Below are 116,861 nucleotides of genomic sequence, written 5' to 3'. Positions count from 1 at the left end.
TGCATACAAAAGTATTTGATGAAACTGCAAGTAAGTCAAAGATCTTACTTGATAACAAAAAGTAAAGCAGAGGAAATATGGTGAAGAAAAAGGTGATTACATGTGAATGGATAGTCTGGTGAAATGTAAATTATCCAATGAAGCTAAATTATCCAATTTTATTATATGTGTGTGTGTGTGTGTGTGTGTGTGTGTGTGTGTGTGTGTGTGTGTGTGTGTGTGTGTGTGTGTGTGTGTGTGTGTAAATGGAAACAAATGAAACATTGAAGAGAATGGAAGGGTCACCAGGTATAAAGTGCTTCCTGAAAGTATAAACAGAGGCTTGTAAATGAAAATATTGAGAAAAATAAAATTTTATAACAAAACATTTTATACAAGAGATAATAATATAAAACTTATTTTCAGTCACACGTGTTTCGTTAAGAAAGTTGGGTTATGTCCTATAGTGTGAATATGCGTATGTAAGTGATATGCGTATGTGAGGGTTTGGCAGCGTAGCCTTTAGTATGCGAGTTATTTTTCCTTTGTTAATGCGTGTATAGCTGTGAGTAGCAATTCGTTTCTGTTCGCCTGACTGTTGCTGGTGTGCAAGAAAGCTCGTATAGAAACCATTGAGTACTTTCCGCCTTCTCACATCCTAAAGTCCGTAGGGTGTAGGTGCTTACCAGACTTTCAATACTGCGATCGGCTTGAAAATTCTGGAACAAATTGGTTTTGTTGAGCAGGTTTTATAGGACTTTCTAATTCGCGCTGGATTACTATTTTCACATAGACGTTTTACTTTTTTGTGGTTTGAAACGAATTTCATTGGTTGAAATTATTTAGAGTTAACACGTTCATATGAAAACTTACTTGCTTTTGGAAGTGACAAAGAGAGCGTATCAAAACATACAGGATAAAGAAAGAGGGTAACTAATTCGATCCATTTGCCTTTTAGCATTCGTCAGAATCGCTTCTCAGTCTTACTACAAGGTTATGGTAAAAAAATAAAAAATAAATAAATAAAAAAATTTTAAAAAATTGTTGTAATATGCCTTCATTTATTCATTTGTTGCCACCAGGGATAAAATCACTGATTGTGAAGACAAAAAAAAAATGGTTTTCATTCAAGAAATCAGGGGAAATAACTATGAATAGTTTAAAGTTATCTCCCTTGATCCAATTAAAATTAGAAAGGTATAGAAATTAAAAAGGTGCTTGTTCACATTCGTGATCTTTTAAACCATCGTATTTCGGATGACGAAATTAGTATGAATTCCAAAATTTACGAAATATGATCCAGCGGAAAAGTAATTACAAGAAAAAAGTAGAGTTTATCGAATCATCGGATTTTATCGTACATTTTCATTCAGTATGCCAAGCAAGGAAGATAACCCTTGACTTAAATTAACTTAAGGGTCAAACGAGTTTTAAACACGATATCTGGAAACATAAATGGCTGACTTTTACCATCTACTGAATCATTTTTTGTATTTTTTATTTTTATTTTTTTTTTGTAATTCTTGCTAATTTCGCCATCACGTGTAAGTACTTAATAACGTTTTCGCCTGAAATGTGATGGTTTGAAAGATCACAGTTTTAAGCCGGCATTTACCAAAGAATAAAAGTGATAATCTCGAAGATCAGAACTGGATTTGTCAGACTTTTATCCAATGTAATAGGGGGAAAAGAAGGTAAAAGTGTTTAAGCAACTCGAACTATAACAAAACGAATCGAGTTTTATCGTATGTTTTCATTAAGTATGACAAACAAGGGAGATAACCCTTGACTTAAATTCACTTAAGGGTCAACCAGCTTTAAACATGAACTCTACGTGAAAAGAAAAGCGATAAAAACCTTACCTTCTGCGGCAGTTCCTCCGTGAGTATAGGTTGAGTTTGAAGAAATTGTCCCGTTGCTTACAAGCTTTCTAAGTTCGACACGACACACCTGAAGAAGGTCGCAGGTTATATTGGCCGAAACGTTGTAATAATAACATTCACGATGAAAATATTAGTCCGAATAAATATTACACTCATGATCTGGACAACATAAGGTTAATAGTAATATGCCTGAACGGAACCCTTCGACATTTTTCATCAGAACAGATACCAAGTGACCATTAGGGCTATGACAACAGAATATTCTTTTCATTGTTTTGCTTCTCGAGTATATATCCGACACAGTTAGACGCAGTTAATCAACTGAGAACCACATACATCACTCTATATAAAAGCATATAAGATATCAACGGATATATACTCGAGAGTCAAAACAATGAAAAGAATATGCTGTTGTCCTAGCCGTAGTTATCATCCTGAACGCATGAACGGCCAAAGTTGGGGACGTTATCAGGAGGAGCAGTACAGAGCTATCTCCGCTTTCCACATCGAGTTCTGGTAAACAAAAATTATTACAGTTCTTATGCATACCCGGGAAACGCCGAGTGACCCTGCTAGTCTTAACTAAAGTACAAACCGCGGAATAATAATTTTCAACGCGACTAGTCTGCGTTACACGCATTTAGAATCGTATTTATATTCATTTAGCGATAGATAACGCCGAATTTCGTGAGATCACATCCAAAGATGGCGCCGCCATAAATTATACCGCGACAACAGTTACTGTTTCTTTCTTTTTAATTAAGTGTTGAGGGTAGCGGGTTGACATGCACTATGCTTTTCTCCCGTCCTCTGAAACGGTCCAGGTTGCAGATTAATAGTTTCTTTCGTTTCTTTTATCAATGTCATCGTGTCGAGACAACTGATTCCGGGTTGCAAAACTGCTGACTGACGATGCTTACAAGCAAGTAGACATTACACCCCGTTCGCCCCCACCGTGTGCTCCGTCAAGGACGTTAAAGATTGGCCGCGACCCGGTTCATAAAGTTCCTGTAATCTCGGGCTGGCATAGGGAAGGAATGCTGACATACACAAGACTTCTGTTGAAATGGTATATGTCCTCATGGTTGGTAAATTATGATAACCTTGGGGATCCACCTCGACAGATGGTGTTGACTGATATTGGGCAAGTCCATGTACTGCAAGTTGCACACATCATAAAAAAAAAAATTGGCGTTTTCATATTTTTTTTTTAATTTACAAAATTTTAGGAAATTATCTAATTTTCAGTATTTATTCATAATCTTACATGCAAGTGTTATTTTACGAGGAATCTTTAAATAACTATTTGGATTAAAAGATCATTTTAACACAAGATTATTTGCGAGGTTTAAAACAGATATTTACAAAATTTTAGGAAATTATCTAATATTCGTATCGTAACGTTACGTGGCATAACACTTTACTTTAGTAATTCATAAAAATAAGACTGGAAATAAATTAAAAAATTCCAGGTCGGCGTTTTTATTTTTTGGGGGGGGGTGTTTTTTTTTAAGCATAAATGGAATTTAGTACCATTGCTTTCCAAACAATGCCGGCTTCTTGTTTTTTTTTTTTCTAACTGTTCATTTTGTCTGCCATGAAACCTCGCTATTGCGACCCCAGCTTAAATGTCTCTCAGCTCCAATGCAGAGCCACACGTCCATCTCGCCCGGTTTTATTTATGCTCCACTACACGCTACCCGTGGCCAGCCATTTCTCTTCTTCGATTTTATAGGTCCATCATTTTTGACACGCACTTTCTCCTTCCGACCACGTGGTGTCCTTCTTTTTTTTTTTTTTTTCCTTTTTCTTGTTGTGCAAGCTCGCGCACATTTCCTAATTTGCATATGTGCTTTTTTTTCGGCTGCTGCTGCTACTGCCAATATTGTCGCAAGCTAGCTATCTTACAGCTCTTGCTGATATTGTTCTAATCTTGAGTATTATTTTCACAGCGTTTCGGCCGATGCAGCCTCTGACCTTCTACAGGTGTATCATCTCGAACTCGAAAATCTGCCTGTCGAACTCGAGAATCCGCACATTAATTTAAAACGAAATTCATTTTTTAATTTACGAGGATAGCATTCTCGGGTTCCGTCAGCCATGACTAGATAGAAGTCCAAAGTAATTAGCAGTTGTATTTTCAGTGTTACCCGCATTGGGGATTGAACGCTCAATCTCTACAAGAGTGTAACTAACAAGTGAATTTTACAAAGTATGTTATCCGTAAGGTCACAAGTACTTGAAACATAATGTTTCATTTTCAGTATTTATTTATTAACTTACATGCGGCATAATGCTATTACTATTTTATGGGGAAACTGATAATTTTATAATCGGCATTGCCTTATCCAGTACAAGTGAAGCCCCAATTTTGGAGTTTTAAAAAGTTAGGCGTTATCCCTTAGTTATCATTATGCTTAGATCCGTTCTGATACTATGGACGCATCCTCTTCCCGAGGGGTGTTAGGAATTGATTCATAAAATAAAAAGTTACAAAAATAAAAATAAAAATTTTTTAATGGTTAGAAATGATTTATTAAAAAGTACAATAGCAAGTAGTCAGCTGGGAGTGGTCGATATGATGAACACGAGTGTAGTCAGTTTTTATTATTAATTAAATCAGTTTACAACAGCTTTCAGCTTGCGACAATTGACGATAGTTTACAGCTAAAGGCAGATCGGGATAGTTTTAGAAAATGAGGAGATTAATTCATTGACCGATTGAAAAAGATGCTCCAACAGACAGCTATCAAGAGACATGGGCTCTTTTATCACATGTAATGTCCATCTCACCCGGTCCGTTTTTCTTTCTCTCGACCTCATGCTGGTTACAGTCAGCCCTTTATAGTCTTCGACTTTACACGTCCATTCTACTCGCCACGCACTTTCCTTCTCCCGGCCATGTGGTATCCTTTTTCTTTTTCTTGCTACACAAACCCACGCACACTTACTAATTTGCATGGTGCTCAAATGGCTGCTGCTGCCAGTGCTAATACCTTCGCTAGCCATCCATCCTTTGGCTGCTGATAATATCTTCCCTTCAAAATTAATTTCTTTACACCTGTTTTATGTAATAAAAGAAAACAAGAAAGCTCAAAAGTTCACACAATAAAACATGAATAATTAAATCCAAATAAAATGTCTTACTGTACAGTCTGTTCAACATTTCAATTTTTTTTTTGTCAGAAATTCCTTTCCTTATTTATTCTTTCTTTTTCTCTTTTTCAGCGTATTAAAACATTTCCTTTAAATATTTAGAAAAATACGTAGGAATTCCTTTATTTTTACACATGAAAAAAAACTCAGTTAATTGCTTAAATAGCGAGAATGTGTACGTTTTTCTACTTTATATATTTCAGAAATTTCACTGAAACAGTGTTGAAGTGTTTCAACTTGGTTGTGCAAGAATACAGTTTCAAATGTTAAAAATATTTTACGAAGCCAGTAAAATCATTGTACGATAAAAATCAGAGTTTTTATAGTCTTTGATGTTTATTGGTCCTGAATCTGCAAATTCACCAAACTGAAACACGATATTATTATTTTAGTAATAAAGTAGGTTTATTGCTTCTCGACTCTCTTCATAACACATGTTCTACTATTAATTGTGTTGCAAGATACATTTATGCATATTTATTTTCGTGTGAGTTTTTTTTTTTCACGCAGCTTTTTTCTTATTCTCGATTCCCTCTTGCCATTCTGTCAGTCATAACTTTAATACATTTCGTTTGATAGATTTTCACGCCAACTGCCCAAATAGTTTTCTTTTGATTAAAACTTCCCTTTTGAAATCTTTGACTAAACTAGTTATCATAACTTGTTTCCTAGTCCCATGACTTCTTTATCTCTTTATTGTTCAGTTATTTTTAACGAGATTATTTGAGAGAACGGTAGTTTTCTTTGGGAGGGGGTACATAGGCATCGCCACTTATCAAGGTCCAGAGACCACTCGAGGATAAGGGTTAAAGAGTGTACAGTAGAAATTGGACAATATAGTAATCGTTAGTAATGGAAATTCGGTAAATTTATTAACTTATATGGAATGGCTCATCAAAAACTTGTTTACATTAGACTTGAAGACAGCCATATTGTAGTCAGCTGGAAAGCAGGAAAACGGAAGACAATTCCATAGGCGTGCAATTCTAAAGAAGAAGATTTGTTCATGGAATCTACGTTTAGGTTTAGGCACAGATAAAGAGTGGGGGGAAATGTTGATAGCATTTTCTGCTAGACGGGTGTTTCTTGTGAAAGTTTGGCGAGAGGGGGGGGGCATAGATTGGAGCTCAGTCGAGCACTTTCCATGAAATTAACGATACATCAGAGACAAACTCGCAACATCTCTTCTGTGAAAAAGAGGTTGCAGGGAAGAGAAAAGGACATCTCCTACGAGGCTACAAAGTCTATTTTGAACTCTATCAAGGCAGGATAAGTCCTTTTTAGCAGCTGCTGTCCAGATGTGGCAACAGTACTCCATCCTTGGACGTACCTGGCTCTTATATAGATAGAGAACTGCATCAGCAGTGAGATATCTACTAGATCGATAGAAGGACCCACCATTTTCCAGCGGTTTTGGCAACGGATTTAATCTATGTGTTCCATTTAAGATCAAGAGTAAAGGTCAAGCCCAGAAGCTTGGCAAAACATGAGGCCTCCCCAAGACGAGTACCATCCATCTCAACTGAGGCTAGATGGGGATCAGAGTGTCGTGGATGTAAAGACAAAAGCTTGGTTTTAGATGCATTAAAAGTAACCAGCCACCTCTTTCTCCATTGTACCACGTGCTCAAGATCAGAGGAGAGAGAATCTGAGAGAACTTGGTCGTTTACGATCTTAGATGTGCTCCCATAGATAGTAGTGTCATCAGCATAAATGTCTATGAATGATGTAAGGATGTGATTTGGAAGATCATTAATGTAGATCAAGAAGAGAGTTGGGCCCAGTATTGACCCCTGAGGGACTCCAGCATTAATACTGTGAGCTTTTGATTTCTGCCCATCAACCACTACCCTTATAAACCTATCAGAGAGAAATGATTTAATAAATGAGAAAAAATTTCCAGCTATACCGTAGTTGGAGATCTTATGAAGTAAACCTTTATACCATACTCTATCAAAGGCCTTTGATATGTCAAGAGCAATTGCCCTAGAAAGGAAGCCTCCATCAAGAGATTCGATAATACTATGAGATATAACTGTAAGCACATCTGCTGTAGATCTAGTAGAACGGAAACCATATTGTGTGTTATTAAGAAGATTATTTTTGCTGAGATGGTTGATTATTTCTCTATTTGACACAGATTTCAGAAACTTGCTCATGACGTACAGGAGACTTATTGGCCTATACTGAGAGGGAGATGCGCAGTCACCTGAATTCTTAAATACAGGGCATACAGATGAGATTTTCCAGGGTGTTGGGAAGCAATTCTCCTTAAGACAACGTTTAAACAGTTTTGTAAGGATGAGAGCTAGTTCTGGTTGAAGTCTTTTGAGAACTATAATTGGAATACCGTTAGAGCCAGTTGCTTTACTGGAATCAAGGTTTTTTGGCAACATCACGTTTGTTTAGTCCACGACCTCTTTATGTCCCTTAACGGCTTAGCCCATGTTTGGTGAAACTATTCAAGACAATTTTGGCCTATTTTTGTGTCTTAAGTGAACAGTCACTTTTGACGAGATTCTTCAACACAATTACAGTTGACACTATTTCTATCGATCCAGTTGATATCTCACTGCTGATGCAGTTCTCTATCTATATAAGAGCCAGGTACGTCCAAGAATGGAATACTGTTGCCACATCTGGGCAGGAGCTGCTAGAAAGGACTTGTCCTGCCTTGATAGAGGTCAAAATAGACTTCGTAGCCTCGTAGGAGATGTCCTTTTCTCTTCCTTGCAACCTCTATCTCACAGAAGAGATGTTGCGAGTCTGTCTCTGATGTATCGTTATTTTCATGGAAAGTGTTCGACTGAGCTTCAATCTATGGTCCCCCCCTCGCCAAACTTTCACAAGAAACACTCGTCTAGCTGTAAACACTATCAATAATTCCCCCCACTCTTTATCTGTGCCTAAACCTAAACGTAGATTCCATGAACAAAGCTTTTTTATTAGAACTGCACGCCTGTGGAATTGTCTTCCGTTTTCCTGCTTTCCAGCTGACTACAATATGGTTGTCTTCAAGTCTAACGTAAATAAGTTCTTGATGAGCCGTTCTATATAAGTTATCAAGTTTAACAAATTTTCATTACTAATGATTATTATATTGTCCAATTTCTACTGTACACTCTTTAACCCTTATCCTTGAGTGGCCTCTTGGCCTTGATAATGTGTTGATAACTATGAAAATAAAAAGAAAAAGTCCAATGTGAACAAGTTCTAATTGAATCGTCCCCCTAAGTAATCCAAGTTACAAAATCCCCACTGTTTACTATGCTAAAATCACAATGACAAATGTATACCTATTAACCCTTATCCTCGAGTGGCCTCTGGGCCTTGATAAGTGGTGACACCCATGTAAAAAAAAAAAAAAACACCTGACACAGTGGGCCAGAGACATTATCCGTGCCCCCAACTTAATTGGATATCAAAATTATACAACAAGTATTGCATTTTCCCCTTTTCGTGTAACAATATAGTTTAATCTTATCATTAAGTATGGGCAGTTATATTCAATACGAGCACTGTTTATTCACTCACTACTCTCTAATTTCCGCTATCCTCCAAGATCCTTTGTTCTTAAACCGACCCATCAAAAGTCCAGTCACTAACTTCTGATGGCTAAGTTACATTCCATGTCTGGGAAATTAGATTCATTGTCCGAATTTTGTCAACAACTTTCAGACTGTCAACAGAAAAAAGTTGCCAATATTTATATTCGCCATCTCTATAACTGAGTACTTTGAGCACCCCAAATGCTTAGTGGGCAGATATCTTTTGACCATGCAAGTTGCTGCGTTTTATCGTCATAAAGAGTTGCAGTTTCAAAGAATAACTTCTTTTATGTCAAGTGTCTGACCGCTGAACAGTATAGCTTGCTTTTTATTTCAAAGTTAAAATGACTTAAAATTTTCTGAGTTCAGTATTAATCTGAATTCAAGTGACAAACAAATACATCACACAAAAAAAAACCTCGCAAATAAAACAAAATTAATCATCATGTCTTTCTTTTTAGTTTTTTTTTTAAGTAAAAATAAATACGCCTTTATATTAAATAATCCTTTTTCACAATAACAGAATAGTAAATTATAAACGACCCATAAACTTAGAACAAAATTGCTACTCACTCACATTCTCATATATATATATATATATATATATATATATATATATATATATATATATACTATCAAAAGTACTCGTCGTTGACTGGGTTCAAAAACAGCCTACAGAAAATGGACTCTGATTTATAAAAGTATGATAGGTTATGAAAAGAAAGGGTTGTAAAGAGATAGCTCCGAATTTGGGGGTATCAAAACCAAAGCAAAATATGATGAAAGTAAAAATAAAATAGATAAATCCCATAATTTATTATACCATACCTGTTCACACTGAAACACTTATCACAATATTCTGTGGATCTATATTAAAAAACCTTGTTAAACTTTGTGACATATTTCCATTCTATGGAGGTCAGGCGCGAACGAACACCCCATAATTTTATCATACCATATTTCTTCAAACTGAAACATAATTATTAAAGTATACTTACGCAGACAGATATGAAAAGTCTTTATTAAAGTTTGTGCCTGTTTCCATTCTATGGAGGCCAGGCGCAAACGCAGACCCCACAATTTTATCATACCATCCCTATTTGTTAAAACATGCTTATCAAAGTATTATGTAAATCTATATCAAAAACACTTGTAAACGTTTTTTTTAATTTTTAAAATTTTTATTCCCATACTTTATGGACCAGGCCCATACGCAGACCCTACAATTTTAATGAATCATCATTATGCCAGATGAAACATACCCATTCTTGTGTCTCGATACATCTTCTATCATTATATGTGATCAGTTTTAGGAGTTTATTCGTGACCAGACACACACACAGACGTTCAGCTTTATATTATATTATATTATATATATATATATATATATATATATATATATATATATATATATATATATATATATAATGGGTTTGTATTACTGTACACATAGATTCGAAAAAGTTGTCAAAACAACAAATATATAGCAAATAAATGTTATCAAAGGCAAGATAAGTTACTTTTCTATCTAACTGGATATATTTTTTGTGTTTTTATTCAGTGTAACATGTTTATTCAGCTCGAAAAACATGCAGTGTTTACCGATGTATTGGAAAATTCAAAATGGCGGCCGACTCTCTCTCGGAGAGGGTAAGTTTGGGAAAAGATATTATAAATAATAAACTAGACAAAATACTGTTAGAAATTCGCTCAATATATGTTACTGTGACATAAGTTGACATGTATTCGGTGTTTTTTTTTAATAGTATTTTGTCTAGTTTATTTTTTATAACATCTTTTCCCAAACTTACCGTGTTAAAGAGACATATAATTTATTCACCCCAAGCAAAGTATATAGCAACTAAAGCTACTGTGATTGGAGTCAGACTGTGATGAGGACAGACTTGGCGCGAGCTGGACAGGAAGATTTTTGTTCACATTACATTTAAATTTCTACATGTTTGTATTGTCGAGAAAACAGAGAGTGGGGTGTATTTTAAAAGCAAGCAGTTCAAGGAAAGAAGCTATTAGAGTATGAAATCTTCTCAAACCTATACCGTGAAGGGTGGAATTTTGCTGCAATCGAGTAGGTTGTACATATTTACGTTGTGGTGATGCATTCACAGTTAGTTTATCACTTGTAAAACGCGCACAGGTATGCAACTCTGCGGCGATGTGACAACTTCTGGAATTTAGCAGACAGTGCGGAACTTATGCTGCACTTGTATATTGAATTCAACGTTACGTGTTCCACGACAAAACGTTTATCTATCAATAACTGTTTGTGTATGTAAAAACAACTCGCTTTTTCACGACTGTCCTTTTGTCTTTCTCTCAACAGTCGTGTCTATTATACTACGACCTTCGTAACATATATGTCATTAAGGTCCCTGAGCTGAAAAATGACATCATCGCTGAGGTCCTAGCAAGCAAGATCTATAGTCAGACTGAAATTATTCTGTATCTCTATTCACCCATGTATGGAGTATCGTTATCACATTTGGGTTGGTGCATCCAAAAGAGAGTTGCCAAACTGATAAGCTCTGAACTATCATCTAAGCTTCAACCTCTGTCCCATCTACGGAATGTTGCATCCCTCTGCCTGTTTTACAAGTATTTTAATGCTGGATGCTCCGACAAACTACAAGCCCTTGTACCCCCTCGACGTAAATACCTCCAATAAACCTGACAAGCAGCAAAATCCCACCCCTTCACAGTAGAGATCCTTAGATGTAAGAAAGCCTTATACTCTAGTAGTTTCTTCCCCAGAACTGCTAGACTTTGGAATTCACTTCCTGATTCCTGCTTCCCTGACTGTACTGACATGCAGAAGTTCAAGTGCAATGTTAACAGACATCTTGCTGCTCAACTCCCTACATAGTATCCCTGCAAATTATGTCCCTGATAGTAGCCCCCTACATCAAAGTGACACTGTGCCTTGTTTGGGGTGAAATGTAATAAAAAAAAGTTCTCCGTGCCCCCACCTCGTCTTTCTTTTCCCAAGTACCTATCATCATCAACATCCGCCATTCATATGCATCATCAAAACATGTTTACATCTTGATCATATTTGAAAAATCCAATATGAAGTCTTGAAATTTTTGAGAACATTTCAAGGGAGGTAAGCCTGAAATTATAAAAACTGGGAGATAACAAAACCCAACGCACCCACTTTGTTTTTGTTTTGTTTTTTTCTTTTTTTAAATAAATAAATATATGTGCGTCCCTTACAATCGTCTGAAATTTCATATGACTAGGTTTTAATCAGCATAGCGCACTGACATGTATATCAGTAGAGTTGCTATAACTAAATTATTTATTATTTATTTATTTTTTATTTATTTATTTATTTATTTATTTTTTTTTTTTTACTAAAGCATGATTTTCTGTGAAAATAAGTTTTGTATTAACATCGAAATTCATGTGAAACTTTGACAAGCTTCTAGGTCTGACCTTTACTCCTGATCTGAAATGGAACATATACATCAAATCCGTTGCCAAGGTCACTGGAAAAAGGGTGGAATCATTCTACTGCTCCAGTAGATATCTCATTGCTGATGCAATTCTCTACCTCTATAAGAGCTAAGTACATCCAAGGATGGAGTACTGTTGCCACATCTTGGCAGGAGCTATTAAAAGCAGCTTATCCTGACAAAGTTCAAAGTAGACTTTGTAGCTTAGTGGGGGATGCCCTTTTCTCTTCCCTGCAACCTCTGTCTCACAGAAGAGATGTTGTGAGCCTGTCTCTGCTTCATTATTATTTTCATTGCAAGTGCATGTCTGAGCTCCAATCTATGGTCCCTCCTCTCCAAACTTTCATGAAAAACACTTGTCTATCTGAAACCACTATCAATATTTTCCCCCACTCTTTATCTGTGCCTAAACCTAAACGTAGATTCCATTTACAAGCATTTTTCTTAGAACTGCGCGCCTATGGAACTCTGTTCCGTTTCCCTGCTTTCCAGCTGACTACAATATGATTGTCTTCAAGTCCAATGTGAACAAATTCTCGATAAGCTGACTCCTTAAGTAATCCAATTTACCAAATTTCCACTACTAACAATTACTACGCTATTGTCCCATTGACTACTGTACACTCAGTAACCCTTATCCTCGTGTGGCCTCCAGGCCTTGATAGGTGGCGACTCCTTCATAAAAAAGAAAAAAAAAAGAAATATTTTCTGTCATTTTTGTATGTAAACATTTATTCAAAATTTGCTTGCTCGCAACCTGTCAGGCACAGCACTAAAAAGGGACAACACTCTTTTGGATCAAAGCAAAGAGGAAATGCCGACCGACCAGTTACTTAAATTTCCTGTTAACAGCAATCTTTGCGCATGATAGCAAGAATTTGAAAAACACGTGCAGAATTTGTTTAAATTTAATTTATTTACAAGAATAAATGAAAAATGGTTACTTTGGTATGTCGCCAGTTTTTCTTTTTGCATCATAACGGACACAAGGTTCTCAAAAAAATAAAAATCTTGTATAGCGTCTGGAGAATCAACTTAACCATTATCGACATTTGCACGACCATTATATTACAGGGCCCTACACGAATGTACTAGCTATTTATTTATTTATTTATATTCATTTTTAATTAGATTTTCCATGGATTTTGTGTTGGAACGTGTTATTGGGAAGGCAAATAGGATCTTTTGAAATTAATCACAGCAACAATACCAAAGTTTTGCAGATCTTTAGTAACATGCAAGGGGAAATTATTTTCAATTTGTTTTTTCCCCACAAATATACCTAAGAAATCTTATACTAAGTATACTAGTTGTTTTTGTTTTTTTTTTTATTTCATCTCATCTGGAAATAAGATAAATGGACAGTAGAAAAGCATTTAAGGATACATGTTCGGCAACCTCATAACTCTCACTGGTTCCTCAGTACTCATTTTCTACAGACGATATTTCTGATAAAGGGGGATGAAAATGTTGTGTACTTCATTAGCAGTTTTGTGGAGGAAACCTCCTGAGTGATTCTCTTTCTTTCTAGCTCTACCATCTCTATTCCTACTCCTGTTGCCACATCACTAATAAGATTGCTTAAGGTAAAAATCTTAACTGAGCTGGCATTATCAACAGATGTAAAGTACTGGGGTTGCTGTCTTGGCATTATCCGCCTGATAGGCAGGTAAGTAACTTCCAAGGAGACTTTCCTATCAACAGATGTAAAGTACTGGGGCAGCTGTATTAGCCTTTGTGAAGAAAATTGACAGTATCTTGTCTGCTTTGTAAACTATCACAGAGGTCACAGAGGTCAGAGAGGTCACAACACTGCATCATTTTGTGCCATGAGAATGATGCGGTTCATAAAGATCTTCTGGATTTTGTTTTCCTCTTCTTAAAACAAACTTCGTTCATATGACTGATGACCATTTCTTGACAGAAGCCTGGCATCTCTTCAGATTGATGTTGAGCATCTATATGCATGTAGGTGGCTTTTCAACCCAGCTCACGATTGTTTAATCATTTACAGACGTGGCAGGAAAATTTGCTGTTAATTGATAGTGCTTGTGGGGGGGACCTCTCTTTTTTTATTTATCAATTTGTTTAAGCTGTGGATGGAGCATTCTACTGGACGCCAAACATTCACCTCTGCCAAAATTCATATCCATTCAGATTTCAACATTCTCAACGTTGAATGGCCGGTCCACTCAAACAAGACAGATGATGAAGGGAGAAGATTCTGCATGATTTCATCCTTGCCTTTCATCTAACACAGATTGTTGATGAACCCATTTGCATAGCTGATGTTGATGGACAATTTGTAGGTCTTCTAGATTTTTTTCTGACAATTGCACACACCATTGCGTTTATATTTGCCCTCAATCACTTCCACAACAACGAAGTTACTATATTTAAGAGCATATCTGAGAAAATTGTCTGCATCCTAGCTGCTCGCCATTCAGCTAACATTCACATCTGTGGAGACTTCAATGTTCACAATGTGGAATGGTTAACTCACTCAAACAAACAGATGATAAGGGAAGGTTCTGTCATGATTTCTCCATTGCTTATGATCTCACTCAGATTGTCCACAAACCTATTTGTATGTCCGACATTAACGGTCAGTATGCAAGTCTCCTAGACCTTTTACTTACAACTTGCCCTGAGCTATGTTTATCTTTTGTTCTTTCTCCACTGGGATCTTCCGACCACTCGGTTTTATCAGTTAAGACAAAAACAAAATGTAATAAGTCTTCAGACGTACCTCTCCATCGTACAGTGTATCGATACTCTATGACTGACTGAGATAGCTTCCATAAATTTATATCAGATCTACCTTTGCATTCCATGTTTAAAAGAATGCGTCCTCTATAGTATAAGACCTAATGGAATGGTTAATTGTAGGTATAGACCGCTCCATACCCTTAAAATATTCCAGCAAAAGCCTAACAACCAGCGGTGGTTCTCTCCAGTGCTGCTGCCATTCCACTGTGATTCTCCGATCACTCGGTCATCTCAATTAAGATCAAAACAAAGTGTAATAAGACCTCAGATGTCCCTCTCCCTCATAATCGATGGCCAACTGCAACAGTTTCCAAATGTTCATATCAGAAATATCCCTCTGCTCCATGTTTAAAAAGAACATGTTCTCTATAGGATCCGACTTAACAGATTGGCTAACATGTTCTTCATAGGATCCGACTTAACAGATTGGCTAACATGTTCTCTATAGAATCCGACTTAACAGATTGGCTAACATGTTTTCTATAGGATCCGACTTAACAGATTGGCTAACATGTTCTTTATAGGATCCGACTTAACAGATTGGCTAACATGTTCTCTATAGGATCCGACAACAGATTGACTAACATGTTCTCTATAGGATCCGACTTAACAGATTGACTAACATGTTCTCTGTAGGATCCGACTTAACAGATAGGCTAACTCTTTGTATAGATATTTATATACCATCAAATAATTTCAGTAGATACCAACTAGCCAATCATGGTACACCCTTAAGTGTTCCACTGCAATTGCATACAGAAATCATTATTTCAATTGCTTTAAACAAAATAGATGATTAAAACTAAAGAAAGAGCCTTTAGAATTGTCAGCCGCCACTGAAAAAAGGTATAGAAAATGCAAGAGAGTCTTTTACTCTAACTGTCAAGCCTAAAGTAAATGAGTAGAGGTTCACAAAAGTTTGGCGCATAACAGACAGGGTTCTAAACAGATGTGCATCTTCCATTCCAACCATTATCAATGGAGACCTGAAGTGATTATACATCTGACTAAACCAAATTCTTCGCTAACTTTGCATCAAACTTCACCCTGTGTGATAAGATCTGCTAACCCCCTGAATTTTCTTCCCAGGACTGAAAATACTCTGAGTGATATCCATATATCTATCCAGGATGTTTCCAGGCTTATCAAAAACCCTTGATTCCAGCAAAGCAATTGACCCTGATAACATTCCAATTATAGTTCTCAAAAACTGCAACTGGAAGTAGCTCCTATATTTACAACGTTGTTTAAACCTTGCCTTAAAGAGAGATGCTTCCCAACATCTTAGAAAACCTCAACAGTCTGTTTTAGTATTTAAAAATATGGGGGATCGGTCTCCTGTGCATCATGAGTAAGTTGCTTGAGTTTGTGATAAATAGATAAGTTGTTGACCACGTCAGCAAAAACAACCTATTCAGCGACAAGTAATATAGTTTCTGCTGTGAAAGATCGACAGCTGATGTGCTGATGGTTATATCACACAGGATCAGTGAATCTATTGATGATGGCCTTGTTTCTCGAGCAATAGCTTTTGACATATCTAAGGCATTTGATAGGGTTTGGCATAAAGGTCTGCTTCACAAGATTTCCAGCTACAGAATAACTGGAAATGTCCTCTCAACCATCAAATCTTTTCTCTCTGATAAGTTTATTGAAGTAATCGTTGATGGGTAGAAATCCAAATTTCATGGTATTAATGCTGACCTGCCTAAGTAATCTATCCAGAGCCCAACTCTTTTCCTGATCTTCATCAGAAATCTCCCAAATCATGTTCTGTGATGATTCGTCGACGTCCATGCACATGATGCTACCATCTATGGCAACACTTCAAAAGCTGTGGGGCTGTTTCACAGTTTGTGTAGAAACGTTTCAAGTTTTTGTGTGTAAAGTTTGGCATTTTTATCATTTCAGGTTAAGAAATGCCGTTAACTTCAAAAGAAAAGGCGTTTTGCATATTAGAGTCACCAAAGAGAATGCAGCGTGCCTTCTTCACATCAAAATCTTTTTGGTTTTCTCTCCTCCGACCTGGAGCATGTGGCACAATGGGGTAAAAGATGGCTAGTTACCATGACTGCATCCAAAACCAAACTTCTATTTTTTTACCAATAATGCTCAAATTGCTACTTGATCCCAGTTGAAATGAACAGCTCTCGTCGAGGAAACATCCTGTTTTGACAAACTTCTGAGATGGAAGACCTACATCAGATCTGTTGCCAAAATCATTGGCAAAATTGTTGGATCATTCTACCACTCCAGAAAGTATCTCACTCTCCTACTTATAAAAGAGTCAAATATGTCCTAAGAAGTACTCTTGCCACTATTGGAGGAGAAACTCCTAAGAGTACTCTTTTCTGCCTTGATAGTGTATACAAAACCGTCTTCGAAATAGCTTTTTGCCTCCCTACTTCCTCTTTCTCTCAGAAGAGACGTTGCAAGTCTATCTCTGATCTAACGTTACTTTTATGGTATGCGCTCGACTGAACTTCAATCTATGACTCCCTTATAAAACATTCACAACAAATGCTTGTTTAGCTACAACAACATCAACAATTTCCCTAACACTCTATCTATGCCTAAAACTAAACGAAAATTCCATGAGCAGAATTTCTTTCCTGTTCTTTCGTGGAAAAAAAATAATGTGGGGCTGTTTCCCAGCTGAATATAACATAATCGTTTTCAAGTTTAATGTAAATAAATTCTTGTTGAGTTGTCTTAATAAATAATTAAGCTTTACCAAAGTTCCACCATTACTGATCATACTGTCCCGTTATCTAACACTTATCCTGAAGTGGCCTCCAGTAGGGCACCCCCACCCCTCACTTCTCCATTTTGCTACCTCTATCTAGATCTCAACTATTATATAAAAGGAACTTTGTCTGTGTGTGCGTGAGTTCGTTCCCTGTGGACTCTAAAATGGCTGGGCCGATTTTTATGAAATTTGGCACAAATATACTTTATGTATCTGGCAGTGTTCTTAGATGGGTTCTGCATCAAAATGTCTACAAAAAGTATCGATAATTGATAATCAAAAAACTCCAATGAAAAAATGAACAGGTGATTTTGACCAAAGTTAACATTTTATACAACCTAACATCACAAGTACATTTGAGAAGTTAACACACAAGCAGAAAGGCCCAGCATATAAAATCAACAGTAGGTTCTTTGATATGACAGGTATAAGTTCGAAATGAATGTTTCTGTTTAGAGCATAATTGAAGATAAGATACTTAACTTTTGCATTTTAAACTTTAATTCAAGCTATATATATATAAAAATAATTTTATAAAATCAACAGTAGGTTCTCTACAGTGCAATTTAAACTACAATGCATTGTGGACTAAGTCAGTACAAGGAGGCCCGTGAAGCTTCTTCCTGGTGCATCGTGATGGGTCCTCAACTAGAGCAGGCAATCAATCGATTTGATTGAAAAATGGTCAATTTCACCAATTTAGATGACAATAAAAATATGGGAATGTGAAACATTCGTTGATCATCATTAGGGCTATGACATGAGAATATTCTTATCATTGTTTTGACTCTCGAGTATATATCCGACACAGTTAATCAATCGAGAACCACATCACTCTATCTAAAAACATATGAGATATTAACTGATATATACACGAGAGTCAAAATAATGAAAAGAATATTCTCTTATCATAACCCTAATCATCATTCAATCCTAGGCAACGTCGGGTCTCTCTGCTGGTTATAAATAAATACAGGGTGTTCCAAATGTTTGACCCCATTTTGTAGGCTAATAATTTTGACAATTTTCATTGGAATGACCTCAAATTTTCACAGCTAGTGTAGAAACGTTTCAAGTTTTTGTGTGTAAAGTTTGGCATTTCTATCATTTCAGGTTAAGAAATGCCGTTAACTTCAAAAGAAAAGGCATTTTGCATATTAGAGTATGCTTGGACTCAGTCACCAAAGACAGTGCAGCGTGTCTTCTTCACAAATTTTGCAAAGAAGGCACCAACTACAAAACAAATTAGGACTTGGCACCAAAAGTTCCAAGAAAAGGGCTGCTTATGCATATGTCAATGCTACAGCGAGTTTGGCACAAGCTCGAATACTGACTCGACATGTGCAGAGTCACGGGCGGCGCTTATATTGAACATTTCTGAAAATCTGTCACAGAACCAACAAATATTTGTACTTTTCTTTGTAAATTTAACCAATAAAATTTATAACCTTCAACATAAAGTGTATTTAGTTTTATTAAGATACATCAAGTAGTTTCCGAGATATGGGCATTTAGAATGGGGTCAACCATTTTGAAACACCCTGTATATGAGATTTCAGCTTCAACATGATCCATCCATGTCGATCAGCAGATGAGTTTTCAGCAAACTTAAGCTCTTGCAATGAATACCAAAACATGGGAGCCATTGAAACATGGGCTACACTAGCAGATCATGAAAGGAAGATAAATGTATTTAAAATTGAATTATTCTTGGAGTAACTCTGCAAGATAAACAAAGAAATGCGGATATCAAAAAGAAACTTAAGATTAACAGATCCATTAAAAACTTGGTGTTGGAAAAAAAGAAATTAATGTTCTTTTACTCAATTTTGTAAAGAATGCATATAAAAATTTAATTGAAGACGGTGGTCAAGTGGTTAACGACACAGACTGACGACCTGGGTGTTCCAAGTTCGAATCCAGTTCATTCCACAAAAATCACTTTCACTTAGGATGTCTGCAACCTTCTTGTGGTCCGTCCCTTAATTCTTGATGTCTTTCTAGAAAGAATTCCGACTAGAAAAATATCTGGGAAACCAATGCCAACAATAGAATCTTCGGATTCATATGATATGATGATGATTGAAGATACAGAAGATTGACCCAAGATCAAAAGAGGCAGGATTTTGTTCTCAACCATGTAGCGAGACTGTTTGGAGTATGCAGACAAATCAAGATATTATTCAATAATACTAGGATATAATTCACATCAAATTTTTCTTTTTTTTTTTTGTTACAAACAGGTCACCGCTTATCAAGGAGTCCAAATGCTACTCAAGGATAACGGTAATTCAGTTTAACAGGTAGATTCTGAAAAACAGTTTGTATTAGGTTGGTGCAAAAATAATGTCGTTTTTTGATGTTCAACTTCAAAAGATCATAACTAGGGTTATGACAACAGCATATTCTTTTCATTGTTTTGATTCTTAAGTATATATCAGACATAGTTAGACACAGTTAATCAACTGAGAACCAAATCACTCTATATAAAAGCATAGAAGATATCAAAGGATACACATTCGAGAGGCAAAACATTGAAAAGAATATGCTGTTGTCATAGCCCTAATCATAACTCCTTTCATAATAAACTTTTTTAATTGAAATAAGAACCATTAGAATCGACACATTTTTCCCAACGAGAAACAAGCATAGAAATCCAGAGTTCTGGAAGCGATGCAGTCATTAAAGGCCGATTCAACATCATCTCGTCTTTTGAAGCATTTTTCTCACAGGAAGTTGTCAAGATGCTTGAAAAAGTGATAATCAGTGGGTGAGAGGTCTGATGAATATGGCGGATGAGGCAGAGTCTAGTAGTCCAATTCGTTCAGCTTCTGCAGGGTCAGCTGAGCAACATGCAGGCGAGCGTTGTCATGGAGGAGAATTGGTTCCTTCATATTGACCAATCTCGGGCACGTACGTTGGAGCTTCTGGTTCATTTCATCAATTTGTCGACAGTACTTCTCCGCCATAATTGTTTCGCCCGGATTCAAGATGATGTGATGGATGAGACCAGGAAGCTGTGATGGATGAGATGAAGAGACCAGCTGCAGACTTTTTTTAGTGCAAGTTCGGCTTCAGTAAGTGTTGTGGAGCTTCTCCACCATCCACCCACTGTGCCAAACATCGCTGGTTGTCATAGAGGATCCACTTTTCACAATCCTCTCGAGAAATGTTTTTATTATCATTCAATTCATGCAACACCCATTTATCCAACTTTTTTTACTTCCCTATTTGTTTTAAATGGTGAACCTCGAGTTCAGCAACAATTTCTCATGTGGTTTTGTGATTTCAAATATTCGTTATCAACCGCAGTCGCCCCGCCGCAACCGTCTTCATCTTTTCAGCTTAGTTTTAACTGGAACAAGAAAATGGTGCGGATTTGAATTTTGTCTATGCTGCCGAAAAGCCTGCAAAAAAATGAATGAAGAATGGTAACAAATAACACAATTCGATAAAGCGAAAAACGCACTTCAAAATGATATATAACATGGCTATATATATATCAATAAATTAATTTTGAAATCATATATGAAAATAACATATGTGAGAAAACGATATTGTTTTGGCACCAACCTAATAGCAGGTCAGAAATTGATTATTTAAAAGTACAACTCAACAAGAATTTGTTTACATTAGACATGAAAACAGCAATGTTATCATCATTCAGAAAGCAGCCCTGAGGTACTGTGTTCAACGGACAGGCAGTTCTAGAAAAAAATTAATTCCAGACTGTAATTAAATTTTGGAAAGTTGTAGTAAAAGCTCAGTATTTTACGAGGAACCATTAATTGTAATTTAAACAATTTAGAGTCTGAGTTATAGACTCAACATAAATTTCTAAATTGTACAAGTCTGTCCACAAGATGTCTGCAACTTGATCACTTACTGAAGTTTTGGGAAGGTGGCTGTGATGAAGTGGATAATAACGTACTAATGAACTGAACATGCCAAGTTCAAATTCTATCAATTCTATAGTACCACTTTTTTTTCTCTCCAGCAGTTGAAGTCTTCAGCCATGGATTTTCAGCATGCTGGGTTGATGTCACTTGTCCTGGTCTCTCTTGCAAACGTCCTTGTAGGGTAGGACAGGTTTCCTACTAGTCTGGAACCAGTTGTGAGTTCGCCATAAAGAATATTCTTTTGGGTCATTTGCCTGGCATGGCCAAACCATTGGAGTCGTAGTTGGGTGTGAGGAGTGTTTGAGAGGTCTGCCTGATCAAGAGCAGTTTTGTGTGAGATGTGGTCGTGCCAAGTGATTCCAAGGATTCTCTTGAGATTGTGCAGTTGGAAGGTGTTGAGTCTGTTCACTTGGCGGAAGTAGAGGGCCTATGATTCATGATAAGGATGGAGTATTGCTGCCACATCTGGGCTGGAGCTTCTAAAAATAACCTATCCTGCCTTGACAGAGTTCAAAATAGACTTCGTGACTTAGCGCGGCATGCCTTTTTTCTTCCCTGCAACCTCTCTCCCACAGAAGAAACATTGCGAGCCTGTCTTTTATCGTTATTTCTATAGCAAGTGCTCGTCCGAACTCCAATCTCTGGTCCTCCTCGCCAATCTTTCATGAAAAACACCCGTCTAGCTGAAACCACTGTCAGTAATTTTCCCCACTCTTTATCTGTGCCTAAATCAAAATGTACATTCCATGAACAAAGCTTCTTTCTTAGAAGTGCGCGCATGTGGAACTCTCTTCCATTTGACTGTTTTCTACCTGACTACAACTTGGATGTCTTCAAGTCCAATGTAAACAAATTCCTGATAAACCGCTCCCTTAAGTAAGACACTTTATCAGATATCCATTACTAGCGGTTACTACGATATTGTCCCATTTATTACTGTACACGCAATAATCCCAGAGTGGCCTCCGGGCCTTGATAATTGGTGACTTCCATGTAAAAAAAAAATTAAATAAATAAGTGAATCATAGGTTATTGCATTTTTACTATGGATGTTGGCAACCTCCATATCATGGTCCCTCCTGTGAGGATCTAATTCTAAAATTTAGACTTAAGAAATCTTGCATACTGTGACGAATGAAGCACTCAAGGTATATCATTATTTTTTATCTGAAGCCAGATCCAGAGCATCCCTCTAGTTTTTTCCATTGCGATCAAATCTGTCTTGATTATCTGCTTCTAGTTCATTTGGAACTCTCTTCCGTTTGACTGTTTTCTACCTGACTACAACTTGGATGTCTTCAAGTCCAATGTAAACAAATTCCTGATAAACCGCTCCCTTAAGTAAGACACTGTCTTGATTGTCTGCTTCTAGTTCATTTTTGGTCTTTCTCTTCTTTTTCCATCAGAGTTCCATTGGAGCAATTGGCTAGCAATTCTCTCTGGGGTGAATTTTGAGATATGTCCGAGCCTGTTTAGAGGTTTATTTGCAAAAATATATGCACATTTTTTTTTTTAACAGTAATCCGAAAAAGGAAAAAAAAACTCTATAAAGTAATATTTAAAAATTTTTTAAAGTATTGGAATCTGTAATTGTAGCGAGTCAGGAATTTTGAACGGAATAAATAATTGTATCAGAATTGATAGAAATATTGGTATCGTTTCATCACTAAGTGAGAATAACATTTTTGTATGCTGCAATATTTTTTCTTTTCACGTTGAATGACTGTATTGACACAACTGAATTATAACAATCTATAATATAAAGGAAAAATCTGTGTAAATGTATGCATGTATGTATGTATGTATGTTTGTATTTCTCGAACAAACTTTCGACAGAGGTGACAGATTTTCGTAAGATTGGTATCATTTTGAAGCTCAACCCTTCGGACGACAAATATTGAAAAATTGGCTAAAAATATTAATTTCTTCACCCTCACTTGGGCACTTTTCTACAGGGAGGGTTGCAAAAGATCGTTTCTTCATGACAATTTAGCCATACACGCATGCGTAAAAAACTTTCTTTCATGAATTAGTTTAAATATAAAAAACAACCCAATTTTGCTGACACCATCATAGACCAGTTGGTATTGTAGCAGTGTTGCTATCTTAAGATTGCACGTTCAGGCTGAGATGTCAGATATATTTTTTTTTTTCGATTTTTAAAGTTTTAATATTGAAACAGGGTTATTTATGTTATTTTTTTCGTTCGTTTTTTTTTTTTTTTTTCATTTTTTCATCTCGTTCGCTGTTTCTTTTTGTTTTTGTTTTTGTTTTTTCCAATTCTTTTAAAGAAGTTTTAACATTTCTTTTTCGTTCACTCTTTGTTTTGCATCATGTTCGTTGTTTTTTTTTTAATATTTAACATCGTTCGCTTATTCTTTACTTTCCAATTTGTTTGGATTTCCTCCCCCCCCCCACACACACACACCTCCAAACACTCGGGCAACGCCTGGTACCACCGCTAGTTCAAAATAAAATAGGAAAACTTGCATGTATTACTTGAAAATACAGCAAAAAAAAAGTAGAATTTTAATTAAAAAAATGAAATTTATTTACTATTAGCGGCTGCACCACGTCGGCACACACAACACTGAGTCATCGAGTACACTAAACACCGTCTTACCATCAATGCTTACCCTGTGAACTCAGAGTATGGGAAATTCCCATATGCACAAAACAAAATCACTGAAAAAACAAAAATAACTAAGGGTAAGGATAATGAGTAAACGTTGGATAAAATGATGATTAAAATTATTACGAACTTGCCAGGATTCGAACCTGGAATCTTCTGAGCCATAGTCAGACGCGTTATCCATTGCACTACAAGTCCTGTCTGTATGCTGAAAGATGTTACCGCAACTGTATACGGACAGTGCTAAATTCCGTTGACATGGGCAGGTAACATTTTCGACAAAAACGAAACAGCCCAAAAGCCCAAAATAAGGGACTCGGCGTTGTTCATTACGAACCATATATAGATAAAGACAATCTAGGGGCTCACACCTTTCAGGGAAAAAAGAATTTTTCAATTCGGTGCATCCGTTTGAAAGTTTTATTGGTATATAGGCATACACACATAAATAAATAAACATTTAGAATTTTATAAATAGTATAGATTCAGAGTCCATGAACTCCAAATGACATTCATGTCAAACTTCTAATAATGAGACGCCATGCATTCTTGTCCTTCAGAGTTTGTTGCTTATGAATACTAAATTAATTTTAAAGATGCGAGTTCATATAGAAACATTGTTTTAATTTGAATAAAATAAAATACGCATCAACTGCGCTTGAAATCCAAATCACAACGTAATATTAGGAAAATAAACAAATATTTTACTTGTTTGAAATTTATCACAAATATATTTCAGAGGTATACTCCATCTTCAGTGTGTTGTTTTGTTTCTTTTTTCCTTTTTTCTTCCTTGCCATGTTGTAAATTTGGAGAAAGAAGTTTGTTTGTAAAGAGCCGCGCATTGTATCTGGCGGTTGTATTTTGAAATGTTTGAACTATATGTAGGTAACGCGAGAATAACATTTTTGTTAAAATTTTGCTTTTTTTTTTGTAATTTTATAAAATAAAGTTTCATTCAGAATTCTTATTATAAAAAAATTTTATTCAATAAAATGTTATTCTTTAAAATCAAGAAATCACTAACATCAGGTTCTGCAAAAGTTTTTGCGTCCTTGTAAAAAGAGTCATTTTAAACCATTGCGATTTATTTTATGCATATTAAATATATCGCCAGGATTAATTTATAACTTTTTCTTTCAGATTATTAAAATATCATCGACATTTTTATGCAATATTCTCACCCATGTTCATCTGAAACATAATAGTCAACAGAAAGAGACTCATTTTCCATCATGATAATGCTCATCGTCACACAGCACTAATGACCAAAGATCGGAAAATTTGGTTAGGAAATCTTGCCCTCCATATTCTCCTAACCTAGTTCTCTTGGATTATCAGTTACTAATGGGAGTGGGGGCTATGGAGACAGACAGACATAGTGCTTTTTAAATATTAGATTTCAAGGATTCCAAAACCATTTAGATGATCCATTTATTTATTGCGGACTTTTATCCTCATTTTTTATTTGTTGTTTCACAACGTTTCGGCCAACTATTCCTCTGGCCTTCGTCAGGTGGTAACCGCGACGGGATAGAAACTTCAACAAATCTCCTAACTGAATTCTCAGCAATTACTGCCATCCATCAGTTTTTCATACAACCACGTTTTGGCCAACTAGCCGGCTTTATGTAGGATTGAAACTGCTATCTTCAGACAATGCTCACCTAGATTCCATAAAGATTCAACGTGTCTATCCACTGCACCACAAGCCCCAGAGGGGCGATCAAGGTTGGATTTTTTGGTCTTATAAATCCACGTTCATTTATTATCTGATCTTCCATGGTCGGGTTCGAACCGAATGGTATATATTATTTAATTAATTACCATCTGATGAAGGCAAGAGGAATAGTTGGCCGAAACGTTGTGAAACAACATCAAAAAGATGAGGATAACACTCATCTCAATAAACATTTCAATTGATTAAATTAATTTATAAGTGTTCCTGTTATTTTATTTTGGACAGCAATATTTCACTTGTGTCTCAATATAATTTTGCTTTTTAACAGAGTTATTAGAATAAGAAAGTATATTTTTCCATACATTGCATATGAATTGAAGAATATAATAAAAGTTTATCCCTCAAGTGTAGAATACTATTGCTATGTTTAAAAGAAAATACAGTGAACACTTGTATATCGAAGTATAATGGTATATTTTCTTGTTTGCAGTGATGAATGAAAAGAGCAAGTAAGAGGTATATAGGACTAGAGTGTGCAGATAGTTGATAAGGGTCAAAACATTGGATGCTCTAGTCAGATCAAAAATCAAACTGGTTACTATAACAGTTTCGAATACCCATGTATCTTCAAACTGCCACACCCCTTTCAGCATGTCGCCTACACAACTTATGATTTTTATATACTTCCTTCCCATTACAAGAAAATGTGACACAATGTTGGATGGGGGGGGGTCCAAACCAGCTTCCCTAAAGGGGGAATACTCTGGCCTATAAAAAGTGGCTTGGGCAGCTTCGTAGGCAGCAAGCAAGAAACTTACTTCCCCTGAAACTCCCCCAAAAGACAGGAGGCAACAAGTTAGAAAGATTGACCTCCTAGAACTGTACAGGATATCATCAATTCCTTAGCCAACAGAAAAAAGCCATTTCAACAATGACTTAGAATCTTTTGGCTTTGGTGCCAAGGGAAAATCCTCGGCTACATCATTCTTCAGCTGTATATTGTTTCCTTTTTTTTTTTTTTATACAATGGTCACCACTTATCAAGGCCACTCAGGGATAAGGGTTATTGCAAGTACATTACATTAGTGTGGAGATTTGATGAAGTGCTTACCCAAGTGGGCGGTTCATCAGGAATCCGTTAACGTTGGTGGGAAGCAGAGTTCCACAGGCGTGCTTGGAAAACAAATATTTTTTCCTTTCACTGTATCCTCATATAATTGTAGATTTTTATTGCTATGACAAACAAATATGGGTGAGTGAGAGTCGGGGACGTTTAAAGTGTATTAACACGAGTTGATGTGTCAAAATCTCAAGTTCTTTAGCCAGTTATTTTCTGCCAGATTAAAAATCTGACCAGTTAATATTACATTGTCAGATACTCTCGCATTCTGCAATTACTTTGCTCTTTCCAGCATGTCGTCTTACGCAACACAATGTTGTCAGCCTTTTTTCCAGCATGTCGCTTACAAAACTTCCTGTATCCATGTCTCTTCAGCTGTGCATTGTTTAATAAACAGATGTACAAAGTGATCAGAAAGTACCACTTATCATTAAGTGCTTGCAATTTATTGCTAAAATACGGTTCGCACAAGAAATGTATGAGAAAGTGTATAACACAAGGGTTCATCAAATGTTGTATCCCTCTGCCCGTTTTACAAGTATTTTAATGGTGACTGCTCTGACAAACTACAAGCACTTGTACCCCCTTGACGTAAATACTCCCAACAAATCTGACAAGCAGCAAAATCTCACCCCTACACAGTAGAGATCCTTAGATGTAAGAAAGCCTTCTACTTTAATAGTTTCTTCTCCAGAACTGCTAGACTCTGGAACTCCCTTCCGAGTTCCTGTTTTCCCAACTGTACTGACATGCAGAAGTTCAAGTGTTATGTTAACAGACATCTTGCTGCTCAACTCCCTACATAGTATTCCTGCAATTTATGTCCCTGATAGTAGCCACCTACTTCAAAGTAGCACTGTGCCTTGTTTGGGGTGAAAATGGAAGAAAAAAAAAGAATTTAATATGGGTGCCAACATTCGACACTCGCTCCTCAAGACGACTTGGAATTAATTTAAGTTCGATGTCTGCAGATGCTAATTCATATTTTCCTTCTACGTATGAATTGGCATCAGCAGACATGTAAGTTAAATTCCCAGGTGGCTTGAGAAGCTGGTAGTGAATGCTGACATTCATACGGAATTCTAAATAAAAACTTCACACACTTTCTTACGATATTCGTTTCTTGTGCAAATCTTAATTTAGCAATGAACTACAAGCAATTAATTATAGGAAGTTACATATTCTGATTTAGTATGACCTCAAAAAAAGTTATTGGAAGTGATCTTTATAATATTCATTCAGTTAGGGGTCATCTTGACTAAAAACTCTATGCTATGCACTTTCTGGTGCTTATGTATTCGTTACCATGCTTCTTTTTTTTAATAGTTAAATTCAAGTTTTACGATATCATTTTTTTTGTTTGTTTTTTTTTTTAAATTGTTAAGTACAGAATAATTACAAGACACCCTCCCCATGTTAAGAATGGCTTTATTATTTCAGCACGGTAACATACGTGCATAAGTACCCACTTTTTTATATTTATTTATTGTGCAATAAATTAATAAATCAGTGTAACCATCCTAACAGCAATGCAGCAATATACAAGCAATTAATAACAGAGAGTTAGATATTCCAATCAGCACGTATTTCTTCCTGTTTTATGCAGATAGCCTCCTCGTTTTGCTGTATCTGTATTATTATTATTCTTGTGTCGACACAGGTGACATCTGTGCTGTTATAGATGTAGTATCTCATTAGACTCACCAGCATTGCAATCATTAAGGTCATCCAGCTGATGGATATTCAACACAATTGATAAAATGTGTAGTAATTTTCTGACATTAATAAGTAGAGAACCAAAAAAAAAAAAAAAAAAAAAGCAACAAAGCAGTCAAATATTAAAAAAAACAGTATTCGCCCTAGACGAGTTGAACCAGTTTCCTTAAAAGGATGAAGTTTCATGGAATATCCAATTTACAAACAGTCCTCAGTCGGGGGATGTCAACATCCTCTTACATACATAGAAGAGATGTTGCGAGTTTGTCTCTGCTTTATCGTTGTTTTCATGGAAAGTGTTCGACTGAGTTTCAATCTATGGTCCCCCCTCGCCAAACTTTCACAAGAAACACTCATCTGGTTGAAAACACTATCAATAATTTCCCCCACTCTTTATTTGTACCTAAACCTAAATGTAGATTCCATGATCAAAGCTTTTTTCTTAGAACTGCACGCCTGTGGAATTGTCTTCCGTTTTCCTGCTTTTCAGCTGTCTATAATATGGTTGTCTTCAAGTCCAACCTGAACAAGTTTCTGATGAGCCGTTACACTTAAGTTAACAAATTTACCGAACTTCCATTACTATCGATTACTATATTGTCCTTTTGACTACTGCTATAACCTCTAACGTGTGGCTCCCTCGTCAGATCACCAACTCCCAACGTTGTGTATCGGGGATTTTTCATTCATGGCCGGATCGTTATTTTCTCGCTGGCGACTGTCGGTGGGGACACACGCATGGTTTCACAAAAGTACAAATATGAACAAAGAAATGAAAAACACAAACGCCAATGTTCACATATAAATTGACTGTTGAACTTCTGTTCTATTGATGTTACATTCGTCTATCTCTGTTTCACAGTCAACTCTAAAATTGTCCTCGACTCTATTTCAGTCAACTCTATAACTGTTCAACTGTAGTTGTTATCAACTCCCATCCGTCGTCTAGCACATCTAGATCTCAACTCTGTCCAACTTCCATCCGCCACTTAGCGCATCTAGATCTCAACTCTGTCCAACTTCTCTCCGACGCCTAGCGCATCTAGATCTCAACTAACTGTTCAACTTCCATCCGCCACGACGGGCATCTAGATGTCAACTGACTGTCTCCTCTGTCTTCATCTCTCAGGTCGCCCACCCCACCCTGGTTACCGGAAGCTGCCCTTCCCTGTTTTATCAGTAGGTTTCTATTGTTATTGTTTGCTATTTCCTATCTATTGTTGATTGTAGGATATTTCCGATTTCTTTGTTTATTCTAAGCTATTTCCTCTTCCTTTGTCTATACTCCCCTCTCGCAGCACTTAGTGGCTCAAATCCACCCCAGAGCCACTTTATAGTATAACACACCTTCCATGCCCAACTTGTCATTTATTACATAAATTACAAAAACACAAAATCATATCAATATCAATTACATAAAATTGCTTTTTTGACTGGCTCCAGACAACTGGTACAGCTTTTCATACCAGAGAGGGAAAATCAACTTCGCCCGTCCATCGAGGTAGAAAAAAAACAGGAAGAATTTTAACCACCTGCAAAATATTTCGCCCCACCCTCCCAAAAATAGACTGGAGGAATTTTAACCACCTCCACAATATTTCGCCCCACTCTCCAAAAAATAAATAGGAGGAATTTTAACCACCTCCACAATATCAGGCATTCCACCCCAAAAATAAACAGGAGGAATTTTAACCCGCTCCAAAATAACAGGCATTCTGCCATTTCGCCCCACCCTCCAAAAAATAAGCAGGAGGAATTTTAATCACCTCCAAAATAACAGGCATTGTTCCATTTCGCCCCACCCTCCAAAAAATAAGCAGGAGGAATTTTAACCCGCTCCAAAATAACAGGCATTCTGCCATTTCGCCCCACCCTCCAAAAAATAAGCAGGAGGAATTTTAATCACCTCAACTGTAACATGCATAGTGCCACTCTCCTCTTTCCCTTTCTCCCCCCTCTAACAAAATCAGGAGGATTTTTTGTCACCTTCCACCGGGAAAACCTTGTGCACACACCCCTGAACCTGTCTGGTCTCTTGCTATTTTTTTCAATAAGAAGGACAATCTCATACATTTTACTTAAATAACACTTGCAACATTATTAACAAACAAGTAACATTTTAACAAAACAAAATTGCTTCTCTACTGTTTCTGTTTTCGATAACACTAAAACAATATAATTCAACACAATAAAACCTAACCTGAAAAAAATTGCATTTAACAATTATAAGTCTCTTTTTTTTCCAAATTTTTCTCATTTCTTGTACTAATCGATTAAGAAGTCCCTGTGCAATTTTACAAGCATGAAACATATGTAATCTTCATCGTTAGAAATACATAAAAATTCACGTAAGCAGTTCTTTTTTTTTTTTACGCATGACCGAAATGTTTTTCTTTAAAATCCAGATAGGTCTCTTTTTTTCTCCTATTCTTTTTAACAACAATTAAAATATAGTGTACAGAAAAATTTGTTTAAGTCTCCATTTTTTTTCTATTTTAATAAAAAGAAATTTTCATTATGACCGTCTATTTTTTTTTTTTTTCCTTATTTTTTTCCAAGTGAAGGGCCTTCTCTCTTCCACTCTCCACAAATCATTGGCCTGCGTCTCCTAATTCTCTCACTTCCCCCTCCCCGTGAATCGTGAACATTGGTAAAAAATAACATTAAAATTCTAAAATTCTTGACTGACCTCATTGCAATCACTTATCGTATCAACTTTGATCTTCGTCAGTAACTCACTCTCCAAACATTAAACTTTCATTTATCCACGTTCTCGACGTATGTTAAATACATCCACTCTCTAAATACAATTTCTCAATGGTTCTTCATCTGCCACCGGATCATAGAACCGACGTACTCCACGTGCCAGTGTGTCATATCCCTAACTATCCGAATTTCTGGATGCTTCTTTTCTTGCATCCAACAAAAACTCATGCTCCGTTTTCCACTAACAACCTGGCCAAGTCGAATCACCATGACTTAATTTCTTTCTAACTATCGCCCAACCCCCTATCACCTAGCACGCAACATAAGACAAATCCCCGTTCCCACAACAGACAAAGTTCTCAGAAAATTCCTTAAATCGACAAACATCTCTCTCATAAAACGTGTTACGCTGCTAGAAGTCCTCGTAAACCGTGAGTGAAAAGACGGGAGAACGCCGCATTGCCACAAATATAGAAGACCTCTATATGGACAAAAATGGAAATGTTTAGCAATTCCTATCCTAGGCTTACATTTCCACAAAGTAACAAAAAGACGCACCGCCATGATTTCCGATGCCACTTTAACACCGAGTGAACGCAATCCGTGCATCAGGAGTTGATGCATGTGGCCACATCTCATGTTCCTAGTCAACACGTGGGGAGAAAAGACTTCACAACGTGGGGTCCTCAGGGCCACTTTATAGTATCACACTGTACACTCTTTAACTCTTATCCGTGAGTGGCCTCTCGGCCTTGATAAGTGGTGACCCTATGTAAAAAAAAAAATTTTTTTAAACATACAGCGCCTAATATTCCCAAATGGCTACTCATCTGCTACTGACCAGACTCAACATTGCTTAACTTTTGTGATCTAACAAGACCCGATGTGTCAACATGATTATGTTGTTTATCAAACATTGAATAATTTGATTTGATTTCATCACAAAATGTAATTCTTGTATTACATAGAAAAGGTAAATTCATTTTAATACAAAATATTCCCAGAACACTGGTTCAACTGTCTCATTAGTTCTCCCGAAAACCAAGTGTTGGCTTAAAACATTCAACTCCCATTCTCTTCTTCTGGCTCTTACAATCTCCTGAAGTCTTTTCACTCTAAATAGGTATCCCAAACTAGCCTAGTTTAGGATGCGAAAACTGGTATATAAAGTTAAATTTCCCTTAACTTCAACTTGCGATATCTCGTTTATATTTTTGGTTATTTTGATAAAGTTTTGATTTAAATAAAATTTAATCTTTTTGCTTTATAGATATATAATTCTTTTTCTTGTGTCTTTAATAGTTTTTTTTCCAGGTTAATTTAAGTTATGTCACTAATTTTGATGAATGCGGCTTTATTTTTTGTACATAAAATGGTGTTTTTAAAATTTGGTGCTGCGATATTAGTAGTCTCTAGGTATAAAAAAAAATAGTACCATTTTAAAGAAAAAAGGTCACTTATCAATATGGTGAGCTTAAAAACGGGTTTTAAGTTGTTTTTCACAAAAAAATCCAACTTGAAAACATCAGTAAAAGAAATTCAATTGAAAAAATTCCGTTTTGTAGGGAAATATCTCCTCTTTAATAATCTGTTGATGTCATATTACTACACTAAAAAATCAAGGAGCGCCACTAATAAAAGTGACTGTACCTACACATCGAGATTTACAACTTAATCCCAAGTGACCGAAGTACGAATGAAGTATCATCACAAAAATCAACTGTCAGCACGAATGATCCTCACAACAACCCAACGAAAACGTAAGCAAACAACTTGTTTCACAGTTTTCAATCAAAGTTCTTAAGTGAGTTTGTTTTTGTTTCTTTAAAAGTTATAGAAAGTCATTGTTTAAAATAATATTTTTAGTGCGACAGGTGCATCAATAAAAGAAATGAAAATTTACAATTTAAAAAATAATGTCAGTTGTTTATTTTCCATATCTTCTTTCAAACTTCCATCTGTTCTTTGCTTTATCTTCTTTCGGTTGGATAAACTTCAGCATTGTTGAATTATCTTTTAAAAATTAAACTGGGTACATTTTAAACAAAAAAAAAACATTTTTAGTTGTGTGTGACTGTGACAGAAACCTTTTTTTTTTCATTTTAAAAAATGTGCCTCATTTTTGTTTACTTATTTCTCTTATGTTCTGTCGGGCGTTTTCGATATATCTAACATTTTCTTAAATTATTATTTTTTTTATTAGACTGTACAGTTACATTACTTTAAAAAAGAAAAATTAACAAAATATAGCTAAGTTTTAAGTTACGTGCAACAAGTCATGTGTAAATAAAAAAATTAATTTCATGTAAAAATGTGCATTTTTTTTTATTTATGTTCTATCGGGCGTTTTTGATAAATTTGAAGATTTTGATAAATTATTTTTTAATTACAATGTACATTACCTAAAAAATAAAAACTGAAAATATAATTAAGTTATGTGCATGTGGCATGTAAATGAAAAAATTAATTTCATTGTAAAATTAATTTTTTTTTTTGTTAATTTAATAATTCCCAAGACGGTACTTCTACAGTTTACCGCCGAAAATGTAGATGCTATTTTTTTCACACACCTGTTGTTAAAATCCGAGCGAGAAATCAGTATTTTAAATTATGACCAAAGTTAGAAATAAATAACAAAAAAGTTAAACTAGATATTAATTACTTCCGGAAAGAACTATGAAAAAACATTACACTCTTTAACCCTTATCGTTGAGTGGCCTCTTGGCTATGAAAATGTGTTGATACCTATGAAAAAAAAAAAAAAAAAAAGAAAATGTCCAATGTGAACAAGTTTTAATTGAATCGTCCCCCTAAGTAATCCAAGTTACAAAATTCCCACTGTTTACTATGCTAAAATCACAATGACTAATGTATACCTATTAACCCTTATCCTCGAGTGGCCTCTGGGCCTTGATAAGTGGTGACACCCATGTAAAACAAAAAAAAAGAAAAAAAACATAAATAAAGAAAGTGAAAGAGAACATATATCCGTAATTATTTAATTGAAAATGTTTTGATTTAATTAATGAAAACTGGCATGTTTTTCATGAAACGTATATTTATTTTTATTATTAAAAACAGAAAATGAAAAAGACAAACTTTCATAATTGTCTAAACTGGTCGAGCGCCATTTGAAAACCAAAACATTTATTGTATAAAATTTATCAAAATATAATTGTAAAAACATTTATTGTATAAAACTTTATCAAAATATAATTGTAAAAACATTTATTGAAAAGTTTGTGCAAGAAAATATAATTTTAATAAAACAATTTGTAATGAAAGCAACATTGGATTTTTATAAAATAATTTGTTTTTTTTTTTATCTCCGAACAAATAAATAATTTTAATGAAACATTTTTTTGAATTAAAGCAACTTTAAAGGGTCAACAACAAATTAATTTAGACGAAACCGAAAAATCATTATCTAGTTTAATTTTTTTATTTATTTTATGCTTCAGTCATAGTTTAAAATACTGATTTCTCCCTCGGATTTTAACAGGTGCAAAAAAAAAAAAAAAAAATGGCGTCTCCATTTTCGGCGATAAACTGTAGAAGTACCTCCAAGATGTATATGTTCTATCAAGTGTTTTTGATAAACTTGAACTGAGATAACTCAAGGTTGTGTCAGATATCAAAATCAACACCAGTGGAAATAAAGTTCAACTGGAAGCTGCTTTCTCTGACTACTTGAGAAGAAATCCAGTTAATTCATTTCCACCTCCAAAGCAACAAAAAAAAGTACCTTAGTGAATCTGCTGAACATTCAGATAACTCCTGCAGTTGTGATGAAGAACCATCTCAGGATATCTTCAGTTATGAGCATCAAGGACAATGGGTTATGATTGGCCAGTCATTGAGGTTATATCTGCATCCAGTGCTGTAATAAAATTTTTATCGCAAACCAAAGTTAGAAAAGATTTTTTTCGATGGCCTTTGTCAGATGACATTGCATAGGTAGAGTCAGCATTTGTTTACGGATGGGGTTTTGAGGTAATGGCAGTTTCAAATGATGGTAGGATTTGGCGTGTTCTTGATATATCTACCATAGCAGAAGCTTATGAAAGAATTCTGAGAGAAAATTAATAAGGAAAGGAATTGTAGTAAGACCTCTGCCTAGAAAATATCTTACTTGTTTACTTGTCTTTTAAGTTGAAAGTTTTTCAATGCTTGAAAAAAAAATGGCTTGTGACTTTTTGTATAACAAATTTCTAAATCTTATTGTTGTCGGTCCTTTTTTGGCGAGTTTAAATTCCCCAAAGTAAAAATATTTCTGTGGCAAAAAGTTTTGTTATTAGAAACAAGGCAAACATTTTTTTTTTAATTCCTCACCCAAAAATTAGTGAAGTTGCAAAGTTTTAAGCTTCTACCTCCAATGGTTACATTTTTACAGTAATTTCAGTAACGTATACTTTTGACTCTTTTTTTTTTTTTTTTTTTTTTACCCTTTTTTGCCCTTTTTACCAAATTGTCTGTTCGACTGCTTTTATATGGTCCACAATTGAGTGGTTTTATCAATTTATAATTAAAAGAAAAAATTATCTTGATCTCTAATGTGTTATGAATCATACTAAGAAGATTCAATACATTAGCTGTTGAAATGAAATTGATATGAACAAAGTTGCATTTCTGTGTCATATTTGCACTTTTTTCCCCATTGGTAGTGTGATTTTGCCTAGTGTTTAGGTTGGTTTCATCTAATAATTATTGCTTTCATTAGTATTAATTTTCATTTACCACAAGATGACATTACATTTATAAGGATTTTTCACTTGTTAGTAGCTTACATTTTAATTATATACTATGAAATTTGGCTTCTGGACTATGATAGCAAATTTTCAACTTTCTGACAAACTTTGAACGATCATAACTTAATGGTTAATCGAGCTACCAAAATAAGTTTGGTACTTTTGTTTATGGTTTATAAAACTCTATATGACCACGTTAATTTTTTTTTAGATAGAATGAAAATAAAATTTGGGTTTGGGATACCTACTCTAAACTGCTTCTGACCTTTTGTTAATTATCATATCTGGGCGGAAGCTGCTTGGAGCGACCTATCCTGCCTTGACAAAGTTCAAAACTGCCTTTGAAACCTAATAGGTGATGCCCTTTTCTCTTCCCTGCAACCTCTTTCCCACAAAAGAGACATTGCGAGCCTCTCTGCTCTATTGTTATTTTCATGGCAAGTGCTCGTCTGAGCTTCAATTTACGGCCCCCCCATGTCAAATTTTTACAAATAAATACTTGTTTAGCTACAACCATTATCAACAATTTCCCCTCACTTTTTATCTGTGCCTAAATCTAAATGCAAATTCCATGAACAAAGTTTCTTTCCTAGAACTGCCTGCCTGTGGAATTGTTCCGTTGGCCTACTTTCCAGCTGACTACAATATAGTCGTCTTCAAGTCCAATGTAAACAAGTTCTTGTTAACCCCCCCCCCAATAATCCATTTCTACCCCATTTCCACTAATAACTATTATTAAGCTTGCGCGAGCCTTTTCTAGTCTCACACAAAAACATGCGGTCACATCTCAAGCTATATTACTTGTCATATACATACGCGCACACAAACATACGCGCGCACGTCCACACATGTACATATATTCACGTTAGTGTACATACACTCACATTCACGTGTATACACACACACGCTAACGTACACACATGTACGCGCACACGTACGCACCCATGGGCAACGTCACTTCCCCTTTCAAAGGAAATCCACACATGCGCAAAAGATCACTGGAAACAACTATAAAAGCAAGAGACAAGCTGTTTCCAGCCCTTTTCGGACCAGCTCCCAACCTGAATGGTCGAGGGACCAACCGCGCACCCTTTCGGGGCATGTGCACGCCTTACGTCACCTGCTACTATGCATGGGGCAAGAATCAACAGACAGTACGTACACTTTATACGCTTTCTCTCTCCATGAACTGGATTGACATTCTCACTCTCTCTTTCTCTTTCTATGTGCCGGACGGCCATTTCTCGTTCCACTACATTACTCACTTCTCTTTCCACGTGCGAACAAACGATAGTGACCCGACCGTGAGATGAACACACATTTCTTTTTCCTTCTATACTACCAGTCCCGCAACAAACGATGGTGACATCCGCATGGACATGAACACGTGTTATACCTAAAACATTAATTCTTTCAACAGTAAATAAACGACACATTTATCTTATCCAGCAATTGAGTTTTGTTTCCTTCTTTCCATTCGTTTCATTATTTTCTTTTGTTGCGAGTTAGGGTATTTATATCCTGGCCTGCAACAAGCTGTTATCTCAATGATTGCCATACACTCATTAATCCTTATCCTCGAGTAGCTTTCGAGCCTTGATAAGTGGTGACTCCCATGTAAAAAAAAAATCATTGTTCGCCGGTTGTTGGAGACGTACACTGAAGATAACATCCAGATAGTCTTTATTAATAGGTGCTATACCTGAAGCTTATCTAGGAAAAGACCGATCTCAGTGTGACTTTCCCATTAAATGAGGCGCTTACTTTTTTAAATAAAGAGAATATCTCTTGGGTGGTCTGACTCTGACCAGAGATATTTTCAGTTATCTTCACCCCATTCTTCCTTTGGCAGCACAGCATACGTTTACAGGTTACATTGCTCAAAAAATTGTGAAAATAACCTCAATGAGAATGATTATCTAAGTTATCAATCCTCATCTCAAAAATCCTGTAACGTAAAAGTCTCTGTTGCATTTCAATAAATTTTGAATAAATAACGAAAAATGTAAGACAAAATAACATTTATAAAAGTGTAAATCAAATAGACATTTTAATACAAAATTTGTAGATTATTTCTGTCGGATTTAATCCCAGAAAACACAATTTTTCAAGTGTTAAAATGTTTTAAAACTTTAATTTTTTAAATGAATAATTTTTTTGAAATAATTTTTCATGAAATATCATAAGAGGCCTGTAAAGAAGAAAAAAAAACATGTGTCCAAAATTCTTTTGGAAATGTCGTTGACAAATGTTTCAATTTTAAAAAAGATAAATAAAAAAGGTACATAAGGAACCAAAAAGAAACTAAAATCATCTTTAAAGCAGCTTTTCATAATGACCATCCGATGAGAGTCAACTAATATATTTCATAGGGTGACCTGCCTTAAAATGCCACCCATGAAATCATTAACAACATTCATAATCCTTTCTGCAATCCAACCATATTTGCTCCTAGTAAATATCAACCTATGCTGAGCTTGTCCACCAAGTTTTACTCATGAAGGTCCAAACAGTCTTTCTTTTATCATCATTTAATAATATGGGGGGGGGCACTTAAGTGATCATCTCATCAGTAAGATGTATGATTCTAAATGACCCCCCCCCCCGCTATCAAATTTTTATCTGTGGGGGTTATCTCAAAAATCTATCAAAACAATCCCCAGATTATTCCTGAACTGACGAAGGGCATCACATCACACATAAGAGCAGCACCAAGAGACGACGAGTATGTTAGACTTTTAAATATTTTTGCACGTCATATTTGAGTGCATTCATCATTGAATGGTGATGTTATTCTCACGTTTCTACCGATATAACCTCCGACCATCTTCAAGTGCACCGTGTCGAACTCAGGAATCTGTATATAATTAAAAAAATTTTTTTTATTTATCTACAGGGGCAGCTTGCTTCCATTTTGTCAAGCATGGCTGAATAAAAGTCTTGGCGTAGAGACAATAAAAATTCCATGTGGAATTCTGTATGGATTCTAGGGTTTGACAGAAAGATGCACCTAATGAAGGTCGGAGGTTACATCAGTCAAATGTTGTGAGAATAACGTTTGAAATGAGAACAGTAGTTCAAATAAAACATAATATCAATCCTCATCTAAATTTTAAAACATAAAATCAAAAACTTTTTGAAACAAGTATAGAGTGAAGCATTAAACATGGTTTGATTGTAGAAGTGATTAGAAATTTTATTTTTATTAAGAAATCTATGGGTGACACTTTTTTTCGCATGTGTGTTAAGGAAGGAGGGGAGTACCCTATATTCTTAAAAATTAAATGAAGCCATTTGCCCAAATTGTGCAGCAGGCACACCACCGTAGAAGAAGTTGGTTTTTAATTTCAACTTTATAAAAATACAAAAAGTTCAAATATTTTCCTCTAATGTTTGTCTTTCTTTAAGTTTTTCCTGATATTCTTCTTCTGTAAGCAAACTTTTTACGCCGAGTGCAGGATCATCAAGTCGAGGTAACACAATTGCAATGAAACCCTCCGTCTGTGGCTGAAATATTTTATTTTGCAATCATTAATTATAAATAACAGTATAGAAGTTTTAATTATAAATTTTGTTTTGACAAAAATAAAACATCGAAAATAAAAAAAAAACATTGCAAATAAAAAATATTGCAAATAAAAACATCAAAAATAAAAAACATCGAAAATAAATAAAGCATCGAAAATAAATAAAACATTGAAAATAAATAAAACATCGAAAATAAATAAAACATCGAAAATAAATAAAACATTGAAAATAAATAAAACATCGAAAATAAATAAAACATCGAAAATAAATAAAACATCGAAAATAAATAAAACATCGAAAATAAATAAAACATCGAAAATAAATAAAACATTGAAAATAAAAAAAACATTGAAAATAAAAAAAAACATTGCAAATAAAAAATATTGCAAATAAAAACATCAAAAATAAAAAACATCGAAAATAAATAAAACATCGAAAATAAATAAAACATCGAAAATAAATAAAACATTGAAAATAAATAAAACATCGAAAATAAATAAAACATCGAAAATAAATAAAACATCGAAAATAAATAAAACATCGAAAATAAATAAAACATTGAAAATAAAAAAAACATTGAAAATAAAAAAAAAACATTGCAAATAAAAAATATTGCAAATAAAAACATCAAAAATAAAAAACATCGAAAATAAATAAAACATCGAAAATAAATAAAACATCGAAAATAAATAAAACATCGAAAATAAATAAAACATCGAAAATAAATAAAACATCGAAAATAAATAAAACATCGAAAATAAAAAAACATTGAAAATAAAAAAAACATTGAAAATAAAAAAAACATTGAAAATAAAAAAAAACATTGCAAATAAAAAATATTGAAAATAAAAACATCAAAAATAAAAAACATCGAAAATAAAAAAAACATCGAAAATAAATAAAACATCGAAAATAAATAAAACATCGAAAATAAATAAAACATCAAAAATAAATAAAACATCGAAAATAAAAAAAACATTGAAAATAAAAAAAACATCGAAAATAAAAAAAACATTGAAAATAAAAAAAAACATTGAAAATAAAAAAAAACATTGAAAATAAAAAAAACATCAGAAATAAGAAAAGCAATATTGAAATTGTTCATGTTAACTAATTAAATTTTATATTTTACTGTAAGTTATCGATGGGAGAGTATTTGGAGTATCTACAAAACACATAATTAACCTAAAAGAAAAAAATATGATTAGCGATGTGGACTCATTTTTTACCGATATGTAAAAGTCGATGATAAAGTATTATGAAATATATTTATTGCTATTCTGTTTGCATGCATAATACCCATACATAAATGCTTATTTTGATCATATGGAGTTGGAAAAAAAAAATCACAAAAAGGAAAATGTCACCTTGATCACTTAGCTAACAAAACCTTCAGTTTGTGAAGACTAAATTAGAACAGACAATTCATTTCTTCCACTTCATGATTAATCTATGATTATGTTTTTAATACCATTGTAAATCATATCTCCTCTCAATTTGAATTAAAATAATTATTTATTTAAGATGCAAGGGTCAACAAAAAAGAAGCATGATGCATAAAATCTTGTTGGAAATAATACCCAACGTTTACCTTATTAAAACAACGCAAACAGAACAACAGGGTAGAATGAGAAAAGTGTTGCTCTAAAGAATACAACACTACATCTTTATTTTTAAACTTTTATTGAAAAAATCAATTCAGATAACTTGATTATGTAGTGGAGTTGACATCTATTCAATGTGGCTGCCTTCAGCCTCAATCACCACCTCGATATAGAACTGAGAGCATGTCTTTTCCACAAGCGCCAGTAGAGGCTTGGTGAATATTTGGCGCATGGTGGCAATCAGGCTGGCTTTAGTGTTGTAGGAGGTCATGTTGGTGATGTTCTCGATGTATGACCAAGCGAAGTGGTCCGGCGGGTTTAAGTCAGTGGAGGGGGGGGGGGGCAGTGAAAGAAGAGTACAAAGTTGTGGCACTCCTTCTGAATCTCTGGGTCTCTTTGGGTTTGTAGACTGGCGCTGAGTCCTGCTGCCACACCCAGGGTCTGCCAGAAGCCATCTGATTGCACTAGGGGATCACCACACTCTTCAACACATTCAGGTACACTTTTGTGTTTACTTCCAAGCCGACTTCGAAGATGTGAGATGGCATGATGTGGCCCTCACTTGAAACCACACCAAAAACCATAACTGTGGCCAGAAATTTCGTTGAGCTGTGCCATCAAGCATTGAACCGTCTAGATTTGCATTTTGAGGGTGCTGGCAATGGTTCTGTTGTCATAACTTGGACTGGTAGAGAGCATGTACAGCAGAGCATCTCTGATCTCACTCATTGAACATTGTGTCATTTTCAGACATGATAGTAGGCTCCTATTGCTCTTTGTACAAAACTGGCCAACTAGTAGATGGTCAGCAATAAAAAAAAAAAAGAAGAAAACCGGTATTCATCAAACGGAAATGGAATCATGTCATCTTTTTTAGAGCGACAATTTTATCATTCCACCTTGTATCAATAAAATAATGTAGCAAATAAAACTGAACTATGGCAGATTAGGGTCAGGATCAAATTCAGAGTCTTGCAAGGATCAAATATGAGTCAGTTTATGATGTCAAAAGGACCGCACTTGTAGAATTATAACTGAAGGCGTTTAATAAAAATTGCAGAATATTTTTTTTATTTTAATTTTATGCAATAATTTGGTTCTATTCAAGAAAGCAAATACAAACATACATATAGTTTAACAAAAAAAAAACAATAATGAAATAAATTAGAATGAAATATAAATGTGTTATTGTTTTCAATATCACAAAAATTTAAAGTAATGGTTCAACTGTATCTGAATGCAACAGCAACAAGTTCGATGCTCATAAATAGTAATAGTTCAAAATCGACAAATATTCAACCATTTTTCATATTTTGTCCAAAGGTTTGACACCTCTTATTGTCGACAATCTTTGATATATCAGGCTGAAATTTTTGTGCAGTTTAGTTTTAGCAAAGATGACAAGGGATGATCAGTCAACTTAGCTCTTTGAAAAGTTTGGACGTGAATGATTGTAAACTCCTTTCAAATTTTCATAAAGTGCCTATAACTTATCGACTGGTTTTAAAAAAAAAGCCATTCTCCTTATTTTTAGTTACTTCAATAATTTCTTTACATTACTTAAAAATAATAAGTTGAAAAGCATATCCGTGACATTCTAAGATTTCAATCACTTGATTCAATGTAAAAAGAAAAAAGTCCTAAAACAAAGATAGATAAGAAAATTCTCACTATTTTTCTGATACCCCATGTATTTTAATATCTTTCTCTCCTCCCACTTTTTCAAAGTTGCTGTTTATGCAGGCAGCAAATAAGTTTGTAATGGGCCACACATTTGATAGGCCTGGACTATAATACTGCATTAGGTGTGTCAGAAACTAACCTTACGAATGCGTGAAATATATTGAATAATTCGACCCCCTGTCTTTCCAAGCTTATAACTACTTGAAAATGTAATTCAAACCCTAATTTTTTTTTCAATTAAAGGAGCAAGGACCAAGGTTTCATTAAAAAAAAAGCAAAAAAAACGTGGTTTTTAAAAAAAAAAGGTTTTAAACTTCAGATTTTACAGGTAAATTTCTAAAAAACACTTTTTTTTTGTTTTAAATTTGAATATATTATTTATTGATGTTTTATCTTCAATTTGTAATATATAAAACTTTGGTGCGTAAATTAATTATCTACTTTTTAATAGACATTTCAAAATGGGGGTGTGAATTTAAAAAAAAAAAACGTTTGTCTAAAATATTATATTCGGCTTATTGGAAAGAGCATAAAATTTCACATTGACCCTGAAAATATCGTAAAAATTGAATCAGTAGAAAAATTTTGATAGGTTTAAAAATTTAAAAATACTTAGCTTGTAAAATTCAATTGATTTCATTACTGTTTTTTTTTTTAAATAAAAAATAATATTTCTATTACTTTTTATACAACTTTAATAATTTTGGAAGTATAATCCATAAAGAAAATAAACAACCCACTTTTAAAAGAGAAATTACAAGTTTTTTATATTTTATATTCGCAGTTTCGTGTTAGGGGTGTCAAAAATTCCCAAAAAATTCTGATACACCTAGTACTGAAATCCCATGAGATAACTAAGACCTACAAAAGCAAAAGAGCCATTAACTGGTTTACAATTGAAATGAACTAAGAGTAATAAGTTTTCATTGAACATTACTTTCTAAATAAATAGTATATATAGAAATTATGCTGAGATAAAAGTGTATAAGTATTTTCAGTATGAAAAATAATTTGTGAAACTATACATTTTGTATTATATTAATTAAATTGTGGACAAACAAACAAACAGGAATACGACTTCATTACAATAGATATGAACTACTTTAAAGTACACCACTCCTAAGAAAATATCAAACTTCTAAAAGATATTAACTGTAGTCATTAAAAATACAATTATGGAAATGATATTAGCGATCAATAATATTTCTTTAACTGTGTTATTTGATCAAGTTTTAGACAATGTCTTTTCTTTGTATGACATTATTTTTTTTTTTTTTAATCTTTTATCAAATGAAATATTGTGAAGAGACTTGGGAATGATCTAAATAATCATCTTGTATATTCGTCCAACATTCACAGGCAAAATGAATTGGAACAAATACATTGAGGACATTGCTAAAGCTGCTGCAAAGAAAACTACTCACACCAGAGTGCATCCTATATCTTTACAAAAGCTACAATTCACCCATGCGTGAAGTACTGTTGCAACATTTGGACTGGTGGTGTATCTACCACTAGCATTACAAGCATATGTTGTATTTTCGTGGATATCGACAATGTTACTTACCTAATGTGCTTAAACAAGTCATATCTTTTATATTTGTGGGTCAATTTTTAAAAAAATTACATTGATGAAAAGAGAATAAAATAAACATTCCAATGATGTTAATTTTCTTTTATGTGTTCAATATTTTCATGCTCCAAGTTAAAAATGAAAAAACAGTAAAAAAAATGACGACAGCAAAAAAGGAAACTGTGTTTACATTTCATACGTTACATTTGGATACATAAACGTGAGGTAAAATTTGATTGGATATGACTGAAATTTTGCAGGCTATATAAACATAGAAGTCCATCTCTACTGGACTTTCATTTATATTTTTACGACCACAGGGAGTAAAGTTACGACCGTGCAAAATTGATGAAGAATATTTCAAAATTGGTTAGATAAATCGGCATATATCATCCATTTTCATATAGATAATAGTTTCAGAATTATTTTCATGTATAATATGTAAATATTTGAAAATTATTAATTGTGCAGAAATTTCTTTTAAATGTTATCTTTTATAGAAATTCAAATCTGCTTAACGGGAAAACAGCTAGCTATGCGCTAATGCACTGCCAGCGCTGAGCTGACTAACGTATCCTCTTAAAAATAGAAAAATGTTTTTCTGTTTTCATTTTACTAGACTAGTCATTTTTTATTCTGAGTTTGTCGATTTAAAAAAATTATTTTAAAGTTTTTCAAATTTTATTTTCAAACAATTCTGAGCCAAAACTATTTTGTTGTTTTTAACGCTTTCAGTACATTGTCAAAAAACAAAATGTACGAAGTACATGCGTTTCTGTGATGGTATTTACAACTTCTTCCTTGTACTTAAGCTAGAATTGTTTATTAGTGGTCAAAAAAAAACAAATATATAACAAATAAAAGGTACTTGTGCACTTATGCTACCATGCTGAAATAATAACATTATTATTTAGAAACCCATTCTTAACATGGGGAGGGAAGGGTGTTTTAACTATTCTGTACTTTCACCTAACAATCCATCTATATATATAAAAGCGAAAATGTATGTATGTATGTACGCTTTTCCTCAATATCCACAAAAGGCTTCTTTTAGAGAAGCGCTCGCTCGCTTCACAACTTCTTAAAACTTTTTATATCATCTATAAATTGTAATATCTCACACTTAACCACGGAGCTCACCTGTCTATTTAATTTTATTGACTTTCAAACGTTAATTATTCCACATTTCCCGCATCGGCACGTGTTACATTCGGTTTTCGGTATAAACAAAAAGCGAAACTCGACTCTAATCACAGGCCCAGAGCCAGTGGTCTCTAGAGAGCTAACTAACGTTTGGTCAATGTCAACTTCGTCATATCAGACGGTAGCTTTCATTTCAAGACGAGGGAGCGGGTTTTTAAAAACAAACAAACCGATATATTGACCTCATTAAAAACTGTCCCACACAAAATGCTACCTGCTGAATAGCTATCGCCGTCACGTCAATCAAAAACGCGCACCTGTTTTTTTTTTCACAGTTTACTATTTTCCAACTGCGCGTTGTCAAGGTTTTTTTTTTCACGGGCACCTGTTTTTTTCACAGACACCTACAAACACCCGGGCAACACCGGGTACCCCTCGCTAGTATATCTATAAAAGTGAAAATGTCTGTGTGTGTGTGTGTGTGTATGTGTCTGTCTGTGTATGTACATTTCCCTACCAAATAACTGTCAATTTTTGGTCTACAGACACGAGATTTGGCATAAGGGGTATTAAGATTTGGGAAAATCTTTTTAATTCGATTTTGGCCAGAAATTTGGCTGTTAAGGAGTCAAAGTCCAACAATTTGACCTTTAAGAACTCTACCAAACTCCTCTGCCAATTTTAGGTCTAAACACTTGAAATTTTAAAAATAGGTTCCTTGGACATGGATCTAACTTTATAATTTGATTTAAGCCCAAAACAATAAATGTTAAGGGGTCAAAATTGGAATCAAAGTTTTAAAAAATTTGACCTCTGTGGTTTCTACCAAATTACTCAACCAATTTTTGGTCTAAACATTTGAAATTTTACATAAAGTGTATTCAGACATAGGATAAGCTTTTTAATCATTTTTTGCTGGTTGGCTTCCAAGGGGTTAAAGTTCAAAAGATTTTACCTTTGAGATCTCTAGCAAACTATTAAGCCAATTTTGGATCTAAACATTTGAAAATTTACATAAAGGGTATTCAGACATGCAGCAAGCTTTTTAATCAATTTTTGGACGAAAATTTGGCTGCCAAAAGATCAAAGTTGACAGAGTTGATCTTTGCAGACTCTACCAAACTCCTCTGCCAATTTTGGATCTAAATATTTGAAATTTTAGATGTAGGTTACTTGGACACGAGTCAAACATTTTAATTTGAATCCAAAACAATAAATGTTAAGGGGGTCAAAATTGGAGTCAAAGTTTTAAAAAATTCAACCTCTGGGGCCTCTATCAACTTTTCTCTATGGTAGTTAAGGAAGCCTATATTATAGAAAGGCATTACCGTACATATTCACACTTTTTAATATATACATATGCACATAAAGTTATGAACAGTACATAGGGCCCGAGCAAAGCTGGGCTGAACTGCTAGTTAAATAAAAAAAGATATCATGAAACTTGAATTTAACTTGAAAATACTATTTGAAAAAAATAGCACGGTAACATAAGTGCATAAGCACCCAAATAAATATTACCAAAGGCAAGATAAATTACTCTTCTACCTAGTTGGATAAGTTTTTAGTGTATTTATTTAATGTAAAATGTTTGTTTATTTCAAAAATTAGTTTCGAGCGTTACACAAGCACAAGAAAAATAGCCATGTGGTATCTCATGTCTTTGAAATATTAACAATGACTTAAAAATATACAAAATACTGTTAGAAATCCAACCAATAAATGACCTTGTGACATTTATTAGGTGAATTTCTAATAGTATTTTGTATAACTTTTTTTTTAACTCATTGTCAAGACCATTTTTTTCAATCTGTAAAACAAAACCCTTTTTTTTTAACTGAGGATATCTAAATAATAATAATAATAATTAGGCATTTCGATAAAAAATTTCATTGTGATGCATTTTGTAAATTTTTACCTTGTTAGGACCTTAACATTTTTCTTTAAAATGACTACTTTTTAAGGTTTTCAGGTATGCTGAAAACGAATATCGTATTTAAATTTTCCACAAATAAGTAGCTTTTCGGATATTAAGCAATGTCATTTCTTATGTTATCGTGGTGGCCATCTTGGTATGCATGTTTGTGCATAGTTTCTCAGGGTTGCATTTGCATGCTCGCACATACCAAGATGCCCACCAGCGATAACATAAGAAATGACATTGCTTAATATCCGGAAACCTACTCATTTGCAGAAAATTTAATTGCAATATTCGTTTTCAGCATACCCTAAAACCTATAGAAGTAATCATTTTAAATGTTAAGGTGGAAAAAAGGCAAAATATTACCATTTTATTTCTTTGTTTACGTAGTTGAATTTTCAGTAAAACAACAGAATAAAAATGACGAAAATTACCATCAACTCGTGAATATATAGTTGTTGCTGATCAGGATTCCTGGTACTGTGAGGATTCATGTAGAGTACGATTTATGGTTGCATCTAAGAAAATAGGGATATACTTTGGGCCAGATAGAGAGGATTTACAAAATTGAAAATTGGACTAGTCCCAAAATGCATAAGTTTTGGTCGACTATAGGAATTTCTCTTTTACAAAAATCCAAAATCTATATGAAAAATTTTCTTTGATTTATTTCTAATCTACTCAATTTTTTTCTTTTCTTTGAGGGGAGTAGTAAATACCGGCCATGAATGCTTTTTAGGCATTCAATGGCTACACCCAGATTAAGCTCTCTTTTGGTGGTGAGGCAGGTAAATACCTATTCTCAATAAAGCTATATTTAAATACCAGTATAATACTTAGTTTTGTTCATGAATAGGCACCCACTGTATGATACCATGCGCCAGTTTAAAAAAAAATTGAAATTTGTACATCTTAATTTATAATTCATGGCTTATGGTAAAGAGATACATCAAATTTGACTGCATAATCAGAAAGAGCACACAACTTTACATAAGAGTGCCAAGTTTCATGAGAATAGCTTGAAAAATAAATAAATGGTGGCGAAATTACTGAATTTCTTGAAATGTTGAGGTCCGTAATTTAACTCACTTTTTCTAAAGAAAAATGTCCACGAAAAAGCGTAAATTTTGGCACTTAAAATTCTCACAACTTTTGAACTACTGATGGTATTTGCATAATTCAAACGGTTTTAAGCATCTTTTACATATCTCTTTTCAAGCAAAATAAAATAATTATCTAAAAAGAAAAAATCAACTTGTAATGCTACTACCACTACTCTCTCACTCTTAAAAAGAGTGCAAAAAAAGTGTTTAAAATCTAATAAATCCCGAATGATCATCCAAGCTTCAATCGCCACAATGTTGCTTTCCTATGACTGCTTTACAAGTACATAGTCATGAGAGAGAGAGAGAGAGAGAGAGAGAGAGAGAGAGAGAGAGAGAGAGAGAGAGAGAGAGAGAGAGAAAAAAAAGAAGGATAAGTCAGTTTGTTGGGAAGGATAGATATTTCATAAAGCATCAAATGAATCTAGCAAAATTAAACCATCAAAACATAATTATTATAATGCCACAGATTTTTCTTGTATGTATATATATATATATATATATATATATATATATATATATATATATATATACACACAGTAAAATTCATTTAAAATAAAGAAAAAAAATTACCTTTTCTAAGAGCAAATTGGGATTTTTTATTAAAGCTTCATTGACCTCAATTAGTTGACCTTTGATACAGCTGAGCAGAGTGAATATTTTGCCACTATCACAGGTTATTTTACACAAAGGTGCATGAATTCCCAACCACTGTGCTCCCTAGTATGAAATTTTTGAAAAGTAAAAATATTATAAAGATTTGTTTTAAAGAAAGGCAAATAAAATCAATGAATATAAAACACAAAAATTTTTAATTGTTTTATATCTTTTAATTTTATTAAAACAATGAAAAATGTAAAAAAAATATATATATAAAACAATAAAAAAACAAAGTAAACAAAATAAAACAGTAAAAACAAAGTAAAACAAAAAATGTAATACAATAAAAAAAACAAAAAACAATAATAATGTAAAAATATATATATATATAAAACAATAAAAAATTATAAAACAATGAAAACAAGTGAACAAAAAACAAAGTAAAACAATAAAAAACAAAGTAAAAAAAAATGTAATACAATAAAAAACAAAATAAAACAATAAAAATGTAAATATATATATATATATATATATAAAACAATAAAAAATATAAAACAATAAAAACAAAGTAAAACAAAAAATGTAATACAATTTAAAAAAAAACAATAAAAATGTAAAAAAATAAAAATGTATAAAAAGGCTAAACAGACAATTTCCCACTTCATCATTGGCACCAAATCGACTGATGTTAAAAAAATCAGCCCCCATATTTTTGACTGCTTCAATAATTTCTGCACATCATCATTATGTTTAATTTGTTAAAATAAAAAATTTGCATTTGTAATATATTTAAATTTTGTTATGAAAATATTTAATTTATAAAAAGCAGTTTGAATTTATGATTTGTTAATCAAATAAAAAGAATGGTTTTAATTATTTTATAAAATATATAACATTATTCAGTTTTGTAAGTTTCCAAAATATTTTCAAAATAAAAACATTCTGATTTTATTATTTGCTAATAATTCAAAAAGTTTCTGAAAAAAGTAACAACTTTGGTGGGATTTTAACACTGGTGAGAATTACAGATTCAGGTTTGGCAGCAATGGCAGGGTGGGAATTTTTTATTTAATCAAAAGAATTTTTTAAAAAGGTAAAAAAAGAAAAAGTTTTACAGCAAAACAATTTTTTAAGTAAAAAAATAAATTTAAGTGAAATGTTTTTATTTTTTGTTAAGTAAAATAATTCTTTTAAAAAAGAAAAAAGTAAAAGAATTAAAAAAGAAACCATTATTTTCCATCAATATGATATAAATATTATATATCTAAAAGTTATGACAATACATACATGAATCTTATTTGATTCCCATCTATATATATAAAAGGCAAAATGTGCGTCTGTGGGGTTGTATGTCTGCCAAAGATTTTCGACACACGTGACTAACACTGACAAAATTGGTATCGTTTGAAAGGTCAGTCTCTTGGACAACAGATATTCGAAAATTGGGCAAAAACATTAATTCTTTGACTGTCAACTTGGTCGTTTTTACAAGGAGGGGGTCAGTTTTTTTCATCAACATTTTTGTATAGTCATCATATGCTTTGCAATGACTAAGCTTATTTTGAACAGCAGCGAGGTTGTATGTTGTGGTGGGCGCGGCGACTAAACTGTGCACTTTTTTTTTTTAACTTCCTTTTCCTCTTACCGTTACAGGTTTAAGCCTGCCTGCCTACTCCTTTCTTTTTTCTTTTGCGCTCGCACGGGTACTCACTGCTATTTTCATTTTTTTTAGAGCTTTTTGCAACAGTTTTTTTAGGGCTTTGTTGATCAATACCGCTACCATAAAACCTATCCACACCCAGGCAATGCCTGGGATTCCCTGCTAGTTTGCTTATAAAATGTATGAAAATGTATTATAAGAAACAAGGATAATTTGATCATTTGAAATCTTAATCCAAATGTAAAACAAACTTTCATTCATTCTAATCGCAGTACTATTTGATGTAAATAGGTTTTACATACTATCAAATACCATCTCGATCAAAAGATAAATAATTGAAATGAAACCTAGTAGGTGATGCCCTTTTCTCACAGAAGAGCCATTGCAAGCCTGTCTCCGCTTTATTGTTATTTTCATGGCAAGTACTTGTCTGCACTTGAATCTATGGTCCCTTCTTTGTAAACTTTCACAAAAAACACCCAACTAGCTACAACCACTATCAACAATTTCCCCCACTCTCTATCTGTGGCCAAATCTAAACAAATTCCATGAACAAAGCTTCTTTTGTAGATTGCTTGTCTGTGGAACACTGTTCTGCTGGCCTGCTTCCTAAGCAACTACAATACGGTAGATTTTGAGTTCTTGAAGTTTTTGAATCTACCTCTTAAATAATCAAATTATACCCAACTTACACCATTAACGAGGACTACACTACCACCTTATCCCTTATCCTCAAATGGCTTTCGGGTCTTGATAAGTGGTGACTCCTTTGTAAAAAAAAAGATGAAAGATACAAAAAAAATGCATTGATACATTCAATATCTCATTATGAACATACCCCACACATTTATTGCAGCAACTCTGAAAACCCACCCACTTGTTGTGCCGGTCTAAAGTTGTTTTCCGATCTAGTCAACCCGGCAATAAAAGAATTCTCCCACAAAAACTAAACCATAAGCACAATTTATAAACAAATAATAATGTATATTGGGGGGGGGGAATTAAGTGGTATTCACTTTCCCAAGGTTGAATAGCAGACTTGCAGAATGCCTTTTGCCTGACTAAGACCGAAAAACACAAGTCATATTGCAGGGCTCTACAGACAAAATTATCTTTAGTTGACCTTTGACAACTAAATATTTTCATTTACTAGCCAAATAAAAAAGTTACTACCCAAACTCATGTGATTTTTGGAATGTGACATCTTTGTTTTGTGACGATTACGTACATCATAAAGATCTTTCTGTATTATTTTTAAATAAGTGCAGTTCTAAATATGTACCAAATTTTCTGTTAAGACTCGGAGGTATAAACATTCGTATTGTTTCAGATGTTTTTCTTTTTAAAAAACCTTTGTTACAAAAATAGTATATTATTCTATTAAACATTTATCTCCTATATAATATTTTAACTGTAGAAATTCCCCCCTGGATCAAAATATTGTACGTTTGCAATAACAGATGCCACATACTAATTCATTATATCTAGGCTATTAGTCACTATCTTATGTAATTTTTGAACATGATTTTACACATATTAAGTTGTTATAATAAAATGCTACATTGCATCCTGTGAGCTTCTGATTTCTGCTCATCAACCACTACTCTTATGAACTTATCAGAGAAATGATTTAATAATTAAGACATTTCCAGTTATACCGTAGCTGGAGATCTTGTGAAGTAGACCTTTATACCATACTCTATCAAAGGCCTTTAATATGTCAAGAGTAATTGCCCTAGAAAGGAAGCCTCCATTGATTAGCATGGCAACATCAAGTACAGATATTTGTTGTTGCATAGAGTGTTTTCTGATATAAGAGGAAATACAGGGGTTGACAGCCTTGTTTGCATAGGGTAGAATTAGCTGCAAAGTTCTTGGCAAAGAGTTTGGCTATCTCTGATGCTGACCAGATTACCTCAGGTCCATTGATGATGGTTGGGATAGAACACAAGCTTCTGTTCAGGACCTGGTTTGCTATTTGCCAAAATTGGTGGGAACCAAGCCACTGCTCAGCTACTTTGGACTTAGTGGACTGAGCAATCGAGAAATTGTGACAGAACCTCCCCCTTGTCATCGGTCTTGTTTGAGTGGGTTAACCATTCCACATTGTAAACGGACATGAATGTAAGCCAAAGGATAAGCAGACAGGATGTGGTCAGTTTTCTCAGATATGCTCTTAAAGATAGTAACTCTGCGGTTGTAGGGGTGATAGAGGGCAAATATAAACACAGTGGTGTGAGCAAGTGCAACTCAGAAACACACATAGGGTAAGTTAGAATCTTCTACCACAAGGAAAGCCATCTTTTATGTAGGCACATATTCCATGCTCATGGCGATCTTGGGGTCAGATTTGGATGTTAAATTAGAATATCCTTTAATTACAAACTTACAATGCCAGTTTCGCTTAGGAATAATAGGTATGGTTTAGTTTCCAGTAATTGGGTTTCAACCTCTCGAAGGTTGGAACGTAGACCCCTGATGTTGGTTGGTTGGTTGGTTGGTTGGTTGTTTTACGGCATATCAACCTTTTTCAGGTTATTTAATGCCGAATCTAGTTATTTTGAGGAACGATTTTTAATGGAGTATATTTTTTTAAAGTCAGATTCTATTTAACCCATAGTTGGGACCCTAACAGGTACTACCACTCCGGGTCAGAGTGGACCTGGGAGCAATGGTAATTAAAGGGTGGCTCCACACTCCCCAAAGCCCGCAAGGTGGGGCCTCACCATCGGATATAGTTTTAGGTCATATCCAGGACCACCCTGATGTTGGAGAAGGAGACATGGTACTGAGGGGGGTCTACGTTGAACGTTGGAGTTGTGGGTTTATTCGTGTATTTTTTCTGGAGACTTTTCATGATGGAATTTTGGGATTTGTGTAACAAGTCAACAGATTTGGTTAGAGCAGGGCAAAGAGGGAAAGTAAGAGAGAATAAGAAATATTTTTTTTGTAGCACATGATAAGGTTAAGCCCTATCAATTACTCACTAACATGGCATCGAGAAGCCTCACCAGAAGCTACTGCATGGTCCAGAATCCGTTCACGAAATGGCAATACAGCAGCCCTAGTAATTTGCACCTGTTGATAGGACAGCCTCCTTAGTGGTTAGTCCAATGTTCAGGACCCTGCCGATCAGGTGGATAACGCCAGGCCAGATAAAACGTTTACCTCCAGTACCTTTATTAGTGACATAGCCACAAGGATAGTCATAGAAACAGAAAATTTCCGACATATCAGGCTACTGTTCACACAAAAATACTGCCGACCTAGAATACAGCTTTGTCAGAAAAATCACTCGTAAATGAGGACTGATGGAGAAATATATATATTTTTTTTTTTTACATAGGTATCACCACTTATCAAGGCCAAGAAGTCACTGGAGGATAAGGGTTAAAGAGTATACAGTAGACAATTGGACAATATAGTAATCGTTACTAATGGAAATTCGGTAAATTTGTTAGCAAGTGGAACGGCTCATCAAGAACTTGTTTACATTGGACTTGAAGAATTAGGAGCTGCCAATATTGCATCCACAATGCATTGTCAACTCTTCATTAAAAAATATAATAATGATAACAATAATAAGTATTGTATTTAATCTAAGTTACATTGAATTGTTTAGAAGAAAGTATGACAATAGATTCCTCTCTTACTAACTGAAAATGAGTAGAATTGTCAGATCTATTTATGATATTTCAAAACCGATTATACATTTAATAAAACAATCAAATAAAAAATATAAATAAAAAACAGAAATAAATATAATTAATAACAGCATTTGCATTTAATAAAAAAGAAAATATTGCAAAATCACCAAAGCATTTGTGTTCAATTGCAAACTATTAAGGATAGTTTTTGCTTGAAATAAACTTCAGTGTTCACAACTTTTTAAAAAACAAGCCGTTGTTACCTGCTATGGTTTGGTAGTTGGACTAGTATGTTGTTTTATCGGGATACGAGGTTCAGGAGGAGGGGGGGGGGGGTAAAGAAAACAGAATTATCGGATCTATTTATGCTACATTTAAAATAAACTTGCCAGATAAAATCAGTAATCTGACTGATGTAAGGATTAGTGGTCACTATTTTGACCACCTAGAGATTAACCAGAAAATAACATCCAGATGATTTTATCTGGAGCCCATCTAAGAAAATTATTTTTCCCTTTTGAAAATGATAGAAATTGACATGACTTCTTAATTTACTCCAAAAACAATTTCATTCTTCAAATGGTTTGCTTATATACAGTCCAAGATTGTCTAATCTGCGTACAATTGGCAAGAATATGACAAGATTTCGATGTTAGTTGGCATGACCATTGAAGACAAAATCATCTGGGTATCACCATTTTGGTTTCTTCTATCATTCTGCAGCCAAACCCATGGCTGTTTTTGAGACAAGTAATATTGGCATTCATTACAATTTTTTCTGCACCCACAAAGCACGAATTTCTCATTAAACAGGGTTCGTACAGATCTTCAATGTTCATTTTCAAGGATGTTTCAAAATTTTTCAAAATCTTCTCCAGACAAAATTCAAGTTTTCAAAATAAATTTTGGGCTCTGTTTTACAATCCACAGTAATTCGAAAAAGTGATAAAAAATAGGAATTTGTCATAGGAGAGTCCCATCCACAGAAGTTATTTTTTAGTTGTCGGGTAGAATCATTTTTATTTATGGTGGCCGCTACCTAGTTCCTCACCCCCAACCCAAAAAAATTGAATTATAAATGAACGCAAACACAAAAAGAAATTTTAAATCCCCCCCCCCCAAAAAAAAAGAGTGAGAAAAAAATTTGCGATAATTGAAAACTAGGCCAACCGGGTCATAAAATAAATGGTTACATCCCTTTATCACAAAACTACCTAAGGTACCTACTATGCAATTTCAAAACAATTTATTTCAATTTTATTTTCAATATTTAAAATATATTTTAATGGCATTTTTATTAATCCTTAAAAAATAATTTCATAGTATTTTTTTTTTTTTTTTTTTTTTATTACATTTTCACCCCAAACAAGTCAAATTGCCACTTTGGTGTAGGGGGCTACTATCAGGGGCAACACTACTGGGGTACTATGTAGGGATTTGGGCAGCAAGGCGTCGGTTCACGTTACACTTGAACTTCTGCACGTCAGTACTGTTGGGGAAACAGGGACCTGGAATGGAATTCCAGAGTCTAGCGGTTCTGGGGAAGAAACTATTGGAGTAAAAAGATCTTTTACATCTAGGGATCTCTACAGTGTGGGGGTGGGATTTAGCAGCCTGTCGGGTTTGTCGAGGGTGCTCACGTCGTGGGGGCACAAGTGATTGCAGTTCGTCAGAGCATTCACCACTAAAATACTTGTAGAAAAGACAGAGGGATGCAACATTTCGTCGATGGGACAGAGGCTGAAGCTTAGATGCCAGTTCAGGGCCTATCAGGTTTGCGACTCTCTTTTGAACCTTGTCAAGGAGCGAGAGACTAGTAGCAGATGCACTAGCCCAGATGTGGCAGCAATACTCCATACATGGGCGAATGGTGGCCTTATAGAGGTACAGAATACTTTCGGGTGTTAGTTGTTTTCTAGCACGGTAGAGAGAGCCCACCTTTCTTGCAGCGGCCCTGGCAATGCCTTCAATGTAATTGTTCTAACTCATGTTTCCTGTGAACGTTAGGCCAAGGAGTTTGAAAGATGGACTCTCAGATAAAGAGTCGTTGGCCATTGCTATGGGTGGTAGAGAGGGTTTCTTGTAATTATTGAATGAAACTAGTTTAGTCTTGGCAGCATTGAACGCGACCAACCACTTTTGTCCCCATTCCACTACAGATTGGAGGTCTTCCTCTAGTGTTTCTGCCATTTCTTTAGAAATGTGTTCATTCGTCTTCCTGTCGTGCCTGCCATAGAGTGTAGTGTCATCAGCATATATACCCATCTCAGAGGCAATGTTGTCGGGGAGGTCATTTATGAATATCAGGAACAATCAGGAACAATTTTATTTTTAATATAACACAAATTTTTTACTGGACATAGAGAATACAATTTTCAAGGCCTTTCAAAACATTTTCAAGGTAATAGAAATAAGGCTTTTTCAAGGCAAAAAAGGGGAAAGGATTTGTGTATATGTTAATCAGTTATAAGTTAGAACACCCAGTTTTAATTTCTATTGATGGAGATCTTTTATTGTCTTTATATCTACATATTATTTGGTCATAACGACACTTAATGTCAAGTATTTTGGACTCCAGTTATCTCTATGTAATCTATATCAAAAATTTAATATATTTATATATATATATATATTTTTATTTTAATTTCTTATTTAATTCATCTATTTTTTTTCATATATTAGTAAAAATAGTAACAGTATTATTTTACATTTTTTTTATTGGGGAAGTGGATCCACTGGAGAGCCATGTATTAAACAGCAGTCCTGTTTTTAAATCTCCGAAACAGCTACATGGTAAGCAGCTGATGATCCGCGTTTTCTATTTACAAAATTTTAGTTAAGGTTTTCTCTTTTCATTCTCATGTAGTTAAATTCTGTTTTAAAATTGAATACTTTTGCGAAATCAGCTTATGCAAAAGCTAAGTCTATTTCTATTTAACAATTTTAGTAAAGGCTTTTTGGGTTTTTTTTTTCTTCATCCATATATAAATGAATTCTCTTTTGTCATTATAAACATTTTAGAAGTCTGATTATGTAAGTGCTAAGTTTGCGATAGGTTAAAATTAATATATTTTTTGTACTTCCGGGAATTTAAACTGCATTCTTTATTTTTATTTTTGCATTTTTTTATTCAAAGCTTCTTTAGACTATATATATATATATATATATATATATATATATATATATATATACATATATATATATATATATATATATATATATATATATATATTTCTGCTTCAATATGTTTTCTTCATTTATATTTCCTTTTTCTATATACCAATCCTTATTAAGAAGCTCAGTGTAATTACAGAGCATATAATGAATAAATGACAAAAGTCTATATTCCAAATTTTATGATGTTGACCATCTTACAATTTAATCCTTTAATTCGGTTGACGTTTACAATTCTTGACAGTATCTGTTTTGTAGCACAAAATCATTCACTTAATTATTATATCAATCAATGAATCTATTTTGCCCTTAGCTCATCAGAAGAAATAGCAACTATTAATCCACTAAAATGAAATAAAATGCATGGGCATGATAAAAAATTCAAAAATTATTATTTGCATTAAATTATGCCATTTCTAACTTCCACATCATGAAATTCGGAATATAGACTTTTGTCATTTATTCAATAGTTTTTTTTACATAAAGTGACTTCATGCCTTGTCCTAGAGTGATTTCCATTAAAAAAAAAAAAAAAAAGCACAAACTGGTTATCATCTCTCAGCCTACCAGTAATTCCACTATACTTTCATTACACAGAATAGTCAATATAAAATTTCCCAGCATTTTAAAACAAATATTTGTCAAATGAATGTCATGGATTTATTTTAGTATAGCTATTTTCTCATGTCAGTATAAATATCTCAAAAAAAATTTAACAAACAAAAAAAAAAAAAAAAATAGTTAAAAGAAAATTTAGTGAAGAATGCAGAAAAATGTTAAAAATAAACATTTTTGCAATATATTCACCCTTTTACTTTTCCCAGAGACTTTGTTATTCATTCGGTTCAAATCTTGTGACACTTGAAAGCTGACACTTTCCACCTTGTGATTCTGGGTAAACAAACAATGGCTTCGAGCAACCGTCACAATACAAACTCTGCAGAGAAAAACGAAAAACAAAAATTTAATCTTTTAAAATGTCAGTAAACATAAACGAAGATTCAAGATGAGTTGACAATCTACATACAAAGACGCTCCATCATTTTTCATATTAATTGTTCCTGGTTCTATTTTCTCTGATTTTAAATATCATCCTAGATTTTTAATATTGGAAAATTATTGCTGACAATATACAGCATACTGTGTATTGAGCTGCTTTTTTATGCTATTGTTTAAATAGATATTACTAAACACGCAATGATTAAGTTAGAGGCTGGAAATAACTAAAGTATTAATATATATTATATGAGTATGTTTCAAGTCAATGATTAACCTAGATCGTAATGGGTTAAAAAAAAACCTTCTCATAAATAAAGTTCTTTAATAATGAAAAAGATCTTTTTTTATATAAATTGTGACAATTTCAAATATACATATAAGTAACGAAAAAGAGATATATAGTATGTAATAAGATATTATAGAGATATATATATAGTATGTGGTAAGTTATCAAAATAACTATGGCACTGATGCTACACAGAGGCTTCCACATTTGATCCTACAGACAATCATCAGGCTAAAATCCATGGAATTAGTGTTACCGAGTGTTTTTTATACAAATGTGGTGTCTAGTTAGCCAACCAATCAGATTCATTGTTATTCCTACACACAGGTTAACGTTTTGATTAGCTGATGGGTACAAAGGTACAGCTGACTTCTATTTCCTCCTCTTTTTCTCTGTTTTATATTGGGATGATCCATCCTTTTTTGTGAATGTGTTAAATGAATAGATGATCTTATTCTAACATTTATATTTAGGAGTTGGATTAGTCGGAACACCCTCCCCTTGACTGGAGAAACTAAACAAGAATCGGACAATCAAGCCTTTATGTGCTTTAAACTTAACATGCAACATAACTTTAGCTATTTTTATTTTCTCTACCAGTCTCCCTCGACCCAGGACTGTACCCTAATAAACAAAGTCTCTGACAGCATAGATACAGCACTTTCCCTCGACACTAGCGCACAAGTGCATGTATTTGGTGACTTCAATGTCCACTACAGCAACTGGCTTGGATTTTCTACTCACACAGACACAGCTAGTATGACTACATATAGCTTCTCTATATCTCATTCCCTATCACAGATGGTTACGTTTCCAACCCATTTCCCAGACCAGCAAGAACAACACACATCACTTCTAGATCTGTTTCTGACCACGGTTCCCGATGACTGTGTAACTAATGCCCACAGCCCACTTAAGAACACCGATCATGCAGTGGTAATAGTTGAAATAGCCCAAAACTTTAGAGCCAAAACTGAAGAGCCACTGCTCAAAACAACGAGATATTATAAAAAGGCTAACTGGGAAGCCTTCAGGGATCTCATCAGGGACGCCCCATGGCAAAATATCTTTTCACTTCCTGCTGAACAGTGCGCAAATGAGACCACTGAATGGTTCAAAACAGCAATTGAAGCATATGCTCCCATAAGGAAATTTTATAGAAAGCCCCACTCTCCCCAATGGTTTACTTCTACTTGTGCAGCTGCCATCACGCAAAGGCAGCATGCGTACCGCAGATTTAACCGACATAAGTCCAGTTCAAACAGGCAGAAGTATATAGAAGCCAGAAGTAACTGTAAGAAAGAAATAGCGACAGCTAAGAGAGAATTTACTAAAACCACCAAAAAACGCTCCGAAGCACAGAAATTAGGGATCCGCAACTTCTGGAAAATCTACAACAGTGTAGTAAATAATGAGCAATCAACAATCCCCCTACTATCCAACAATCATGAGGTTGTTTGCCCTGCAACTCAGAAGGCTAACATGCTTGCCAGTCAGTTTGCCTCCAACTCCACACTGGACCCTGCCAATCACCCCCTTCCTGACTTTCCTTTGCGGACAGACGCCACACTAGATGATCTGAAAATCACCCCTTCTCAGGTGCATGCTATCATAAAAAATCTTGACACTGCAAAAGCATGTGGACCTGATCTCATCCCGGCTGTGCTATTAAAAAAGTGCTCCGTCAAAGTAGCTCCAGTTCTCTCCAAACTTTACAACAAATGCCTTAATGAATCTTGCTTTCCTGCCTGCTGGAAAACTGCTTCTGTAGTACCAGTTTTCAAGAATTCTGGCAAAAGAACTGACCCAGTAAATTATTGCCCCATTAGCCTCCTCTCACTTTTCGCCAAAATATTTGAGACAATAATTAACCAAGCTCTAGTCCATCACCTTACAGATGCTAAACTTTTGACTGACCAACAATATGAATTTAGACAAGCCCGTTCCGACAGCAGACATCCTAACTGTAATCTCAGAACGTATATACCAGTCACTGGACAAAGCGGGGGAGGGTAGAGTGGTAGCTCTAGATATATCTAAGGCTTTTGACAGGGTATGGCATGAAGGTCTTCTCAGGAAAATCAGATCATATGGTATCACTGGAAGAATACATGACATAATTAAATTCTTCTTAGATAAGAGAAAAATCCAGGTTGTCCTCGACGGTTGTACATCTAAACAATATGATATAAATGCAGGAGTGCCTTAGGGGTCTATCCTGGGACCTCTGTTATTCCTAATATTCATAAATTACCTCCCTGACAAAATTGTCTGTGAGATGGGTATATATGCTGACGACACCACACTCTATAATAGCCACAACAGGAAAACAAATGAACACATATCTAAAGAAATGGCAGAAGCACTAGAGGATGACCTCCAATCTGTAGTGGAATGGGGACATAAATGGATGGTCACATTCAATGCTGTCAAGACTAAACTCGTTTCCTTCAATAATTACAAGAAACCTTCTCTACCACCAATAGCAATAGCCAATGACTCTTTATCTGAAAGTACATCTTTTAAACTCCTCGGCCTAACGCTCTCAAGAAACATGAGTTGGAACAATTACATCGAGAGTATTGCCTGGACCGCTGCGAAGAAGGTAGATTCTCTCTACCGTGCTAGAAAGATACTAACGCCTGAAAGTATCCTATACCTCTATAAGGCCACCATTCGCCTATTTATGGAATATTGTTGGGCTGGTGCATCTACCACTAGTCTCTGCTCCTAGACAAGGTTCAAAAGAGAGTTGCCAATCTGATAGGTCCTGAACTGTCATCTAAGCTTAAGCCCCTGTCCCATCGACGAAATGTTGCATCCCTCTGCCTTTTCTACAAGTACTTTAATGGTGAATGCTCTGACGAACTGCAAGCACTTGTGCTCCCTCAACGTAAATACCCCCGACAAGCAGCTAAATCCCACCCCTTCACAATAGAGATCCCTAGAGGTAAGAGAGCCTTCTACTCCAGTAGTTTCTTCCCCAGGACAGCTAAACTTTGGAATTCCCTGCCAGATCCCTGCTTCCCCAACTGTACTGACATGCAGAAGTTCAAGTGCAACGTGAACCAACATCTTGCTGCCCAACTCCCTACACAGTATCCCTGATGCCCATGTTCCTGATAGTACCCTCCAACAACAAAGTGGCAATATGCCTTGTTTGGGGTGAAAATATAATCAAAAAAAAGTCTAGGTTTCTATTTAATTTTTGTTTTTAGTTTGCTTTTTTTATTTAATTATTTTGTTTTATTTTTCTTGTGATCATTATCCTAAAATAAAGTTTATTCCATGTATACAGTTGTTTGCTATTTCACTTCCACAGTTTAATAAGTTTGGGCATTTTAAGTTTAGAATGTAAAATTTTTCATTCAGACATAATCTACACAAGTCATCAAAACTTTTACATGTACTGGCCTTGGCCTGTCATACTATTTTCTATTTGACTATTCGCAAATGTCCATTTTCTTTAATGTACTCTGTTGAAGTAAATACTGGAAATTGATACATATAATTATGTAACTACTTCATTTAATCACATAAATTAATATACGAATATAAATTTATGCGTAAACTTTAAGTATTTACTTCAACAGTGCTCAATATGTAGGTAGAGCTAGGAAGTAGGTTATAAAATATATATGGCGATTAAGCTACACAGAATATTCTGCGTTTCATCCACGCTAGGATTCTTCAGGCTTATGACTGATTAATCGTAGCGTGGATGAAACGCGGAATATTCTGTATAGCTTAATCGCCATATATATTTTATAACTAACTATATATATATATATATATATATATATATATATATATATATAGTGTGTGTGTGTGTAGTATTGCGAGGAATTCTAAATTTCTACTACATACCTATCCCACAGAATGCTTCAAGCAAACTACATATCAATTCTATATAATTTATTAAGGTTTTTTTTTGTTGATGCTATTGTTTGTGCAGATAAAAGTCACTTTGTGTGTCTACGTGTGAGTTCCTTCCACAAAGGTTCCAAAACAGCTGAGCCTATTTTTGCAATTTCACACAAAGCTAATTTATGTCTGGTAATGTTCGTAGATATGTTTTGTGCAGCAATTCATCTGACAAGTATCAAGAACTGAAAAATCTGAACTTAAAAATAGCGTTTCTATCTTATAGATAAAAAAAATAATTTTTATAGGGGAATATTTTACATTACACTGGAAAGGGAGATAATAAAATTTCGGTAAATCATTTCTCCTTAAAAAACAAATTTATTATAATCTGGAGATATAGCTTAGTGGTAGAGCATTCGACTGCAGATCGAATGACTTCTTGTTCAAGCCTGGGTGTACCTCAGCATTTTATTTTCATTTTTTCTTATTAATGAGTTCAATTTACGATAAAAAAAGAGGAACCATCGCTGCAAATCATTTCTTCCTTTACATATTTTAAAACTAAACATTAATCAGAAGTGACTTTTCCAGGGCATTCATCATCAAACCCAAATATCAGCTGGCATGATATTGTAAACAAATGCGGACCAAATTTGATGAACGACATTATCACTTTTTTTTTTTTTTGCAAATTAGTCCACCAGGCAAATTATTCCTCATAATATATAATAGAGAATTGATCCTATAATAATTCATATGCAATCTGCATAAATTAAAATATTATGTTCAAGCGTATTATACGATCGGGCAACGTCGAGCAGCCAGTTAGTTATTAAATAAAGGATTACTTATTCTGCAAGGCTGGGTATAAGTATAAATACCCTAAAGTGAATATTCTGTACAAATTATTTTTCATTTTGTGGTATTATTTGTTTATGTCCATCTCCACAGACTAAATAATCGCTTGTTTAGTAATATTATCTACATAAATAAGAGCATCAACAAAAAAATAGTAACTTAATAAATACAGAACATATGTTGCTCATCAGCCTAAAAAAATAATAATAATTTGTACATTTACATACAATAAAGACCTGACTTCAACTTTTTTTTTTTTTTTTTTTTTTACATAGGCATCACCACTTATCAAGGCAAAGAGGCCACTCGAGGATAAGGGTTAAAGAGTGTACAGTAGAAATTGGACAATATAGTAATCGTCAGTAATGGAAATTCGGTAAATTTGTTAACTTATATGGAACGGCTCATCAAAAACTTGTTTACATTAGACTTGAAGACAACCATATTATAGTCAGCAGGAAAGCAGGAAAACGGAAGACAATTCCATAGGCGTGCAATACTAAGAAAGAATGGAAATCTACGTCTAGGTTTAGGCACAGATAAAGAGTGGGGGAAATTATTGAAAGTGTTTTCTGCTAGATGGGTGTTTCTTGTGAAAGTTTGGCAAGGGGGGACCATAGATTGGAACTCAGTCGAGCACTTACCATGAAACTTAATTACCAAAATATCAGAGAACATGAAATAGGTCACTTTGTTTAAAACTGAATTAATAAGTATTATTTGGACATATTTATTCTCATTGTTGGTTGTTATATTCACAATGTTTTGACTGATGTAACTTCCAACCTTCTTTAGATGCATTGTTGTTAAGGTAAACAGATTGAAAATAGTTAATTCATATAATATAAATTGTATAGATTCTGATATACTTTTTAATACATAATGTAGTTCAACTAAAATGTAATATATTATTCTTATATTCTAATATATATTTTTTTCCAACAGCGTTTTAAACAATGACTTTATTGATAGAATAATATATATCTGCCTATTTTACTGTGGTAATATCAATCCTCAACTCAAAAATTATAAAACAAAACAAAAAAAAAAAACTTCTTACTCTAACAAAAGCATGGCAGATTATTTTTTGAAATAACATTGACTACACCATTTATATTTTCCAAGACAATGTGTCATATTTAATTATTTTGTTAATATTTTTTTATTTAAATATTTGCTTTGCATGTTCTGTCCAATTTATCTTTTTAATCAGTTAAGTATTCTTTTACGTTTACACAGACACATTTGCATTAATTAAATTACTCCTGATAAGATTACATGTTCCGGCGTCTAAGCTCTGCAATACTTATGTTAGATATAAAGTAAGATGGACATTATCAAAATTAGCATATTATAACTTTGATATTACAACAGTCAAGTTAGGACTGTTTACTTTAGTTGGTAACTCAGAGCTTAGGTCTTGATAAAACACATCGACCCCTAAATTTTAACAAACTGACATTAGAAAGGGTAATACCCTGTTTCAATTACCTATTTCTTTGACTCTGTTCATTTAGCATCATATTTCCCTTATCTAGGGATCAGACGGGTTTGATATTCCATAAGCTCATGGTTCCGCAGTTCGACTGTTTCCAAATTTCACTCTTGTAGAATCTTGTCTAATTACCTGTTTACAATCTTCCTTGGTTGACCACTCTTTCTGCGATTCAAGACATGCATGCTTCTGCACTAGCAGGAATGCTCTACATAACTGTACCAACATAACAGGTTTATCCGTAGGCTAACTATGACGGCCAACGCCAGGCAGCCAGCTAGTTATTAAATAAAAGATTATTTATTCTGCAGGAATTTCATGGAAAAGTTTGTGCAATCATATTATTTTATTATTGGAATCCTTTGAGATGAGTAAGTTGTATATTAATTTATTTATTTGTAGACTGTTATCCTCATCTTCATATTTGTTTCACAACATTTCGGCCAACTATTCCTCTGGTTTTTGTCAGATTGTTAACCGTGACGAGAATGGAATGCTGAGTCTCTTAACTGTATCCTCAGTAATTACTGCCTTGCATAGTTGTTTTCATCTCACCATGTTTTCTGGCCGGCTTTGGTTAGGATTGAAACCATTATCTTCAGACAATGCTCACCTGGAACCGTAGAAATTCAATGCCTCTATCCACCACCTGATGAAGGTCAGAGGAATAGTTGGCAAAAACATTGTGAAAAACAACTATGAAGATGAGGATAACAGTGCGCAAGTAAAGAAATAAATCGTACCATCATGTTGCAACGTACATTTAATATAGAAAAGACATGCTAATCGAGTATGTAACATTATGGAATTAAAACACACCTGAATGGCATATTTATTATAGAAAATATGGGAGTTTATTTTCTTGAAAAAAACTTTTTTTACATTAAAATAAAATATGCATCAAGTGCGCTTGAAAGCCAAATACAACGTAATATTAAGAAAAAAAAAAATATTTTACTTGTTTGAAATTTATCACAAATATATTTCAAAGATATACTCCATCTTCAGTGTGTTGTTTTGTTTCTTTTTTCCTTTTCTTCTTCCTTGCCATGTTGTAAATTTAGAGAAAGAAGTCTGTTTGTAAAGAGCCGCGCATTGTATCTAGCGGTTGTATTTTGAAATGTTTGAACTGTGCGTAGGCAATGTGAGAAAAACGTCAAAGAATGAGAGATCATATAGAAACGTAGTTTTAATTTGAATAAAATAAAATACGCATCAAGTGCGCTTGAAAGCCAAATCACAACGTAATATTAGGAAATAAATATTATGTTGTATTCTTATTCTTTGACTTTTTTTTTATATTATTTAACTGGAATTCATTATTGAGATGAGTATTATTTATTAATTTATTGCGGACTATTATTCTTATCTTTCTTAGTTGTTGTTTCGGCTAACTACTCCTCTGGCTTTCGTCAGGTGGTAACCGCGACGGGATAGGAAAGCTGTGAAACAACATCTAAGAAAGATAAGGATAAGAGTCTGCAATAAATAAATTAATAAATAAAACCTTTTTTTTCATATAGTTTTTTTTTTTTCTCAAGAACACTTTTTCCTATATTAATTTATTTTTATTTCGGACTATTATTCTCATTTTTATTAGTTGTTGTTTTTATCTTTGTTGGTTTGTTTATTCACAACATTTCGGCCAACTATTCCTCTGGCCTTCGTCAGGTGGTAACCTCGACGGATAGGAACTTTGAATCTCCTAACTGCATTCTCAGCAATTACTGCCATCCGTAGTTGTTATCGTCTCACCACGTTTTGGCCAAGTAAACCTCTGGCACGCTTTGGGTAGGATTGAAACCGCTATCTTCAGACAATGTCCATCTGGAACCGTAGAGATTCAACATCTCTATCAACTGCGCCACAGGCCCCGAAGGGCGATCAAGGTTGGATTCTTTGATCTTATAAATCCATGTTTATTTATTATCTGATCTTCCATAGTCGGGTCCGTACCGATTGGTATATATATATTATTCCTTAATTGGAATTCATTTTTGAGATGAGCATTATATATATTAATTCATTTTTATTTCGGACTATTATTCTCATCTTTATTAGTTGTTGTTTTCATCTTTATTAGTTGTTGTTTTTCACGACGTTTCGGCCAACTACTCCTCTGGCCTTCATCAACGTGGTGAGACGACAACAACTACGGATGGCAGTGATTGCTGAGAATGCAGTTAGGAGATTCGAAGTTCCTGATGAATTCCAATTAAGGAATAATATAAACACTTTTTCTTATTTTTATGTACAAGACAGGGACATTAGGATATCTTAGACTTAGAGTGCTGACATGCAGGCTGTACTGATGGAGATGTTTCATACATTAGGTCAATGTCAATGATATGATCAGGGATTTGAGGAAGGAGAATACATCTCACACTCTCTCTGTAGCGTGACAGTGATTGGAAGAGAAAACAGAATTTGCTGTTAAAATATTGGCAAAGTTTTACTGACTGATGAATACTGACAGTAACTAAAATAACAATTTCTAAACCTTTACATACCGATCAAAAAATCATGAGTATACAAAAAAAAATATGGCAAACAATATGAGATGTTCTCAAACAATAAATATGTATTCTTCAGTTGGTATACTTTATAGAAGCATGAAGCAATGTAATGATATATGTTCTATCATTATTTTCATGGCAGGTGCTCATCTGAACTCCAATCTCTGGTCCCCCCTTGCCAATCTTTCATGAAAAACACCCGTCTAGCTGAATCCACTGTGAAAAATTCCCCCCACGCTTTATCTGTGCCTAAATCAAAACGTGAATTATATGAACAAAGCTTCTTTCTTAGAACTGCATGTTTGGAACTCTGTTCCGTCTGCCTGCTTCCCACCGGACTACAACTTGGATGTCTTCAAGTCCAACATTAACAAATTCCTAATGAACCGCCCCCTTAAGTAAACACTTCATCAAATCTCTACACTAACGTAATGTACTTGCAATAACCCTTATCCCTGAGTGGCTTCCGGGCCTTGATAAGTGGTGACCACTGTGTAAAAAAAAAAAAAAAAAGAAAAAAAAATGAAAGTGAAACCGATGAGTATTGAGGACATGCGTTGCCTGGCGAGAAATGATATAAGAATGAGACAGTGGATGTGCAGTGTGAGTATTAAAGACAGGCTCATACCTGATGACTTTCAAAGCAGATTAAATCTGTATGATATATAGAGATGTATACAGAACAGGAGACTTCAATGGTATGGTCACATTGGAAAAAAAATCGATGCGAGTTCTTGGGTTAGTAGATATAGAAGTACAGAGGGTTTAGCAGTTTTAAGGAAAATTTGAAAGAAAGTGATAAGGGTGAATCTGAGAGGAAGAGGGACAAATAAAAACCTGGCAAGAAATGAGTTAGTTTGGAAATTAATTTCTAAAAACTGTCCAACACATGCCAGCATGTAAAATGGATGTTAAACAAATGATGATGATGATGATGATGATGATGATGATGAAGGGTATGATTTCTCAAGAAAATATATGCAACTTACCTGTTAGAATGAATCAGAATACATTGGTCTTCTTCCTTCTGTTTACAAACATCTGAAAAAAAAAAAAAAAAAAATGCTGAGAGTTATGGGAAGAGAGCTGAGAGTTACGAGTTACAAGAAAACATGTTCATAAATGATTTTTTTTTTCAAACTAATCAAATCTGTGAACATTAATTACTATTACAAACTAAGCAAGAACCTAAGTCAGTTGTGAGACTGTATGCCTCAGCCAGTCAATATAAAGATGGGTCAAAGTCTTATTTGAGCTTTTTCATATTGTATGAAGTATTCTCAAACTTATGTCATGGAAACATTGATAACTCAAAAACTCTAGCTGAAATTTTTGCATAATTAGTTACTGTTACCAAAGAGTATCAACTCTGAAAAAGTAAAAAATTGAAATGCGTTCAAAATTTCAAACTTAAAGTCATACAGGGTGACCCCAAAAAAAAAAAAAACATAGAAAGTACATCTAAAACATATGCTGCAGAACGAAGAAAAAAAGCCAAAGACCCTAGTGTTTTGATGTGATGTTTTGAATATAATAAACTAGTTATGACCAAAGTTTCATTTCATTCAGACAAAACACTAAGAAATGGGGCCTAATTAGAGTTGGCTCCCGTTTTTTTTTTGGGGGGGGAGGTCACCCTGTATAAGATATGAGAGCATCATTGGCTACACTATGGGCCAAGTAGTGAGTCTCTATGGTAAACAAAACCAAAGTTAACACCCAAATTAAATCAGTTCTAAGTTAGACTATGGCCAATATTTTGACAAAGTTTGGTGACAACTGGTCAAAGGGATGTGAATGCTGCACACAAACAAGCTTACTGAAAACCTTGACCGAAAACATAACCTCTGCCTTGGTGGTGATCATTATCTGAAGATGGAAATTGCACTGTTGAGGTTTGTTTTGTTTGTTTTTTCAAATTAATTTTGAAGAATGTTAAATAGTTATGACTTAATAAGATACAAATGACATCAAATCTTAGATTTCCTTTTTTATTATTATTAAAACTAGCAAGACCTGTGAAAATTCCACAATGGACTCTTTCATATGTAATATATTGATGCTGGAATTCTGTGGATGTTCATGGAGATGTCTTGATATTATTGTAGCTCTTTCGTTAAAACTGCAAAAGTATTTATCTAAGCTAGCAGGAACACCCAGCATAGCCTGATCGTAAAATACACTTAAATATGATATTTTAATTTATGACTAAGCATATATATATATATATTTTTTTAAATGGGCTTTTCCATAACCACAACCAAGGTAAATGTTTCTCGCGTGTTTTTCCCGTTAGGGATCCCCCCCCCCCATCTTTTCTTTCTATTAAAAAAATGCTATATTACCAAAAGTGTGTTTATTCATAAAGTCTGAAGAAATGCTGGTTTTTGAAAATTTTCAAACGATATAATGCTTGAAATTGTCGAACTGGACATTGAAACAATTGTAACGTAAAATGAAATACACTTTTTGTTGCCATCAAAACCTAGTCTTGAAGTCTTGATTTTGCACACACAGTATATTAATGCTCAATTATGAAATGTGATAATTTTGTAGCTTAATGCTTAAGTCAACCTTTTTTGGCTTAAAACCTATTGGTATATGAAAATTTACTGAATTACATGAACTCAGTATATTACATATAAGTCTCTCTATATATATATTATTATTATTATAGAGTCAATTTTCTATCGATTCTTATGTATTATATAAAGTTATGAATTCAAAAAAAAATATATATATCCATATGATTTAGATGTATCAACGTGAATGGAAACCGAAACCAAAACTTTTGAAGAAAAAAAAATATGCACATATATATATATATATATATATATATATATAACTTGAGTTCCTCCAGCTGTAATCAAAACCGAAACCAAAACTTACGAAGAATTCTTGGTAAAATTCTTTATTACAAGAAATGGAAGGTCATAACAATTAAACAACAGTCACTTGGAAGAAAAAAGATGCAAGCATGACACAAAGTAACACACATGTTTTCGTATTAAAATATATACTAGCGGGACCTGTGGAAATTCCACAAGGGACTCATTCATATGTAATATATTGATGTTGGCATTCTGTAGATGTTCAGTGTAAATGGAAACGCTCTGATATTATTGTAGCTTTTTTGTTAAAAACTGTAAAAGTATTTATCTAAGCTAGCATGAGCGGCCAGTAAAGCATAGTCAAATATGATATTTTAATTCTTGCAGATTTCGTATATATTATTGTAGAGTTAATGTTCTATCGATTTTTATATATTATAAAGTTGCAATTTCAATATATATATATATATATATATATAACTTGAGTTCCTTCAGCCATAACCGAAACAAAAACTTATGATGAATTCTTGATAAAATTATTTATTACAAGAAAAAACAAAAATAGATGATTTAAGTGCCATCAGCTATAACTGAAACTGAAACCAAAACTTATGAAGAATTCTTGGTTAAATTATTTATGACAAGAAATAGAAGAACATAAACAACCCAGATGTAAACGTGACACACAAAATAACACACACACTATCGTATTAATATATAGATAATCTAACAAGCAAGCCATGTAAAAAAAAAATGATTATCCCCAAGACAGGAGATGCCCATTGGCCTTTTTTCTTTTTACTGTGTTCATAGGTAATGTTTCAACATTTAATCCTATATATATCCAGTAAACCTGTTCAAAACTGTCCGCATTGTTTGTTTAAATTCACACACAAAAAGTCACGCTTTTTATGAAACAGATGTTATAAACAAATTTCTTTTTTCACAAGAATGTTGAAAATTGAAAAAGAAAACAAAATAAGTTTAACATTTAAAAAATTCAAATAAAAAAAAAAAATGACCAAAAACTAAAAAGCCGTCCGCCCTAAAATACAATGGAAATATTCAACTGCATTTTTGTTTTTATTTAGGGGAACAAAATGCATGTGTTTTTAACCAGTTTGTAAAATAAAAAATAATGCTTAAAATAGCACTAACACATGATGTGTAATAATGCATTTGTCTTATTCAAACAATTTTCTTCCCATTTTTATTTTTTTCTTAAAACTGCCACCTGCCAAATGGAGAGGGAGGGAATGCCGTCATTTGATTAGAAAAAAAGTGAAAAAAAAATACATTTTTTTTTCTTTTTAAAATATGCAGCCGCATAAACTGAAGAATGTTGATAGAGGCAAACAGATGTCTTTCAAAAATGGTTTTTCGCTTAAAGAAAAATGAAAAAAAGAAAAAAAAAAATGAAGAAAAATTTTTTTAAAAGGAAAGAAAAATGAAAAAAAAAAAAACATTAAACTATTTCTGTAGTTTGTTTCCTTGAGATGTCTCTCAAAAATGGTTTTGCTTTAAAAAAAAATAAAATAAAAAATGAAATAAAAAAAAAGGTCCATTTATTTCTGCAGTTTGTTTCCTTGAGATTATTTCACTTTCTTACATATTTTGTAGTAATGTACGTACATACTAGCTGAAGTTCCTGTCTTACGCAGGGAATCTAAACATTTTCTGGTAAAGTTACAATATATTAGGTTGTCCTAAAAGTTAAAAAAAAAATTACAAAAAATTGAATTTTTATGCAATTTTTAATTGTTTCTTCATTTATATTGTTATAGTGATCTTCATCTTTCTATTCAAGATAGTAATTGATAAAATTGAGCTGTGAGTTTTGATTTGTTATTGCTGGAAGCAAGGTCTTTCAACTAGGAAAGCAGCAGAAGAGACTTGTGCTACCAAAGACGAAGGAACAATTGCAAATGCTGCCATCTCAAAGTGATACGAGCATTTCAATTCTGTCAACATGAATCTTGAAGACAAACCTCATTCAGGACAGCCGTTAAAGTTGGATGATGGAGACTTGCAAACCAGATTGGATATTGCACTGTCATCAAGAACTCGAGAATTGGCTGATGAGCTTGGAGTTAGCAAATCAACAATTCACCAACACTTGAAGCAACTTGATTTTGTTCATAAAAAGCCGTGCCAAGATCCACATAAATTCACCAAAGCACAAGCCAACAGACGAGTAGAGATTTGCTGTCAATTGCTCAGCAATCCATTGGAAAAGCATTTTTGGAAGCGCATTGTGACATCGAACGAGAAATGAGTCTGTCTGGTCCAGTACAATCGAGACAAGTGATGGGCTGGAAAGGTTTTGGAAAATTATGGTCTTTATTTTGAGGATTAATTTTTGTATTTTCATTATTACTTGGCAAGTAAAATTTCAATTTTTTTTACAAGTGTTTACAAACTTTTGGGACAACCTAATGATACCAAATGTATTAAAATGTAATTTTCTAATGACCTGTAGACTTTTAAAGTGTTGTTTAAACTGATTGTATTTATGAATTTGTGATTGCAAAGTTACTTATCAAAATTCGGCCATGTATGGAGTATTGTTATCACATTTAAGCTGGTGCATCTGCTACTAGTCGCTCTCTCTCTCTTAGACAGGGTTCAAAAGAGAGTCACCAACCTATAGGTTGCGCACTATCAGTTAGGCTTTAACCACTGTCCCATCAACAAAATGCTAAATCCTTCTGCCTGTTTTATATGGTAAGTGATCTGAACTACAAACCCTTGTGCCCTCATAAATACTCCTGAAAAACCCGACAAGCAGCAAAGTCCCACCCCTACACAGTAGAAATCCCTAGATTTAAGAAAGCCTTCTACTCTAATAGTTTCTTCCCTAGGACTGCTAGACTTTGGAATTCCCTTTCAGGTTCCTGCTTCCTTGATGCAGAAGTTCAAGTGTAATGCAAACAGACATCCTGCTGCTCAACTCCCATAATACCCCTGCAAATTATGTCCCACATAGTAGCCACCTACATCAAAGTGGCACTGTGCCTTGTTTGGGGTGAAAATGCAATTAAAAAAACCCACAAAACAAAGAAATCGCGGTTGACTGTTTTTAGAGATACTCAATTACAATTGGCTTGTTTTACTGCATGTCAACCATCTATGGATTATTTAATGCAAACAAAGTTGTCAAATATAATTCCATAGGTAGGATTATCTGAATCTATATAATTATAAAACTTTGTGAACCTTGCTGGCTTTCTTGCATCTTGTCTTTGACGATCAGGCAATTCCATCTTTTAAAAACGCAGGATAGCAGATGAATATATATATATATATATATATATATTTGTGGTCATCGACATACAGTCCTCTTTCGTTATATATATATATATATATATATATATATATATATTTGTAGCCATCGACATACAGTCCTGTTTCGTTGTATATAAATATATATATATATATATATATATATATATATATATTTATTTAGTCATCGACATACAGTCCTGTTTCGTTGTATATATATATATATTATTGCATTTTCACCCCAAACAAGGCACAGTGTCACTTTGATGTACGGGGCTACTATCTGGAACATAAATTGCAGGGATACTATGCAAGGAGTTGAGCAGCAAGATATCTATTCACATTACACTTGCAATTCTGCATGTCAGTACAGTTGGGAAATCAGGAACCCGGAAGAGAATTCCAAAGCCTAGCAGTTCTGATGAAGAAACTATTAGAGTAAAAAGTTTTCCGGCATCTGGGGATTTCTACTGAGTAGAGGTAGGATTTTGCTGATTGTCAGGTTTGTCGGGAGGGTTTTTTTTTTTTTTTTTACATGGGGATCACCACTTATCAAGGCCCGAAGGCCACTCGAGGATAAGGCTTATTGCATGTACAGTAATCAATGAGATAGTATTGTAGTAATCATTAGTATTGGGGGTTTTGATAGAGTGTCTTACTTAAGGGGGCGGTTTGTCAGGAGTTTGTTTATGTTGAACTTGAAGACGTCCAAGTTATAGTCAGGTGGGAAACAGGCAAGCGGCAGAGAATTCCATTGGCGTGCAGTTCTAAGAAAGAAGCTTTGCTCATGGAATCTACGTTTGGATTTAGGCACATATAAAGAGTGGGGAAAATTATTGACAGTAGTTTCAGCCAGACGGGTGTTTCTTGTGAAAGATTGACAAGGGGGGACGAGGGATTGGAGCTCAGACGAGCACCTGCTATGGAAATAACAATAAAACAAAGACAGGCTTGCAACGTCTCTTCTGTATGAGAGAGGTTGCAGGAAAGAGAAAAGGGCATCCCCCACTAAACCACAAAGTCTATTTTGTACTCTGTCAAGGCAGGATAGGCTATTTTTAGCAGCTCCTGCCCAGATGTGGCAGCAGTACTCCATTCTTGGACGTACTTGGCTTTTATACAGATACAGGTACAAGGGCTTGTAGTTCGGCAAGGCACCTACCATTAAAAAACTTGTAAAACAGGCAGAGGGATAAAACATTTCATCAATGGGACAGAGGCTGAAATACCAGTGAAGCTAAAATCTATAGATCATCCTTCACAAGTGTAAATTCACGTTTATGAAAATATCTGCATATTTAACACGTGTTTTTTTTACAGAAATCGGGGGAAAATAACAATTCTATAGTTAAATATTTAGAGATTTATAAAGAATCAGAATCGGTAATTGTATCGGAATCAGGAAAAATATTGGAATCGTCCCATCACTAATAGATATGCTAATTTAATGTTCACAGTATGTTATCTTCTATCTTCCTTTTTAATAAATAAGATCTATAGATTTTAGCTTCACTGGTATTTTAAAATCAATAAATATTTATTATTTTATTATTTATTGCCAGCAATGGAAGATTTTTCTTTAAACAAAAAAAAAAAATAAATAAAAAAGACAATTAAAAGAATCATTTTGGCATCGGAAAATAGGCACCAATTTTTCCGATTCCGATACCCCCAAATTTGTCGATTTTTTCAATTCTCGATTCTGATTAATTATCACAACGCGAGTATCTATATACTAATTTAATGTTTGTAGTATGTTATTACTTGGGCTGTGACAACAGAATATCCTTTTCATTCTTTTGACTTTCAAGTATATATCCGACACAGTAAGACACAGTCAATCAACCGAGAACCACATCACTCTATATAAAAACATATAAGATATTAACGGATATATACTCAAGAGTCAAAACAATGAAAAGAATATGCTGTTGTCACAGCCTTAGTTATCACCTTCTATCCTCCTTTTTAATAAATAGGATCTCCTGGTTGAATAATTTATAATCTGGAAATTGTGGAAAAAGTAAAGTCAAACATGCGTGGGTTTTTAAAACATTTTATTTCGAATCTTTTGGAAATTATGGTTTCATTATGGATCATCATATTACATTGGCATTCTGTAGATTTTCAATGTAAGTGGAGACGCTCTGATATTATTGCAGCTTTTTTGTTAAAACTACAAAAGTATTTATCTAAGCTAGCACGAATGTCCGGCAAAGTCCGATTGTAAAGTACGCTTAAATATGATATTTTAATTCTTGCAGATTTCGTATATAGTATTATAGTTAATGTTCTATCGATTTTTATATATTATAAAGTTATGATTTCAAAAACAAAAAAGAAAATATATCCATAACTTAGGTGCATTAGCTTGAATCGAAACTGAAATAAAAACTTATGAGAAAAAAAAAAAATATATATATATAACTTGAGTTCCTGCAGTCATGATCAAAGCCGAAACCAAAACTTATGATGAATTCTTGATAAAATTATTTATAAAAAAAAAAAATAGATGACTTCAGTGCCATCAGCTATAATCGAAACCGAAACCAAAACTTATGAAGAATTCTTGGTAAAATTATTTATTACAAGAAATGGAAGTACATAACAAACGACCGGATGTAAGCATGACACAGAAAATAACACGCATGCTATCATATTGATATATAGATATATAAAAAAAATAATTAAATTTTTTAAATAAATTAACTTAACTTTTTATTTGTGGAGTTTCATTTTTGAAACGAGAACAAGCCCTTCATAAAAATTCAGACGACTCCAATTTTCATGAAATTTTAACAAATATATACCAGACATCAATTAAATATTCCACGAATTTTAAATTTCTGTTGAGTATTTTAAAGGTTTTGGGGATGTATAACACGACCACATCGACTCATTAGATCCAGAAGTTAAGCAACTGCTCAGTACCAGGTGGATGACCATTTGGAAGTATCAAATGCTATAGACGCATATTGACACCTCTCTACAAGAGCTGCAAAATCATTACGTTGTTATCTCCCCTAACCGAGATATACAAGCAACTAAGAATCAATTGTGAATTTGATAATCTATGAAACTTTCTTCAAAGGAGGAAGTCAGTTCAACCCACATCAGTTGAATACCACTTCGCTACAGTTTTTAAAATACATAATATAGGCATAATCTCATTTAAAATTCAAATATATCGGAATGCATTGAATTTGATCCATAGTCAGTAGACACCAATTAAGCAAGATTCTCAGAGTTTCAACTTCTGAAGACCCCGTTAGCTTAAGTGTTAAATTTTAGACATTTTCTAGAAATTTTTTTTTTTTTTAATCCAATTTTCACCCCAAACAAGGCACAGTGGAACTTTGAAGTAGGGGGCTACTATTGGGGACATAAGTTGCAGGGATATTATGAAGGGAGATGAGTAGCAAGATGTCTGTTCACATTACACTTGAACTTCTGCATGTCACTACAGTTGGGAGAGCAGAATCCTGGAAGGGAGTTCCAAAGTCTAGCAGAATCAAAATCATGCAATGAATTTTGATCCAAACTGGAATAACGATTCTAGACATGAGGTATTCTCAAAAATCAAGGGGATCATTCTTGGGAGCTAACACTTGATTTCTATATGAGATACATAGATATTCGAATATTCCATTAAATCTCCTTTACATTTGAAATGTTGAGTTAGTAAAGAAGTTACGAATATTAATTTTCTACACTGTAATTGACCATTTAAATATGTTATAATACGTATATCTTTCTTGTAATCTCTTCATCTTACTGGATTCCAGACATAAGGTTTTATATTATTATATTTTAATTTTTGTAAACGAACATTATTCGGAGAATTAAGTTAACCCCCTCCTCTCATTGAATTAGCTAATCGAATGAATTAACTTGTTAAATATTAGAGTATCAAGCTAACTTGTTATTTTCATTTCTATTTTGATTTTTTCAATCCAATATATATTGATACATTGTTTTATTTAAACACTAGCGAGGGGTACCCGGCGTTGCCCGGATGTTTGGGGGGGGGGGAGGGGGCTAAAAAAAAAAAAGAAGTATGAGGATCGAACCAGAACCCGAACCCTTGAGGCAAAGTTGTAAATTAAAGTGTGAAAAAAAAAAACGTGCAATGTTAACCATTGCCCCACTGCAAGATGCTAACGGAAACACGTTTGAATTTATTTAATTAGTTGGATTTAGCAGGTGCCCGTTTTAAATGAGATCAAGTTTTGACTGCGGGACAGTATTCATTTACTGCTGAACGCTTTTTTTTTCCCCCCCCGAAGATTATATAGGAAAAAGACTAACCCACATGCGACGAGCGACAAATATTGAATATTTATCTTCCCGAAATCAAGCAAATTAAATAGACAGGCGAGCTTCGTTGTTAACTGTGAGATATTACGATTTGTATGTGATATAAAAAGTTTTAAAAAGTTGTGAACCGACCGACCGACCGCTTCTCTGAAAGAAGCCTTTTGTAGACACACAGAAAAAGCGAACACACATACACACATACATTTTCGCTTTTATATTTATAGATGTTTTCCAAGTCTATTTCCTAAATGATGACACGCTTAATTGGATCAAGGTTTGATGAAAATAAGTCTGTTAGTAACTTCAATACAAAGAATCTATGCATTAATACTGTAGTATCTCCTTTAACGTAGGTGCGTCACGGTTTCCAGATTATAAATTATTCAATTGGGAGATCCTATTTATTAAAAAAGGGGGGTAGAAGGTGATAACATACAATGAACATTAAATCGTGAGTATATAGATACAATATTTAATGTTCATAGTATGTTACCTTCTATCCTCCTTTTTAATAGGATTTCCCGATCACCAAAGACACAATGTAAAAAAAAAAAATTTAAATAAAAAAAGAAAATGATGGACCGCATGTGAAACTACAAGTAAAATATACCTTTTTGATCTTCTGGCTAGGATCCAAGAGTAGTATCTGTTCTGTCTAAAGATAGTATAATGATATCATGGAGTTTCTGTTTGCGCTGGACATCCATACAATGAAAATCTGTCACAAACTCTGATAAGGATATTGATATAATCTGACATTACATTAACCAGATTACTTAGTTTTAATAAAAAAAAAAAAAAGGGCTACAATATTATCGCAGTGTTTCCATTCACACTGAACATTCCCAAAATATCCAGCGGAAATATATTACATATGAAAGATGCCACTGTAGAATTTCCACAGGTCCTGCTAGTTAAAATAAAAATATTAATTCAAAAATATTTTTAGAGTAAATACTAAAACTGAAAAATTCTGAAATCTGCATGAAATTTCAAACACTTAACTTAATCCATGGTTGTAGCATTCCCTTGTTCCGTCAACCATGACTGAGTAAAAGTCCCAAGTGATTCATATTTTTGCACTGATGATTGAACCTTCAACCTCCAGAAGAGTGTAACTTTTACAACTGAATTTTACCAAGTACTGTGCTTTGGGTCCTTGCAGACAATTATAGGAAAACTTTTAGCCTTAAATCTATTGTCTAGATGTAAATATTATCATATATATATATATATATATATATATATATATATATATATATATATACTAGCAAAAGTACCCGTTGTTGACTGGGTTCAAAAACAGCCTACAGAAAATGGACTCTGATTTATGAAAGTATGATAGGTTATGAAAAGGAAGGGTTGTAAAGAGATAGCTTCGAATTTCGGGGTATCAAAACCAAAGCAAAGGGTACTTTTGCTAGTATATATATATATATTCAAAGTGTTTTTTAACATGTCTTATTAACTAGTTGTTATATATATGTGTGTGTGTGTGTGTGTGTGTTGTTCAAATTTTAAATGTTGGATCTAAATAGCATTTAAGCGGACAAAATTGCCAATTTCCACTATTGTTGTACTAGGTCTTTGAAATAGACTAGTATATTTGACTATAATTTATCTTTAAAAAAATACTAAATCTGGTCTTTTTTTTTTTTTTTCCAATTTTCTTATCAGTTTGTTCAAGCTGTGGATAGGGCATCCGATAGGATACCAAGTATTCACCCACTAATTTATATATTCCAACCGAGAGATCTTTTTAAGATTCTGACCATCCCTTTAAGTGCAATTCTTTGAATCTCTCTTGTACTTGGTTCACCAGGTACATTTGCCAGGCAGTTTTTTTTTTTAATTCTTTTTCAGGAGTCCAGTTACACCTATAATTACTGGAATGATAGAGATCTTCCTTAGATTCCAGTTTCTTTTCATGTCATACATAAGACTTTGGTATTTCATTATCTTCTCCCCTCAGCTTTGTTTAAACTAGCATCACTGGGGACACTAACTTTTACTAAGGTTGCTTCTTTCACATTCTTGTCGCATGTCACTATGTCAGGTTTTATGGCTCCATTTTCTAGGTACATAGCTGTAGGGATTGCATATTAACATAGTGGATGGTGTCTCACGGTGTGTTAATAGGTGCATATTTTTAAATAATTACCATAAAAGAAAATTCAACTAAGGGGAATAACTCTTATAATAAAAGATATTCCTCCTAGCCATTTGCAGTCATTACTTTTTTTTTATTACATTTTCACCCCAAACAAGGCACATTGCCACTTTGGTGTAGGGGGCTACTATCAGGGGCAACAACTACTGGGGCACTTTGTTGGGATTTGGCCAGCAAGATGTCGGTTCACGTTACACTTGAGCTTCTGCATGTCAGTACAGTTAGGGAAGCAGGGACCTGGAATGGAATTCCAGAGTCTAGCGGTTCTGGGGAAGAAACTACTGGAGTAGAAAGATCTTTTACATCTAGGGATCTCTACTGTGTGGGGGTGGGATTTAGCTGCATGTCGGGTTTGTCGAGGGTGTCTACGTCATGGGGGTACAAGTGTTTGCAGTTCGTCAGAGCATTCACCATTAAAATACTTGTAGAACAGGCAGAGGGATGTAACGTTTCGTCGATGGGACAGAGGCTGAAGCTTAGATGCCAGTTCAGGGCCTATCAGATTGGCGACTCTCTTTTGAACCTTGTCTAGGAGCGAGAGACTAGCAGCAGATGCACCAGCCCAAATGGGACAACAATACTCCATACATGGGCGAATGGTGACCTTATAGAGGTACAGGATACTTTCAGGTGTCAGTAGTTTTCTAGCACGGTAGAGAGAGCCTACCTTTTTCGCAGCGGCCCTGGCAATGTTTTCAATATAATTGTTCCAACTCATGTTTCCTGTGAACGTTAGGCCAAGCAGTTTGAAAGATGTACTTTCAGACAGGGAGTCACTGGCCATTGCTATTGGTGGCAGAGAAGGTTTCTTGTAATTATTGAAGGAAACAAGTTTAGTCTTGGCAGCATTGAACGTGACCGTCCATTTATGTCCTCATTCCACTACAGATTGGAGGTCATCCTCTAGTGTTTTTGCCATTTCTTTAGATATGTGTTCATTTGTTTTCCTGTCATGCCTGTTATAGAGTGTGGTGTCATCAGCATATATACCCATCTCAGAGGCAGTTTTGTCGGGGAGGTCATTAATAAATATTAGGAACAATAGAGGTCCAAGGATAAACCCCTGAGGCACTCCCGCATTTATATCACACTGTGTAGATGCACAACCATCGAGGAAAACCTGGATTTTTCTCTTATCTAAGAAGGATTTAATTATGTTAAGTATTCTACTAGTGATACCGTATGATTTAATTTTCCTGAGGAGACCCTTGTGCCATACCCTGTCAAAAGCCTTACATATATCTAGAGCTACCGCTCTGCCCTCCCCCGCTTTGTCCAGTGAATGGTATATACGTTCAGAGATTAAAGTGCGGATGTCAGCTGTGGAACGGGCTTGTCTAAATTCATATTGTTTGTCAGTCAGAAGTTTAGCATCTGTAAGGTGACAGACTAGAGCATGGTTAATTATGGTCTCAAATATTTTGGCGAAAAGTGGGAGGAGGCTAATGGGTCGATAATTTTATGGGTCAGTTCTTTCGCCAGAATTCTTGAATACTGGTACCACAGAAGCAGTTTTCCAACAGCCCGGAAAGCATGATTCATTAAGGCATTTGTTGTAGAGTTTGGAGAGAACTGGAGCTACTTCGGCTGAGCACTTTTTTAATAGCACAGCTGGGATGAGATCAGGTCCACATGCTTTGAAGTGTCAAGGGTTTTTATGATAGCATGTACCTGAGCAGGGGTGATTTTTAGATCGTCTAGCGTGGCGTCTGTCCGCAAAGGAAAGTCAGGCAGGGGGTGGTTGGAAGGGTCCAGTGTGGAGTTCGAGGCAAACCGACTGGCAAGCATATTAGCCTTGTCGGTTGTTGAGCAAACAACCTCGTGATTGTTGGTTAGTGGGGGAATTGTTGATTGTCCATTATTTACTACACTGTTATAGATTTTCCAGAAGTCACGATTTCCTAATTTTTGTGCTTCGATGCGTTTTTTAGTGGTTTCAGTAAATTCTCTCTTAGCTGTCGCTATTTCTTTCTTAACGTTACTTCTAGCTTCTATATACTTCTGTTTGTTTGAACTGGACTTATGTCGGTTAAATCTGCGGTATGCATGCCGCCTTTGAGCAATAGCAGTTGCGCAAGTCGAAGTAAACCATGGGAACATGTGCTTCCATTCCTGTTTTGAACCATTCAGTGGTCTTATTTACGCACTGTTCAGCTGGAAGAGAAAAAATATTTCCCCATGGGGCATCTCTGATAAGATCTCTGATGGCTTCCCAGTCAGCCTTTTTATAATATCTCGTCGTTTTCAGCACTGGCTCTTCAGTTTTGGGTCTAGAATTTAGGGCGATTTCTACCATTATCACTGCATCGTCAGCGTTCCCGAGTGGGCTGTCAGCATTTGTTGTACTATCCACGGGAACTGTAGTCAGAAACAGATCTAGAAGTGATGCGTGTTGTTCTTGCTGGTCAGGGAAACGGATTGGAAACGTAACCATTTGTGATAGGGAGTGAGATATAACAAAACTATGTGTTGTGCTGCCCGCTGTATCTGTGTGAGTAGAGAATCCAAGCCAGTTTTTGTGGTGAACATTAAAGTCACCAAATACATGTACTTGTGCGCTAGTGTCAAGGGAGAGTGCTGTGTCTATGCTGTCAGAGACTTTGTTTATTATGGTGCAGTCCTGGGTCGAGGGAGAGCGGTAGAGAAAATAAAAGTAGCTAATGTGTTGTATGTTTAGTCTAAAGCACATAAAGGCTTGATCGTCCGTTTCTAGGTTTGTTTCTCTAGTCAGGGGGAGGGGGTTACGAATGTAGACTCCAAGTCCATGCATATGTCTGTCAGAGTCCTTACGGCAGAGTGGGAGATAGCCAGGCATGTTAAAGTAGTTAGACGGGATGGAGGAGTGTAGGTTAGTCTTGCTTAGTGCTAAGATATCCGGGGTATTTGTTAGGAGAAATGCTTCAACATCAGCTAAATTAGTTCTAAGCCCACGTCAAATAGAAGCAGCAGAGTTAACTTTTATTGCTGCCACCTGTCAATAGTTAAATAAATAAATTCAAACATGTTCATTTGTATGTCGTGGTGGCTCAGTGGTTAGCGTCGCACGTTTTTTTTTTTTAACACTTTAATTTCCAACTTTGCCTCAAGGGTTCGATCCGCATACTCACCTACCAAAACATTTGTTTTTATTTTAAACCCCCCCCCCCGGGAGTTTGGATTTACCCAAAACCATACACACCTCATCACACCCGGGCATCGCCGGGTACTCCCCGCTAGTTTAAGATAAAAGTTAATATTTTCATAATCTGTGAATTTATTTTATTCAAATTATTTTCTGAACACAAATCGCAGACTGGTAATTTGTTTGAGTCACCAGCTCTAGGAAGGTTGTCATCCAAGACTGGAGAGACCTTCCTCCCCTTATGTTTAGCTTCAGAGTTTTCCTTCTCCTAGACGGATGACCTGGAAAGATCTACGGGTCCATCAGAACCGAGAGGGTTTTCCCCATGCCTGGGTCCTAATCCAGGTATTTCTGCGACCCTGCGTTGGTAGTTAATGTTACTGGGTTAATTTATAAAGGTTATATATCTACTGAAAAATTATACTCCTCAAAGTGATTACGGGACATTGCTATTTGATTGTTTGTTACTGGAGGTGGGGGTGAGTAAGAGTTCATGCAGTGGAAGCAGCTAAATTTGCAAACAGGTCTATTGGAACGTGGTTTAATGTTATTTCCTTTGGCTTTATATATATAAAAAAAAAAATTCTTCCTTTTCTTAAGAACCAGATTTCTTGTAAATATTCAGTATGACTGGACGAGTAATGGCAGATACTTGTACATCTATGTTATCGCACTGAAATAACATTCTTTAGAAAGCCGTTCTTTGTATGGGGAACGGAGGGTATTTTGTACTTATTCTGTACTTACATTATAATTTAATAAACAAAAATATTGTAAAAACTGAATTTAACTTGTAAATAATATTTAAAACAAAAAAAAAACAATAATTTGAGCAAGTTTACAAGCGTTTTTAATGGTGTTTGGCATATTTTGCCAGCGATGTCAGGTGCTGGTCGAACTTGAGTGGATATTTGTGAGAAATTTGGTTTGTAATATGCACAATTACCAACTTCTGGTTCATTACTTTGAACAGAAAGGTAAAAATATATAAAAGTAGAAACTAAAATATTTAGTTTTTTTTTTGTTTTTTTGTTGCAGTTACTTTTATATTTATACTTGTGAATTTGAAATGGAAAAAAAAAAAAAAAATACTTAATGATTCATCTGTACAGTGCATTTTATTTAAATGACTGTTTTCAAATGTGAAGTATATCCTTTTAGCTCCATTAGTGTCGGATATTAAGGATTGAAATATAGATCGTTTTGTCACCTTCTTCTTATAGTTCGTAAATTAGTCATAGGCTGCCTTTAATTGTAACGTATTATACAACTAATTTACGAATGGAATAACTACAATAAAAAGATGACAAAATGATCCATATTTCTATCCTGAATATCCAACACGATCTGGAAACTGAAGGGATATACTTCACACTTGAAAACAGTCGTTTGAATAAAACCCACTGGATAGATGAATCATCGAGTATTTTGTTTCTTTTTTTTTTTCCATTTTAAATTCATGTCAGATTTTTTTTTTATTATTTATACTTGCACACAAAGTTTAAATTAGTTTGTAAATATACTCAGCATACAGTGATTTTAATTTAGTGTGATGCAGAGTAGTTTCACGTCTAAAGAACACAATATGTCGGACATTGCTACAGAAGAAAAGATGAGGTCGTCAGTGATGTGTTACTGTGAGATGCTAAACACGGAACCGCTAAAGTAAAAAGACCTGTCAAGACGTACACAAAATTGACAGAAGACACTGGCTTACAACTTGCAGATCTTCCTAATGACATGGAAAATAGACACCTGTGGAAAGAGTCAATTTGGTTGGAGCAACCCACCCAAAACGATGATACAATGTTTTAGAGTACAATAAAAAGTATAAAAAAAAAAAAAAAAAAAAAAAAATAGTGTATAAACAATTTATTAGCATAACATAGAGGTTAGGAATTAAAAATATTCTTTATTCTGTTTTGCATGAATACTGCAAACTTTACAAAAATAGAAAGAACAGCTGATTTTTATCAGAATTTGAAAATAAAACTGTTTTCACTTAAAACCAACTTAATTTAGTAGATTGCTAAAAATTTCGAAAGTCAAAACTGAGTTATTTCCCTTTTCAGAAAATTAAGAAATACCAAGTTATTCCTCTTAGATGAGTAAAAGATAGTTATCCCCCCTTACATGAATTTTTTTTTAATTAGGATATTGAGTTTTTGTTCAAAATTTTAAATACGTTATACTTTTGAATATGAAGCGGTATTGTTTTTGTAAATTGCATAGAATTTTGTGGTTGTAATTTAGTAATTAGGAAAGAAAACGATTAAAGAGCAGCAAAAAAAGAAAAAAAATAAACTTTTTTAGAAAAAGATAAAAAGCATAGAAAAATGAGTTCCAATTTATTTGTCTTCCGATAAGGGCAGAGTTAGACATGTCGGTTTTTAAATATGTGAGAAATCACGCTCCCTAACAGGAGCACTTTGGATTGGGACGAAATTTTAAACTACCTCAGACTAGTAGGATTTCTCTTTCACTGATCAAAGACAAAAAAAAGATAAAATGTATCAGAACAGACACTACACTTTGTTCCTGGTCAAAAATGAGTTGACTGAATGAATCTTCATGCCTTAACCAATGCTAGGAAATTCCAACTTGCTTGATAATTCTAAAACATTGACAGAACAGTTTTAGACATTTTTTTTTTTTTTCAAGTTAGGAAAGATACTAAAAAAAGGGGGGGGGAGAACAAATACAAATTCTTTTTTATCTTATATAGAGATTTTATCTGTCTTTCTATCCGTTTGTCTGTCACTAACTGTTATATGTTTAGAATGAAAATTGATTGTGAAATCGCCACCTAAAAATGATGCAAAAACAAGGGGAAACGTTTAACAATTTTATTTAAAAGAGAGTTCGATAGAAAATAGTAATTTTCTCCACTCTTTATCTGTGCCTAAATCAAAACGTAGATTCCATGAACAAAGCTTCTTTCTTAGAAGTGCATGCTTGTGGAATTCTCTTCCGTTTGCCTGTTTCTCACCTGTCTACAACTTGGATGTCTTCAAGTCCAACATAAACAAATTCCTGCTGAATCGCCCCCTTCAGTAAGACACTTTATCAAATCTCCAATACTAACTATTACTACGATACTATCCCATTGATTACTGTACACGCGGTCACCCTTATCGCAGAGTGGTTTCTGGGCCTTGATAAGTGGTGATCTCCATGTAAAGAAAGAAAAATGAGCCGCTGAATGCGTAATGATCGGAACTGTCTTGTTTTATCTCTCGAGTGCCCTGGCTGACAGACTGACTCGTCCCCCCAAGGGGAATAACTCTTTTGCCAGTTCTTTTTTCTCGTTAGATGGGCCCTAACACTAACAATTTATTTTTTTTAAACATAGTAAATACATTGCAGAGTTTATCACATTTCGAAATATAAGAGATCTTGATTACTTTTAGAAATGGAAAATACTGCATTAATCTCTATTCTTATCACTTTGTCTGTGTGAGTTCCTTCCTCATAGATTTCAAAATGGCTGAGACTATTGTTCGTAAATTTCACACAAAGGTAATTTATATGTCTGGCAGTGTTCTTAGATATGTTTTGTACAGAAATTCATCTGATGAAAATCCAAAATTCCAATCTTAAACATAGTCTTTCTTCTGTTATAGATAAAAATTCTTCCTTTTTATCTATTACAGAAGAAAGACTATGTTTAAGATCGTCAAGCCCCAAATATCAGCTGACATGATATTGTAAACAAACACAGACATAATTTGTTGAATGATATCATCATCAATTTTTTTTTTTTTTTTTTGCAAATTACTCCACCGGGTAAATTATTCCTCGTAATATATAATAATCAATAGAAGATTGATTCTAATTCACAATCTGCATAAATGAAATTATTATGTGTAAGTAAGTATTCAAAAATCAATTTGACATAAAGCACTCATTCTAAATCAACGGGCTAAAACTTTTAGCCTGTTTTAACATGCAAAATGTGCAATTTCTAATAATTGGACATTTTTTTTAATCAAACCATAAAACCATTAGCAATAGATAGAGGCTAAGCTAATTGGGGAATGCATAAAACTTAGGAACATCATCTTAGTTAGCCAATACAGAACTCTGAAACTGTGACAGTGATCCATGTTCATTCACACAATTCTGAGGTAGCACGTTCAGGACTGCAGAACACAATGCGAAAAAGGATCACCAGTACATCTCTGAGCAAACACCAGTTTGATTATGCTGCAAGTCTAATGTGAATGTATATCGTTGCAGGTTTGGCCTGTTCAGCCGCAGCACAGGACAGTATTTAAGCATTGCAGTGGAGCAAGAACCATGAAATAACCTATAGGCAACAGATGCAACTATCACATTCCGGCATGTAGACAGCAGATCTAATGCAAGCTGATTATAATACTCCAAAGATAATAGGGTCGCAGTAAGGAACACGAAGTATATATCTGATGGCATGACCACTGTACACCTTCAAGAGAATCAGAGAATACCTTACTAACTCCGGCAAACACTAGAGACCCAGTGGGGATGAATCATTGCCTTGTAAACCTAGTCAGCAAATGCCATTCATGAGAAATTTGGTAGCTCAGGATAGGCAATACGCAAAGCTCATTAACCTTATTGGATAAACAAGACAAGTGGTTGTCAAACCTGAGATTTCGAGAATGGCACAAATTTGTTTTGAAACGAAATCACAGAAACAGGAAAGAGATATCTAGAGGACAATAGCACAACTGTATGTCCCCGTCCCACCCACTCAGATGCAAAAACGAGCAATGACTGCAGGTATGTTGACGCTATGTAACGGTTTGGGCGTGACACAGAAATTCATGTGTCATCAGCATAAGAGCTTGGGAACACAGTCAAGTTGTCACTGTTAATATGAAATGTTGCACTGTCCATTAAAGTTAGCAGGTTGTTGATGAAGAGAAAAAATAATGTTGGTGCAAAAACACTCCCCTGCAGCATCCCAACTCAGACAGGAAGCTCATTCGACAAACAGCCACTAACAAAAGTAGCCTGTAGCCAGTCAGATAGATAGTTGCAGATCCAAGAAAAGAGCTTGCCTCAAATGTCGAATGAGGGTAGTTTCTGCTGCAAGCCTGAGTGAGGAATGTATTGGTAAGATCTAAAAATGCCGAAATTGTGTCCTTTTTAGCTTCACGTTCGGAGGCCAAGTGCTGATAAAGACAGGCAGCTTGTTCCACAGAAAATTGTGATTTTAGAAAACTGAACTGAAACGGGTGGATGAGCTTATTGCAGAGCGGAATTACGGTGGAGGGCTTCCATAGAAGAGGCATGCGACCAGACACAAATTACAGATTAAACAAATGAGCAAGGGACTTTGATAATGAGTGAGCACACCAATTAAGCAGAATATTGGGAATATTACTGGGCTCATACTCTTTCTAGTGTCAAGTTTATTCAGTTTTGCAAAAACAATATCTGGCGTGAACCAAATATCAGTAAGAGTGAACCTGTTGATGGTAGCGAAGCATAATGCAGTGCACTGCACTCGAAGGAGTTGCACCTGCATAATGTTGATTAAGAAGTGTCGATTTATCAAATGATGTGCTGGCAGTAACTGTTCAATCAAACAGATCAGGGATGGTGTCAAGTTCCGAAGAAAACAGAGTTTTTTCGCAGTCACCAATAACTGCGTGATGAGGGACTATCAATGATCTTGTCGGCCTGGTGACGATAACTGTCTGCCTTGATACGTTTTATTTCAGAAGACAGTTGGTTTTATGTGTTTCGAAACAATTGTAGATCGTACTCAGAACCATACAATCAATATCAAGGTCAGGCAGATTTCTTAATCAGGAACAAGGGTTGGAATTCTGGTGCTACAAATGGCAATGAGTGATAATACAATCTTGCAGCATGTTTCGGCACATGAGTGAATATTACCAAGCCAAGCTGAGAGGTTAGAAAATTGCAAGCAATATCAGGACTGTCATATTCCTAAAATATATCCCAGGGAAGAGAATTGATTGCTGAATCAGAGACCAACTGACAATAGAGGCAAAGTCAATCTGTTTTGGTACTTCAAGATTTTCAGTTGAACTCGTAGCGTCATTTAAACCAAAGAAAACAATTGCATGGTCTAATGTACCCACAGGAGGGTCCGATGATGGTACATTAAATATATCAGGACCAGATGTTAAAATAAAATCTAATAAAGATAGATGTCCATTAGGACCGTAAGGGAATCCCGTCACAGTCTTTACAATTTGAGTCAAACTAAAATCAGCACAAAAGTCAGTCAGATAAGAAACATTATGATCATCTGAGTGGGTTGCTAATCAATTTGAGTTCTGACAGTTGAAATCGATAAGTATCATATATGTAGTGTTATGCAGTACATGGTATGAGTCAATAGATGATTCGATGTGCAGCAAAATAGGCATGTAAGTAATCAATGATCGATATGCAAAACCAGTCAGCAAAGTTGCTGAATGGGTAGAAATAGATAACTAGATAACCTCATGATCTTTGCACTCAAAGAAATCAAGTCGCTTAAAAATGGCATCGTTTTTAACATAGATCAGAAGGCCACCATGAGAGGCATTAACGTGCCAATCTGTGTGTAAAATAACATATCCAGGAATATCCACTACACAAGCGCACTAGAATCTAAGAACGTTTCAGCAACAAAGACATACAGAGAGAGGCTAAGCATTACACGTGATTTGAGTTCATCGAATTTACTACATAACCCACGAATATTAATATGCCAAAGTCCAGACATTTTGAGCAGCTATTTAATATTTGAGTTTTATAAAGAAAAATCATTACAAGAAAGATTAAAGTATTATTTGGATTCTTTGGACTACTGTTCTCATTTTGAGTGTCATTTTCACAATGTTTCGGTTGATGTAACCCCCAACCTTCTTCAGGTATACCTTGTCAAACTCTGGAATGTTTCTGTCAAACTCAGGAATCTGGATAGAATTTTGAACAGAGCCTTTTATTTACTTAAAAGGAGTAGCATGCTCTTGTTCCATCAGCCATGACTGAATAGAGGTCCTAAGTAATTGGCAATTGTATATTTTTCAGTCGCCCACACTGAGAATTGAACCTTCAACCTTCAGAAAAATATCATTTTTATAATTGATTTTCCAAGTATTCTAACCAATGTGCCATAGGTTCTAGCAAACACCTGAAGACGGTTGGAGGTTGCATAACAGTAGTCCGAAGAATCCAAATAATACTGTAAAGCTGTTGCATGCACCAGGCAGTACCAAATTACCTTGTTTACAGGCTAAGGGTTAGGTAAACTGTTTGACACAGAGAAATGATAGAATGTGTTTTTATTGCGACATTGTAGAAAAAAAAATTATTTTCAAACGAAGTGGACATTTGGTACCATGAGGTCTGGCTTGACATCCATGAAACTATTGGCAGTAAACCACATGTTTTATGTCAAGCGACAGACCATTTTGAAGGTGATAAGAATTAACCTGAAAAACAAAAAGACCTCACAAGAGAGAGAGGGAGGGAAAGAGAATTAAAGAGAGATATGGATTAAGAGAGAGAAAGAGATATATTATATTGGAAACTGATCCTGCCTCTAAAATCTAAAATATTTGGGATGAATAAAAATGTAATTATCTAGCAAAAATATTGATGATTGTACTGAGAAAAAATGGTCCATATAAAAAGGTGAAAAAAGTGGTGATGATAAATAATGAACAATTGACAATAACTTATTTGAAGCAATTAAAATATTTGGCACCTGTTCATGACTGCGAAGCAACCATTTTTTTTTTTTTGGTTTTCAGTTAGGAGATTTAGAGAGTGTACATCAGAGGCAGACAAATGCAATTGCAGAAGTCAGGACCGAATCAAAAATCTCAACTAACGCCATCAACAAATGAGCTTTTGTTACACATTTATCAAATTAAAATAAAGAAAATCATAACACATAATAGGCTTATTTTTAATAGAGATTTAAAAAGATCAAAAGTGAAAATTGAAAATACTAGTTTTTTATGCAAAATTTCTCTTTTCCTAATGAAAGAAAGTTGTTCAAAAAAAATTTTCAATTTTTGTAACAAAGTAAAAATTTTGAAATTTAACATATGAGTTGCCTTGAATAAGTTTCCAGACTTTTTTCATATGGGCATTTTTATTTATTTTTATTGAGCACATGAAACTCTAGTCCCTTTAGAAGTAATTTCCTAATACACTTGTACTGCTCCAACAACTTCTGGAAAGCTCTGTGGAAGTTCTCCTGTGTGAGTATGTCAATGACCCTCATCGCAGCCTCTTTCATCATCTCAATTATCTCATAACTGCAGCCTCTAAGGTTTTGTTTGAGCTTAGGGAATAACCAAAGTCACAGAGAGAAAGGTCTAAACTATACAGAGAGTGAGAATCTGTCTTGATGCCTATCTTGGTCAAATAGTCCATGACAAGGATGAAATACCCTTGGGACAAACTTTGCACAGATCTTCAGTTCCTCGCAAATAATTGTGTGTACAGTTCCCACACTGACATCAAACTATGCACTTATTGTCTCTATAGACGCACAATACGGTATTTATCCATGAAAATCTTTATTTGACCAATCAACTCTAGCGTTCTGACTTCTTTACTCCTCCCACACCTCTCGGTCCTGGATATGACCTAAAACTATATCCAACTAGTGAGGGGTACCCGGCGTTGCTCGGGTGTTTAGGGGGCGGTTAAAAAAAAAATGTAAGTATGAGGATCGAACCCGAACCCGAACCCTTGAGGCAAAGTTGTAAATTAAAGTGTGAAAAAAAAAAGTGCGATGTTAACCATTGCCCCACTGCAAGATGCTAACGGAAACATGTTTGAATTTATTTAATTAGTTGACTTTAGCAGGTGCCCATTTTAATGAGTTAATGAGGTCAATTTTGACTGCGGGATAGTATTCATTTACTGCTGAACGCTTTTTCCCACCCCCAAGATGTTATAGGAAAAAGACTAACCCACATGCCGCGAGCGACAAATATTGAATATTTATCTTCCCGAAATCGAGCAAATTAAATAGACAGGCGAGCTTCGTTGTTAACTGTGAGATATTACGATTTGTATGTGATATAAAAAGTTTTAAAAAGTTGTGAACCGACCGACCGCTTCTCTGAAAGAAGCCTTTTGTAGACACAGAAAAAGCGAACACACATACATACATTTTCGCTTTTATATTTACAGATGGTGAGGCCCCGCCTTGCGGGTCTTGGGGAGTGTGGAGCCACCCTTTAATTGCCATTGTTCCCAGGTCCACTCTGACCCAGAGTGGTAGTACCTGTTAGGGTCCCAACTATGGGTTAAATAGAATCCGACTTAAAAAACAAATATACTCCATTAAAATCGTTCCTCAAAATAACTAGATTCGGCAGTAAATAACCTGAAAAAGGTTGATATGCCGTAAAACAAAACCAACCAACCAACCCACACCTCTCATCCTCCCTTACAGACTCCCTGCCTTTTTTTAATCTCTTATGGCACTCAAAAACTGATGCTCAATTCATGCAAGATGGTCCACTACATAGTTATTCCAAAGAAAAGTTTACCTGGGAAAAAGGCTAATAAATATTAAAAGAAAAAATGACTTGTTATTTTGTGTAAAAAGAAAAGGCGCATTTCAGAATTATGGCAGCAATTAAAAGTAAAGAAAATACAGAAAAGTATGTTTGATGTATGTACTCCTTACAGAACAAAGATGATATATATATTACAAAAGAGTCACAACTTATCAAGGCCTGAAGGCCACTCGAGAAAAAGGATTAATGAATGTAAGGTGGTAGTGTAGCAATCGTTAACGGTGTAAGTTGGGTAGAATTTGATTATTTAAGGGGGCAGTTCAACAAGAACTTGTATACATTAGCTACGATGTTGTAGTCTGCCGAGAAGCAGGCCAATGGAACAGTGTCCCACAGGTGGGTATTTCTAGTTCCAAATATAACGTAATTTGATCAAGTAAATTTTTTTTTTTCAAGAAAATCAAATTTTACGATTAAGTGAGTCATAGTGTTTTTGTCAGCCATGATCAAATCAGATGAAATAAAGGTAATTTTTTTTTTCCACTGGGTCTGCTGAAAATTAATATCACATTCAAATTTGGTTCTGACAAATAATTTTCTGGATATTAAGACATTTTTTCCAATGTATTACTTAAGGAAAGTGAATGGCATTCACCATTCTTAACATGGGGAGGAGGGTGGAGTTTTGCAAAACGCATGCACATTAGTACTTTTTAGTTGGGAAAAAAACATGGCTGCCAATAATAACATAATGAATTACATTGGATAATAAAGCTATTAATACCCAGAAAACTACTTGTCTGTCCCAAATTTGAATGTGATATTCGCTTTCAGTATATCTGGAAACCTATAAAATAGTTGTTAATTTAACGATGAATGCTACAGTGGAAGTAAAAAAAAAATAATTCTGAAATAAATAAGGGGAGACAACTCAAATCAAAGTGTCAAGGTCAAAAATCAATCTTATGTTCCATACAGTTTAGTAGTAAAATCACTAAAAATCGTAAATTTGGAGTTTTCTTTTTGTTTTTAGTTTAAAAAAAAAATACTTGATCAATTTCCGTAATCTTTGAAATACGTTCCGTGACAAGTACAAAGAGAGCTTTTGTTAAGAGTCAGACTTCTTTGTTTACAAAGCCATTCAGCGAAAGTGACGTCAAACAAATTTTAAGGTACAGATGACCAACACTTTATATAATGTAGCTTTTTTTTAAAAAAGCAAATATAAAAATATAAGGACGATAAAGTGTGGTAGATGCAAGTCCCCACACTTTTAACTAAGTCAAGCGTAAGTCACAGCATCATCAGATAGTTGACAAACCAATAATGTTCCTATTTACTTGCCTCCCCAGGAGGGCAGAGTTAGACACAAGATCGGTTTTTAATGTGGGGAAAATCAGACTCTCAAAAATGGGGCAATCTGGATAAGAACAAATATAAAAATTGTCTCAGTCTAGAAAGATACTCCTTCATTGAACGAGGAAAGGTTAAATGTAGTATCAGAACAGATAGTACACTCTGATCTTAGTCCCAAAACCAGTGATGTTTCTGGTCTTCATCGACAACGATGGATAACCTCCCCTTCTTTTGTGGTTTCTCTTACCCTTAAAATATTTTTTTTAATGTAACCAAACACGCAAATACATCTTTTTTAATAATTGAATTAAATTAGAATTTCAAACATCATTAATGGTGAAATATCTTCAATATGATGTTATTTTCACTTTATATTTTTTCCTTCGCAATAATTTCTTTCAAGCTTAAAATTTTTCCTAGTAAAAACCTGTAAATAAAAATAAACTAAAACTGCTTTATTTTTGGCTTTTTTTTTGTTTTACATCAACCATAAATTCTTTTGTTTTTAAAAATTGAATGCATTTTTAATATCATGATTACAATCATTTTCTCATTTGTAACCTATGAACCATATACTTGTTCCATAAACCATATAAAACTGTTTTTTTCCATAAACCATATAAAATTGTTTTTTCTCCAATTTTTTATCGCATAAGTTGTGAAAAAGACTTTCATTAGAATTTGTTAACCCTTAAAATTGTGAGATCGCGTAGTGGCAGACTTGGACATAATTTAGGAAAAGGGGGAAGTAACAACTGTTTGTAAATACAGAACAACTGTTTTTAGGTTGTATGGTCTTTCATAGATGAAGTGATTATCGCGTAACAAATTGCTGAAAAAAATCATTGTATTTTTAGCAAAATGCACAGATATTTATTGATTTTTTTTCTTTTTTGGTATCGATTCTTCAAAGCATTTCCTATATAATAGTATATTAGCTAATAGAAAATTATGAATTTATTTTTCAAAGATTTGAAAGTAGTGTTTTTCGTAAAAATAATGAAAATATAATTTATTTTATCTTTTTTTTTTGCTAATCTGAAAGATAATTATTATTAACATATTCAACGAATTTAAAAAAAAACAAAAAAAACAAACGCAATATATTTTGTTCAGTTTTGGCTGATTATTTTAAGCATATTTGTACCCAAAAATAAAGAAGGGGGACGAGGATTGTAGGCAAAAAATTATATATATAAATATCAATTACAAAAAAAAAGTACACCATTTTAAAGTTCATTCTCCACCTAAGAGTCACTTCTTGTAAAAACCAGACAATTTTTGGAACTTCGAGAAGTGACCCCCTCCGATTTTGCCTCAAATCATATACATTGTGGGTAATAACCTTGAAAGAGAATTTCAAAACAAAAATTTTGCCTAATTTTGAGGGTTCGGGATTTATGACTGTTTCTATTTTTAGACCCAGGGCAAAAAATTCCAAAAAATGTAAAAAATCAAAACCTTGTCAAGCATTTTCTCACAATGCCGACACTTTTCCACGGTTATTTTTGTTGCATGTAACAGCCAAGCTCTGGAAAAGGTGAGAAAATGGAAATTTACATAGAATACCTCTGGCATCACTTTTTTTTTACATCTCTGAAAATGTGAAATTTTTTCATTTTTCAGCCCAATTTTTTAAAGCGCCCCAAGTATTCCATGAAAAGATATTATTCATCAGTTAGTATACCTAACAGAAAAAATCCTTCAGCTGTCAAACCTGTGGAATACTATGGGCATTTTGAGATAATTGGCCCCAAACATTGCCCTACGTACAAAATGACGCGTTAAAAAAAGTGTGTAACGGAAAACGCCCACCCTTTGGGACATAAAGCAATGCGAAGAATTGTACATCATAGCATGTTGTAATGGTTATGAAAACAAAACTTATGGAATCTTGCTTCATTTTTACACTAGAGCCTCATTAAATTCCTCAAAAAGTATAAAAACTGATTTTTTTGTCATTTTTTGACCCACATATTTGGAAGCGCCCAAAGTATTTTTTTTTGCATCCAATTAATTTTCGGGCACCCATAGTGTAGGGGGAGATGGATTTCCTTCATGTGACGCGTGCCAAAAAACAGAATATGTAGCAAGGAATTTCCAATGAAACTGAGGAAAAATTGTGAGCTTTGTGGGGTTTTTTTTTTTCTTAATTACATTTTCACCCCAAACAAGGCATGTTGCCACTTTAGGGGGCTACTATCAGGGACATAAGCTACAGGAGTACTATGTAGGGAGTTGGGCAGCAAGATGTCGGTTCACGTTACACGTGTACTTCTGCATGTCAGTACAGTTGGGGAAGCAGGGTCCTGGAAGGGAATTCTAAAGTCTAGTGGTTCTGGGGAAGAAACTAATGGAGTAGAAGGCTCTCTTACATCTAGGGATCTCTACTGTGAAGGGGTGGGATTTAGCTGCTTGTCCGGTTTGTCTTTTTGTCGTTCTTATCACTGTACAGCCTTCACATCAGAATTTTGTTTGATTTTTCAGGGAGAAGATTGACGGACATGGGAACAAATCAAAATGCCAAACAAAATTGCAAGTATGAAAGGTGTTCTTTTTTCCATGAGGTAAAATGTGGAGCTGAAGCAAAGACAAAACCACCAATTGATGGAATATTTTGTCTGGCCCAGCTGCATGAAAATGTGAAGTCACGCATGATTTCATTGAATTTGCTCAAAACTCATGAGAGCTTAGATTATTGCAGTGAGAAGAGACTCATCGAGAACAGGATTGGTAGGCATATGTCAGATGATGAACAGTTGTGTGCTTGCCATCGGTATTGTTAAAGAAAGAGTTATCCCGATTAAGAGAGCGCTAGCAATGAACATTCCGATTGGTTCAATGTTGTGTCACCGACATAGACTTTCTATTGCGTGCACAGATGATGAGTGTGTCAGTCAGGATTGGTTGGTTGTTTTTGTTTTACGGCATATCAACCCTTTTCAGGTTATTTAATGCCGAAGTCAGTGATTTTGAAGAAAAGTTTTTTAATAGAATATATTTGTTTTGTTTTTTTCCAAGTCAGTTTCTATTTAACCCATAGTTAGGACCCTAACAGGTACTACCACTCCGGGTCAGAGTGGACCTGGGAGCAATGGCAATTAAAGGGTGGCTCCACACTCCCCAAAACCCGCAAGCTGGGGCCTCACCATCGGATATAGTTTAAGGTCATATCCAGGACCACGTGTCAGTCAGGAAGATGACGTGTTCGTTTCTTGTAAGGTTATAACCACACCATCCAAATTTACTAGATCAGTGGAAAAGGATGCTGAGATGACAGTGGCACTTGAAGCAAGCCCTACTCAGTATCAGCTTATTACGCATGTAAGTGAACTTACTCCTGGCAACAGTGAGGAAAGATTACAACCAAATGAAATGTTGGAAGACCTTAGCACGTCAACAATTTGCACTAGCTGTTGCTCCAGGGCAAGAAACAGATTTACTGAACCAATTTCAGTTGATAGATGGTGTTTCTAGCAATGAAAATGTCAACAAGATTCCTGATGATCCGAAAAAGATGGCCGCACTTTACGAAGACAGTAATGCATTGTCCCGATTGATGATACTGTCATAAGTTGATCGAAAATATTCTAAAGATAAGTTGATGGACGTATTCAATTGCTCCCAATATATTGTAGATCAAGCTCAAAAATGGTCCATGTCAGCGGATGGTCTTATTTTGTCTACAAAGGAGAAACATACGAGAACCAGGTTTGATTTGAATAAAGCAGAACACTTCATTGATTTAGTTTTTTCGCACGGCTTGCTGCAAGATATAACTTATGGCACCACTGCGATCCAGTTTGATTCGGGTGACATTCAAAAAGTTGTGCATGCTGTCATAACTGCTAAGTTTAGCCATGTAATTTTTTTTCTATAAAGAAGCGTGCAAAATAACCAACTACAAATCTCTGTCGGATTCAATGTTATTCAATATACTGAGGAACATCAATCCATCTCAGAGTAAATGCCTTGCTGGCTTGGATGGCACTGCTGCAGCTGCAATGAATGGGTTTGATAAGTTACAGAAGGTAGCATCAAACTTTTCACAGAAGTCTCTGACTGATTGCTTGGAACAAGAGAAAGCGATACCTCGAAACTCATTACCTTTTACAAGCAAAGTAACGTATGTTCCGATTCCACTGCATTTGCACTTTCAGATCCAAAGAAGAGAAAGTTGTGTTGCATCAGATATATCCGCAGATACTTGCAACGATTGCAATGAACTCTGCCTGGCTCTGCAAAAATGCGAGGATCTTGTTTGTGAAAAGAAGAATCCTGATCTGATGTACAATGTTGAAATGGCCATTCATAGCATTGTGAAATACATGAAACACAAGAGATGCACATCAAAAGAAGGCAAAGTTTTACGCCTATGATATCATCAATCACGAGTGTGCTTTTGGTTGCAAGATTTTGCCTAAAAGATAATTCCAGTCAGGTATCGAGAAGGGCAAAATGAATACTTTGGGAAGAAAGGTATGAGCATGCACGTGAATGTTTTTGTTTTGAGGAAAGCAGATGATGGATTGACTAAGCATGTAGACTTTACCATTCTGTACAGGTGTGATCAGGGCATTTCCGCTGTCACTTCTATTGCTGACGTTGTGTTAGAACAGTTGTGCCAAGATGAACCTCTGGTGTGCAAGCTTTTGGCAAAGTCTGATAATGCAAGCTGCTACAGTGGGAACTATTAAGCTGAGTCGATGCACAAGCTGTGCAAGTCCAAAGCAATCAAGATGCTCCGATATGACTACAATGGGCCACAATGTCGGAAGGACCAGTGTGACCGGGAAAGTGCAGCAACCAAAACAATACTACAAAGTGTTGTAGATGCTGGCAATGTTATGTTTTCTGCTGAGTATGTTTCCACCAGTCTTCACTATGGTAAAGAAATGAAAAACACATCTGTTTCAGTCATCAAGATAGAAACACAGGATCTGCAAGGGGACAAAGTCACTGGAATCCAATCATACCATTCTGTGGAATTCAAGCAAGAAAACATGGTTTTGGGGAAGTTCTTAGACATTGGGGAAGGTGAGCCATACCCTTACACCAATCTTAATGCCAAGCCAGTTTCCAACGTAATTCTTCCTTTCAGCAATACAGATAAGCAGCACACAGAATTTGCCATGGTGTCAGAGCCAAAAAAGTAAAACAGCAAGATCGCCAACTCTGCTCTCTTTTTTACTGCATGGAATCAGGTTGCTCTACTTCATTTGAGAAGGGGGAAGATCTTGAAATCCATATGTTGTTTGGCTGACACATGGCAGCACAAGCAGTTATATCAATGGATGCAGTCAAAGGCATGTTTGTGATGAAGATGAAAGCCCTGTTAGAAGTTAGGTCCACAGCCTCGGCAGTCGTTCATCGTGAATCATCCTTTGCGAACAAATACATGAAGATGTTGCATTCCCTGTGCAAAGTAATTTCAAATTTTCCTTTGAGCAGAAAACAATTCTGTATGATTGCTTCATCAATGGAGAGTTGACAGGGGATAAAGTGACTCCTAAAGAGGCGGTTTACATTATAAGGGCACAGTTGACACCAGACAAATATGTTACCCTACAACAGATTAGAAGCCTGTTCTCCTGATGGAGCAGACTAACTAAAAAGAATAAACTTCAACCACCTGTTAAGAAAAGAAGCACAGTAGAGCATTCTCTTGCAGTCAATGAGATATCCGATGATGAGGAGGAATAAGCTGATGGGGATACAGTTACACTTTTGTACAATGACAAGATCACAAAAGTTGCAACACAGATTTCTCCAGGATGGGAAGTTGGTGATTGGATTGTTGTCAAATACGACAATCAGATGTTTCCCAGCCAAGTTCTATCAGTGGATGATGGTGACTGAATGCAAGAAAGCTTCCCTGAGAGAAATATTTTCCATTGGCCCAATCCGCGAAATAGCAAAACATCTTATGATCGTTCAATGGTTCTTTGCAAAATCCAGCAGCCTGAGCAACTGCTAAACAGCCGAAGTGCAACAAAGTTAGTCGACAAAAATTTCCACAAAGCAAGGGATCTTCTGCCGGCCTCTTGAGTCAAAACAGCAAACGATTGTATGCATGTGTCGAATAAAGTTACATTTGACATTCTATTTTTGAATTTTGGCTTTCTTCAATGCATGTCTGTTAGCTTGAGAATTACTGGTATTTAATGAGAATACCACTAACAAACGTGAGCATAAAAATTGTTTTTATACCTCAAAAATGTTTAAGGATTCTCCATAGGATACAACTATATGTTTTCATTTGCTCCTTTTAATGAATTTGCAATTTGTCCCCACTCTTTTTAGTTTTCCATTTCAGACGTCTGTTGCACAAATTTTTTGGCACCTGGGAAATGTTTGTGGTCAATTATCTCAAAGTGCTTACAGTATTCCACAGATTAGGCAGCTGGAAGACTTTCTCTCTTAGGTATACTATCAGATAAACAAAACACTTTCATGAAATACTTTGGGCGCTTCCAAATATATGAGCTGAAAAATGCAAAGAAATCACAATTTTTATATGTTTAAGGAATTTAATGCGGCCTTAGTGCAAAAATGAAATGAGATTCCATAAGTTTTGTTCTGATAACTATTACAGCATGTTCTGATGTACATTTCTTCACACTGCTTTATGTCTCTACACGTGGGCGCTGTTCATTACACAATTTTTTTAAAGCATCATTTTGTACTTAGGTCAATGTTTTGTGGCTAAATATCTCAAAATGTCCATGATATTCGCCAGGTTTGACAGTTGGAGGACTTTCTCTGTTAGGTATATTAACTGATGAATAATATCTTTTCATGGAATACTTGGGGCACTTTAAAAAATTGGGCTGAAAAATGAAAAAAATTCACATTTTCAGAGGTGTCATAAAAAAAGTGATGTTAGAGGCATTCTATGTAAATTTCCATTTTTCTCTGTTAGGTATATTAACAGATGAATATCTTTTCATGGAATACTTGCAGCGTTTTAAAAAAAATTGGGCTGAAATAAAAAAAAAATTCACATTTTCAGGTTTTTCAGAGGCATAAAAAAAATGACAGCAGCGGTATTCCAAGTAAATTTCTATTTTTCTCACCTTTTCCAGAGCTTGGCTGTTACATACAACAAAGATAACTGCGGAAAAGTTTTGGCATCACAAGACAATGCTTGACAAAGTTTCGATTGTTTTCATTTTTCGTTGTTGTCAAGTGGATAGAGACGTTAAATCTCTACGGTTCCAGGTGAGAATTGTCTGAAGATAGCAGTTTCAATCCTACCCAAAGCCAGCCAGAAGCTTACTTGGCCAAAACATGTTGAGACGACAACTATGGATGGCAGTAATTGCTGAAAATGCAGTTAGGAGATTCGGAGTTCCTATCCTGTCGCGGTTATCACCTGACGAAGGCCAAAGGAATAGTTGGCTAAAATGTTGTGAAACAACATCTAAGAAAGATGAGGATAAGAGTCTGCAATAAATAAATTAATAAAATAAATAATACTCATCTCAATAATGAATTCCAATTAAATAATATAAAAATATAACTTAGAAAACATATTTATGAACTGTTTTTTAATATATTAATAAACTGTTTTTGTTTTATTAAACAGATAGATTATTTTTTGTTTTATTAAACACATGGATTATTTTTTTTATAACAGTTCTATTTTTATGTTTGGTGTGGGAAAAAAGTACCAAAACCTGATGTTTGATTTAAAATTTTAAAAAAGTCATTCTTAACATGGAGAGGTTGGAGGGGGGGGGGGTATTCCGAAAGCCGTTCTGGGTTTGTTTTACTATACACAGATTCGAAAAAGTTGTCAAAAAACAAATATATAACAAATAAATGTTATCAAAGGCAAGATATGTTAATTTTCTAGTGTTTTTATTTAATGTAACATGTTTATTCAGCTCGAAAAACAAGAAATTTAAAATGGCGCCCGACTCCTTCTTTGACATGGTAAGTTTGGGAAAAGGAGTTATAAATTAAAAACTAGACAAAATACTGTTAAAAACTCGCTCAATATATGTTACCGTAACATAGGCTGACTTATATTCGGTGGGTTTTTAACAGTATTTAGCATTTTTTATTTTAACTTCTTTTCCAAACTTACCGTGTCAAAGAGAGAATCGGGCACCATTTTAAATTTTCTTATACATCGGTAAACACTATGTTTTTCGAGCTGAATAAACATGTTACATTAAAATAAATGGTGCTAGTGCAGAGAGTGATCCGCGCTATTTTTTTAAATCGCATTTCCAAGTTTAATTAAAGTTTTATATGTTTTTTATTCAATTGTAAGGTTGAAGCATAGAATAGGTACAACCCCCCCCCCCATGTTAAGAATGGCTTTTTAAATAATAACGTTATTATTTACGTCCGGCTGCACTAGTACCCATTAAATAAAAACACTAAAAACATATCCAGTTAGGTAGAAAAGTAACTTATCTTGCCTCTGATAACATTTATTTGTTTTTGACAACTTTTTCAAATCCATGTGTACAGTACAAACCCGCCGTTTTTAACAGGTGGCTGAGGGTTTTTATACTACGCTGAGGTGGGCCGCTCGCTGGACGCTGGGGCAGGTCGTAAAAAAATACTTTTTTTTTTTTTTTTTTAAATAAGTAATTCTCAATAAGTATTAAATAAAATCAGGTATTTGTAATGAATGGACACTCAGAGGATTTCAATAATTTGACGAACAATCTGAAATCAGTCTCGGAAATGGCCAAAGCAGTTTACTATTTCAAAGTCATTTTTTTTGTTTTAGTGGCTTCTGTTTTTAAACCTGAACACTAACCATTTGCATGCTTACTGTCGTTTGCATTTTTACATTTTTTTTTTTTTTTCGCGATTTTCAAAATCGTAAACTGCTTCCGCTTTTTGTCACTAATTCAAGATTCTCCGTGAAATCCTCTCGGATATTCATTCATTACAAGTACTGTACTGTACCTAAAAATAAATACACAACACGTGTTTGTGTTTAGTTTCCTGTCAAGTTCTTAAAATAGGCACCCATGGTTACACACGACGAAGATATGTACATACATTACCTATACTATATCTACACGTGTAATAACGTTCAACAACACTACGACGTGTTGGATTTCCATTACTTTTTTCGGTCGTTTCGTCATTTGTTTCCTTGTCATCTTTCAAGACAATCGTAGAAGACGCCATGATAAAGCTAAAAACTAAGGGAGGGAACTACGTAACGATAAAAACGATAAAAAAAAACATATTTGCTGCGAACCTTTTATAATAATAATGATAATATATATATATATATATATATATATATATATGTGTGTGTGTGTGTGTGTGTGTGTGTGTGTGTGTGTCAGTAGTATTTGCATGGTATAAAACAAAATAATATTCATTAGTTACAATATCAAACGAATAGCTTACGTCATATTTTTTATTTGAATTTACAATCAATTTGACTTAATAAAAATTATTAGCAGTAACAAAGTTTATTTTATTTTATATAAAAAATATATATAATATTAATTACAAATGAGTAGTTCTAAAAAGTTGTGGAGGTCATCTTTAATTATAACTTATCAAAAGCAAGTTAATATTTTCTGCGGTGCTCATCTAGGCGGCCATATTGTATATCCTCACTGTTTTTCTGTTTTTTGTTGTCTTAAACGCTATGGGTTCTTCAAAGAAACGCAAGTCCGACCGTGAACATAAGCATAAACACAGGCATAGATCACGGTCAAGATCTCGGTCGAGGGAAAGGCACCAAGGTAAAAAACGCCGAGAAAAAGATGAAAAGTCTAAACCGCACGTGTCGAGTCGTGTTGAGATCGACGTTCCCGATCGCACCGATACCAACTTGGAACCCGTCCCTGCGGTAAGTGGCGATTCGAGTACTCTGAGCATCGAGGATACAAATAAGATTAGACTCAAACTCGGTTTAAAGCCCTTGGATGTCGGTGGTAAACCCGCGGCTTCATCTGCTGTTGCGTCGACGACTAAAGAAGACACGGAAGATGCGCCCAAAAAAAAGGAGGACGTTCATGTCCCGGCTGTTAACATTGGTCAGATTAAAAAAACCGCCAAACTGCGCGAGAAAATGGAAAGTCAGCGGCAGAAAAGGCAAATTTCAGAAAAACTTAGCAAAATTAAAACTTTAGGAGAAAGTGATGACGACGATGATTTGAGCGAATGGCTCGAAAAGAGTCGGCGAATCGAGAGAGAGCGACAACTGGCAGAGAAAACTGCTAAAATGCTTGACCAAATGGACCAAGACTTCGGAATTGGTAGTTTGGTCGAGGAGGAATTCAGCCGGGATAAGAAAAAGAAGGAGTACACATCCCGCGATTTGCAGGGAATTAAAGTCGAACACGATGTGGACAGTTTCAAGGAAGGCCGATCAGTGATTCTGACTTTAAAAGATCATGGTATCCTCGACGAAGATGCGGAAGAGGTTCTCGTCAATTATAACATCGGGGCCGAAGAAACGGCTGCCAGACTGGAAGAGGCTAGAAAAAAGAAACTGAAAGACGACTACCAACCCTACGACGACGATGAATTCACCGAAGAACGTGGGCCTCGGAAACCAAAGACAGTGCTTGGCAAATACGATGAAGAAATTAGTGGTCCGAAGATGAGAAGTTTTCAACTAGGGGCGAGTGGCAAATACATCCCGTCTGCAGAGAAGGAACTTGAACGGATGCGATCCGAGCTTAAACAGCAAGAACACATCTTGAATCAAACTTCTGTCCTAGCAAAAGAATTCTACACTGCGGAAGAAATGGAAGAAGCCAAATTCAAAAAAGTGAAAAAGATTAAGAGAAAAATTAGGAAAAAAACTGTTTTGAAAGCGGATGATTTGCTTCCCTTGGCGGATGAAAACACGTCACATTTTGGTTCAAGATCGAACCGAGTGAAGGAAAGTGGTTCAAACGAGAATGGAGATTTGGGAGAGGTTAAAGTTGAACAGCAAGATGACACAGAGCCGATGGAGATAGACCCACCGCAGTTTGAAGAGTCAAAGATATTAACAGGAATTGATGATGACAATGATGTGTATTATAACGGTGGCACGTTTGAAGAAGATGAAGCGATGAATGAATTACATGCAACCTTAGACAAAGTACGAAAACTAAAACAGAAAAAATTGGTGCACGTAAAAGATGCCATTGAGAATACGCTGCATCACGCTAAATCTCAGAATATGAATCCGAGTTCAGTGGTCAACATTAAAGGAAGCGACATCATACTCAATTCTACTTCCGAGTTTTGTAGAGCTCTCGGAGATATTCCGACCTATGGTCTAGCCGGTAATCGTGATGAAGAGCGGAGTGCCTTTCTTGATCTTGAACTAGAATTGATGGAACGAAAGAAAAAAATCCAAGATGAAGAAGATATGTCTAGCCAATGGAATGAAGTAGATATCGATACAAAGCCGGTGAACATCATAAAAGAAGAAAACTCTGTTTTAGATGAGGAGCCGTCCATCAACATGGGACTCAGTGCCGCACTTCAGGTCGCCCACAAAAAGGGTTACTTAGAAAACGTTGTAAAACGACAACCGAGTGGTCCGAAGCACAGCGACCTGGAAGCGCTCCATTACTCGATCGAAGATAAGCGATACGATGATCTAGACGAGAAATACCGAAAACGAGATCGTTACACAGGGATGTTGATGGACTTCAAAGAGAAGGAAGGCTATAAGCCGGATGTCAGGTTGGAATATGCTGACGATTCAGGCAGGCTGCTCAACGAGAAAGAAGCTTTCCGTCAATTGTCTCACCGTTTCCATGGGAAAGGTCCCGGTAAAAAGAAGACCGAGAAACGGATGAAAAAGCTTGAGGAAGAGCAGTTGATGAAACAGATGAGTTCTACGGACACACCGCTCAATACATTGACTTTGTTACAAGAGAAACAGAAGCAAGAACGGACTCCGTATGTAATACTCAGCGGAAACAAAGGAATGTCTGCAAATACAATTGTCAAATAAACTAATCTGATCCAAATTCCATAAAAAAGGCCTCATTTCATGCATTTTGTGAATATTCAGTAAAATTTTACTATTTGCTCTCACACTGTCGATAAAAAAAAAATAAATATGTGATTTTATTTTTTCAAGTAATTAGTACATGTCAACACCCTGGGGGAAAAAGAAAAAGAAAAAATTAGATTTAAAAAAAAATATTTTAAAATGGGCGTTCATTTTACTATATAAGTATAAGGTAAAGTAATCACCCACTTTCTGATCACAAAATGTGGCACTTCTCCATTTTAGGTTTTCAGGACAATTTTTTTGTTTTCATTTTTAAAGATTTTCAATCGGGTCAAGAGAAGACAATGAAGAAAGTAATACAAATTTCAAAAAACTTTTTGGTAAATCAAAACAAATGCATTAAACAACAGAAAACAATTAATGTGACATTTATTTAAAGTAAATGAAAAATGTGTTATTTTATTTTTTAAGTTTCTTTAGGACATTAAAATACTGAAATGAATGAAAGTATTAATTATTTGAAAATGTTTTTTTTTTTTCGTTTTACAAAACTTTGATAAATTTCTTGATTGTACCCAAGTGAAAGTCTTCAAAAATGAAAACAAAATATTGGGTGTTTCATATTCTAAAACTTATGTAAAGTAGTTTCATTTTTGTTCTTGTTTTTTTTTTTTTAAATTGGCGGACCTGTACGAGAGTGCCCACCTGGTGTATCAGAATTTTTGTAGGAATTTTTGACACCTCTAACACGAAACTGCGAATAAAATATAAAAATCTCGTAATTTCTCTGTTAAAAGTGGGTTATTTATTTTCTTTATGGATTATACTTCCAAAATAAACTATTAAAGTTGTTTTAAAAGTAATAGAAATATTTTTTTTTTTTTTTTTTTTTAAACAGTAATGAATTTTCCGAACTCAATATTTTTTCAATTTTTAAACTTTAAAAATCTATCAAAAATTTTTCTATTGATTGTATTTTTACGATATTTTCAGGGTCAATGTGAAATTTTATGTTCTTTCCAATAAACCGAATATAATATTTTAGACAAACGATTTTTTTAAAATTCACGCCCCCCCCCCATTTCAAGTGTCTATTAAAAAGTAAATAATTAATTTACTCACCAAAGTTTTATATATCACAAATTGAAGAGAAAAGACCAATAAATAATATATTCAAATTTAAAACAAAAAAGTAGTGTTTTTTAGAAATTTACCTGTAAAGTTCGAAGTTTAAAATTTTTTTTTTTTTAAACCACGTTGTTTGTTTTGTTTTTGTTTTTGTTTTTTTTTTAATGAAACCTTGGCCCTTGCTCCTTTAATTGAAAAAAAAAAAAAAAAATTAGGGGTTGAATTACATTTTTTGAGTAGTTATAAGCTTGGAAAGACAGGGGGTCGAATAATTCACGCCTCCCATTTTGAAATGTCTATTAAAAAGTAAATAATTAATTTATGTACCAAAGTCTTATATATCACAAATTGAAGAGAAAAGGTCAATAAATAATATATTCAAATTTAAAACAAAAAAAAAGAATTGTTTTTTAGAACTTTACCTGTAAAGTCTGAAGTTTAAAACATTTTTTAAAAAAAAACACTTTTTTTTTTTTTAAAAATGAAACCTTGGTCCTTGCTCCTTTAATTGAAAAAAAATTAGGGCTTGAATTACATTTTTCGAGGAGTTATAAGCTTGGAAAGATGGGGTGGAATTATTCACTATTTTCACGAAATTTCTGACACACCTAGTGCCCACCCACCCCTAAAAATGCGCAGTTTTCACCTTTTCTCCCCTCTCCCCCCCTCCCCCGACGATTATCATAGATTACAAACTAAGTATCATATTAGCAGAAAAAAAAAAATTAATGACTTTTAGTAAGTCAGGTAGCAATGAAGTAGAACTTTATAACGAGAAAGTGAACCCCCTTCTTAAAATCATTAAACTTTTCTTCTTTTTTTTTAAATTTTTTTCTGTCAATATGATACTTAAGTCTGTAATCTATGATAATCTTTGAAAAAAGTTTTTAAAAATTGTAAAACACATTTTTAGGTGGTGGGTACTCTCGTACAGGTCTGCCAAAAAATTATTTTTTAAGTGATTAATGGGAATTCGTTGGCATTACAACCTAACCTAGTAAGTATAAATTGTTATGTCTTTGTTTCTTGATTTTTTTTTTTTTTTTTTTTTTTTCAAATTTGACCGTAAGATGGTTATTTCTCGGATACTTATAAAATGTGATCTTACATGAAAATAATAAAAACTACCACCTAAATTAATTTATGTGATTTTTATAATATATTTTTTGTGTCAGCTATGTACATCATACAGACTTTTCTTCATTTTTGTTTTAATATAGGGGAAATTTTGGACAAGAACCGAAAATCGTCCTGAAAATCTAAAATGCAGAAGTGTCAAAAGTGTTATTGATCATCCAGTTTATGACCACATAGCATAGGATAGAACAGTTAACCATTTGTATTTCCAAAATGATTTCGGAATTTCCATTCTTTTTTTTTTTTTTTTCTTTTTTTTCAGACAGAACTCGTATATATTTTAGATTTATTTATTGAAAGCTTCCTTGTTTTATCTTTGGCCATGTGATTATTTTACATAAAATGTATATACTAAATTGACTCTGACACGTGTTAGAATTATATTTCTTATTTTTTTTCTTGATTTACATGTTGACATGTAACCATACCAAAAAAAAAAAGTGTCTCATTTCTATGTTTTGGAATTTTTTTTGGGTGAGGATTGGTAATTTCTTTTTAGATTCTTCAGGCTGCTGTTTTCATCTTGAGTCTTATTCAAACAAGGTTTCGACCAATGTAACCTCTGACTTTTTTCAGGTATATCTTGTCAAAGTCGAGAATCTGCACAAAATTTCGAATAGAACCTTTTCTTCAATCCATGGGGGTAGCATGCACTTAGTTGTAATTCATATTGGGCGAATAACACTCAAAATAAAAACAGTAGTCCGAATGATCCAAAAAATACAAGGTATCTCATTTTTTTTTTTTTCTGTTGACAGTATGGGGACAAATATTTTTACTATTGTTAGGCCCATGCACATATTGTAAATCTTAATTCATTGTTAATCAAGCAATCCAAATATCTTATCTACATTTACTCATTTATTGCTGTGTATATATATATATATATATACATATATTACTAGCAGTTCAGCCCAGCTTTGCTCGGGCCCTATGTACTGTTCATAACTTTATGTGCATATGTATGTTAAAAAGTTTGACTCGTGCCAGGTAACCTACATCTAAAATTTCAAGTCTTTAGACCCAAGATTAGCGGAGGAGTTTGGTAGAGTCTGCAAGGGTCAACTCTTTCAACTTTGATCTCTTGGCGGCCGAATTTTTGCCCAAAAACTAATTAAAAAGCTTGCTGCATGTAAAATTTCAAATGTTTAGACCCAAAATTTGCTGAATAGTTTGCAAAGGTCAAATCTTTTGGACTTTAACCCCTTGGTAGCCAAATTTTCGGCCAAAAACCGATTAAAAAGCTTGCCCTATGTTTGTATACACTTTATGCAAAATTTCAAATGTTTAGGCCAAAAATTGGCTGAGAGGTCAAATTTTTTGTAACTTTGATCCCAATTTTTATCCCTTAAAATTTATTGTTTTGGGCTCAAATCAAGTTAAAAAATTTGATCCATGTCCAAGGGACCTACATCTAAAATTTCAAGTGTTTAAACCCAAAATTGGTGGAGGAGTTTGATAGTTTTCAAAGGTAAAATCATTGAACTTTGACCCCTTGACAACCAAATTTCTGACCGAAAATCGATTAAAAAGATTTTCCCGAATCTCAATAACCCTTATGTCAAATCACAAGTCTTTAGACTGAAAATTGACAGAGTAGTTTGGTAGGGAAATGTACACACACAGACAACTTCACTTTATACTTCATTTAATCACATAAATTAATATGCAATAGTATAATTTTATGTGTAAATTTTCAGTATTTACTCAACAGTGCTCAATACATAGGTAGAGCTAGATAGTAAGTTATGAGAATTTCAGGCATAAGCCTGACAAATTCTCACAATGAGGAAACGCGGAATATTCTGTGTAGCATAATTGCTATATATATATATATATATTTATTCATAACATATACATATATATTTTTTATTTACAGAAAGTTTACCAGATAAGTCATTGGTACCATCAGTTTCAAGCCTGATAATTGGAAACCGTTTTAGATACACATATCAAGCTATGTACTATCAGGTTTGAAACCGATGGTACCAATGACTTATCTCATATAAACTTTCTGTATATGAAATAAATAATATGCTCTTATTTTCAGAATTTTTTCCTTATAATAGAGCACTCTGCTGAAATCCTTTTTTCCAAAAAATATAAGTAAAGTATCCTGTATCTCTATAAGGCCACCATTCGCCCATGTATGGAGTATTGCTGTCACATTTGGGCTGGTGCATCTGCTACTAGTCTCTCACTCCTTGACAAGGTTCAAAAGACAGTCGCAAACCTGATAGGCCCTGAACTGGCATCTAAGCTTCAGCCTCTGTCCCATCGAAATGTTGCATCCCTCTGCCTGTTCTACAAGTATTTTAGTGGTGAATGCTCTGGCGAACTGCAATCACTTGTGCCCCCACGATGTGAGCACCCTCGACAAACCCAACAGGCTGCTAAATCCCACCCCTACACTGTAGAGATCCCTAGATGTAAAAGATCTTTCTACTCCAATAGTTTCTTCCCCAGAACCGCTAGACTTTGGAATTCCATTCCAGGTCCCTGCTTCCCCAACAGTACTGACGTGCAGAAGTTCAAGTGCAACGTGAACCGAAATCTTGCTGCCCAAATCCCTACATAGTACCCCAGTAGTTGTTGCCCCTGATAGTAGCCCCCTACATCAAAGTGGCAATTTGCCTTGTTTGGAGTGAAAATGTAATTAAAAATATATATATACATAATTAAAAATATATATATATATACACATAATTCTGACGATGCTAGTTGGATTTTTCCTCTTTGAGGATTTTCCTCTAGCTGAAACAATTTGTAAACTCATTCTGGACTCACAGTAATAAACTTCCTATATACTGCTCTGACTACACATTGAGCACTCTAGTCCGTTTTTTTCACCACTGGTAAATAAATATATATATATATATATATATATATATATGAGAAAAAGTCTACATTTCAAGATGTTCATCTTACTGATTCTCTTTCAGCATGTTAAAATGTTAAATTCTTAAAAGCACCTGTTTTGTAGCGCAGAACCATTCAAATAATTATTATGTCAATTTTGGAATCTTTTCTGTTCTGGCTCATAGTAGACGAATAAGAACTCGTTAACATTAAAAGAAAAGAAAAAGAATATGGGCATGTTTACATAAATCCGGAAAAATCGGAATAGTAGTTATAATTGTGCTTTATATGATATTCACGCCATCTTTTTTTTTTTTTTTTAACATGCTGAAAGAAATAAACAGTAAAATGGACAACATCTTGAAGTTGGGAATATAGACTTTTTGTCGTTTATTTGTATATACGAGCTTCATAAATTAAAGGATTGGTATGAATAAAGGGTGAAATGTAATTGAATAAGCATATCTTTCCCATGAACATATGTATAAACACTTGTCGGTCGTAATATACACTATAATATATTTTACTTCATGCAGATTTTGTATTTATTATTACAGAGACAATTCTCTATTGAATATTATATTGTACCTAATATATAGTACTGATTTGAAAAGTAAAAAAAAAAAAAAAATGACTTGGGTGTCATCAGCTAGAATTGAAACCAGAACATTTAGCACTCCAGTCGCATTCCTTACCTTTTTGAGCTAATTAAACCACTATTAGCTATGATTAGTTTTATGTATCCACAAGCTAATACAAATATGTTGAGGTGAAAATGAACATTTTTGCATTTCAACTGCTGATATATGTCTGTAGGCATTATTCATTCATCCAAACAAAGATTTTCCTTGTTATAAATCATCCTTGGTGTATGGTTACTATTTTCTGTTAGTTTCATTATTATGTGATCAGTAACTGAAGAGATTATTGGTTAAATATTTACACACACACACACACACACGTATGGATGTAAACTTATTTTAATAACAGATTAAACATATTGTGATGATGATAAATACTTAATCATAATATGAATGTATAGCATTGTGTCCCCTTGACGTGCATACTCCCAACTAACCTGACAAACAACAAAATCCCACCCCTTCACTGTTGGAGTCTCCCTAGATGCTGTAAAGCTCTCTGCTCTAATTGTTTCTTCTCTCACATTGCTAATATTTGGAATCCCCCCCACCCCTGTTTCCTGCTTCCCTAGCTGTACTCACCTGCAGAAGTTTAAATCTTGTGTGAGGACATCTCACTGTCCAACTCCCCACAGTTCCCTTTTAGGCATGATCCCGAATAGTATCTCCTTATATTCCAAGTGGCAATATGCTTTGTTTAGGGTGAAAAACAAAATATGCATTTTCTGTTTGCATTTCTGAATTTTGAATTTTGTGTTGAATGCTGTTTCAGCTATAATACAATTTTTAAATATATCCATTTATAAGATTAGCAACACTTTCTCTGTGGAAAACAGATACTACATTTTGATCTTAGCCAAAAGGTTAGGGAGCCATAAAAATGTTCAGGTATTTTTTAATGAATGAAAAAAAATTTATATGACGACATCTTCACTTTTATTTTTTTAAATTGCCTATGTGACTCGATTGATCACTGTGAAGCCCAATGCGTGATTTATACTGCTTCACACAGGTAGAGCACAGGATTGCGTCCACGTATAGTTTTTTTTAAGTAAATAACTTTACTTTTAATCTTTTTATAAGGATGGGATACTGCTGCCATATCTGGCCAAGAGCTGCTAAAAACAGCCTATCCTGCCTTGACAGAGTACAAAATAGACTCCGTGGCTTAGTGGGGGATGCCCTTTTCTCTACCCTTCAACCTCTCTCCCACAGAAGAGACGTTCCGAGCCTATCCTTGTTTTATCGTTATTTCCATGGCAGGTGCTCGTCTGAACTCCAATCTCTGGTCCCCCCTCGCCAATCTTTCACAAAAAACACCCGTCTAGCTGAATCCACTGTGAAAAATTTCCCCTACTCTATATCTGTGCCTAAATCAAAACGCGGATTCCATGAACAAAGCTTCTTTCTTAGAACTGCACGCCTGTGGAACTCTGTTCCATCTGCCTGCTTCCCACCTGACTACAACTTGGATGTCTTCAAGTCCAATGTTAACAAATTCCTAATGAACTGTCCCCTTAAGTAAACACTTCATCAAATCTCCACACTAACGTAATGTACTTGCAATAACCCTTATCCCTGATTGACTTCCGGGCCTTGATAAGTGGTGATCACTGTGTAAAAAAAAAAAAATTATATTGTGGGGTCTGGGTTAGAACTTGACATTTATAAAAAGGAACTATGTTGTGGGTTTTTCAACAAACTGCCTATGCCCATAGGATCTAGTCTCCCATAGCCCTTGAGCCCCTGGAGGGGCATAGGCTATCTACAATTTTTTGTAGATGTTTTTGTAGCGAGGAGTTCTTTTTACAGAGTGACGGTGCTGGCCGCACGCCCAAACTTCCCAGAAGGTACATACAGCGCCTAGCCTTCCCAAATATCACCCATCTGGTACTGGTCAGGCTCAACATTGCTTAACTTCGGTGGTCTCGTGAGAACCGGTGTGTCAACGTGATTGTGCCGTACATAGGATCTAGTCTATAAATAAAGGCTATTTGTGTGTGAGGATAAACTGTCATAAATAGAATATTTTTGATTAATATGCATGAAAAAATTGAAATTGCTTAAAATATCTTAATAGCATACATGGAAAGAGTTTGATGATCTAAGAACCTTTTTAAATCTGAAATGACTAAAAATAAGGAAGTTATGACTATTTTTGTGCCTTAATTTTTCGTAATCATATGTTCATGCTGAAATAAAGTTCTATATTAAGTTATTCATCAATCTTTGTACCAAAATTTTAATATTATAATGTACTATTTTTTTATATGTATAATACTCTCCTGTATTACTGTATAGATAATGGAGGTACTATTGGAAATTTGTCAATGTTAGTCGGGTTTTTAATACTGTGAAGACTATAACTGCTATGTGAAGAGTTGCCTCCCCTTGTCTAATTTTGGCATGACATTTAAGCTATTGAGTAACTCGGAGTTATCTTCCCTTTGTTTATATAAACGAGTCTTTACATGTAATCATTCTCTTCATGTCTCATCATGTAAATAAAAGCAGACGTATCTCTTCTCCGTCTGAGTGTAAAACTAAAAACATATTACGTTTTAATTGATTTACCTTTTTGTCGATATGACTTCCAATATGAATTTTATTTGAAGCAGGGAAGGTATGTTTTTTTTATTTAATTCATAATTAACTATCAAAGGTTATTAATTAACTAATTAACATACACATATCCCTGGATTTTATTATTTAACTTAGTATAATTATTATCATTTAGTATATTTATAATAATAATTGCTATCCTATTTCTACACATTACTCAACTTTAACACTTTATGACCTGATTTATGATGTAGATGGTTAAAAAATATTTATTGTTAAATATTAATTGTAAATTTAGTTTAAAGGGTAATGATACTATGATTGTCTTCAAACTGAAAAAATTATAAAGTTCAATAGTTAAACTACCACTGAAAATTTCTACAATTCATAAACTTATCTTGATTATTATCCATCGTGCTTCAAAAATGTGTGTTTATGACAAAAAAATGAAATCCTCCACTCTTAGAGACAGATGGCGGCATACTCAATGTGTGCAGCTGACTACAATCTGATTGTTTTCAAGTCCAACGTAAACAAGTTCTTGATAAACCGCCCCCCCCCAAGTAATCCAATCTACAAAATTTCCACTACTTATGTTTACTACGCTATAATCACATTGACTAATGTATACCCATTAACCCTTATTCTCGAGTGGCCTCCAGGCCTTGATAAGTGGTGATTCCTGTGTAAAAAAAAAAATTAAGCAATGTATAGTTGCAATCTGGAGGTATGTGGCATCTATCCAGATACTGGACTAATATGCACAAGGTGTGTTTGAATCCCCACTTTATGCCATTATTTTCATTTATTTACGACTGAATAAATTAGTTCAACCAGGTCATGAAGAGTTAATATATTTTCAATTATTTTTCTTTTGGAATGTGCTTTGATGAACTTATCATACTTATTCCCCCCCCCCTTTTTATTTTACTACATCAATTACTATTCATTTTTTAATTATCTTTTTTCCTTCTACATTTTATTTACTAACTAGCCAGGGTGCCCGGCGTTGCCAGGGTGTTTGTAAGTGCGTGTTGAGCAAAAAAAAAAAAAATGTTGTAGTAGCAGACTGAACCCCTGATGCAAAGGTGGAAGTGTGTATAAGGGTGTTGGTTGAGCAAAAAAAAAAAATTAGGAGTGGAAAGCAGGCTCGAACCCGTAACGCGCCAGAGGAAAAGGAGATGGAAAAAACAAACCGTCTTATCGATGCGCCCACCGCGATTGTGACGTCATAGGCGGTCAAAATGACGTCTTTTATGCAACGTCGTTGGCGCGAGGTTTGAATGACTTGCAAAAATGTCAGCGAAAAAATCGACGTCTCCTTGTAGGAGAGTGCCCAGTTGAGGGTGAAGAAATTAATGGTTTAGCCAGTTTTTCGATATTTGTCGTCCAAAGGGTTGAGCTTCAAAACAATACCGATCTCATGAAAATCGGTCGCCTCTGTCAAAAGTTTTAGGCAGATCTACAAACATGCATGTATTTAAACAGACAGGTAAGATTTATATAATAGATGAACTTGGTTTTGTAGGCTACTCATGATTTTACTGTATGTATTTCTTTGTTTATCATGTATACTTACATACTTTTTCATTTGCCTATGTCACATCTGTATCATGTATTCTATTGTCATCTATTACAGTATGTTTACTGTGTGAGCATATCAAAATTAAGTATTATTTCAAGATAATATACTATTTATATATTTAAGCGTTATATTATAATTGTAATTATAGTATATGCAATAATAATATAATTTTCTTACTATGTAGAATGCATTATTTGGTACCGGTTATTATATCCGTTCAAAATATACTCTCATTCTTGTATTTATTACAGTTTATCTTATATATAATTGTTTAACTTATTCATCTTTTCACTACTATACTTATGTTTAACATTACCCTTATGTAAACAATCCTGTATTATCTCATTAAGTTTATTCATAATATTACTCTTATGTTTTTAGTATCTCTACTAACTCACTGTTACATAGGTTATATCTTCCTCTTTTATTAGAAGTGTATTTATTAATCTTAACTAAGATAGTCCAATCCATAGAGAATTCTTTTCTTTTTTTTTTTTTTCTTAAAGTTCCTTTATATAAGACTAGCCTGGCTACCTGGCGTTGCCCGAGTGGAGAGAGGTGGCATAATAAGGTTATTGAGTAACCAATCCCCAGCCCTAAAAAAAACTTCTTCAATCAAAATAGCAGCAGTAGCCAGGCTTGAACCTGTCACGTGAAAGAGAAAACGGAGGTGAAAAAAGCAAACGCACGGTCACGGCGACTTATGACA

General features: G+C 34.5%; 2 protein-coding genes and 1 non-coding gene across 4 annotated transcripts; 1 reads left to right on the top strand and 2 right to left on the bottom strand.

The window, feature by feature from the left end:
• Positions 1 to 24,213: 24,213 nt before the first annotated feature.
• On the bottom strand, positions 24,214 to 24,286 carry Trnah-aug (transfer RNA histidin (anticodon AUG)). The gene has a single exon. It is a non-coding gene; the product is annotated as a tRNA-His (tRNA).
• A 13,779-nt stretch (positions 24,287 to 38,065) lies between these two features.
• Positions 38,066 to 103,484, bottom strand: LOC145291209 (protein Abitram-like). 2 transcript variants are annotated; one of them, XM_080136792.1, is made up of 5 exons: positions 103,320 to 103,480; positions 68,706 to 68,757; positions 58,503 to 58,632; positions 49,188 to 49,334; positions 38,066 to 39,566 (listed from the first exon to the last, which is right to left on the bottom strand). In XM_080136792.1, exons 1-5 carry the CDS (start codon positions 103,444 to 103,446, stop codon positions 39,432 to 39,434), a joined length of 591 nt encoding a protein of 196 aa, XP_079992918.1. In that variant the 5' UTR covers positions 103,447 to 103,480; the 3' UTR covers positions 38,066 to 39,431. The 2 variants fall into 2 exon arrangements, with proteins under 2 accessions (XP_079992918.1, XP_079992919.1); XM_080136793.1 differs by lacking the exon at positions 49,188 to 49,334 and having other exon boundaries at positions 103,320 to 103,484.
• Positions 103,485 to 103,847: 363 nt separating this feature from the next.
• Positions 103,848 to 106,361, top strand: LOC145291206 (U4/U6.U5 tri-snRNP-associated protein 1-like). Its single transcript, XM_080136789.1, has one exon. The coding sequence runs from the start codon at positions 103,922 to 103,924 to the stop codon at positions 106,235 to 106,237; it is 2,316 nt and encodes a 771-aa protein (XP_079992915.1). The 5' UTR covers positions 103,848 to 103,921; the 3' UTR covers positions 106,238 to 106,361.
• Positions 106,362 to 116,861: the final 10,500 nt, after the last annotated feature.

Source organism: Euprymna scolopes, chromosome 12, assembly GCF_053919585.1.
Source record: "Euprymna scolopes isolate OS-2025 chromosome 12, ASM5391958v1, whole genome shotgun sequence".
NCBI classification, from domain to species: Eukaryota; Metazoa; Mollusca; class Cephalopoda; order Sepiida; family Sepiolidae; genus Euprymna; species Euprymna scolopes.
This window is presented reverse-complemented; position numbering and strand designations above follow the sequence as displayed.

Excerpts from the sequence above, each read along its gene's own strand:
- LOC145291209 (XM_080136792.1), bottom strand. The coding sequence starts at position 103,446 with ATGGCGTCTTCTACGATTGTCTTGAAAGATGACAAGGAAACAAATGAC. Across the intron at positions 68,758-103,319 it reads CACGTGTAGATATAGTATAG|ATGTTTGTAAACAGAAGGAA; the intron begins GTAATGTATGTA and ends TTTTTTTTTCAG. Across the intron at positions 49,335-58,502 it reads TCTCTGGGAAAAGTAAAAGG|GGAGCACAGTGGTTGGGAAT; the intron begins GTGAATATATTG and ends ATTTCATACTAG.
- LOC145291206 (XM_080136789.1), top strand. The coding sequence starts at position 103,922 with ATGGGTTCTTCAAAGAAACGCAAGTCCGACCGTGAACATAAGCATAAA.